This window comes from Pyrus communis, chromosome 5 (assembly GCF_963583255.1).
Source record: "Pyrus communis chromosome 5, drPyrComm1.1, whole genome shotgun sequence".
In the NCBI taxonomy this organism is placed as follows: Eukaryota; Viridiplantae; Streptophyta; class Magnoliopsida; order Rosales; family Rosaceae; genus Pyrus; species Pyrus communis.
The window spans coordinates 29374334-29490654 of NC_084807.1; the positions used below are offsets into that span (position 1 = coordinate 29374334).

A 116321-nucleotide genomic window follows, 5' to 3' on the forward strand; every position below is an offset into this window, starting at 1 on the left:
TGGTAACCGCTGGAATGATTGGGGATATGCAATTCTGGTTCCCACCATCATATTCCCCTTTGGTAAACATGCCCTTCATGTGGTACCAAGTTGTCGACAACCATGCAGGACCCCACATGCCTCCCACAGATCTTACCTTTTAAGTCTAACTTTATACTGTACTCTTTATCTGGTTTTGTTTTGTTTTATTTCCTTTTAAGGATCCTTAAGAGTATTTATACTTATATTTAAGGTAAAAATTTATTATTAGCACTCCAAAAATCTCATTTAGCACTCCAAATTTTCTATAATTAAAAAGAAAAATATACGTAAAAGTGTAGAATGAGATTTTTGGAGTGATAATAAAAATTCCCTTAAGGTATTGTGTTTAATATTTTTCCCTCTTAGATTTTTTTTTGAAAAATATATTAACAAACTTAATGATAATTTACATATCCAAACTTTGGAGGAGAGTCAGGGCGCAATAGAAATGTTGATCCTTTGTAACCAGAAAGTCATGGGTTCGAGTCGTGAAAACAACCTCTTTACAACGTAAGAATAATAATGCGTACGATAAACGTTTATCAACGCAAAGCGGGAAGTCTTGTTGGCTTGCAGGCCCTTTACAAATCCAAAACTTTCCTATCCAAAAATGTAGTTTTCTTCAATACAATGCTATACTCGATGGTTTAAATTAACGCGAACGCATTTCACACCAGTATGTCTACTGATATATTGTTCTCTTGGAGTTGGAGTTGGGAGAACTGGAAAAAAAATAGTGAATTGCTCCTTTTTGAAGTCCTTGTAGCTGGTGATAGAGCATAGTTTACAATAAGGTCGTTGTTATTTATTTATTATATGTTATGGTGTTTGAAAAGTTTTTAAGTCCAAAGTTTTTCTCCCTAGTTGATCCGGCAAAACAAGTTACTTAATCTAAGCAATTGTGAAATGAAACAAAAAGGCTGGAACATCATTGGACAAACTATAACAGAGCAATTTGTATGGAATGAATTTATCGTTATTGTGCTGCTTCAATTCAGTAATGTAATAAAATGTCCAAAATAATTTACACTAACATTATATAATAAAAATGAAACGTCACGTGATAATAAACACATTCCATATAAATCCTTACAGTAATCTTGATCAAGCATCATATTTTCGTCAGGCTCAAAGATGATGACATTGCCGTCATTTGTGTTATCCTGACTAATCCATGAAGGGGATCGGTTCTCTAGGCAATTTACAAATAGGAAACCAAAAAGAAAAAAAATATGTGATAATTATTGTAGTCTTATTAGATTATGAATGTGATTGTGTAAATCCTAGTGTATCTAGGGGTATTTTGAAATATTCTTTAGGGTTAGATATTATCCTATTAGAGTTGTAATCCTATTGAGGTAAGGAATTTACCTTCCCTACTACTATAAATAAAGGCACAATGGGGTGGAATAGAACACACCTCACAATTACACACTCTCTCTTTCTAGCCTCCATATAACATTTCAGTAAATTATGCCTACAACATGTTATCAGCACACTCTTGACGTTACGCTACAGAGAGCTTGTTCTTCAATTGTTGGAGTATTACGTTTTAATCATTCTTTTTACGATTACTTTATTATTTTATTGAATTGATCTACATGATATTGATTCAATTTCATTTTTCTTTGTTGTACGTGATACAATGCATTGGAGATGCAATTCTGGCTTTTAGAGAATGATATTCTACAAATTCAAAGGCTCAGTTGTTTTCTGCCAATCAGGTTCCTTTAAAATAAATTAAGATATTTGAAACGACCGTGAAGCATGAAAACATTCCCCATGATGTATGAACACCCTATATTTATATTTTCCTTTCAATTATATATATTGCATATGTGTTCATATATTTTGTCAATACACATACACACACTCACACACACACACATACTTGTTCATGGAATACGCAATTATGCTATGTGGAATTTGTAATTCAAAACATCGAAATTAATTTAGAATTAACCCTAGAATTTGAAAAAACAAATTTAAAAAAAAAATTACTGGGGCATAGGTTGTGGCTCGCCGCGCCGCCAGAGCACCACTCTGGCTTGCAGCCAGCCTTGTTGAGCACGCCACCTAGAACGACGTCGTTTCAACTTCTAGACTATGTAGTAGCCCTTTGAGCTTTGCTGTGCCTACACGGACACTAGGCCTCGCCCTGGTAAAGGTTACCGTGGCCTTCAACCCCTCCTGCCCAAACCAGCAACTTTTGAGTTGCTGGGCTTTGTCTTTAGTCCCTTGCCTAAACTTGCAGCAACTCATTGTTTGCTAGGTCCACCCCGTGCCCCAGGCCTACTTGTTGGGCTACGCTAACCTTCGGCCCAAACCTGCTAATAGCCTTAGAGCTGCTGGGTTTGCACTGCACACAGCCTAAATTGAAGCCAACCCGCGGTTGGGCTTCACTCGCACCTATCCCAGGCTAGCCCCGTGTTGGGCCTGTACTCCCCGTGCCTTTTTGTGGCTTAAAACCAATAGTCTAGCTGTTGGGCCTATCCCAGACCTACGACTTATGGCCTGTAGCCATGATTGGGCTGTCTTACAGCCAACTTGTGGCCTACTAAGCCTTTTTAGGGCCTTACCCTGTACACGGCACCCTAGCCTACCTAGATTGGGTTATAATTTTTCAAACCCAATGCTATTCTTTGGCATTCCCGCTAATATTAACCCCAATGGTATTATTATTTTTCTTCTACAATCAAACCTAAATGGTTACGATCTATTAAATTAATTAAAGCAACCAGTAGTCCATTAATCTGACAATTAATCTAAAACTATTGGCTTGAAGCCCACTTTTTGGCAATTAACGATTCAATAAATTATTTCTTTTCTTTGAATCGTTGACTCGATTTCGTCGTCTGGAATCACTCACACTTGAGTTCCTAAAGCAACACAAATCCACTACACTTAGTTGTATATTGTATTCTGTGTTCTTACAGGTACCTCCTTTTATGAACCAGAAGTTCATAAACCAAATTGAACCTATTGATGCAAATTTCTTCCTCCTTGTTATTGGACAAAACTGCACTTACAAAACAAATAACACCATAGGTCAAGGCCAAGAGCCTCACACGCCCACGATGAATGGGGAGGCTTTGGCCAAAGAACCTCCGATACCAAAGTTAGAATTTTGAGGGGAAAATGTTTGGAGAATTTAGAGAATTTAGCAAGAGAATTGGAATTGAGTTTTGGAGAGAATGAGATAGTATTTATAAGGGTGTGGCCGGCCCCTTTAGGAGGAGGAGGACCGACCACTTGGTTGGTATCTTGGGTAAGGTTCATGATTTGTAGCTAATTAGGAATAATTGAATAATAAATCAATTAATTAGCTAATTAATAGAATAATTTCCTAATTGATTAGATATAATAAAAAAGGAATGATTTGGGAGTTACCTTGTGGAGAGGATTTGATGAGGATGGATGAAATAGGTTTTGAATTATTACCTATTTTGGGCACTTTTGACTTGATTGAGGGATGATTGCCCACTGCTAGAGCATAGGAGTCCCGGTGTGCCCCGAGGGTAATTTTGTCCTTTTTACCCAAAAATCCATGTGTCGCCTTGTGATTATTTTTGGCTCCACAGAACCTGCAGTTTCAAATTTAGTGCCTTTGAAACCCGAAGTTTTTATAAAACAAATACACACATGAATTGCTAAGGGTTGAGTGTGCTTGTAATGCGGGCCCCAACATTGCAAGTTTGATCGCTTGACTTGCCTCACACGTGCTTAAACTACATGCGCCTAGCACAAAAAAAAAAAATAATAATAAAACATGGCTAACGCCAGTTCCACTTAGGCGCTGAGTTGGGCTATTCCTGCCTTGATTGAGCAGTCGAGTTTTACTTCCTTCCATTGTAGCTCGACTCATTAGGGTGGGGTGGAAAGGATTTTGGGGGTTTTGAGGGATTTAGTCACCCAACTGCTTGAGCAATTGAGAAGAGTGGACTTGCTCTTATTGCCATTGTTGTTTTGTGAGTCTCACACACATAAATGATTTGAATCAGTTTCAAAATTAATCTAAATAATCCTATGGAAATTGATCATTTCAATGACCAAACAAAAAAGGCTAATAATTTATGGACATCGAATAACACTATATTAATGTCGATATATGCTCAAACTAATCACTCTCTCCGAATCTTTTGGTGAGGATCATGGGGATCCATAAATCGTGTCCGTTTACAGCACATTGTGCAGTCAATTTTTGTCAAATACTGTTTATGTTTATTTTTAAATAAAAATATTTAAAATGATTCTGACCATATGATGTACGATGAATAGACACAATTCATAGATCCCCGGGATCCTCACAAAGAGGATCCGGACTCGCAAACTCCATGAGGTAAGTCGATAAATGGTATTATTTAATTGGCTAGAGTTTGACAAACGACAGGGAATCACCGTCACATCTCTTCTAATATTTTGAACATTGGTGACAGATCAGATGCAGCTCTTGGTGATGAAAACAAATTGCAATTCCACCTCTTCGTTTTGTTTGGAAGAAAAGGGAAAAGGATCATCTCCGGATCCCTTCCTCCTAATCGATTCGGACCATTGAAATTTGATCAAATGGCTACAAACAGGGACCCACTTTAAAAGTTATAATAATTTTCGATGTTTGATCAAATTTCAATGGCCTAAATCCCCGAACTTGGTTGATTAGGCGGAAGCGATCCGAAAAGGATCCATTTCCGAAGAAAAGTAATCTTTCTAGAACCAAAAGAGGTACAAAGGTCTCCCCTCTTTAAAAAAACTTCTTCACCAACCATTAACAAAACTTCTTCACCAACCATGCAAAAGTATTAAAAATTTAAGAGATATTACTTGTGCAACATGTTTAATTAAAATATTTGCTCACCAATTTAGATTTTCATTGATTAGTTTGCGCTTTCCACAATACAATTGACTAAAGTATGCTGCATTTAGATATGACTAGCCTTCATGCGGGCCTTCACACGCGTGTAGAAGGCATTTTTTAAATTACAGCGTGCTACGCGTGATTTACATGTTTTAAATGTATTTATATGCATAAATTGACAAAAGGTAAGTCAAATATTTGAAGTAAATGAATAATCTTAGATCATGCTAGAAGAAACCCCTCATAAACCAATTAAAGTAGCTGAATTCACATAATAAAATCAGTCTCTATAGAATTTACATTAAGAATAGAGAAAATAATATTGAATAAACAACTGATTGAATCTCATTATTGCTAGACCATTATGAAGCTAAGCCCACTCCCCTCCCCCTTAGTATAGAGCGCCTGGGAAAAACATTTTTTATAACCGGCATTACACGTTTCTTAAGATGTTCTGAACGTATTTAAAAATAGAGAAAATAATATTTCTTAAACATCTGATTAAATCACATTATTGTAGCGTATTTATAATAAAAAATAAAAATAATAAAATAAACTGTACTAATTTATCACCAACATTCATGATTTTTCTTATTTTTTATTATATTTTTCTTTTTCCGTCACGCGGGCACCATCAACTTTCACTCATCCTTCCATTTTTTATTCTTTTCTCTCTTCCCATTTATATTTATATTTTATTTTATGATGACCAAATTACCAAATTGCCCATGCATTATTTGATATATTATATTGTACTGCTTTTGGATTTTTTTGGTTAAGAGGCAATTTTATCCTAATATTTTTATCGAAGCCGTGACGCCAAATTGAAAGTATTCATTGCCCCATTGGCTATGTGTGTATATACACACACACACACACATATATATATATATATATATATATATTGTGGTTCTGGAATCCTTCATCCACCATTGTCGTTTGTAATTTGATGGCCGAAACTTCTAACAAAGCAAATTACAAAGATGTCCCTACCCTTAACAGGTTTATGGGGAATAATGGATATGTAAGGTTATAGTATTGTTCTCTTTCATGATATATACAGTAATTTGCTTGAAAGCAATACTCTATAATGGTGAATAATCTCTTTAAATTCATAAAAAAATCAATTCCCATGTATAACCAGTTCTCTATATTGTAATAAGTTATAATTGGGGTCCAAAAATCCTATTTAGGAAATACATAATAAAAGGATCGTGGGTCAGGTACTTGAACTGAAAGATTCGAACCTCCGATTAGCGGCATTCATTAAGGATAAAAAAGTTAATAAATAATATTTCAAGTATGTAATAGAATAAACTCCATATTGTAACAAGTTATATTTTTTGTTTGTTTCATCTTGAGGAAGCATGCATCCACATATTTATAAATGTCAATGATTACAAATATATACAAAAAATAAAATACTTGCCGTTCAAAGAATCCTATTTAGGAAATAAACATTAATCAAGGATAAATAATTCAATAAATAATTTTTTTAAGTACACCCTCTATTAAGTAATAACCTCCCTAAAATTATAAAACTGGTTTGGTTCAAACTGTATAACTTTAAAGAGGCTTTTATTGTATTGTGTTTGTATTTACTTACATGCAAAGAACGAAAAAAACAAGTAAGTCTCGTGTTGAAATAAAGTATGCCGCACATAAATAATCAAGAATAAAATTTCATATCAAAATAATTCAATATGATTCTTAATCACGACTTCTGCTACACCAAATACGTAAGTAATGATGCAATAAACAAACAAGTCCACTCACTAATCCCTATCGTTTACACACTTAAATATGTGTTAAACAAGTGATGTTCAATCAATCAATCATACAATTTGTAATCATGATCTAATTTTCTTTTCCTTGTCCACGGAGACGTGTACGTGCCCGATTAATAGCAAGCAAATGACGTCATTCCATTGTATGGATTATCCATACCACAAATGTGAGCCCAAATAATTTTTAATTCTGGTCTGGACCACGTTTGGACATTGATAATTCAGAATTGAAACTGCTACTGTTCGATAGATGCCGGTCCTCCTTTCCATTTTAAACGAAGCGGTGATTGTGTCGAGAGCCTAAACGTGACTTTCTTCTGTTCGGTTGCTGGGAAAATGCAGGTGAAGAATTGAATTTGAAATCATAACCCCACTTTACATATGACCCTTCTAGGGTTTTGCAAAAGAAGGGAAATTTTTAATCAATTTTCTTTCTTTGTTGTTGTGTTTGGTTGCTGGGAAAATGCAGGTGAACAAATGAATTAGAAATTGTAACCCCATTGTGACATTTTGCCTATGAACCTTCTGGTGTTTGACCTCAAAAGATTTAAAATTTATAAGAAAGTTTCCAACTTTTCTGCTTATCTGTTCATATTCCAATTTTTGTAAATTTATGAGCTAATTTGGTGAATATCTGATGCCTGTGTGCATTTAAACTGATGCTGTGCAGGTTGCTTGCAGAGACCATCCGCATTCAAGACACCTCTGCCTGAAATTTCCCTTCGAGACGACACCCCATGAGAGCTACTGTGAGCTGGTAACAGAGTTTTACAACCACAAATATTTGCATCTTGTGAATGCATCCCTGATTCCCCATTTATATTGTTTAACTTGCCATCTCAAAAGTGAATTCACTGATTGTCTGTAGTGCTACTGCTATGTTTGCGATTCTACCGCTCCATGCGGCTTGTGGAAGCTATCACATTGCCACGCCGCTGCGCACATTGGTGACTGGAAGTGCAAACGGATGTTGGTGAAGCAGCAAGCCGCGGTGAAGAAATGAACAAAGCTCCTGTTGTTTAGCCGTATTGCGGATAACGGTGCATGAGAAATACCAGAAATCATTATGGTCATTTTATGAAAAATTTATGTTAAATTGAGAGTATTTTTGTCAAATCAATCTCACCACTTGAACTTGTGGTTTTTTCAATTTAACGAAGATCTTTCACAGAAGAACCAAAATAATAGACGATGAATAATTTTAGAGACCACTTCTTTTGATTCTAAATCTTAGGACCAAAGTAAGGAGTTATGTCAATCTGAGGGATCATTTTAGTTAAAAAGCCATTTATAAAAATAATAAGTTGTCACGTCAATTGGTCACCAAAATTTGGTGGAATAAGTTAATGTCTTTAACATACGATATTATATACGGTGAGAGAATGTGCTAAGTCTCACAATAGACTAGTGTCTTTAGAATTATCTATACCTGAAAATGATTGCAACATATAAACATGTAACTTAGGCCGGTCAGCAATGTTAGGGCTGGTTTGGTATTGCTGTGCTTTGAAAAAAAGCTGCTTCTGCTGTGCTGTGAGAATAAGCAGCTGTGAAATAAAGCAGCAGAGTGTTTGGTAAACTTTTTTGTAAAAGTGCTTTTGAAAAAAAAAAGCAGTATTAGAGTGTTTGGTAAACTTTTATGTAAAACAGATGTGAAAAAAAGCCGGTTTTTCAAAGCTAGGTTTTGCAGCTTCTTGTTTTTGGTTTTTTTTCATCCAAAAACTGTGAAAAAAAAGCTGAAGCTGAGTGTTTACCAAACACAAAAACAGCTCCCAGCTTTTTTTTATAGCAGCTTTTTTCAGAATCACCTCAGTACCAAACCAGGTCTTAGGGCTGGTTTGGTATTGCTGTGCTTTGAAAAAAAGCTGATTCTGCTGTGCTGTAAGAATAAGCGGCTGTGAAATAAAGCAGCAGAGTGTTTGGTAAACTTTTTTGTAAAAGTGCTTTTGAAAAAAAAAAACAGTATTATAGTGTTTGGTAAACTTTTATGTAAAACAGATGTGAAAAAAAGCCGATTTTTCAAAGCTGGGTTTTGCAGCTTCTTGTTTTTGGCTTTTTTTCACCCAAAACTGTGAAAAAAAGCTGAAGCTGAATGTTTACCAAACACAAAAACAGCTCCCAGCTTTTTTTGATATCAACTTTTTTCAGAATCACCTCAGTACCAAACCAGGTCTTAGTGTGCCAATGCCAAATATCTTGCACCCGAGTTTGAGTAGTACAACACATAGAATATGTGATTTAATGATTGGGCTTACAAACAAAATAAATGAAAAGCCCAAAATTGGCGGCCCAATTATAACAAGAAACCCTTGCCCTCGCGAATCATCATATATCATCATCCATCATCCGTCTCCATCTCTCTTTCTATACACGCTGCTCTTCCCCTTTATCCGTTTCAAAGTTTCCAGAGCTCCGTCGACGAACCCAAAAGATGTCACCGGCTCCACTGGTTCAACCGGAGTCCGCCGCCGACGAGGTCACCTCCGTCGAGCAGCTCCTCAAGAGCTCTAATGCGGTAAAGCCCTTCCCTTTTCCCTTTTTGTGGGGATGAAATAATTTGTTTTCATTTTCCATTTTTGTTTGTTTACTAAATTTTGAATGTTGGACTGGTATCATTGGCACTTGGCAGAACAAGGATGAAGACGAAGTGGTGGTTGAGGACGTGAAGGACGACAATGACAAGGACGAGGAGGACGACGATGAGGACGATGACGAGGACGACGATGATAAGGAAGACGGCGGTCAAGGTTGCCTTTTCTTTCCTTCCTATCCTTTCGATTCTAGGGCATATTCGTCATTTTGATTTTGCAGTTCATTTGGTATCTGTGCTGCTTCCTGAATGATCTCAATTGCTTGGAGTTTTGGATTTTGTTATGAGCATTGAGAGGGTGCAATTTTCAGATTTTATAATAAAATCTATGGAAATAATGAGAGCATAAAAGTTTTGTTGGCTGATTTTGATGTAGGTTTTGAGATGCTTTCGACCCGAAACCTTGTTAGGAATGTAAAGATGCATAATTTTTTGTTCATTTGTGCTAATGTTTCGTAGTTGGCCATTTGGATTTTAAATTTTGGATTGTTTTTTACCCAAAGTGTAGTTTTGTTGGATTAAAAAGAGTATATATTGTCTACGTTGTCCTTTAAGTGACGTTGATTAGACGATGATCAACAGGTGGAGGTGAGGCTTCGAAGCAGAGTAGAAGTGAGAAGAAGAGTCGAAAGGCAATGTTGAAGCTTGGTATGAAGCCTGTAACGGGCGTTAGTAGGGTTACCATCAAGAGGACCAAAAACGTAAGTTGATGTTTGATTTCCAGTTGGTGCAATTGGGACGTGGTTCTATAATGCTTGACGTTTCATTGTTTGTTTTCTATTTCTTGGTGTTTCAGATACTATTTTTCATCTCGAAACCTGATGTGTTCAAGAGTCCGAACTCTGACACCTATGTCATATTTGGCGAGGCCAAGATCGAGGATTTGAGCTCTCAGCTGCAGACACAGGCTGCTCAGCAGTTCAGGATGCCAGACATGAGTTCTGTGATGGGGAAACCAGAGATTTCGGCAGCAGCTGCTGGAGCTCAGGACGAAGAAGAGGAAGAGGTTGATGAAACCGGGGTGGAACCTAGGGACATTGATTTGGTCATGACACAGGCTGGGGTATCGAGGAGCAAGGCCGTCAAGGCACTCAAGACTCACAGCGGGGACATTGTCAGCGCTATCATGGAGCTCACCACTTAACTGGCCAAATTCGTAGTTTTCCTCGAGCTCATTATTTCCTTAATGAGTGTTTTGAATCACTGTTGTGTCGGTCATTAGTTTTTTTAGCTCAATCGGGAGCCCGTCTATGTGGATCTGGATTATGCTTCTCTTTTTCTTTTGGGGACTCAAAACATTGGCAGTGGTTTGACAACGAGTTTATAAATTTTGGGGACTAATGATATTTTCCTCTACCTGTTTTAGCTTTGATAACGAGTTTATAACTAGTCGATCCAAATTATACTGTCTATAGGGTTATTTGTCGCTTAGCGTGGTTTATGTTGTCATTTAGTGTTACAGTTTAATAATAATCTTCTTTAACTGTAAGTCTGTAAGTGAGGGGTCGTAGGTTTGACTTTCAAAGATGAACTCTTACCAAAAGGAAAGCGTTTTTTGGCATTCTCTCTCTGTGTACACTTTTGTTTGCTTATGACCTTCGGTTTAGTTAAATCAAAGGAGAATCAATATGACTTTCAATTAAATTAAATTAAAGAAGAATCAATAAACAAAAACAAGCAGTAAAGAACGGAGTTAAAAAACCAAGCCTGTGCGAAAATCGTTTTCCTTTCAGAAAATAACGCCAGTGCCTTAATGATTGGGCTTGGTGGTGCCGCCAAAAACTAGCGGCCCATTCCGAAACCGAAACCCATCATCACGTCTCGGTCTCTATACACCGCTGCGCCTGCGTGGTGGTAGCCGAATTGCTACTCTTCAGTCTTCATATTTATCAGTTTCATAGCTTCTCGATCTCCGCCACCAAACCCGAAACATGTCACCAGCTCCACTGGTTCAGCCCGAAGCCGCCGCAGCTGCCGAAGAGGTTCTCTCCGCCGAACAGCTCCTCAAGAACTCTAATCAGGTAAAGCTCCTCCCTTTATTTAAGGTATCCATTCTGTTTGGTTCATAAATATATATATTTAATTCGGTGCTGCGAATGTTGTCAGAACAAGGAAGAAGAGGAAGTCGTGGTCGAGGACGTCAAGGACGAAGACAATGACGACGACGAGGATGACGAGGATGACGACGACGACAACAAGGAAGACGGCGGTAAAGGTTTGTTCATGTTTTTTTGTTGTTGTTCTTATCCTTTCGATAACTTGTAGTTTTGGATTTGTCATGAATGTCTTCGCGTGTTGTAAAGGCATGTTCGATTGGTAGGAGCATAAAGAGGGTGAAAATATTAGATTTTTGCATAAGCTATGTAAATAATGAGAGCGGTTGGCACAACGGAAAGGTTGCTCAACCTCTTTTCAAAGTGGAGTCTTGTTGGCCTAGGGTTGCCTTATGGAAATAATGAGGGCAAATCACGTAGCTTGGTTGATTTTGATGATAATTTTGAAATGCTTTGGATGGAACTCAAAAGTCGAATCGTGGTTCTGTTTGTTCTAAACTATAAAGATTCAAACTTTCTCGTTCATTTACACAGTACTTTTGCTGCTCAATCACAATGAGTATGTATTATATCCTGTGTTGTCCTTCGAGTTATGTTAATTCGATGTAACAGGTGGAAATGAGTCATCGAAACAGTGTAGAAGTGAGAAGAAGAGTCGGAAGGCAATGCTGAAGCTGGGTATGAAGCCTGTTACTGGTGTTAGCAGGGTGACAATCAAGAAGACCAAAAACGTAAGTTGATGTTTGGTTTCCAGTTCGTAAAACAGAGATATGGTTATGTGATGGTCGATGTTCATTGGTTGTTCTTTTTTATGTATTTCAGATACTATTTGTCATATCGAAACCCGATGCTCTCAGCTGCAGACACAGGCTGCCCAGCAGTTCAGGATGCCGGACATGAGTTCTGTGATGGGGAAACCAGCGATTTCTGGAGCAGCTGCTGGACCTCAGGCAGATGAAGAAGAGGAAGAGGTTGATGAAACCGGGGTGGAACCTAAGGACATTGATTTGGTCATGACACAAGCTGGGGTGTCAAGGAGCAAGGCCGTCAAGGCTCTCAAGACACACAGCGGGGACATTGTCAGCGCTATCATGGAACTCACCACTTAATTGTTTTCCTCGCGCTCATTGTCAGTTGATGATGAGTTTTTTTGAATCAATGTCGTTCGTTCGCAATTGTCATCCAATCGGACGCGGGTCTATGTGTGGATGTATTGTGCATTTCTTTTCTTTTTCTGCACTCAAAGCATTGGTAGTGAGGTCTTCTGGTTTGCTGATGTACTTCACTCCTGTGTCATGAGTTATTGAGGTTTCTATTTCATCTTTTAATTCTGCGACATTAGAGTTGTCTCCTCCATTAATTCGGTTGCACTAATTTTACAAAATTTCTGGAGCACATCAATGATTCTTAACCGCGCAATGTGTGCTGGAAAATTCAAGGTAATTAACTGGTGAATATGAGCAACTTAAAATGCAATGTATACTTTGCTTTAATTTGTAGGGGCTTTTGCACCAAAATTGACATAACTCTCTCCTTTGGTCCCTAACAATAATAATCGATAGTAGTGGTCATTGAGTTTGTCCGTAAATCATTTTTGTCATTCAATGAAAATTCTGTCAATGTCCTCTTTAAATGGAGGGTTGGTTTGACAAAAATACCTTAAAATGGTGGTCACATGGTCGTTCACGTTACAATTTAACGAGGATATTAACAGATGTTTCACATAAATATCAAAATGATTTATAGTGGACAAATGAATTTTCTTTATCAGGAACCAAAGTGAAGAGTTATACCGATGTCAAACACCCTTAATTTGGCTAAAAAGCCCTTTGTAGGCTGACATAACATGGTGTTTGTTATTTTAATAAACTATAAGCTGCACAATTAATGAACAAGATAATTGATGCAATTGAAGAACTAGATTACTGAAGCAGGCTGAGGCATCCTCTCCAGGCTCTAGCTGTTAATTACCCTGCAATTTGCTCGAATCTCACCGGCATTGCCCGTTAAGACTTCGAGCTGTCCCATCTTCACCATTGCAGCAGAAAATTTATTCTTCCAAAGGAAAGGAATCCTTGCGTTCTGTTTCACTTGGTTTGCGGTTGCTGAGTTTGTGAGGAGAGTTTGGTCTGATATAAACAAGCCTCTGTTTTTAAGGATGCCAGCGTAGTAACTTGCATCCGTGACGGTAGGGCCGGCTGGGTCCATCGGAACCACCAAGTTTGCATTTGTGTTGCCTTGCGGGCACTGCTGCTTCAACTGAGCAGCGTATGCCGGATCTAAACTGGGGTCCTGATTTGTTGTTGCGTTAAAATTGTACAATCTGTTGCTGAAAGAAGTGCAATGAGAGCGGCCAATGGTGTGCGCTCCTGCAGAAACAAATTGTCTGATATATAAGCAGCTTTATTTGTTGCTTAATGGTATAATTTTCACAAGAAAAAATATTGAACGTACCAGAGAGAGTAACCATTTCTTGTTGTGTGAAACCCTTGTTTGCGAAAAGTTGAGTGAGGTTGCCGACATTGAATGTCGGGAGAGGGAGGTTTCCGGGTATGTCCGAAGCTTTGGAAATTCTGCCGTCTCTTCTTCCTGCAGGAACGTCATAGCCAAGCCCTCTAGTCTGCATGGAAAATCATGGATATATTGATAAGAAGGAGTCGCATAGATAAGGAAAATCACGTGAATTTCCTTCGTACATCGCTTAATTACTAGTGGATAGGATGTTGGGATTCTACTAAATAGGTCACTTCTGAGTTTGAAACTTCTCCCCCCATTAAACATTGCAATAGTTTCGAACTCTCTCATTTTCCTTAATAATAGTAAAATTTGAAAGGAAAAAATAAAAAAACAGATCTTACAAGAACTATGCTGTCCCTTGCTGCAAAAGCAACTATATCAGCGCAGGATACAACACCTCGGCATGCAGCTTCAAGTCTGGCCTTTGCTTTGTCAATGACTTCGAACCCTCGAAGACTTGGGTTGTTTGCCGGCGAGTCCTTTTCTGCTGTGTTCGAGGAAGTAGAATCGATGAGCACTGATGCATCACAACCCTAAAGGAGCAACATTCAAACATTCATTAAAATTTTAACATTATTTCTACCGTGTGGGTCAAGTTATAACAAGCACGTTAAATCCTACCCTAACAAAGCAGTCATGAAAGTGCATTCTCACAAGACCGGCTGTGACGCCTGGATCCCGAAAGAAAGCTTTTTGAACCTCGTCCTTAACGATTGTCTCTGCTAAGGTGCACGAAGTTGTATAAAACCCTACTTGGAGCTGCGAATGAACACTCTGAAAAAACGAGACCACAACTAAAAGTTTGAAAACACGACTTAGATTTAGCGGAGTACTCATTTTCTTTACTGGTTAATTACCCCGCTTAACTTAATGAAGGAATTTATAGCCAGCAAATGCGTGTTTAATCGCGATTTAATTATTGAAAACCCAGGAAATCAAGCTGGCAGCTGCCCCCCCGCGAAGTCATCAAAGATTTAAATTATTTGATGAGCAAGTAGAAGAAAGAGGACAAGCGTGGTGGTTCATATGATGAAACTTCAACTGTTATAGCATCACACTAAATGCCACCAGAAACATTATCTAGGTTTTAAGTTTTAACTGGGATTGCATGCTTTCTGCAAAAAAAAAAAAAAAAAAAGAAGAAAAATGGAAGGATTCAAAATGCAGGTTTGTATTTTTTTTACTTTCCGTGTGCGAAGATAATTATTTAGAATTCCAGTTGTCAAATAGTTGTGTAAATGGATAAGAAAATGTAAATTAAGACTGGATCCAAGGTGGATGCTCTTTCAAAATTTGGCACATTGTAGACTCGGTATGGTTGGGTTGGCCGTGAGACAATCTGCCTATCCATACACCCACGTCCGATCTTCTATTCCACAATTTAGATTGGATAGACATTGGATAGGATAGAGACTCATTCAGAGCTCAAAGGCAATCTTGAACATTCAAGCTAAATCTGACAGTCCTTTTTAACTCATTTGACTGACGGTCCTCACACAAACCAAGTGTTCAGATTTACTGATTCTTAGGCTCTGGACACTAAGATCCGTGAGGATCCAACTTCCTACACATTAAACATGTAATGACAAACAACTTCTGCACTTATTCTCCTAATCGCGTCTCTTAATTATTTTTAAATTTATTCGATTTAATAACTAGATGAAAACAAGAGGGAGAATGTCGAAGGTTAAAAACGGTGTAGAAATTACTTTCTAGGGCAAAATCATAAGAAAATTGTTGTTAACACTAACCATCTGCACTACAAGTCGAGGAGTGCTTATCTTTTGGAGTGAGATTTTTCAATGTGCCCATAACACAAGATGATACGTCATATGTTATCAATTGCAGAGCCAATGTAGAAGCACTGGCTGCTGCTGACCCCAATAACATATAAAATCCCCCTTCGAAATTTCGTTTGACCTTTATACTAGCTAAGACAAATGAAATAAGGAGACCTTTATTTCGTTCAATTCATCCGATCCAACGGATGAAAATTAAAAAGGTGTGTAAGAAGTAAAATGGGATGTGTGGATATCACAACCCTATTATTTAAGTTGACACAAACCAAATTTGCGTTGTTTGTGTTCTATTTCACTTAAAAAATTTAGCATGCTAATTGTCAAATAAGCTGAAGACTTACCAAACACACAAATGTCTTCTACACCTAGACTTCATATCTCTTAATTCAAAGCTTCTCCAGTGTTCAGCTCGGTCAGGCACCCCATCTCACATGGTTGTATCACGAATCCCAATCATATATGTATTTTCTCATCCTGAGATTTTTTTAGAATTTTTGTATTGATTGATTTGAATGAAATTTTGCAGAAAAAAATTTATAAATTAGCAATTATAAGTATAAGTATGTTTAATTTTTTGAAGCTTTCTATTTTATGACCCTGTCGTTGTAAATTTCTGACTCCGCCGCTATGTACTATTGTACAAGTGGAGGGAATTCTTTTTTTAAGTGCCCCTCTGCTTGTATAATGACATTATTTCTAGCACACATAATGAAATGTAAAATTAATATTTGAATTTTCTTGATGAAATGCAAGCATGCACGCATCTTCCCACACAATATAAATAGATTAGAAGACTCGATCGTAATTACATAATTCTAGAACACACTCGTTCCGAACAATTCAAATTAAGTTCAAGAACTTTGTACAAAAATATTATATCCAGAGTCATTTACCTCTTTTTTCAACCCTATTTTTTATTTTTTTTTTTATTATTATTTTTTTTTTTTTAAGTTTTTAATTTGGACACACGCAAAGAAGAACGAGGAATCATCCACCATCCAGGAAGGGATGTTTTCTTTCCAGCATCAGGTTCATCAGTTCTGCCCCCAAATCTCCTCCTTCAAGACATGTTCCCAATCCGAGGAAGAGCTATCGTGCCAACCCGCCGGAAGCAGATTCCCAGGACAGTTACGATTATCTGTCGGTGGACCATCCACGAACAGATCGAACTCCTCAGCATCAACCATATTACCTTCACTACTGTCAGCTTCATGACTCTGAAAAATAGGTTGCTCTTTCAGTTCTGAACTTCCACCCTCTGATCTCTTGCTTATAAACGGCCAGGGGTTTCTCTTACCAGCATATCCAAGACCATCAGTTTCCAGCAGTTGCTGCTCTTCTGAATGCATGTAAGAGTTGTCAATCCGGGATTTAAGGATCTGAAGCCTCGGCATAACAGAAGCCTCACAGTTGTTTGACTGGCCGGTTGTGCTAGAACAAGGAGAATCCTGGATTTTGAACTCGGGCAGTAAGCTATCACTCGTGTTAGGTGCAACTGCAGATATCTTGGGTTTTGGAAGAAGTTGCCCTTCAGTATGCAAGTCAGCGTAGTTTTCAATCCGGGATTTGAGGATATTAAGTCTGGACAGAACAGAAGCCTCAAAAGCGTTTGATTGGCTGGTGTTGATAGAAATGGAAGAATCCTGGAAACTGAACTCAGGTGCCGAGACATCACTTGCGTTGGGTGCAATTATGTCTGTCTTGGGTTGAAGGCACACATTGGAGCTGGATGATTCCTCCATATTGGAAAAACTAATGAATTTTGATTTCTCAACCCGGTCTCTTATGATACGAAATCTGGCCATAACAGAAGCTTCGTTGTAATCATCTGTCATCCCAACTGTATCTGATGTAGGAGAATCCTGAATGGAAATACCATGTGATGATGAGCTACCATCTACTTCAGGAGGAATATTATCAAACTTGTTCGGTTCAGAAACCTTGGAGCTGGATTCACCCCCATTGGCAGCACCAATCAAATTTGTGTTCTCAACAAGGTCCCTTAAGATACGAAACCTGGCCAATACATCATCTTCCTGGCTTAATACAGGCAAATCCTGGAGATTTGAAGTTGGAAATTCCTGAGCATCAGACGTCAATGGATTGACTGGGTTTGAATCAGGGGAAACCTCCGACACTGATTGCTGCATCATATCTGCATTATTTATAAAGTCGTCTGAAACACAATCATAAAATAAAGATAAGGTCAAAGTTTATCATTTATAGGTTACAAAACTACAGCAGCAATGTAAGAGTATTAACCTTTGGATTTCTCTGCCTCACAGTTTTCCATTTCTATCTTTACACGATTAAAACGAGCTTTATAATTAATGGAACATAATACAGCTTCAGCCTCGAGCCATAGATTCTTGTACAAGAGGGCTTGAGGGTCTGTTTCCTCAGCATGAAAATTTTCACTAAGAATCTTCTTTATAGCCTACAAAACCGAGGTCCATGGCAAAATAAATAACTTTTTGTACTTCCTCATCCCCCAGCGGGAAGAAATAAAACTTGACATTTTACATTATGATGCTAGGGATAGGGGTACCTGAGTCATTTTATCTTCTTTTGCCATGTTTTTGTCACTTTTCCCAAAGACAGAACCAATAACTTCACCCTGAATGTTAGAGGCGGATGCCAACGGGCCCCTGTCTGTACTCACAACCTGAAGAAATTATTCAGCCAAGCAAAACATTATTAGAGTATGAGGTAGTAACTGCATGGTGAAGCGCCCGCTATTCATTTGAAAAATTAAGTCTGAAATAAGATTCCAAAAACTTAAGCAGCATACCTTATTATGCTCTGTGAACTCTCCATTACACTGAGCAGTGTTTTGCTGGAACGATGGCATTTCCTGTGTCGGCGACAAATTCTCACCGTTCTTTGATATGCAGATATGCAGGTTATTGATTACAGCTTTTATGGCCTCAATATCATTTTTCTTCAATTGAACCCAGCCATATGAACAATTACTAAGCAGCAATTCTGACAAGCTATTCATTGTATCAACCAGCATATGTGCATCCACTTTTAGCATAGAATCCTCCCCATCAGATTTGGAAAGCTTAGTAGGTGCATCCCGTACAGATGAACACAATATATTTTCTACAGCATGAGAAGGCACATGTGGTGAACCATATTCCATGGTGTCACTGACATTCAGTTTAACATCTGGACCACAACTCAATGTTGTTTTCTTTATTTCTGTTGCTAATCCAACTTCTCCACCATGACCTTGTTCCATGGTGTGAGAATGGCCAAAGAGACCAAAGGAATTGTCCCCATTCCCTGATTTATGGAGGACATCCCTGTAACTTTGAGGTCCTCTATCATGGCTTGCTTCTGAGTCATAAGTGGTCTTCATCGCATCATCTAATTTATGTTCTCCAAAAGCTAAGTTTTCAACTGAATGTCTCTTCAAAGGAAGGGTCAGACCATTTTCCAGCCACCCAAGATCATGGTATTCAACTGTGTTCTTGACAGGCTTTTGGGAGGAAACATTTTCCGCAGCATTTAGTGGAAACATCAGTGGCATTGGAAAATGCAAACCATTGCAGTCCTCTAGTTTCTTTATCTGTTCTGGAACTCCTTCAGAGGATTCCAATGAAGAAAAACGACTACCAGGAACTCCTTTCCAGCAAGGCGAGTCCACAGCAGGATTATTAGGATCTACATTGTCAGATGAAATCGGAAAAGAAGTGTCGGTTTCATTTGTATTAAGTGCCACATTAAAACCACCAGGACTAACATGAGGATTTTCAAGTCCAGATTTCGCTTTATACACATGATCCCAGGGATTCTTGTTGAGACTTCTATTATTTGAAAGCTCTTCATTTCTTTCTGTGAAGAAGCTATCGTTTATTCCAAGTAGACTGTCAAGTTGGCTTGAACTGAAATGACCGTTACCTTCAGAAACTTGTGGCAGACGAGACTCTTGTACACTAGAGGGATAATAATGACCACGATCTGTCTCAGCTGTACCACTTCTGAAATTCAACCTTTTGAACAGACCTATCTCTGGTTCTGAAGATTTAGGGCCAGTAACTGGTATTCTAGTGGCAAAGGCTGAGGAAGACTTTGAAGTGGACGAAATATCATCCATACTAGCATCATTCCGTCGTTGCTCAGAGAACACACTGTACGGTGTTTTACAGTTTGTGGTGTTTGTGACAAACTGTGAGGATGATGCCTTAGGATGGTCTTCTGGAACTGCTGAAAATGACCCCGTGACAGATTTTGAAAAGTCAGCAGGGATGAATTTGGAATTTTTCGCCACAAAGGATTTATCACCTGAGTGCTCTGCACTTACAGATCCACCATGCTTTTCCCAACCCAGAATATTGATGCTATGTGATGCTTCTTCACAAGAGGGGTCTGCACATTACACAGATAGTTAGGGGGAAATAGAGTAGGGTTGCATAACAAAGAGAGTGAAAAAAATAAAAAGTAGTTGCACTGGAAAAATTCCATAGGCACATAACTTGGGGGAGACATACCTTGTTTCATGTAATTCTTGTACAGTGATGAGCTGGAAACATCAGTCTTCTTTGAGCAGAAATTTCCACTAAAGTCTCCCTGTTTACCCTGCTCCCACTCCCGCAAGCCACCCCACTGAGTAGTATATTTTGGATCAGAAGGGTTTTGACCATAATCCTTGTGAGAGGTGCTATCCAAGGGAGCGAAATGAGTAGTTGACAGCCAATCATGACTAGGTTGATTAGGAACCACCATGGGGGGAACACTCGGAATTGTTGAGGATAGATAAGAGGGATAATAAGGTTTTGCCTCAACAAAACTAGTTGCAGCAGGATCGAAGGATTGATCATACTTAAACACACTGGATGAAGCGGTGGTAATAGTGTTCAAAGGAGGCAAGTTTGTAATGGATGGTTCAACAGTCTGCAGGCCTGCATATCCATACACATTTGATGAAGGAATTGAATTGAAATCTGGGGATGGATTGACAAAGAAATTAGACCCCGTAGTGATTGGGTGAGAAGGAAGCCAACTGTGCAAAGAAGAATTCATGGGGGCAACAATAGGTGTCTCAATCACATCAAGTGGGCTAGACATGGGTTTCGGCACAGACCGATCGACAGTAAAAGGTGGAGCTAAAGCCGATAAGCTTGAATACGATGATGAAGAATATGGATAAAATCCTCCATTTCCATAAGGCACAAATCCCGCCATTCTTAGACCTTGGTTCTAACACACAAATTAAGTAAATAGATCAAGACCCACTAAAATTTAAATCATCTCAAAGCCATTTGAAATAACAATCAGAGCTAAAATTTCCAAAAACATGAACATTCACTACAAAAATCAAAACTTTATGAAGAACCCATGTATCAAACAGCATAAAGATAATCAATTCACAATTAAATTATTATCATCTTTGAGAATCGTGCAAAAAATGAAAGAATTGGTGATGCTGCTTACAATATATTACGACGGTCAGAGCATCCCTTTTCAGCAATCGCCCAATTAACTGGGTAAAACAAGGAGGAAATAAAAGCACAAAAGCTGTAAAATTTGTAAACAAGCAGCATTCCCTAGAAGATAGAGAGATATATATATATATATAGTCGTCTTGCTTAACTATATCCTACAGCTACATCAATAAGAAAACCCAGATTACAGAATATGGCAAAAACAGCAGAATCAAAAACCAATCTGGAAATAATTCAAAAAATCAGAGATTTCGCAGTAATCGGAGAGAAATTCATACCAGAGGAGTGACGAGTGAGGGAGAGAGAGAGAGACTGGTGGCAGAGTGTCCTCCGGGTCTTCACCGTCTAAGAGAAACCAGGAAAGAGAATTTCGGGTAAAAGTCACTCTGATTGGTTTTGGCCTTTGATTTTCGCTTATCTACAAAGAAGCCCCTCTCATTTCGCATAAATGATTTACCTCCACCTACTTTTTGACAGTTCGTTTTTCTTCCCCTTTGAACTTGTTTTTCATCTTTGTGCATTTTCTATCACCTCCTTGAAGTAGGGTGAATTGGTGATGCAACCTTTTACCGTTATATTAGTTTGGTTTAATTAATTAAAGACACGAATATCAAAATTTAAACTATTCTAACGATAATAATGGGGAGTGAGCATGAACAAAAATATTTTATTCCATCATTTTTCTCAAGTCTAACTGAAAATTCAACATTAATCATTTGCGTTTGACGTCTTACGTTCGATTACGTTCGATTCTTCTACTCTCAGTATTGTTGTATAAACAAAGTACAATGTTCAACTTTTACATCTGCAAATTTTTAGTAAGAAACGGAAGAATATGGACTTGTATGTATGAATCTAGGTCTTAAAATTGAAGTCTTTAATGGAGATCGTAATATTGTTTGTCGACAAATCAATTTGTATTATATTATAACACATGTATTTTTCTTTCATTTTTTTATATACTTTAAATTTATGATTCACTCATATTATAATACGTGAATTAGTTACATCCTATAACAATCTTCATTATTACAAATATTAATGCATGAGACCCTAGTTTAAACGCTTGCAAATAAGGGAAAAGCGTGACTGCGTACTTGGTCAAAATACTCTTTCAAAAACATGACTCTTTGTATTTGAGTTTTGCACCAATTTTATACTTATCCAGTCTTATCCAGTTTGATACGAAAGTTGTAGAGTTCTAGAGTAATTTATGATCACGAGCTTCATCGCAAAACTCGACAAGGTTTGGTCCATACTTATGAGAGCAAGGGAGTTGCAAATGGACCAAATTAAAGAGGGTCTGATAAATTAAACCAATTTTATTATAATCGAACCAATATTTGTCTCAAAGCATTTTTCAGGTTTTTTAAATTTACTGATAACGGGCTATAATCCATTGACTCAGCTTGGGGCTTGATCTGCAATCAATAGAATACTAATAACCCCTTTTCTTAAATTAGGTAATTAGTTAAACAATATTTCTGAAGTCTCTCGAAATCGCAGCATTATTTTGTACTAAAAAAATGAAAAAGAGACTAATTAATTAACAAAAACCTGCTGCCTGCAGTATAAATTTGTATAATATATGATCCAAGATTACATATGCATGTATGACTAATAATGAGATAAATTAAACTAATAAAGATTACTGCAGAAAACAAAGATTTCATATACACCGTTTTCATGAAAGTATACTGCAGCATCAAGAAATGAATACAGAGATAAAGTAACCAAAGAAAAAGATATCAATGAAAGACTTGCAAATTAAGCAACCAATTAGAGAAAGAAAGCCGCCCAATCCATCTCATGAGGCTTGAGTGTGTATCCATCAGTGACGTACACTAGCTTAAAAATATAGATAGAAGGAAGAAGCAGCGTCGGGAGTGGAGGCCGGCCGCGAAGCTAGACGAAGATTATTCACGAGACCATGAAAACTGGCACTGCGCTGCCTTGCCGGTACAAGCTGCTCCGTCATCCTCGCAAGCACTGCCGCGTATAACCCTAGCAGCTCTGCAACAATGCCTACCCTTATCATCCCTTCTTTTATAATTAATTTTCTCACCCCACACAAATTGTAGAGCCTCCTTTTAAGAGAGCGAGAGCGCGACTCTGAGAGAGAGAGAGAGAGAGAGAGAGAGAGAGGTAGCGTAAGAAATTACGATCTTCAATTCTCTGTTTCAAAGTCGTAGATTGTTGGTGACTTATATATACCTTTTAGTTGTTGTAACGGGCGGACTTTATTTGGCCAGATTTGATTTTAAAGATAATGGATACCAGGGTGACGGCAAAAAATGCAATAAATCCATACAGATTACATTCTATTTCTGGTTGGGTTTTTTGAACTTTCTGGTATCTTCTATTTATTTTTCGTATCAAGTTAGGCATAACGTGGATTATGGATCAAAATTACCATATGGAGAGACTTTTTCACCCAATTTACGCACACCGTGATCAAATATCTGGTCAGCTTACGCGTAAAATGTAATGATTAAAGTGGTATTCATCACGTTTTGTTCGCCTGGTTTTAAGACTTTTGCTTGTACCGTTATCACCTCAACGCATTTTGTTGGCTGATGTGGCAAGAACCCAGTGGAGGGTTTTGGAAGGATGGGCGTGCAGTGGCTTAAAAGTTAGAAAGGTCTTTGTGTAATACCCATATGACAATTCGCGTCAAATAAGCATGGAAAAACGCCATGTGGTCTGCTTTATGTTGCTTTCCCACGGAAGAGGATCCTCCCTGGATCGATTTGTGGAAATTTTAGAGATTTCTACGTTATAGTCATTCATCGTATATCTTACGATTAATTTTCGTTAGGTATTATTTATATTTAATTTTAAATAAAAATAATTAAATGATTTCTAATTATACGATATATAATGAATGACTAAAATGTAAGGATTCCTAGGATTTCGACAATTTGAATCCGGATAGAATCCAATTCTCTTTTCCACATGTATCTGACTTAACATTTGTGATTTTTGTGCATTTGTGTGTGTGTATATATATATATATATATGTCATGTTATTTAGTTAGTATTACAATTTTGAATTGCAGTAAATTGGTAACAGTATATGGGCACATGATCATCATGCTGAACCCTACCAAAGAGATAACAAGGAAGAAATTTGTCAAATCCTGCCAAATAATTTTGAATATAGATAAAGAGTAAAGAGGGGATAGATAAGGCCAGTACCCATTTTCTTTTGACCACGAAAGTGAAAGGATGTCGATCATGGAGAAAATCATGTTTACGAACTACTACGGTGAAATTTTTACATATATGTCTCACTCAGTCTTCTTATTGTAAGCTATTACATAAGTCATAATATATTATATTAAAAAAATTGCATGTCGCGAGTATATATATTTTTAACATTATCTCTTCTTTTAACAGTAACTAAACAATATATTGCAACAAGAGGAAAGCAGAGCCAAAGAAGCAAGCAATACCAGCTTCTATTGACAGATGATTAAATTTGCACTCAATTAAAGTACTCATTAGTTATCTAATACAAATTGCAACAAGAGGAAAGCAGCAAGCAATCTCTTCTTTTACATTTTCTTATCGATCGTTACAAATAATCAATTCACGTTGAGCTTCAGCCTTGAGGGTAATGAATAGGACCTATTGAAGACTTTTTTCCATGGAGTCCATGCTTTCCAACTCAAAGATCGAACCTTAATCAGAGCCAAAGAAGGCTTTGTGTATTTAAAACTTGAAAGAGTAGTAATGGGAGGAGGGGGAGAGCAAGGTGGTGGTGTTGTCACTGACGGTGGTTCTGCTGATTGATCTTCTAAGGCAATGTTGTCTTCAGAGTTCCAAAAACATGAGTGTTTTCTCTTGCTCCTTACTGTTGCAAGCACATCATATTTGTTGCATATTCCCCATACCGTCACCTTTTGTTCGTTATAATCCACCTTCACTGAGTATATCCCTGCAAGTACATATAAATAATGTTACAAGACAACATTAATTAGGGTTTAGTTCACATTTTATTGCTGCTTAATTCCCCTACTGGACTAAACCAGCCAGTAAAATTAAAGAAAACCCTAATGTATAGCCACAGGCCCACAAGAGTTGTCTAATTGCAGGCTGCAATTTTGTGAAGGACCAAGGATATCAGGCCTAGTCAAACTAAACAAACATCATGACCTAGAAACGAAGGAAACGACTGCTACTATATATAATGTCTCACTCATGACCTAGAGGGCGGGCACACACAAAACAACAAATTAGAACATGAAATTTAAGGAGACTGACCACCTTGCAATGTTGCATTGTTCGGTTGAAGAAAAGGTTAGAAAATATTAATATTTTTGGTTTCTTTGTGCTATGATTTTCAACTCAAAATACATAAGAAAAATATTGATAATGATGGCGCTTAGTAATATATCCTAATATATACATATAGAGATATGTAGTTTACCTTTGAGATGGGAGAGGGTCTTCTCTATTTTCTTCTCACATCCATGAGAATAGAGAGGAACCATCATCTCCACATACTGCGCCTCTACGTTTTTGCAGGCGGGAACGATTTGCATATCGGCCATATTCAAATCCAAACCCTAATTTAACTATATAAGATTCAAGATATATATACGAATGCATGCAAGAGAATCAGAGATTGCTGTTATTCTTACTTGGTCATTTGAGATGTTTCCCTTATCTCCATTAATCTATGTATCACATTTGCAAGGCTTTATGTAGGGTTAAGTTACTAGACACTGTAGGAGGTCGACTCAGCTAAGTATTCCAAGATATCTTTAAAAAAGAAAAGGTATAGCTAGGCTGATAGAGTACTGTGTTTTCTTAATCATGTTTCTGTTTAAGCTTTACCATGCACGGCTGCCGATTGACCAGTTCATTTGATAATATAAAGATTATTAAGCAAAAATTATTCCTCATTAAAGTTTATTAAAGATAGTTTGATTGGATAAATCTTGGTTTGGATATTGGAAGGATGTGGATTATGAGTGTGAGATGAGTGGAAGGATGTGTCAGCAGCGCTGGCTTTACATGGCTTTACATCGTTGGACATAAAAAAAGTGCAGTGTATATATGTATTCTCCCCTTCATGCATGCATATCTGCTCGTCGATCAGTTGTATATATATAGTTTCAGATTACGACTCCCATGTGGCTTGTTTTCCTTATCAACTAAGTTTGGCTTTCAGACTTTGGAACTTACAACAACTTTAACTAACGTAATCCTAATTAACTTTAATAATATATCTCTCGATCATGTAATTCCTCTCGATTTATTTTATATACATATGTGCCCGCGCATTACGTACTCTCGGCATCATCTCATCCTTTTGCGCTCTCATTGGTTATGCCGCCATGCACATGCATGCAAGTTCTTTTTTAATTTCTTGATCGTACCAAAACAGATGAACCCTAACTTGAAAATTGATGTTCATGCTAATTAAAATTATTTAAAATAATAAATGATATTCTAATTCTTTTTTGTTACAAATTAAAAGTTTCGAAAGCTGAATCCCCTACTTCTAGCCATCATCTTAATTACCACTCTCACCGGACTATAAACGATTCTCTAATTTAAATCCTCTAGAAATATCCCTCAAATTTCTGTAAGTCTAGAAGGTACCAATATTCATAAACACTGGATGGACCATGCATATACAGACTAGAGTAGATAGGTTAGTCCCACAATAAAAGTGATTTTCTACTTTGTTTAATTGCGTTGAAAATAATCAAGAAGTTAAGATAATGTATGCCTTATTTCGTGTTAAAAAAGTAGCTTTTAAAGTTTAAAAGTTTTAATCTTCGTTGATGCTTTAATCACCCTTCAGGCTTTAGCTTTTGACTTCTAACACTACGTTTTTTAACTATTGTTTTCTTAACGTGCTTTATTATATAACAAGTTTGGCTTCTCCGAGTCTATGTAATTTAGATGGGCTATATTGATCCAAATATGTATAGAAAAATCTTATAGGAAGAAAATTGCAAATCCTAATTTGTTTGGGATTGTTATATTTTGCATTGCAATTGAATTCCCTGCTACATAAATTGAACACGGATGTCATTAAAGTTCTCTATGTTCTTACAGAACTAGATATTAAATAAGTCCTCTTATTAGTCGAGTACAATATTTCTCAGAGAGAGGAGAATGACTACTTTGAGTTCCAAACACTTCTTCTCCTTTTTGGCCTTTTGGTTACCCGATCGACCTCACATTGTCTTCCACTTTTGAGAAGCAAATGACATGCATTGGCCATGGCGGGGGCGTGCCTTGTTCTGTGAATGCGATAAAACGACAAATAGACAGGTGCGATGCCATCACCATCTCTTCCACGTTAGTCTTTGATTGTGGGTCCCACTCATGACTCCTTTTTCGATGTGATGCCCTGGTGTCCTTATTTCCACCATGTGAAACCCACACCTCTATTTTATCTTAGGAAATCTCGACAGCCCCAATCAAATTTGTATCCTTTTAACCAATTATCCATATGGCCACAGGCAAAGTAAATTTTTTTCATTAGTTTGTTCGGTTCAAAAGAGGTGAATGATTGTAATTTATCACCGGTTGTCTTCAAGAAAAAAAAAAAAAAAAACTAATAATCCATGTGAATAATAAATGCATTCCTTGAAATGTACATGTCTCTAGTTTTGATGAAAGTGATACGGTTTTGATGGACCATAAAATATAATATGAAGGGAATTAGAAAAACTCTTCGTCAGCATTACAAAAACATGTGATGGGGTTTTGGAGATTACCCCTCTCAAATAGGATTTTGCAAGTCGACATGTCTTTGTCATAGAGAGTTTCTCTAATCCCATCCATGTTATATTTTGCAGTTCGTTTCTTCATAACTCGACACCAATCCCTTGAATCTTGTAAAACCCTCATCGAAATATACACTTATATAATTCTTGTTCATTGCTTTGGTTGTTCCAATATCCTTTAGAATCCATATATATTAGCAAGGGACAATGTCTTACACAATATAATATGGAACAATGTATTAATCTTGTATATAATATAGAATGATTAGCTTATATATATTTTACGGATCAATTTGGATGAAACATATATATTAATATTACTTTTGACACCAACCACCATCCACCAAACTCAAAACTTGTCTAAAATTCTGGTCACGAGTGGTGGTACTTGCTAATTACTATATGTAAAACAACTTTTACATTACGTAATTAATTAGGTAACATAACAACATTTTAATGCACTGTTATTATGGAATATAGAAGGATTATTGACCATGATCAAGTTGGTCATGAAATGCAACATGCATTGGGATTCTCATCACTGAACAGCTGAGGAGGTGGGATTCTCTCAATAACGTAAAGAGGTTGGTAATAGTACTGCATCGTTCTTTTCATATGTTCCTCATCCATTCCACTATTTACGTAACTGCCACTCATCATCTCTTCCACCTTCTTCTCCTCTTCTTTGTTCTCCTCACCACCTTTCTCCCCCTCCTTATTACTACTTTCTCCGCCTTCAGCTCCGCCCTCTTCTTTCTTTGCCTCCCCTTCTGCCGGTTTTTCCTCTTCTTTTTTCTCTGCATTTTCTTCTTTCTTCTCTTCGGGTTTTGCTTCTTCTGCAGCTGGTTCCTCCTTCTTCTCGGGTTCGGGCTCGGGTTGTGGGACTATTCGGGCTTGCTTCTTGGTTCGTCTATACACATATTCTACTAGCTTGTCCCCGTCCATGGTCCCTGTCACCATCACCTTCCCGCTACTATGATCAGTTACAGCACTTTGAACTCCTGCAATTAATTTATCAATTAGTTTAACAGACAATAAGTTGTGGACAAAGAGTTTCTTTTATCTCAAAAAATCATAAAGAAAAAAATGGATATATACCTCTGAATTTGAGTATCTTTCTCTTGAGTTGCTCTGCGCAGGCCTCACAGTGCATGTTAACTTCGAGTTCCACAGTTACTAGTCCACTAACCTGCAAGAAGAACCACTACTTATTAGTCAAGTGTTTAAACAAATTTACGCTTTAATGTGATTTATTGATTAATTTTGATTAAGGGTTTTGGTTGGACTACCTGTGAAGCAACAACTTCTGGAATAGCTTCACCCTCAGCAGCTGGTAATGGGGACAAGACTTTTGCTATTCTCTTGGTTTTCTTCATGATTTTGTTGCAAACTGCCTGAGGCTCCACTATTCCCTTTATGGTCACTTCATTTCTTGCCATGTCTGTCACAACCCCCTCCACTCCTGCATTTCAAAAACAAAAATGCACACCAATTATAAACATAAAGAACTTCCATGCAATATCGATGTCATAGAGCGTAATAGGTGTGGAATACTGTTAGAGTGCCCTCTTTGTCGTAAGTAAGTTACTTTCGTGAGAGAGAGTGAGAGAGGAAATACCTCTAATTCTCATGATGGACCTCTCAATCTTCTTTGCACATCCCACACAATGCAAGTCTACAAACAACACAAAAGGAGAAGGCGGCTTCGGCTCTTCCTTCTTTTCCTCCCCTGCCTTCTCGTCCTTGTTTTCCTCTACTTTCACCTCGGCTTTCTCATCTGCCTTAGCTTGCTCCTATCCAATAAAAATTACATTTCACAGTTTAACATGCGTGCAAAAATGTTTCGCTTTGTGTGTTTGATGACTTATTTCAACTGATATCAATTTTATTTGTAGAAATGAGGAATGACTCCTTTCACGAAAGAAGCCAAACAGTATTAACACAACAAATGCATGCAGACCCAAACAAGCCAATTAGAAAACATTAATGCAGTACACTAACCTGCTTAGCCTCTTCACCCATTTGTTATCTCAGTCAATTATGAGTATGAACTTTGAGTTCTCCAAAATTAGACAGAAGAATTAAGTGCAGAAGATAGAAAGAAAGAAGGGGAGAGGGCTAGAAGAGAAGGTGGTGTTAATTTATATATGCAGGTGAGAGGAGTGAGAGACGAGCGATGAGAGAGTAAAATGGATGGACGGTTGCAGTTGGTTTATTAGATAAAAAGTCAGTGTGTTATTCTAGAGCACATGCAGAGCCACCAAATTATACAAAAAGAAGCTCTTAATAATGTTTTTTTTGAATTCTTTTTTGCAATCCCCAAGGCTGATGAGGCAGAAAAGAGAGAGGAGATACCGGTGGAGCAGATTTGGCAGATTTATAGAGCAGCAGAGGGGTGAATAGATAGAGGAGAGGGAAAGAAAAAGATGACAAAAAGATAATTAACCAACTGAAAAATAAAAATTATAATTAATAATTCCATCACCACCGACAGGTGGATTTTTCATGACGAGGTGGTGAAGTGTCACACATGTGTAACCATCTTATTCTTGTGTGGACAACCTGGATACCTTGGTCCTTAAGCAACTTATTCAAAGAACTAAGAAAATTTCGCACAAGGAGAATTTTTTTTTTTGTCACAAACTAATTACGCAGTGCTATGTTGAAAAAATTAAAATGGATGGCATGACATAATTTTCTTGAAGTATTTTAGTTGTAGGTAATCAGGTGGAGCATGATCAACCATCCATCATTACCACTTGGTTATCTATCTATGTACTATTTTACTAATAATCTAAAGCAAGTTGTGGTTCTTACTATAAAACCAAATAACCAAGTAGCAAAAGCGAATGGCTCAATTCCCAATAAGAATATGCAAGATTTCTTCGATGAGAGACATCACTCTACATCTTCACAAGCTCTCTCACGTACGACGACACTTAAACATATGCTCTAGACATACAAAATTGCTTAACTTTCTGATTTGAGACAACCTCCAAACCTCAAATAATACTCGATGATTATGCCTTACTTGGGGTGATCAATTTAAACAAGTAAATATATGTACACTATTCTGGGTATACGCTGTTCTGCATGTTTTATTACTGTTTTTAGACCATGATGACCTACTTTCTTGGTGGTCCTAATTAGTTTAGCCATTAACTGTAGGGAAGAAAAAGAATAAAGTTACGTGATAAAGGAAACGAATTAATCAAAGTGTTTAAACTCTTCACAAACATTTAGTACGTACCTTCAATACCAGAAGAAAACTCCAAATTAAGCAAAGAGAATTCCAATTTTCATGAATCATGCATAACTGAGTTGGGATGGATGAAGCGTGGGGATGCGAAATTTTGCATTCCAAGTTTTCGTGTATTTCAAAACAAAAATTATACGATCCAGCTATAGTACAGTTGATACCTCACATGGGTTGCTTCCTCCATATCACAAAGCTTAGTCCTCTCCCTTTCATCTTTGTCAATTTTTCTTTCTTTTGATGTTTCTTCAAGTCATTCAAAAAGCTTATTTCTTTCTTTCTCTTTGCTGAATATTCAATTAGTTCTCACTTCCCTGCACTAAGAGAGTGATGGGTATATTATTTCACGATAAAGAGTGTAACACTCATATCGTCATATGGTGTTATTAATTGATATATTATAGTTTGATATATTATACGTGGAGAGTATAGTATTGAAATATAGATTGTTTGACATGAGTGAACATGTAATATAACGTGGAAGCCTGAAAACAAAATTACTCTTATTTCACCAAGGCGGAGCTATGAGGGACCAGGATGATCTGAGACCCATTGATTCTGACATTTTATTCACGCACAAAAGTTTAGTATTATGCTTATGATTTTCAAGGCCTTTTTGTAGGCTCAAGGCCCCAAACCAACGTTTTACTTTAATTTCTTTCATTGGACTTGATATGAGGTTGGTGGCAATCCATTGCTTGTGAGCTTTGAGGAGAACTCTAGTCTAAGGATCATTGGAGGGAAAGAGGAAAAAAGTCAAAAAGACTTTGAGTTTAGGTTTAAGGAAGAAGATGATGAGGACAACACTATACCAGACCAAAAGGACGGTAGTCAGTTTCTCACACATGGCAAAGCAATCTTTGTAAGATCATGAGAGCATTCAAGATTGAGACTTTTAGACCCCTCCTAAACTAAAATCCTGACTCTGTCACATTTACCATGCAACTTGTCAAATGTCGGTGATAATAAAAGAGTTGATATGAGTGACTTTATAAATCTACTTCTCCCATGATGGTCACACTTGGGAGTGAGTCGGCAACAGCAACAGAAATCCCCTTCCAAGTCAAAAAGTTTGGTGAATGATTTCACAACCACTCAAAATTTTCCAAGACAAACAAATTTCACCAACCAACAACATAATCTTTTTCATCTACGTCCTCATGCAGCTCCTTAATTAAAGTTTGATCAGCAAACAAGAAGACAGACCAAATAGAATTTAGGTTGACCTCCTTGATTATCTTTTGTCCATTTTTATAGGAAAATGTTCGGAAGATCATATTTTTAAATTATATTGTGTAAATCTCAACGGTTGATGATTGAATTCTTTATGTAATGATTTAAATGAGTTCAACCATCAATCGCCAGATTGATTATGTAATTTACAAAATATAATTCAAGTATATGACCTCTCTAACATCATTCTTCTTAATAAAAAAAAGTTGGAAGATGTAGATTACGTAGTGTAGAATGATTTGTTCTTTCTAAAGGTTTATGCATCAATTAAGAGATTCCAATTAATCAAAGGGCCAACGTGCGGTCCAATGCATGCAATCGTTGTGATCGATGGGAGGTTAGAAGAATCTAGATGATTGATTGGCTTTGTTAGTAAAGTAATCACAATCAACCACCCAATTATTTTTGGATTAAGTTGTTTCTAGTACTAAGTTAACCTGATATAATGATCACATAAACATAGTTGTGTATTTAATAGAGATTATGAAGGATTTTGAAAAGTTTAAAATATTGGCTGATCATATTTGATTAGAATTTTAAAGAAGTCAATAAAAATTAGGAGAATTCATTTAAGATTTTAAATAAGTCTATTGAAGTGTAGGTGTAATAAATCAGGATTTGATTTAAATGATATTAAAAAGATATGAAATTTGGTGGATTTAGGGGGATTTCATATTTTATGTTAAGCTCTAAACATTCAATCTATAATTGGTGAATTGTCCTGGTGGTTAAAGGCCTTTTATCCAACCCATTACACCCTAGGTCAGACCCTAATGTACATTAGGCCTTATTTGGTACACCGTATAACACACCGAATAAGATTAATAATACGAAGTTAGGTGTTTGGTGCTCTTACGTACTAAATAGTCAAAGGATTAAATAGTCCGGCCCCACCCTTATATCCGGCTGATAGCCGCTTTGTTATACCGCTCAAACCCCCGGTATTGTTTAGTCGGGTAGAAAGCACGCCTCTCTCGCTCTCTCCGTCCTAATCGCCTTCGTCCTGAATCATTTGCTCTCTCCATCTCGCATCGCATGCAACTTCTCCTCCTCCTTCTTTGTTCCACCCTCCAGCAACTTCTCTTCCTCCTTTGTTCTGCTCTCCTGCCATATTTCTTTTAATTTTTCCTGCAATATTTCCCAGATTCTCCTCCTCCTCCTCCTCCTCCTCCTTCTCTGTTTCGCCCTCCTGCAACTTCTCCTCCTCCTCTTCTCTGTTCCACCCTCCTGCAATATTTCTTGCAATTTTTCCCAGGTTCTTCTCCATCTCCTCCTTCTCTATTCCGCCCTCCTGCAATTTTTCTTCTTCTTCTCTCATTGCTCTACCCTCCTCCTCCTATTTTTCTTCTTCTTCTCTCATTGCTCTGCTCTCCTCCTCCTATTTTTCTTCCAATTTTTTCTTCAATTGATTGCAAATTTGTGTTTTAATTAAAATTTTAGGGTTTTCAGTTTTCAGATCTAAAAATAAATAATAAAAAAAAAATGATATGTATGTTATTTTTTTTTTGCTTGTGCACCCTAAGTTGGGTATGTTGCAAATTCAAACCCAGTTGAAGAAATGGGTTAGGAGATTTTTCCAACTTCTTGGCTTTTTGGTGAATTCATAATATCATTCATACTGGGTTCGTGTGTTGGTTTGGCTGCAGGAAGGTCTGGAGAGCAGATCCAAGGATGAAATTCACTATACTAGGAACAAATTGTTTTTTTTCCCCCTATTTTCTTGAATCATCAATTGTTTTATCCAATGTTAAACCAAACACAATATAAATTATACAGTCATTAGTCCGATATTGCACCAAACGTCTGACTAATTTAGTCAGCACTATCCGATGACTATTTATCCTATCCGACTGAAACAGTCAGTACAGTCCGAGCTGCCAAACGGGGCCTTAATGTACAAAATGCAGTCTCTTCTCTCTACAACCATTCACAAAAGGAGAGATTTTTCAATGTTTTTGGAACATGGAATAGAACACCACATGTCATTATTTAATTAGAGTGCCACTTGAAAAAAAAAATTTTCCTCCAATTATATAATAACATGTGATGTCCCGTCTCATATTCCGAATACACTGAAAAACTTCTTCCACAAAAGACCTAAAAGTCAGCAAACTAGATTAAACCGAACACCACCATGATTCAAAATACAAACACATAATTATGGATCCTCTGACCACATAAACTTATAATCATGGATCCTTCCATGGTAACTGTTTTCGGGTATACTTTGGGAGTTTGCATGGGCTCAAAGATTGGGTTTAGGATTTTGCAGATTCATATTACACAAAATCTACTTCTTCTATGTTATTTATAAACAACTGTATCATTACACAAAAGCTACTTCTGAAATTTCACCATAACAAGGCTAGCAGTATGCAACCATCAAGGTTTCTCCAATCGCTCTCAAATTTCAACGTGTGCAGAATGCTGGTGCTCGTCCAAATAACTCTCCGCCAAGGCAGCGTGTGATGCTGCCCCAACTGGAAGGACATCCTCATCAAGAAAGAAGGGGAGTGCGGAGAGTGAACCGAACCCGCTTCCTCATTTCTAATTCCAATGCTAAGCATGATTCCAGGAATCAACTGCTGATAGAAGGCAGAGTCTTCACCAGCCATCACTTTACGGCACAACTTCACATTCACATGACCAAGCAAAAGTTTTCCGACCCTCTGTGCCTGCATATGCAAGCTTTCATCGTTGACAACAGCAGGCAATGGTGGGTATTCTTCATCTTTTGTGTCAACATATGCGTTACATCTATGCACGGCTGCCTGTTCCTTCAACAACCTGCAAGAAATCTCAGTTTATGAACCGAATGCTTCGCTCGTTTATTTCTTTGTTCTTTCACAACAAGATAGTTGATATTCTACCTAGTTACTGATGAGTGATGAAGGAAACATCCAGAATTGTTTGTGCCAAGTCTAACTGTCTAATGGAATGAGGTTAAAGAACAACAAATGTCGTTCACCTCTTTCAATTGCCTCCTGAGTCGGTACAAGCCTTCAGTTGTAAGACTCCTTAAAGTGCCTCCAAATTCAACCTACGATGGAATTACATTCGATGCAGTCCGACCTCTAACATAAGTAACAGATAGGACCTTCAGCACAGAAAACTAGCTGTTAGAATTATGCTGATGCAGAACTATTTATGTTATTGTTCCTTCTGTACGCATAGTACTCTCATACCTAAAACACTCTTAAAGCTTCCCGGAATGATAAAACAGTGAAGGGATCAATTTGACAAACAACGGAAATTGGAATGAAATCAAAGCTAACATATCACCAGAAAAGAATTCTCATCTTTTAAAGGCACGTACATGGCTATGGAGGGGATCAGTTTCTCTTGAGATGAGCTGTTGCAACGCCAAAATTGCAAATGAGGCAGCAAGTACCGGATCAGCAGAGCTATGAGGTTTTGCAGCATGCCTGCCTTTCCCGACTATTTTGGCTTCAAACATGGAAACAGCAGCTAAGTGTGGACCTGCAACCGACGCTACAGTTCCTGTGAGTATTGTAAAATCAACGTGCATCCCATATATCGCTTCAGCTTCACCAAAAGCACCTCCATTTATCATTTCAGAGGCGCCAGCGCCTCCCTCCTCACCAGGTTGAAAAAGAAGTCTCACAGTTCCCTTCAGCACCATACGAACAAAATAAAAGTTAAGCAAAATTCTCTCATTCTATCAACTATTGCAATTTTTCATTGTTGAAAGTTATGGTCTCAATAGAAAGACTGGAACTTTAACTCAGAATCTCAAACTCACATTTACTTTGCTGCACAACATAAAATGTAACTGAATTTTTTCGATAAGACGATATATATTCTAAACTACCATGTTTACCGGAATAAAGATTCGAATTTGTATAAAAAGGCGATAACACTGCCCTAGCCAACCAACATAACCCGTGTTTAAAAAGTTATGCTCTCAATAGAAAAGTTCAAACTCTAACTGAGAACCTCAAAATGCACATGTACTTTGTTGCACAACATAAAACGCAACTGAGCATTTTTTATATTCTGAACTGTCTACGGGAAGAGGATTCGAACTTTTGCAAAACATGGCAGGAATAGTGCTATTTTCAACTGGCCTAACCCACATCTGCTAAAACGTAAAACTGACCTTGAGTTAATCTTTTCGTTGATTAAGCAACTTAGCAGCACCAAGAAGCATAGTGGTGTGAGCATCATGTCCACAGCCGTGCATTTTCCCATCAACCTTACACTTGTGCTCCCACTCAACAAGCTCCTACACGTCACCACCACAAAAACCACCGAAAGCTAAACCTTAAAATCCACAAAAAATTAAGACATCTTCCTCAGAATCCAAACAACAAAACAACAAGTTTACGGATAATACTTGCAACGGGAGAGAGTCCACGTCGGCTCGAAGAGCAACAACAGGGCGCGAACCGGAGCCGATTTCCGCAACAATTCCGGTTTGGGCAATCGGGTGTTCGTAAGGGATCCGAGCCGGTCTTTTAGGTAGTGGGTTTGATCAGGAGCTCCGTGGAGGGTACAAAGAGAAAGAGAAGTGGGTAAGAGTAGTAAAACGAGGAGAAAATTGGCGATCGACCAAGAACCCATCTCCGTCTCTGTTTGTCTGACCGGAATTGGGGAGAAGAAAAACGACAGTAGCAGCGGCCAGAGGGGTAGAATTGGCAATTGGATATTCACTCATGGAGTTTGTCGACTGTAGCAACACAATCGTGGCAATATCCCAAACAAATAGAAACGGTCACACGAGCAAGTTAAGATGTACCAGCCCTCGTGATTGGTGTGAAGTTAAAGAGCATGACTATGCATGGTAACATTCCGTTGTAGGTTAGTTTTCTCGTGAATTATGATTGTGCATGGTTGTATACGTCGTAGTAATATTCTCTTGTAGGTTAGTTTTTCCGGTGAATTACATGTTAATTGCATGAAGGGGATAAGTTTAAACAGAAATACAGAACAATTTCGGATAAATAAGTGCAGCTCAACTAAAAATTCATAGTTTAGTTATGGAATCCCTCAAAAATTGTCAGCTTCTGTATATAATCACATGAGGACTCTGAACCTAACAAATCTATCCTGTGTCTAGACTCATAAAATTAAACACAACCCTTAAAATGTAGGGCTTAGGCGGTATTGCTAGGCCGCGAAAGGTCTTCTGGCGGCTTCAAAACTAATGAAATCCCCATGAGCTAGCAAGATTATGAACAAGAATGCAACCACAACTCCTATAAACAGAAAGGCTAAGGACCACATAGAATGACCGGCAGGAGAGACGGCCTTCAACAACACAGAAAGCAGCCTTTTGCCGGTAACAATGCTACCATCCGCAGTGAAGTTGGGTCTTGTGGGCACGGTTCCTTTTTCTGGCAGATCAATGTCAGCACTAATAACATCAGTATCAACAGCACCAATAGGTTTCTTTTCGTTATTGCTCATCTCCTGCAAACAGCGTTAAACTCATTACCAACCGTCAAATCTCATCAGACTTTGACATTATTTGTGCTTCACAAACTTCTCACCTCCAGAGCTATTGGTTTTAGTTCGTTGTCTTCTGGTCTACTGCTGCATTGGAGTCGCTGAACTTTAGTCGCAAGCCTTATTCTTCTTTTCGCATCACCTTGTGTCACAAAGCTCTCTGCACTAGTTGGATTTTGTGTTTGGCGAGCCCTGAGCTTGATTCCAGTTCCAGCATCGCGATTGATAATTGCATTCAAATGATTGCTCGTTACCTCAGACCTTGAGGATTGGCCTGCAGCAAAACCAAATGGAGAAGCATTCCATTACTAACATTCATCTAGCACACCATCCACAATTCTCTTACACTCATCAATGTTAATACCAGAAAAGACTTACCATAATCTTCTGGAATCGACATCAACAGTGACGGATCATTTTTGACAATATTCTCCTCAGGCTGAACATCATTTTGAAGTTCTTTCAAAAACTGTATGAAATGAGATCAGCAAAAAATTATTTTTCTAGAGACAATCTTTTCAAAGCACATACATGGCACAAAATGCTGCAGATATGCACAATTGCAAGTTGGGAGGCAAAACTTAAAAAGTAACATGAAATCTTCCACTCACCTGTACTTCAGCTGCGCTTGCATCGACATCAATCTGCTCCCCTGAACTGTTTAGAATTGAGCTCAAGAACTCGGATACATACGCGTCTTGCTCATTGGTTCCATGTGGAAACGTCACCCCCTGATGATCATTGCTGAAGTCATTCCTGCCATAGTAACCAAGCTCCGCGTGCATCTGTGAGTGCAATGGGGAAAAAAGTGGCTCTTGCGGGGGATCATAAAACATGTCCAACTCCCCCAGTGGCATATTCAGTTGACCTTCTGCATCATAACCATCACAGCTGTTGCTAGGGAACTCAATAGTTGGTAGAGGTGGTAAAGTGTCTGATCCCATCGCATTACCACTATCAGCAAAGGTGCATTCGACTTTGGTAAGAGGCTTTTCATCTGGCCTTTCAAATGATGGTGATGTTGGAACCGGTGCAAGATCAGACTGCACGTCTTGAGGAGACGATACAACAGCGATGGAGGATGAAACAGTAGGTTCAGCTTCATCGAAATTTGAATCTTCGATAGTCTCATCTTGTTTTTTAAACAGGCGACAAAGGACAAAGGAACTCTGCATAATCAAAACACAGACCATAACGTCTGATTAGTAATTGAAAGTTCAGTCATTTGAAATTCCCGGTCAGTGATGTGAGCATATGTGTTACGGAGAACTGAGCATCTTTGTTCTATCAGTTACAATATGACATCCAAACCATCCGTTTTCCTCAAACCGGTTAATCAGATCCTACTGTCTATTGTCTAAATCACGAAATGGACGTGTTTTGAATCATATTTAAACATCATAAGATATCTCACTAAAACTAAAACCCGACTAAGTAATAGATTTTGACTAAATTATACAAATTACACTTAAACTGATTGCACAAACTATCAATTTTCAAGACTTCAGTGTCCAAATGTGATCATAGAATCAATTAAACATCATTAAGGTTGAACAGAAAACCAACCTGGCCAGGATTTGTGCCATCAAGCTCCTTCTGTGTCGCACGATACTCGTGCATAACCCAATTAGTCCTCTTACCCTTAGGAGCACGCCCGGTATGGAAGACCAGTGTCTTTTTCATTCCAATCAAGATTTTGTCCGACTTGATTTGACGATCTTTTCCAGTGGCCTTCCAATACCCTTTAATTGTAGCCCTGTTCAACCTGTGCCCATTCGGGTACTTTCTGTCCTGTGGACAGAAGAAGAACCACTCCGGATCAGTTGTCTGTATCACCGATAAATCTGCAGCACAGCATAAACATAACATTGAGCAAAAATATACAAAACTGAAAACCCGAAAAATATGTAATCGGTGAGAAAATCAAGTTGTTGCTACCAATTACCAAAAGTTCATAATTTTCCCTAGTTACAACAATTCATCAAATTCCCGGCCTAATTACAATTTACAACTCAATAATATATTAATCGATTGCTTTTACGAAAAGCCGATAATCATAAGCAAGTGTAAGCATTTTTACTACATTCAGTCAAAACCCCCAACAGATAAAAGGACATAATTGTTAAAAAGTCACTGATAAATCTGCAGCATAAATAAGCTAAACATTGAGCAGAGAAAACCCCAAAAATTGAAGACCTTCAATTTAGATAATTAGTGAGAAAATCAAGTACTTGCTGCTACCAAAAGTTCATAACTTTCCCAAAGTTTCAGTAATCCAACAAAATCCCAGCTTAATTACAACCCAATGGAAACTAAATAGTGAATTTAACAACTAAATAACACACTAAAGGATTTAAGAACACGTCGCGGACAAGTATAAATGAAAGTATGATCGATTCTAGACAGCTATTTTTTTAACCTTTTTTGTAAATTTCTGGCTCCGCCACTTGATATAAGCAATTAATCACAAGCAAAGTTTAACCATTTTCCACTACATGCAATCAAACCCCACAAAAAAATTATCAGAAAAATGTGAAAACTAAGAGATGGAGAAAGAAAAGTTTAATACCAGGCAAATCCCAGGGCTCCCATTTGCAAACATCAATCTCACGGATAACAGCGACTTGTCTGTGATTGCCATTGATTTTCGACCTCAAATAATAATCGATCAACTCCGCATCCGTCGGCCGAAATCTGAACCCCAGCGGCAGACTATTCATAGACAGCACCTCCATGTCCGCCACCACCACTCAACCGCAACTCAAGAGAGAGAAACAGAGAAACAGAGGAACAGAGAGACAGAGAGAGTGAGGAAAAACTAAAAAAAAACCTGGCTTTTCTCAAGAACCCAAAACTTTTTCCAAGAAACCCAAAAGAAAACACTAGGAATCGGATAGATTCTCGAATTCGAAATGGAGATTTTGGTGTTCTGAAATCAGGTGTGGACCTTCTTTCTCTCTCTAGCTTTTTTTCTCTTTCAGCAGAGAGAAAGCAACGAAGAAGGTTGTGAGAGGCACTACTGAGGGAGAAGAGAAAGACACACACAGTTTATATATACATCTGCCAAGTCTTCCGGCCCGCTTTAAATTCCACGTACAGACCGCGTCCGAGAAAATTAACAGGGGTATTTTAATGCCTCAAATTTTCAACACTGCCACTGTCCGTACGGAACGCCTTGTGCTAGAAGAGAGCGCGTTCAGGTAGAAGAGTGATTTTGAGTAATAGTAGGGGTATAAGGGAGAATTTACAAAGCGTCGCGACGAAGGTCTTGCGGGCGGATTGTGCATGCAACCCAATGAGGTACGGACACGTAAGCGAGTGCGCTCGGCCGGAAGGCTGGTCCCGCTTATTTCAATATTGTACGAAATTGACAAATTGCTAGGAACTTTACCCTAATTTTTCATATATTTATTTTTGTATTTAACAATTTAATTGTTTTCATGTACGAAAAAAACTGATAAAGTTAAAAAGAAAATGAATGTGGTGGCCTGAGAAAGAAGCAAAAGACTGATGGGGACTCGATGAACATAGGCATTGTCGAAAGATTTGTGAAGTGATAGTGTGATGAAACTTTATCGTTAAGGAAAAGAGTATACATGATTTCTTCTACAATGTGTGGGAATTACAATTTGAGAAAGTGAATTATTTTTCGGTATAACGCGTTCTCTAATATGGTATAGTATTTGATTATCGTTTTGGACGATTTATTTGGCTATTTATGTATGAATTTACTTAAATTAGTATCGGCCGTTTTTTAACATAACACGTCAGACTATTATGTGACAAATATTTTTTCTTATTTTCAATGCGGTAATTTATCGGTAGTCAATGATGTTCTTGTCACTTAACAAGAAAATAGATGTAGCCACTTATACTACCGAATACTAGTATTGTTCTTTAATTGTAAGTGAGAAGTTTTAAATTGAAATCTTGTAAATGACAAATTCGAAACAATTTAACATAAATATATCGTTGTATAAAAAATAAAAATAAAAATAGATATACCACCCTCGAGTAGTCGAGTTCGGGTTTCCTATGAATATTTTTTTGTGCTAATAGAGTACTTATGTAAAATTGAAGTTTATTTATTATTTGTATTGGATATTGGAAAGATATGGATAATTTTTAATGTAGTATAATGGAAAATGTGAAGTTTGAGTTTAATGTATTAATTATATTAATGAAATAGAAGTGATAGAGACGCCGTTGGCATTTATTTATGTCGAATACTAGATGTTAATCTCATAAACAAATTTAGAACTATCAAATTCCACCATATTTAGGATGAACAATGAAGAACATTTTGGGCAATGTGGATTTTTGGTATGTCTACAAATAAAATAATTTTGTGGTGTATAGTTAGGCGAACTATAGTCTTGATTGAGATTTAGCAATATTTACTTTGATAATCCTCCTTCTTATTTAGTTAGTTTTGTTCATGAAAACCAACTTGAAATGTTCCGATGTAAATGTATTACTAATTAATTTTGTTTGGCCTTTTGCTACTAGCCCCATTTTTTTTAAATAAAAAAAAAAGAAAAAAAAAAGAACATCTGGGAAGGTTGTTGGAAAAACCCTAAAGTTCATGGCATATTCACATAGGGAATTTAGAATTTTAGGATTCTTAAGAGAGGACCTTTTTCAACAAAACAATAAAAAATAAAATTTTAATTTTAATTTAAAAAAAAAAGAAAAAAAAAAAGAAAGACAGAAATTAAAAGGTTCGAGATTTAAATATGTTTATATGTCACTCTTGGTGCGGGGATATTGGACTTTAAACTTTTCAAACATTACAAACTACATCTATCCTGTCTATCCTGTCTAATGAATTTTTCACAAGCTAAAATAATGTTTGTATATATATATATATATATATATATATATATTTTTTTTTTTTTAAGTATGAGTTGTTTGGAAATACTTTTAAAATAACTGAAAGTATTTTTAGAAAAAAAATTTTGGATTCCAAATGCATTTAGAATGTTTTCTGCAAGAAGCACAAGTTATATATTTCATTTTGGAAGCATTTTAAGTGTTTTTTCAAGATTTACTTGCATTTTACTAAAAATTAGTTCTAAAAATATTTACATAAAAAACACTTTAAATTATTTTAAAAGTATTTCCAAACAACATTATCATCTTATACTTATTTACCCCACATTCCACATTTTAAACTAGGATTTTATAGTTCTTTTCTTTTGTTGTCATTTTTCCCCTTGGGATTCCAATTTTTTCCACAACTTTTGATTAAAATTTCATCCATATTATATTATATTCAAATAATGTGAACACAAAGAAAAGTGAGTTGAAAGTAGCGAATCTTTTCCACTGTGTGTATATATGGTATATCTGGATGGAAAAGTTATTTACTCCCTAATCTCAAGTGATTTACTCTCTATCCAATATTTACTAATTTTATCTGTATGTATATATATTATATATATATATATACACGCCATGCTAAAAAGCCATAAAAAGGTATTGAAATTAATATTTAATACGATTGCTACGCATCATCCTTATCATTAATTTGATCGAAAAATAGAGAGGTCATCTTCCACTTCCAACTCTTTTCTATAAACTTTGTGCTTTTTATAACTTGATACCTCATACAAGAACTAAAAGAGAAACTTGTTGAGATTAGGCTCGGCAGGAACTGTTAATTGTTTCCCTAATTATATTGCATTTAAAGCTTTTGGTATGCTTTGTTAATCAGAAGTAAAGGGTTTCTGAATCATAGTCCAAAACAAGGCTATTATTTTCAATATTTGGTTGAATTTTTGTCATTAGACTCATTACTGAATTTCTAATTTCAACCTGTTATTTTCAACTAAATAAAAATTTCAAACTGTTTATTAACAAAAATATAATTTTTATTGTTTTATAAACTATTCATAGGATAAACTATTCGAAGTTCATTTAATTTCTAAAACTACATGAAGGATTAGAGAGAGCATATTATTTTAGCCAACTCAACTAAGCTTAGACTAAAATGTAATAATTAATCTACCTTTATTTTATGATTGTCAATTATGTTAACGTGGGTTAGGCCAGCTAGTTAGGATGGCGTGTCTACCACATTGTGTCCAAGTTTGAATCTCCCTTCGAATAAAGTAGAGTGTATTAGATATCCCTTTGTCAGAAAATTAGAAAAGTTAGATTGTAAGATGGCAATACGTTGCAAAAGGGCAAAATCAGTTGCAATTAGTGTGTGTTATTAACGGTGATGCTGAATGCATTGCAAATACAAAAACGCCTCTAATGTGGTACATCTCACCATTGCTGCAAAATTACAAATTGGGATAGCTGCAAACCTACATATATGCACAGGCTGCTATACAATTCTATAGGATCTTTACAAATGCACAGCAGCTATACAACTCTTTCTTTGTTAAGTGCAACTTTGCTCATCCCCTAAAGTGGGAGCTCAAACTCCTCCATTGCTTGCCGTTAAATTATTTATGTAAAATTGAAGTTTTATTTATTTTTTATGTTGGAAATTGGGAAAATAGGGATAACTTTTTATGTTGTATATTGGAAAATATGAGTTTTAAGTTTTATGTATTAATTATATTGATGAAATAGAAGTGGATAGAGAAGCCATTGGCATTTATTTATGTCTAATACCAGATGTTAATGTCATAAACAAATTTAGAACTATCAAATTCCATGATATTTACGATGAACAATGAACAACATTTGGGCATAATTCTTTAGCGGATAGTTTAGTGAACTATAGTTTTGATTTAAATTTAGGCAATTTGTACTTTGATAATTCTCTTTCTTGTTCAATTAATTTTGTTCATAATGGTCGCCCTAAAATGTTCGGGTCTAAGTTTATTATTGATCAGTTTTGTTTGGGCTTTTGCTTTTAACCCCATTTTCAACAAATAAAAAAAAAATGAACATGACACACCCCGACCGAGATCGGAGCGTGCTGGCCGTCACACAAAGGCGACGTAGCCATGTGCACGTGCGGAAGCTAATAAAGTAGTAATATAAAAGTACGAGTAATTAAAAACTAGCATACAAAGTATTAGAATAAGTGCTAGTAAGTGAGATACAATTTCAGAGCAGGTCTATAGCAGTCCAAATAAAACGACAACAGTAGTACGCCCGAAGGCGACCCTACGATGGGGAGTGTCTGTCAGAACGCCGGAAAGCCCTCAAGGGAAACCACCGCAACGGCTAAGCAACTAGAACCTGGAGGGGCGCAAAACAAAAGCGTGAGTGGGCAAAAACAAAGCTCTTTGAAAACCATTTAGCAAAATACATTCTAACCCCTCACCGTAAAACCTGTATACTTCCCAGAAAATAAACATATATACGTATGTATAAATATGCTAAACATGCTCCAGGGTATATTATTCGTGCTCAAGAATATGCCATGCAAAAGCCTCATAATGAATGTAAGTGCCCAGGTATAAATCATATCAACATCGTAACATCTGGCAGCCGGAGTCACCTAACGTGACCTGTACGGCTGCATCTAGAGCTCAAATCTCAACTCTATAACTGAACCTGCCCACGAGTTGGAACCACTCAAGGTGGTCTGTACGACAGGCCTGGGTGTAATACATATGTATGCTCTAGTGCTACGATCACGTGAAGACTGTGCGAATAATCGCGGGTCACCTACGAGTCGGAACCACCTAATGTGGTCTGTACGACAGGCCTATGCACCTAACTTGGATCCAAGCTGAGCGTGTGGTGCGGGAGGTGAACATCACGTGAAGGACTGTGCCCTACTCTGGGCGGGAGCACTAACACCGGGGGTGCAGGTTATGAGCTCTCTAGGCATCTCAAACCACTACTGAAACATAAACGTGAATGTCACTTACCTGGCACTTACCTATGCGTCCACAGCACCCAATATGCATATGTATATGTATGCCACTAATAAAGCATGCAATGATGCATAAACGATAATAATAAAGTGCATGGCATAAATCAATTACCCTTTTTAATCTATTTCTGGGAATATAAATGTATATAGGTATATATGGAAAACAAAAGCCCACTCACTGATACGTGGAAGGGTCGTAGCCCCCCTGCCTCGCGTGACCACGCTCGTCCTCGGGGTACGTGTCACCTATATGCGAAACAACTATAAAAACGTCAACTTTAAAACACATAACCAACTTCTCGTAACAACTTCTCATACATTGCTCAAAATGGACAAATGAATATACCAACGTGCTCTACACAACCTCAGGATCACAACCATATTTTTAAAATAATTTTCCTCCGCCGCACGCGCCCCCACGCGCCGGCCAAGGCACGGCCACACGCGCCGGCCACGCGCAGGCACGTGTGGCGCACACTGACGGTGTCAACAGACGCCGTCAGGAATATTCCGTTAAACTGACGGAATATTCCGTTAAACTTAACCCCTGCCGTTAGGAATATTCCGTTAAACTTAACGGAATATTCTCCTTTCTTCTCCGGCCGACCTTCGCCGGACTCCGGTCACCGGAAAACTGGAAAACTTCAAACTCACTATTCTCCTTCGTTTTTCATCCATTTTTCACGTATTTTATACCGAAATGAAGCCCTAAACCTCATCTACCACGTTGGACTAGTTTTAGAACCTAAAAACAATTGGAATAAACTTTTCAAAAACATGGAAAATCGGCCAAACTTACAGTTCTTGGTTCCAACGTCCAAAACCGTCCAACGATGCACTCCCAAGCTCCTTGGGACCTCACCAACCCAACTACAACCTTCAAAAGTCCAAAAACTAACTAAATTAAACTTGCATGAACAGTACACAATTCGGACCACTTCGAATCGACGTGAAAATGGTAGTTTCCTTACCTGAAAATGGTATGTCTGTGCTCGCCTTGACCTCACAAGTCCAATGGTACCCTTAGTTTCTTCGATCTGTGAGGTTTTGGTGGGTTATAGGTTTGTCTGTACGTTAATGGTGGAAGAGAAGAGAAAGAGAGAGAGAGAGACACGGGAGAGACAGAGGGAAAAGGAGAGTGACTGAGTGTGTGAGTGTGTGTGTGTGGTCCAACACATGCCACACCACACAAAACAACCCACAACTTGACAAAAACGAACTAGGGGCAATAATGTAATTTCACACGTACGTTCTAGTAATCCCGGGACGGGATGTCACAGAACAAGATTTGGGAAGGTTGTTGGAAAAACCCTAAATTTCATGGTATATTCTAACCTTTTAGGATCTTAAAGAGAAGAGCTTTTTCAACAAATTAAAAAATAGAAATTAAAAGGTTCGAGATTTACTTATGCTTATATGTCAATATTAGTGCGGGCATATAGAACCTTAAACTTTTCATTACAATCTACATCAATCTTGTCTCATGAATTTTTTTAGAAGTTAAAGTAATCTTATATATCTTTTTAAAAATAAATAGATCATTTAAAAGTGTTTTTAAAGTGACTAAAAATGTTTTTTGAGAAAATGTTTCCGATTTCAAAAGCACTTGAAGTACTTTTTACAAGAAACATTCATTATGTACTTCTTTTAAGAAGTACTTTAAGTATTTTTTCATAATTTACTTCATTTTATTAAAAATTAATTCCAAAATATTCTCACACAAAACATTTTCAATCTTTTTAAAAACACTTACAAACTTATATTTATTCACACCACATTCCACATTTTTAATTAGGATTTCGTAAATCTTTCTTTTTGTTGTCTTTTTCCCAACTTAGGATTCCAATGTATTCGGCAACTTTTGATTAAAATTTCATTTGTAGTATCTTAATAATGTGAACACAAAGAAAAGTGAGTTGAAAGAAGCTTGCGAATCTTTTTCATCGTGCTTGACTACTTTGTGCTCGTCGTGCTTGACTACTTTGTGCAGTACGGTTAGCATAGTGCAAGCATGGCTGTGGAAAAGCAATTTACTCCCTAATCTCAAGTTCTTTACTATTTTTAATACATCCGCATGGAAAAGTGATTTACTCCCTAATCTCAAGTGATTTACTGTCTATCTCCAATATTTACTATTTTTTTACCTGCATGTGTGTGTGTGTACACCATGCTAAAAAGCCAAAAAAGGTTTTGAAATTAATATTTAAGTACGATTGCTACGTATAATCCTTATCATTTGACCAAAAAATAGAGCGGTCATCTTCCACTTCCAACCTTTTTTTGTAAACTTTGTGCTTTGTTTAGCTTGATACCCCATACAAAATATCATACAAAATGAACAAAAAGAGAAACTTGTTGAGATTAGGCTCGGCAGGAACTGTTAATTGTTTCCCTGATTGCACTACATTTAAAGATTTCGGTATGCTTTGTTAATCAGAAGTAAAGGGTTTCTGAATCATAGTCCAAAACAAGGCTATGATTTTCAATATTTGGTTGAATTTCTGTCATTAGACTCATTATTGAATTTCTTATTTCAACCTGTTATTTTCAACTAAATAAAAATTTCAAACTGTTAACCATACGAAGTTCAACTAAACTATATGAAGGATTAGAGAGAACACCTTACTTTAGCCATAATTAATCTACCTTTATTTTATGATTGTCAATGATGTTGACATGGGTTAGGCCAACTAGTTATGTCACATCCCCGTCCGGGGCGGATCACTTTCCTGGCCCGCTCCACCACCGTAAAATGATATTGTCCGCTTTGGGCTTACCATTCCCTCACGGTTTTGTTTTTGGAAACTCACGAGCAACTTCCCAGTGGGTCACCCATCATGGGATTGCTCTAACCCCCTTCTCGCTTAACTCCGGAGTTCCTATGGAACCCGAAGCCAGTGAGCTCCCAAAAAGCCTCGTGCTAGGTAGGGATGAGAATATACATACAATGATCACTCCCCTGGGCGATGTGGGATGTCACAATCCACCCCCCTTAGGGGTCCGACATTCTCATCGGCACACCACGGCCAGGGGTAGGTTCTGATACAAAATTGTCACATCCCGGCTCGGGCGAGACCACTTCTCGGGCCCGACTCCACCGCCGTAGCACGATATTGTCCGTTTTGGGCTTACTATTCCCTCACGGTTTTGTTTTTGGGAACTCATTAGCAACTTCCCAGTGGGTCATCCATTATGGGATTGCTCTAGCCCCCTTCTCGCTTAACTTCAGAGTTCCCATGGAACCTGAAGCCAGTGAGCTCCTAAAAGGCCTTGTGCTAGGTAGGGATAGGAATATACATATAAGGATCACTCCCTTGGACGATGTGGGATGTTACAATCCACCCCCCTTAGGGGCCCGACGTCCTCGTCGGCACACCACGGCCAGGGTTAGGTTATGATACCAAATTGTCACATCCTGTCCCGACTCTATCGTAACACGATATTGTCCGTTTTGGGCTTACCATTCCCTCACGGTTTTGTTTTTGGGAACTCACGAGCAACTTCCCAGTGGGTCACCCATCATGGGATTGCTCTCGCGCGCTACTCGCTTAACTTCGGAGTTCCTACGGAACCCGAAGCCAGTGAGCTCCTAAAAGGCCTCGTGCTAGGTAGGGATGAGAATATACATATAAGGATCACTCCCCTGGGCGATGTGGGATGTCACAAGTTAGGACAGCGTGTCCACCATATTGTGTCTGATTTTGAATCTCCCTTCGTATAGAGTAGAGTAGATTAGCATATTCCTTTGCCAGAAAATTAGAAAAAGTTAGATTGTAAGATGTTGCAGAAGAGCTAAATCAGTTGCAATTAGTGTGTTATTAACAGTGATGCTGAATGCATTTGCAAATATAAAAATGCCTCTAATTTCGTACATCTCACCAATATTGCTAAACAAAATTACATATAGGGGATAGCTGCAAACCTACATATTGCACAGACAGCTATACAACTCTATAGGATCTTTAAAAATGCACATTAGCTATACAACTCTTTGTTTGTTAAGTGCAACTTTGCTCACCCCCTAAGTGGGAGTTATGCTCAAACGCTCCGTTGATTGTCGTTAGATTACTTTAGGGGGTGGGCAAAGTTGTTCTCTTCTTTGTTATTCTTAGGTTCCTTCTTTTTTTACCACATCAATGGGCACAGTGGAAAGGCCAAATGTGTAATTAATCCGGATGCTAGTTCTGTTATTCAGTTGCAGATCAAAGGCCAGTTCACTGATGTTTGCCCGTTTGTAGACGAAAGATTGAGCTTCGCACACAGACGCAATCAAAAAGGAGTAATGCCGATAAAAGTTCTTTTCACTCAAGTACTGCTGAGCTTGAGGTTGTCAGAGAATCACCTGAGAGCAAGGTTCTTATTGGTGAAAAAACCACAGTGAGTCGTGCATGATCGGAAAGAGAGTAGTCTTCGGCCACGTTCCTTTCTCCACTTCAGAGGGAAGAGAACCGCGTTTTTGACACTGAAACCAATTGTTTGTTCCTGAATACCCTTGGAATCACCATCACAGTCACTACCGCTTTCATCTTTCTGCTCTGACCCCGTAGGATTCCAAATTCGCTGCTGCATTGCCATTAGTAGTAGCATAAACGTTATAAAACTGTCTAATGGTGCTGAAATATAGAACAGATTTGGGAAGGTTGTCGGAAAAACCCTAAAGTTCATGGTATATTCACATAGGATTTAAGAGTTTTAGTATCTTAAAGAGGGGAGCTTTTTCAACAAATAAAATAATAGAAATTAGAAGGTTCGAGATTTTATGCTTATATGTCAATATTCGTGCGGGCATATTGAACTTTAAACTTTTCATTACAATCTACATCTTGTCTCATGAATTTTTTTTACAAGTTAAAAGTTATCATATTCCAGCCCGGCCCCCACCACATCCCAGACCTGATTCTACCGTAATACGATATTATCTGTTTTGAGCCCCTACCACACCCTCACAGTTTTGTTTATAGAAACTCACACGAGAACTTCCAGTGGGTCACCCATCCTAGGAATGCTCTAGCCCCATCTCGCTTAATTTCGGAGTTCCGATGGAACCCGAAGCCAGTGAGCTCTCAAAAATCCCCGTGCTATGTAGAGATGAGAATAAACATGTAAGGCTTAGAGGATCCACTCCTCTGAACGATGTGAGATGTTACAAAAGTAATCTTATATATCTTTTTAAAAATAAATAGGTCGTTTAAAAGTGTTTTTAATGTGATTAAAAATGTTTTTTGAGAAAATGTTTCGGATTTCAAAAACACTTGAAGTGTTTTCTACAAGAAACATTAGTTATGTGCTTCTTTTATGAAGCACTTTAAGTACTTTTTCATAATTTACTTCATTTTACTAAAAATTGATTCTAAAATATTCTCACACAAAACATTTTCAATCATTTTAAAAACATTTACAAACAAACTCATAATCTTATATTTATTCACCCCACATTGCACATTTTTAATTAGGATTTCGTACATCTTTCTTTTTGTTGTCTTTTTCCCACCTTAGGATTCCAATGTATTCGCCAACTTTTTATTAAAATTTCATTTGTATTATCCTAATAACGTGAACACAAAGAAAAGTGAGTTGAATTGTTTCCCAAAAAAGAAAAAAAAAAAAAAAAAAAAAAGAAGAAAGAAAAGTGAGTTGAAAGAAGCTTGCGAATCCTTTTCATCGTGCTTGACTGCTTTGTGCAGTACGGTACGGTTAGCATATCGCATGCATGGCCGTGGAAAAGCAATTTACTCACTAATCTCAAGTGTATACATATATTATATCTGCAATCCTTACTATTTTTAATATATCTGCATGGAAAAGTGATTTACTCCCTAATCTCAAGTGATTTACTGTCTATCTCCAATATTTACTATTTTTTACCTGCATGTGTGTACACCATGCTAAAAAGCCAAAAAAGGTATTGAAATTAATATTTAAGTACAATTACTGCGTATAATCCTTATTATTTGACCAAAAAATAGAGCGGTCATCTTCCACTTCCAACTTTTTCTGTAAATTTTGTGCTTTTTATAGCTTGATACCTCATACAGAAAGAGAAACTTGTTGAGATTAGGCTCGGCAGGAACTGTTAATTGTTTCCCTAATTACACTGCATTTAAAGCTTTCGGTATACTTTGTTAATCAGAAGTAAAGGGTTTCTGAATCATAGTCCAAAACAAGGCTATTATTTTCAATGCCATTAGACTCATTACTGAATTTCTTATTTCAACTAAATAAAAAATTCACACTATTAACTATACGATGTTCAACTAAACTAATGAAGGATTAGAGAGAACACATTACCTTAGCCATAATTAATCTACCTTTATTTTATGATTGTCAATGATGTTGACATGGGTTAGGCCAGCTAGTTAGGAGGACGGTGTGTTCATCATATTGCGTCCGAATTTGAATCTCCCTTCTTATAGAGTAGAGTAGATTAGAATATCCCTTTGTCAGAAAATTAGAAAAAGTTAGATTGTAAGATGGCAATATGTTGCAGAAGAGCAAAATCAGTTGCAATTAGTGTGTTATTAACAGTGATGCTGAATGCATTTGTAAGTACAAAAATGCCTCTAATTTGGTACATCTCACCAATATTGCTACAAAATTACAAATAGGGGATAGCTGCAAACCTAAATATATGCACAGACAGCTATACAACTCTATAGGATCTTTACAAATGCACACAAGCTATACAACTCTTTGTTTGTTAAGTGCAACTTTGCTCACCCCCTAAAGTGGGAGTTATGCTCAAACGCCTCCGTTGATTGCCGTTAGATTACTTTAGGGGGTGGGCAAAGTTGTTCTCTTCTTTGTTATTCTTAGGCTCCTTTTTTTCCCACATCAATGGGCACAATGAAAAGGCCAAATGTGTAATCCGGATGCTAGTTCTGTTATTCAGTTGCAGATCAAAGGCCAGTTCACTGATGTTTGCCCGTTTGTATACGAAAGATTGAGCTTCGAACACAGACACAATTAAAACGGAGGAATGCAGATAAAAGTTCTTTTCACTCAAGTACTGCTGAGCTTGAGGTTGTCAGAGAATCATCTGAGAGCAAGGCATTCTTATTGGTGAAAAAACCACAGTGAGTCGTGCATGATCGGAAAGAGAGTAGTCTTCGGGCCACGTTCCTTTCTCCACTTCAGGAGGGAAGAGAACCGCGTTTTTGACACTGAAACCAATTGTTTGTTCCTGAATACCCTTGGAATCACTATCACAGTCACTGCCGCTTTCATCTTTCTGCTCTGACCCCGTCGGATTCCAAATTCGCTGCTGCATTGCCATTAGTAGTAGCATAAACGTCATAAAACTGTCTAATGGTGCTGAAATATAGAACAGTTTCAACTGCCAAGTTTTCTAAACCAAATTTGCCGGGTGAAAATCCACATAGGCGACCCACTGACAACCGGAAAGCAAAATCATTTTCCTACATAAAAGCTTAAACTCCCTGTACTACTAATCAATCTCCGCAGTGTATAGAGAACTAATAACAATGAGAAATAGTTGGTGAAATAACTTACCTGAAATTCTATGTAATCAAGAAAACCATTTCCATCTATGTCTGCTTGAACCCACAAATCCTTTGCCTCGTCGTGGCTAAGTCCATGGCAATGACCTGTCATGTTAAGCTGCATGACATAGAAAGAAACCAATTGGAATATTTACTAGCAGGCAAAGGTTCTATTCAGAACAAGAGTATACAGATTAGGAGAAAATATCAGTTTTAATTGATATCGTACCTGTCGAAGTGCTTCACAGAAACCTGAATAGGTAATGTAATCAACAGGATTATCAGCCTTTAGAAAAGCAAAGGCATCATCTGCTGTCAGCGAAGCTCTTCGTAGTAGATACTGAAATTGTGAAAATTTATCCCATCAGAAACAGAACGAACAGCAATGTGACAGAAAGAAGTATACAGGCAATGCATATGAATTGCTGACCTTGAACATTCCAAATACTGCTTCAGTCCAACTAGTTTTTAGTAGCTTACGATATCTATTAGGATTGAGAAGCCATATAAAATCAACGCCGCATATGTTTCCCCTATGGTTTCTGTGGCTAACCCACTGCATGAAAAATATGAAATACATGAGTTACAGGCATACAAAAACGAAATTATAGGTGTCAAGTTGAAGATACTGACCTTGTGTGCATCTGCATCGGTATAATGATGAGCAGTATCATAAGAAGATACAAACCCCTCGGACCGAAGAAACTCGTAAACATGTCCACGTTTGCTTCCATTCCAGTCACTGAAGAAAGAAGATATTGGAACAAAATATTACAATGGCTATGATTTGAAAATTAGGGAGCAAAATATCTAACAATGTAAGGCATTAGAAATACCCGCAGAGTATAATCGGCATGGGATTAAGCTTGTTCTCTTTCTGATAAGATTCTAAATGTTGTAAGATTTTGTAGACCTATGGTGAGAAACCGACAAAATGTTGTTACTAAGAAAATGTTACACTGCATACATACAAAGGAAGAGTATGAAATTGAGAATGGAGCTACCTGATGCAATCGAACTATACACAAACTCGAGTCATGAGGAAATAACAAGTGGGTGTTCACAATGAGAATTTCTTGCCGAATGTCATTGTTTCGGAACTGCAAAATTGGGGTAGCTAATTCCACATGTATCAACTGAGCAACACGATCACCATAATCATTGAAGTGCAACTCTTCATAGTTTACAACTCTAAAGTAGTCCTTATGCACCGCCGTCAGCAAACCTGTACACCAGCAGAAACACCTTATGACAATGTTTAATGTGTCCATAAAAATAGGATGAGCAGTTTCCATCATATATCCCAACAAAACAGATTTTTCTTTCGATCCAAAATCGCAGATTAACTTATTTCATTAATCTCTCCCCATCTCACCATCTGTTTTTTTTCTTTTTTATTCTTTTTCTCGAATCGAGATTAAGGGAATTGATGATGCTATGCAATCTAAACAGGAAAATGAAGAAGACTTACCATCGCCACGGTTGTTGGTTCGTCCTAGTTTGAGATTGATATAACCAGCATCTCCAAGTCTCTTCTCGTAAATGTTCACAAGCTCTTCGTTTCCGACCCAGAACTCCTGTGCCAATCAGAGAGATATATAAACACCACGTTTGTGTTATGCCATCAAACAATGTGTAGCAACTCCCATCCCTAATGCTTTCAAAAAGTTGTAAGAAATGCAAACCTGAAGACAAATGATGGAAGATCTCTCAGCCAACAAACAATCCAGTATCCTTTGGTTCCTGGCCAGCCAATACGCTCTGTGATCGCTTTCTCGACTATCAGGATCCTGAACATCAAAAGTTAAAAACTTGAGATTACCCTTTTACAAACATTGATTAAAAAGCAATAACAAGACAAGTTTTACAGGAATCAAAGGAATATGATGCGTACGTCATGGTTGAGGCGCTTGTAAATTGGAGCGAGGATGTTGAAGGTGGTGCAGGTAATGCATGGCTGTTGGTGGTGGCCGTCTAGTTTGGAAGACGCAATTGCATAGCTTCCAATTCTCGAAATCCTTCCCTTCGTCTTCGTCATCGTATTATTATTCTCTCAACTTTCTCACCAATAAATAAACACACGACGATTTCACCGCCGCCACCGCAGCAGCAAGAGGAGGCAAACAACTGCCCGCCTGCCCTTCGCCGGAAACCGAAGCCAAAGACAATGGCGAACAAAAGGATAGAATGAATGATCACCGGGCTCTCGAAAAGATGCGCTAGCTTTCGGGGACGATGAGGAGAAGGATGAGGAGGGAAAAGTTAACGGAATATGACAGGTAGTGGAGGAGTGATCCTCGGGCTCAACGACCACCACCACAACCACCTTGGATTACTTGTCGTGGGTTGTGCTTAAGGGACAACCTCATATATGTTGTCTTCATGAAAGCGTCAGTTATGTAGTGCCAAAAAAAAAAATGCATGTATCTTTTGGGAGGATTTGATTTCCACCCTCCAAAAATAAATACCTTTGCGCGCATTATTCGCGGTTTTGCAATTTGACCCTCAATGGATTCCCAAAAGGTTCTTTCTTTTTGCTTGTAACCAACGCGACCTCTCCCCCTCTTGCCTTCTTTGCTTGCCCTCCTCCTCTAAGTTGCAACTCTAATTTTTTTTATTTATTTTTTCAAAAATATCGCTATTGGAAATTTAATTCAAAAGGGTTTAGAAAAAGATATAAATCCAGGTGTATGGATCAAAGATTTTTAATGAACGATTTGACGGATTTAGAGAGATTTTATATTTTATATTAGGATTTGACAAATCTAACCTCTCCCGTTAAATTTTGAGTGAATTTACTCACAATCTCAATCGAATACATTCCTAAATACTTTATGAAAAAAAATAAGACAATGCTTTGTTGCCTTTGTTTAATTGAAAGGAATATTAGTAATCTTTTTTTATCAAATAAGATCTATGTGTTGGTATCTGAATGCTATAATCGGCATATATTTATGCATGCTCCATTGAAGGTGACTAAATTAGTATTCAATCATCAACATTCTACTCAAATTAAGATCTTAAAAGTTAAAACGATTAACAAAAATATAACGTATGATCACAATAGAAATATACATTTTTAATAATTAGTTAGTGGCAAATTTGAGGTGGTGGCCCAGGGAGGAGGGCATAACTACGTGAGTAACACACAGACACACACACATAATTTCAACCACACAATTTCATTAAAGTTAAATCCAACGGTGGGGAGCATGTTCCTATTTTTTTGAAAAAATGAGAATCCCTCCTCTTAAGCAATCTGTATATATATAGTAATGGGTTGGATAAACAGACATGTTTGACATTGGAACGAAAAATCATTATCCATTTTATTTTTATATACTTGGCAAGTCAGACATATAATGTGACATCCCGTCCCGGGATTATTAAAACATACTAGTGAAATGACTTTTCTACCCCTAGTTCATTTCGTTATGTTTTTTGTTGTTTTGTGTGGTGTTGGCAAGTGTAGGGCCACACACACACACACTGTCTCACTCTCCCTCATCCTCTGTCTTCTCCCTGTCTCTCTCTCTCTCCCGTGCTCCCATTTCTTCTTCTTCTTCCTTCAAACTTGTACGGACAAACCCAAAACCCCTCAAACCATCACAGATCGAGGAAACCAAGGACACAATTGAGCTCGTGAGGTCGAGGGGAGCACAGCCATACCATTTTCAGGTAAGAACTTCACCGTTTTCACGTCGATTCGAGGTAATCCGTTTTGAGTATTGTTCATGCAAGCTTTGATCTAGCTCGTTTTTGGGATTTTGAAGCTCATAGGTGTCTTAGTGAGGTCCTAAGGAGCATCGGAGTAACTCGTTGGACGAAATTGGACGTCGGAATCGTGGGTTTCGAAGTTGGCCGGTTTTTGAGTTTTGAGACAGGTATGATCCCGTGGTTTTTAGCCTTTAAAAGTAGTATATCGTGATTCTACTAGTCCTAAGCTTCATTTTGGTGTTTGAATCATGAAAAATGGTTGAGAAACGAGTGAGAAAACAAAGTTTGAAGTTTTTCCAGTTTTCCGGCGCCGACGACGTCGCCGGAGAAGGTGACGGAATATTCCATCAAATCTGACGGAATATTCCTGACGCCGTTGACGGAATCCGTTAGAAATAACGGAATATTCCTCACGGCGTCAGTTGACGCCATCCGTGTGCGCCGCACGTGCCTGCGCGTGGCCGGCGCGTGTGGCCGTGTCTTGGCCAGCGCGTGGGGGCGCGTGCGGCGGAGGAAATTTTTTCTAAAAATATGGTTATGATCCTGAGGTTGTGTAGAGCACGTTGGTATATTCATTTGTCCATTTTGAGCAATGTATGAGAAGTTATTACGAGAAGTTGGTTATGTGCTTTAAAGTTAACGTTTTTATAGTTATTTCGCATATAGGTGACACGTACCCCGAGGACGAGCGTTCGCACTCGAGGCAGGAGGGCTACGACCCTTCCACTTACCAGTGAGTGGGCTTTTGTTTTCCGTATATACCTATATACATTTATATTCTCAGAAATTGTTTAAGAATGGTTATTTACGTTATGCCATGCACCATATTATTATCGTTTATGCATCATTGCATACATTAGTAGTGGTACACACATACATATGCATATTTGGTGCTGTGGACGCACAGGTAAGTGCCAGGTAAGTGGTATACATGTTCACATTTCAGTAGTAGTTTGAGATGCTTAGAGAGCTCATAACCTACACCCCCGGTGTTAGTGCTCCCGCCCAGAGTAGGGCACAGTCCTTCACGTGATGTTCACCTCCCGCACCACACGCTCAGCTTGGATCCAAGTTAGGTGCACAGTCCTGTCGTACAGACCACTTTAGGTGGTTCCGACTCATAGGTGACCCGCGATTATTCGCACAGCCTTCACGTGATCGTAGCACTAGAGCGTATATATGTATTACACCCAGGCCTGTCGTACAGACCACTTTAGGTGGTTCCGACTCGTGGGCAGGTTCAGTTATTGAGTTTGAGATTTGAGCTCTATATGCAGCCGTACAGGTCACGTTAGGTGACTCCGGCTGCCAGATGTTATGCTGTTGATATGACTTATACCTGAGCACTTGCATTTCATATTGAGGTTTTGACATGGCATATCTTGAGCATGATTGGCATACCCTTGAGCATGTATGGCATATTTATACATACGTATATATGTTTATTTTCTGGGAAGTATACAAGTTTTACGGCGAGGGGTTAGAATATATTTTGCTAAATGGTTTTCAAAGAGCTTTGTTTTTGCCCACTCACGCTTTTGTTTTGCGCCCCTCCAGGTTCTAGTTGATTAGCAGTTTCGGTGGTTTCCCAGAGAGCTTGTCCGGCATTTCTGACAGATACTCACCAGCGTAGGGTCACCTTCGGGTGTACTTATGTCGCAACTTTTCTTTTGGACTGCTATAGTCTTGCTCTGAATTTGTATCTCACTTATACTAGCACTTGTCTCAGTACTTTGTATGCTAGTTTTTAATTATTCGTACTTTTATATTACTACTCTTTTAGCTTCCGCACGTGCACATGGTTACGTCACCTTTGTGTGACGACCAGCACGCCCTGATCTCGGTCGGGGTGTGTCATATAAACAATTTCAAATTTAAAGAATAAACAATGGGATCGACTGCATGCGAAGAACTTTGCCATCAGGTTGCTTTCGGCCATCCATGGCGTGCGGTGTGACATTGTATCTAGTCATATGGAGGTCAAGTCACCCAAGACTTATTGCAACAAGCAACTTACCATATGGCCCGGGTGGCTGCACAAAATGGACACGATTTATTTTTGCTATTTTTGCACATCTCGTTCTCTTTTTGAACGCATCTGCTTATTTATGCCTTTTGATTATTTTTTTTATATTTAATAAGAGATAAAAGAAAAATAAAAGTGTGCTGGAAGAAATGGTACATAAAAATTACTCTCCAAAGGAAAAAACCATAAAAATAAGAATTGAAACGTTATGCGTAATGCAGATATAGTGTCTCCTTGTTTCTTGTCGCATCTAAAGGTACTTGAAGTTATTGATTTTGACGGAGATCATGAGACACAGTATGCACTAATGCGTTGGTCTTGAAGAAGTTATTAATTACACTCCATAAGTTTCAAACGAAGGAGGTTTGGGAAGAATACTTTATTAAGCTTCCCAAACGATCAAAAGATTGTGAAATAGTCGTTTGTTTGTCCGTCGGAGTTAGGCCATGCTTGAAGCTCAAAAGTCAAAACTCAGCTTTATGTAAATACATAAGAAGTAGAGTTTATGTACAGATGAAGATGATCAGCAGATGAAGATGGTTGTTGCTTGTATCCTTATTTATTTACTAGGAGATAACTTCTGCCTCATTTGTTGATTAATAGAGGTAAGAATTTAAATTCATCACTATATATGTTTGAATACTATATACGTACGTCTTGCTACTACGAATTGTCCAACTTTGGCTAGTCATTTAATTGCTAGCTGCCTGCCAAGAATTTTGTTGGAGGAGCCATGGATGTTACTGAGGAGAAAGATGAGCAGAGATGGAAAAACAGAAACACCCTTTCTGCAAGATTTGCCTGAAGGCTGAAGATGTTTGTGGTGCTTTTGCAGGTAGTGTGTATATGTGTTGTCAAGCACAAACAAAGACCTGATAGTTTCGAAATGATAAGAGTCTGTGCTTGGAACGATACAGAGGAGTTAGTTTACTGTTGCATTAATTCTTGCATATATATTTGGAAACTTTACCAAAAAACTTCCGGTACTGTTTACTTTAACGAAAAACCATATTTTTATACTAAAATGTCAATTATGATATTATTCATTTTACCATTTATTTTGTCCTTATCATTAAAACTCAAGGACATATTTATATATAAGTTCCAACCCATGGCCTGACATGACCTAATGACCGATGAACAAGGCGTGCAACGTTGCTTTCAATCACGATGGTTTCGGCCATGGCATGGTATGGCATCCTTATGCCTTCGGCCATGGCAGACATCCTTTGTAGCTAGTCAGTCATATGGTTAAGCCTTCTAGACTTATTGCAACAAAATAACATCATATGGGTGGCGGCGGAAAGATCAAAACAAAACAAAGGGTCGAGTTTGAAAATTAAAAGATGTGAGATGTTACGATATGCAACCTAGTGTTAATCTAGGCACCAGACATGATCTAAATTTGTGCAGTACGTATCGCCTACTTGTAGTAAACAAGGCTATTTTTAATTGGGCTTTTCGAAATCCAACACAAGGGGTAGTTAGGGCTTTTAAATCCGAGATTCATGATCACTATTTTAATTCAATTTTTAGAATTTATTATTAAGAGGAGGAGTTTGAAAATATTACATTAGTTCAGGATAATAAGTTTCGAACCCGAGATGCATAATGAGTAAAAATCTTACATCCTAACCACTAAGATATTGAACCACATGCAGATAAAGAAAATTGTGTTGTGGTTTAATTAAGGAGGACTGCGAGCAACCTTTGTACTTGGACCTTTTTACTTCTCCAAATGTCATGTTTTTACACAAAAAATGCCTTTAAAGCTTTTGGCTAGAAATTAAAGATGAAAACTAGAAACTATAATTTTAAAGAAAAGTCTTGTTTTTTGTGTAAAATATGACACATGTCATGTAAAAAAGTTAAAAAAATCCCAAATATGAAGGTTACTAACATCTTTCTTGCTTATTAATTTCTTATGAACTCTCACTAAAATTTTTAATTGGTTATATATATATATATATATATATATATATATATATATGTTTTTTTTTTGATAAAATTATATTTTAACCACTTAGTATTACGTTCTAGTGGTCTTCCTGATCGTGGTGATGAGACGATCCCATGTCGTATCTAACTATTACTATTTTTGAAAGAGCCCAATTCTCTTAAGTCGACAGGCCCAGCTTGTACCATAATTTGAAAATCACGCCCAGGTCCATAACACTTTCATTCTCTGGGCTACTATCGGCACGGCCCAGCCCATACAAGGTAAGTCACAGGGTTTAACATCCTATATAAACATTTCACAAGACGTTAGGGTTTCCTGTCTCGCCCAAATCAAACTCACACACCAACCGGAGCCGCGGTGCGAGAGAGAGAGACAACCAGAGCAGCAGCGGAGATGAAGACCATCCTCTCCTCCGAGACCATGGACATCCCCGACGGTGTCAAGATCAAGGTTCACGCCAAGATCATCGAGGTCGAAGGCCCTCGCGGGAAGCTTGTCCGCAACTTCAAGCACTTGAACCTGGACTTTCAGCTCGTCACCGACGAGGAGACCGGAAAGCGGAAGCTGAAGGTGGAGGCCTGGTTTGGCACCCGCAAAACCAGCGCCGCCATCCGCACCGCCCTCTCCCACGTCGGAAATCTCATCACCGGCGTCACCAAGGGGTACCGCTACAAGATGCGTTTCGTGTATGCTCATTTTCCCATCAATGCCTCCATCACTAATGAGGCCAAGGCGATCGAGATCCGTAACTTTTTGGGTGAAAAGAAGGTACCCTTTTCCACCATTTTGCCGGATTTTAACTGGGTTTGATTTGATTTTGTAGTTATTTGAGTTTGATTTTGATGTTTGTTGTGCATTTTTGGGTTTTGTTAGCTCAATGATTTGTCTCAACTGTTTGATTTGTGAAAGTTGATTTTGTATGTGAGATTTCATTTCCATTTTAGGCTGAGATTTATGATTGTTTTCCTGTTGATGTTGCGGAATTGCACAAAGTATCGTGATTCTATGCGCTTTTTTTCTGGTTTTGAATTCAGAGTGGGCATGATTGGAGTGATTACAATTACTTATTTTTTTTCGACCGTGTACATGGTTGCGTGTTATGCACAAGGTGACATTAGATATAGTAGTCCTCGCTGTCATTGGTGTAATGTAGTCCCTGAAGATGACGTATGTAATTTAGTCCTTAAAGATGGCATATCGACATTTTCCGTTGTGATGGACACCAGAAGAATGAATGAATCTCTCCTATCGATGTTGTGGAAATGTGTCGGTTTCTGGTTCTGATTGCTTGATTCGTGTTTTATGTTATGTCCACGAGATAGTAGCCTCTATTCTTGATTTAGGTGCTGTTAGCATTATACCATTTGCATTCATTTTTCTGCTAGAATTTGATGATTTTCACCGTCTTTGAATGCAATAAGATGTTGTAAATTATGTCATGGGATTATAAAGAGCCGGATGACATGGTTTGTAACTTATGAGAAGTGAAAAGTTTGATTGCTGATTGCGGTTAATTATGTATTATTAACGAATATGTCGTAGGTTAGGTTGAACTGTTTTTACCTTTGAACCATGAAACAACTTTTTGTATTTGGTAATGTTGTGCTTTATAGTCTATTCGTCTTGATGATTTGTCTGCTTGGTCAATCAGGTGAGGAAGGTGGATATGCTTGATGGTGTTAATATCACTCGATCTGAGAAGGTCAAGGATGAGCTTATCTTGGATGGAAATGATATCGAGCTTGTTTCTCGGTCTTGTGCCCTGATCAACCAGGTCCCTCTCTCTCTCTCTCCCGCTATTGATCTAGTTTTTATCTCTCTTTATGCTGACAATATGTATCGTGGATAATGCTGCGCTCGCTTGCTGATACCTTTTTTGTCGTATTTGTTTCGACAGAAATGCCATGTCAAGAACAAGGATATCAGGAAGTTTCTTGATGGTATCTATGTGAGCGAGAGGGGAACCATCGTTACAGACGAATGAAGAGTGTTTGTTTTTGCGTACTTTCAGAATGTAGTTTAATTTCCTCGTGGAATTGGCTAGTCATTCCTTTTGTTCGAGAGTTCATGTGGGCAAATTTTATAAGTTTGGTTGACTTTGGATCGATAAATTTTGTCTTCAAAAGCAATATTTCATTAGGTTTTGGTTTTCTGTTGGACCTATGTATATCGGGTGTCCAATTTTGTGCCTGCTACTTAATTATCTTTAGTTATTTGGATGCTATGGGGATCAAAATTTTAAACTAAATTTGCAAATTAAATGAAGTGTCATTAATAGGAAATAAGCATGTTAATTAAAGCTTAAGTAATAATTTAATCTTTAACAATCATATTATTTGGTTTGTAAATTTTGATTTAAAAATTTATTCTTTTTAACATTATTTTAGATATAATTCAATTTTACTTGATTATTGGATAGAGTCGGCTGACTCATTGTCCACGTCAACTCATTTTTATTGTACTTGTGTTACATATTTTACCTATCTACGTGTCTCAATATTTTTTTATTAATTTATCTCATATTAATTGTTAGCGGATTTCATTTACTGAGAAAATGCTTTGTTGTTGTTGTATCTCATATTAATTTTGTTATCTCATAGATTTTTGCTCATACTCCTACACTCTTTGGTTATTTTTAGTTCATTATATTCTTTAAATCATTTGATCCGAGTTGAAAATTGAGAGGGATGTGAGGAGTAAAAATGAATGTGTAAATAACATTGCCTAAAATCAAATGATATTGTATTCAGTTTGAAACTAGCTGAATTTTTGGGACCTTGATCAAGAGAAAACACGGTTAGCAAGTATCATAATACAATTGTTGGATTTCAAGTTTCCAACTAATACAATTGTTCATTTTAGATTTTACCGATAACACACCAATCACTTGTTATAATACAATTGATTATATTTTAAGTTTCTAATTAACTGTATTATTATATTTGGTACATTTGGTGTGTAAAGAACCTTGTTCCCAAGGCACTCAAAATACTCAAAAAATGTATAGGAAAACTAACGAAAAGTAAAAAATAAGAACATTAGTTTTAATGAAAAATGACAAATGAATGTTTAGTTAATAGTATCAAGGAAAGACAAAAGTGTGATATTTCATTAAAAATGAACAGTACCAAAAATGTTTCGTTAAAACTTCTAAAATGTATTGGTAATTTTCAGGTAATACTGTCGGGTTTTGGGCAAGCAAATTTTCAGGCAAATGCCGCAATTATATCTGAAAATCAAAAGTAAAAAAAAGAAAAAAAAAAGAAAAAAAAAAAGAGAAGAATTATTATTATTATTTTTTGGATTAAATGATATATATATATATATATATTTTCGATTTACGCCGATGCAAAAATAGCTGAATTGTATTTTGTGAGAGAAAATAAGCCGCGAGTGAGTAGTGAGTAGTGAGTAGTCAGATTTGATTCTCCAACATGACAGCAAGGGCTTTATAAAACCCTTCGTCTCCTTCGTCTACTTCGTCTTCGCCTCTGTGAAACCGCCTATTGAAATTCTTACTACCACCGCGGAAATCCGCAACAGCGAAGAAGATGAGTATGTTCAAGCTGAATTCCCTCAATTCGCTGCGAGCTCTGAGGCGCCTCCACGCCTCCCAATCCGCCGGCGTCAGAGCGCTCACCACCTGTTCGTCATTAATCCTCAAACAGTCGACCCCACTTCTCTCTCCCTCTCCCTCTCCGTCTGCGTTCGCACCGTCGCACAATCTGCTTGCCGTTCGAAACTACCGGAGCAGCCGCGATCTCAGGTAATTTACTCTTTTGTGTGCATTGGTTGGTGTGTTATCGGTAACATCAGAAATGACTTGCAGATTTGATTTGGGTTTCGCGTGTTTGTGGTTTTTGAAATTACGGGTCCGGCGAGTTTGTGCGTCTCAGTGAGTTACTCGGGCTTTTATGTGTAGAAGCTATGGGATTACGCCTCCCAGGAATTGGGGCATTCGGATTGTGCCTGAGAAGAAGGCCTTTGTGATTGAGCGGTTCGGAAAGTACATCAGGACTCTGCCGTCTGGAATCCATTTCTTGATTCCGTTTGTGGATAGAATCGCTTATGTGCATTCCTTGAAAGAAGAGGTCATCAATGTTCTTGACCAGTCCGCCATTACCAAAGACAATGTCGCCCTTATGATTGATGGTGTGCTTTATGTTAGGGTAATATCACATTCCTGAATTGGGATTGTGCGCCGTGTTCATTACTGGGTCACTGAGAGCTTCTTTTCGATTATTTCTTATGTGAGTGCAGATTGTGGATCCTATGCTGGCCTCCTATGGTGTTGACAATCCTATTAATGCAGCTATTCAGCTTGCACAGACTACCATGCGTATTGCGATCGGGAAAATCACTCTTGACAAGACGTTTGAGGAAAGAGAATCCCTCAATGATGAGATAGTGGTATGTTTATCTCCATTTTTGCTTCTAATAACTGTAACGATTAAAACTCTGGAAAAACTTGTTCTTATTTGAAGTAATAATGTTGGTTTGAGTCTCTGACAAGATTGTTTTGTCCCGTATTTTTATGATTTTATATGATAATTTTCTGGTAACAAGAAAATGTCTGATGGGGGTGATGCTTTAAGATTGTCTAGACTTGTTTTTAAAGATTGTTTCAGCAGCTTAATGAAACCTCATTTTCCTTGTAAGCTAACATTTTAGGTTAAGAAATAATATGAGTGGCATCATTCTGCAGACAATTCTCAACAAGGCTGCATCAGCATGGGGGTTGGAGTGCCTCCGCTATGAAATAAGTAATAGATCCCTTTTTCAAGTGTTTTGTCGATACTCTTTGTTATTTTCTTCAGAAATCTTTTCTAAATGTTTGACTGTTCATACTTGTGTAGAGGACATAACTCCTCCTCGTGCGGTGAGGGAAGCTATGGAGATGCAAGCAGAAGCAGAACGAAAAAAGAGAGCTCAAATTCTTGAGTCTGAGGGTAAGGACTTCCACGTTTGTTTGATATTTCAGTTATACATGATGCAAGTGAAACGCTGTCGTTAGACTTAGTCCCTAGGATTGCAAACAGATGATGGCTTTCTTTTTGAATTTGTGGACTTCCTTTACCTGAAGTATTTTAGTTACTCTATAAAGTAGGAATATGCACTGGCAGAAACTAATGTGTTTAATCTTTCACAGGAGAAAGGCAGGCCAACATAAACATCGCAGATGGAAAGAAGAGTGCTATAATTTTAGCTGCAGAAGGTAGATAAAGTTCTGATATAATCTAGTCCCAGTAGTGTGCAATAATATATTGTGGACATTTGATGTTTGTGGTCCTTTAGTCATACTTCCATTGAATTCTCCATTCTCTTTTTACAGGAGAAGCGCAATCCATTCTTGCTAAAGCAAATGCAACATCTCGAGGAATTTCCCTTGTGTCAAAGTCTCTCAATGAAAGTGGGGGTGCAGAGGTGAGTTCTTCAATTCCCTTCATCGTGCTTGTTTTGAAATAGGCAGACTTGTTTTCTTATAAAAATAAAAAAGAAGCAATTAATGCATAGAATATTCAAGCCGGGGATTCCAAACTATACCTTCAACTACAAGTAATGTTAATGTTTAATAAAAGGTGTATAATTGGAAAAATAATATTTCTTCCTCAGAGATTTGCATCATCTTCATGCAGCAATCACAGAACAACTAACTTTCCTATGTATTACACATTCACATTTGCCATCTTTGCAGTTCTTTCTAACCCTTCAGGATTACTAGATATTTTTCAAGTCCAACACATCACACTTGTCATCCACTACAATGATTACACTGTTATTTTCATATAAGTACATAATATCATGTGGTTTCCCCTCCCGCATCTTGTCAAATTGGCTTACTATTATTTTTAAAAAATATTGTAGTTTTGGGGTTTTGGGATCTTTATCTTTGTTTGTTTGTTTATTCCTTGTATGGACTTTTAACTGGTTACTGTTTCTTCTTTTTCACTTATTTTGCCCGTCCCCCATAAATCCTATGTGCATTACATCTTCTAGAGCCAAGAGTTTTTCCTTATAAGTAATGATCATGTGGTATACAGCTTTTATGAAACTCTCTTTCGTGTGTTTTGTACATGTGGAGGAAAGCAACTAATATTGTGGTCTGATTTGCAGGCAGCTGCTTTGAAAATTGCTGAGCAGTACGTTGGTGCCTTTGGTAATATCGCTAAACAGGTGAATACCAAACCGTCTTAACTTTGGATAACATACATGCTGCGTCTAATGAATGCTTAATTGATTGATAAAGTATTTTGCCTTCTTTTTCTTGAACGGTTTTGCAGGGCACAACAGTGTTGCTTCCTAGTGCTTCAAATAATCCTGCTGGCATGATCTCTCAAGCCTTAAGTATCTACAAAAGCTTGGTTAACAATCCTTCCACCCTTGGATCAACTGGAGGCACGCACAGTGATGATGCTTCCTCTGAAGGATCTGATGATCATGGTGTTCGAATGATCGAGGAGACAACTAATCAAGATAATGCAAAGGAATCAGGATTTTCGCTTCAGAACCGCAAGAAAGGAGCATAGAGTTTGACTTCTCTCAATTGTTCGCCAATTCAACCAGTTACTGGGCTGTTCCACACCAGACATTTTTCACCGTAGGATGCTTTCGTCGTTGTTTTAGCCGAAAGGTAGGACGTGTCCACTTAATATGAGCTGTGATTAACTAAACGGTGTCAGATTTTTGCAATAAGAGTGATAGATGCCAAATCATATGAGGTATTGAAATTTTTTGGGTTGGAACTCACCATTTTGCAAATTGTCGTCTTATTGTTCTTTCATCCAGTTCAAAGGTGGATGTTCAAGGTGGATCAGGTTTTCCTTTGGGCCGTTGTGTTTCGGAGGCCCCCCTACTTGTCAGTGTGTTTTTGCTGGTAGATGATTGGGTTGTGCTGTCTAAATCCTACTTTTTGTTTTTAGGACCCTTTTTTTTTTTTTTTTTGAACAAACAATAGTATATATACTAAGGAAGTGGGGGGAGTGGGTTAAGTCTTACAATGAGTTTGCTAATAATGTGGTTCAACTTTGCTATTGACGAGAATTGAATCTAAGACTTTTCACTTACAAGTAAAGAGAAATACCACTGAACCGTAGTACTAAGTGGTTTTAAGACATGTTAAAAGACTTTTAAAGAGTAGCCACTCGAGCAACGCTTGAGCAGTTCTTGAGAGGCCTCAGTGGAGGTTTGAGTGTCGCTCCAGGGGCCTCGAAAGGGCTTGAGCATTGCTCCTGGATCATCTTATTAGGTTTTCGTTATATTATACTAGTACATGACTACACACAAAATGTGAAATATTTTACTTTTGTTTTTAAAATTGAAGCGTCGTAATCGTGGAGCATAATCCCCTGTGTTTCCAGTTTGATTTGTTTGTTGACTTTTAGATACATGGTCCCCAGATTTCAACTTCACATTTGATGCATTTGTCTTCTCTTGTTGTAGATTAGGGTCATGGTGTTTTGTTTTCATCTTATTAGGATCTCATCTACTTCCAAAAACTACAACAGAAAATGGAGTTGAGCCAAAACCTATCATCTTGAAACCTATGTCATCCCTTTATCCTTTCTCTAACGCTATTATTGATAGAGAGATTTTTTAGTATGCTCGAAACACAGGATAGTACACCACATAAGCTCTGACGAAACAATATTCCAAGTCAGTCATCCTATCACACAACAATATAATATTTTATAGGCTTATAGTCTCCTTGTGAGTCTCATGTGCTAATAATTAATGGAAAGTTGACGAAATTTTTAATTTTGGGTATAAATCTAACAGACTTCACCAGAAGAACTTAGATCCTAGTTTTTTTTACCACATGGGCTATCTTCCAACTACTCTGTCACCACGAAGACTAATAATCCTGTTAGGCGTATTCTATGATAACATTATCGTTGTAGGTAAGTCTCTCTTCAGACAAGCTCACATACAACAATGCAGGGGCAAATGGGTCTTTAACACTGAACAAGATTATGAAAGTTGCTTGCCGGCCGGCCGGCCGTCTAATGAGCTAATAATGCCACATGCGTTCGAAGGTTTTGTCAAACCAAACTTAGACTTTTCTGTGACGTATGGCAAACAAGTTGAAAACAACAACGCCACTCTTAATTAACAATTACTCGAATATCTACGCCTGCAAATTAGACATAAAACCAAGTTTGATTAATTATTGGATCATTTGATGTTACGGAAAAAAAGAGAGAAGAGTCGTATGTTACAGACATAAGAATAACTAAGTTGGTTGTAACAATGTTATGTACCAATGAAATAATATACTATTACTGTAGCATTCTGTACCAATGAAATAGAATTATGTGTAATATTGTACCTATGTGTATTTATTTCATTAGAACTTGCCATATCTAAGTTGTTTTCGCTCTTCACACTTTGCCTCTCTTGTCTTGTACCATGGTATGCTTTGTTGCTGAAAGAAAGCTGTTGAAACCTAATTATAAATGAACAAGTGTCTAATCATAATTTCTAATTTTAATTATACAAACACGTGTCTATTTGTGATTAGTTTTTCAATAGCACTTGTTACTCTTCTTTCAGCACCTAAGTAGGATTCTATGGACAATATAGCCGTTACCACGAGAAATTTTTAGTTATGAGGAAATATGGATGGTATACCGCATGTTTTTTTTATGCAAGTGGTGGAAATTTTTAATTTTTAAGTTATTAACCTTTTAATACATATAACTCACTATTTATATAAGGACACGTGATATACCACCTCGTATGACGATGACACTGAAAAATCTCTCGATTCCCACAGGAATTAAAATACAAGATTCCCTTCCACCTATAATCTAACGAGTGATTGAAAATTTGAATCTGACTGATTCCTTGACCCTATAAAAAATTTCTTATTTTAGTTATATTTTTATTTCTTTATGCAGTTTCATATCCCGTCCCGTTGGGAATATGGGTTTATAATCCGACCTTTCTCCAGCGCCATTCTCACACCCCGCTAGATTCTGAAAACCCAGAAAAAGCCTGGACTCTAGAAATTGTCATTTGCTATGCACTTTGTCCAATCCAAGAGTCTTTGTCCGTTTTGAGCCTTGCAAGTAGTCCTGGACTATATCATCCCGAGCTAAATCCATCTGCTATTCACAACCACGTATTGTCAGTTCATCACACTCTTCACCCGTAATTTCAGACCCTTCCACTCCCACTCAAATCCCGCCCTTCGTAAATTAGATTAGTTTAGAATATCGCTCGAATAAAACGGTTTGGCTCCCAAAAGGGGGGAACTTTATAATCGAATTGTCAAAAAGTCGTTCAATTTATCATCTGGGATTCGATGGGTTTCGAAGGAGTGGAAGAATCGGGAGGGACGGGGGTGCCCCAGTCGAAGTTCAGGTACAACTCGCCGTTTGTTCAAGTGAGTCTGATCGGATTCGTCTGTTTCTGCTGCCCTGGCATGTTCAACGCCCTCTCCGGCATGGGCGGCGGAGGCCAGGTCGATCCGACCGCCTCCAACAACGCCTTGACCGCCCTCTACACCACCTTCGCCGTCTTCGGTATCCTCGGCGGCGGAATCTACAACATCCTCGGCCCCCGCCTCACCCTCCTCTCCGCCTGCTCCACCTACGTTCTCTACGCCGGCTCATTCCTCTACTACAACCACCATAAGCACCAGGCTTTCGCCATTGTTGCCGGAGCAATCCTCGGAATCGGCGCTGGCCTCCTCTGGACCGGTCAAGGTGCCATCATGACGTCATACCCTCCCCCGAATCGAAAGGGGACGTACATCGCGCTTTTCTGGAGCATTTTCAACATGGGCGGCGTCATCGGAGGACTAATCCCCTTCGTTCTTAATTACCACCGGAGCGAAGCGACTTCCGTCAACGATGCGACTTACATCGGGTTCATGATTTTCATGTCCATCGGGACTCTTTTGACCCTCGCTATCCTGCCCCCCAGCAAAGTTGTCCGGGACGACGGGACTAAATGTACGGACATTCTGTACTCAAATGTCACAACTGAGGCCATTGAGATTGCCAAGCTGTTTACAAATTGGAAAATGCTTCTTATAATCCCGGCCGCTTGGTCGAGCAATTTTTTTTACACCTACCAATTCAACAATGTCAATCAGACTATGTTTAATCTGAGGACTAGAGGATTCAACAATGTGTTCTACTGGGGAGCGCAGATGCTGGGGTCCGTCGCGCTTGGACACATCATGGATTTCAGCTTCAAGAGTAGGAGGGCGAGGGGTTTCGCTGGCATTTCTGTGGTTGGTGTCCTCGGGACTGCCATTTGGATTGGCGGACTTGCCAACCAGCTCAACTACTCTCGCAGGGATTTGCCAGAGAAGTTGGATTTTAAGGACTCGGGCTCTGCTTTCGCAGGACCATTCGTGTTGTATTTCAGCTTCGGGTTGCTTGATGCCATGTTCCAGAGCATGGTTTACTGGATCATTGGAGCCTTGGCTGATAACTCTGAAATTCTGAGCAGGTAACGTGCCTCGGTTCTCAAGTTTTAATCTCAGTGATCTTTGTGCATTTAGGCCATTTTCTGCGCGCGCGATTGGATTGGACTGGATACTCCAATCCGCGCACGAGACTTGGCCTTTAACTGTGATGCTAAATACGTGTTTTGTGCATGTATTTTACAGGTACGTTGGATTCTACAAGGGAATACAGAGTGCAGGGGCAGCAGTTGCTTGGCAAGTCGACACGCACAAGGCATCTTTCCTCGCCCAATTGGTTACGAATTTCGCGCTCAACACCGTGAGTTATCCGTTGCTGGTGGTTCTGATATTGCTGGCTGTGAAGGATGAAGGCAAGGCTGATGTGGAGGAATTTACAACAGAGAAGGTTGCTGAGCCTGCAGCGTCAGAAAAGTGATCATAATGGTCGTCAGCTTAATTATCATATCGAATTTGCCATAATCCATCCGAATATTTGTCTTAATTACGTTCACACGATCCAATCTTCACGCTTCAGTGTAATGAAAATGCTAGTGTAATTGTTGTATCATGTTCAAATTGTCAAGTATTTTACAGATTTATCGAAGTTCATGTTTTGATAAATTTTCCTTTAATTTTGGAATGATTAGTTCTTGATCATGATTGTCTATTAGTTTCATGCCGGATTCTTTCATGCTTAAAAATTCAATGATCTTCGGCTTTCAAACGGCCCCTAAGGGAATGAATATTGGATTTGGAGTAGGTCAGTTGCCCCGTTGCACTCGCGTTTGAATCCGACCATAATAGTTTGGAATATCACCACAGAATGAATATTAATGTCTTCTTTTGACTAAAATAGTTTTTAATACCAACGGATGATGAATATTGACGTCTTCTTTTCTTTTCTTTTTCCATGTAAAGTTTGCAACACAACATGATATGTAACACAAATTTTGATTGATCTGCATGAAGGAAATGACCGTCCTAATTAACATTTTTTGTGACAAATTTTATTTTTCAAACATACATGATTAATATATAATTCTGGCATATACATATAAATGAATTAAAATATAGGATTTTCACTACTTAATATATAATTCTGGCATTTACACATTAACTTGATGGCTTTAGGGTTCTTGTTTTCGGGATACATTAATTAATATAAAGCTGGATTGGAAGCGCATGCAATGCGATCAAACAGTAACAAGAGGTGCATCCTTAGCCTTGTCCTCTGCCGCGGCCGGAGCTGCTGCCTTTGCTAAATCCTTCTCCGTGGCCTTTGGCTTGATCTCCGCCGCTGGCTCCTCTTCTTTCGCCTTCGGTGCAGGCTCCTCCACCAGCTCTTTCCCCTTAGTCTCCTTCACAGCCTCAACGAGATTAATCTCCGCCAGTTGCTTGGCAACAACTTCGGCTTGATCAACCACTTCCTCTTTTGGCTTCTCAGTTGCTACCACCTCAGCCTCGGCTGCAATGGCAGGGACAACAGCAGGTGCGGTCGCAACCTCAGCCCCCTTCTCCTTTGGCTTTGAGAGGTCTACCAAGGGTGCTTCAGTGGTGGTCTCCTCTTGTTTCTCAGCCTCGGTGGTAGTGGCGGTGGTGGTTGTAGTAGTGGCCTCACCCTCCTGAGGGCCATCAGCCTTCTTGGGGCTGGTGGTCTCGCTAGGGAGGGTCTCTGGGCGAGGGGCGTCGAACTCCTTTGGCTTGCTCGCACAGCCTCCCATGATTTGATTCGGTTGATGGGACGAGTGAGCGAGTTTTGGAGTTGGACGTCGGGGTCCGCGATATTAGGTATTAATTTATCAAAGGAGAGGAGGGGCGGTGTTTGAGGCTGAGGGAAATGTTGGAGGACAGAATGGGTTCATATAGTGGAACAAGAGTCTTATGTTTAGGAGAAATTGTTGGTCATCAGCCTGGCAATTACCTGCATTTTCAAACCCGACAACTCTACTTCTGTTTCTCCTCCGATTTTCTAGCTAGGAAATTAGAGGAGGTGGTCTTCCAGTTCGTTATTACAGTTGGTCGTTTTCAAATTTTGTGCGGCTGTCCCCTTCGCCACGTGTCTCTTGTTCCCAAAATTTAGAGCAACAACCCCTCCAAAAATAAAATAAAATACCAATTAACGATACTAAAGTGAAACTATTAAGCAAAACGTGTGACGACATTTTCTGCTAATTTATTTCAATTATTTTCAAACGTGTAACGATACTAAATTTCGTTTGATTAAGCGAATAATCGATTTCAGATCCTTAATCTCAAATTTACATCAAAACATTACTGCTCGTGTAACAGTTACTTAATGATTGGGAGGTGTAAAATGTTTTACATCAAGAATGGTCTTTTGTTTTAAAAGCCTTCATTTTGTATTAAATCTTCTGCATCTAAAATAAATGCGGCTTCTCTATGGCCTCAATGAGTGTTTGATATATACATATTAAATTTATGACAACAAAATTAAGAAAATATAAGATAATAAATGTGTCAGTCACTTATTGGGACCACAGAAAGACCGCACCTATTTTGAGTGCAAAAGGCTTGGTCTCCTTTGTTTTTACAAAGAATGATACAAGTAATTGACCTAGCTCAGTAGACGATGCTTTACCATAGTGGCCGAAAATAATGCCTTTGTATATCTTGGTGCATGTACGATCCCACTAATTCTTCTCCCCTAACAACTAACTATTTAACTCGCTACTAAAAAAATAACTAACCTAGCTCATAAATAAACAAATTCAATGTCTGCACTAAAAGTTCGACCAAAAAAACTTTGCTAGTATTAATACTACACTGTGGAAGTTTTTTTAGGGTCCACACACTCATTTTTCCTTCTTACACATCCTTTTCAATTTTCGGCCGTCCGATCAAATGAATTGAAGAAGATCAGTAATAAAAAATTAGTAAGAGTATGTGAGAGGTAAAATGGATATATGAATAGCACTTTCTGTTGTTTAATACAACAATATATTTATGAGGCATTTCCTTAGGGGTTTTCGGAAAAAGAAAAGGTATATTTGGTAAAAGAAATGGCATACGCGCCAAAATCCACAACCAATACACGTAATAGTTGTAATGAATTCAACGCCGCTGGTGACGAGAAAAGAAGCGGGAACAATGGCCGTCCCAAAAATCCGGCCGAGATCAACGTTAACTGTCCAAATCTATCAGCCGCAAAAACGACACTGTAGATGTGCAAATCAAACTCAAAATAGGCACATTACGCGTCCGATCTCTGTTCCCTTCGTTAAACACCGAAAAATTAGGGATTGAACTGGACGTTAAGCTAATCCTCTCCCTAATTATACAGAAATTCGAGAGGATATATTGAGTAAGTAGTCAAAAGGGATCAAACATTCCCATGGTAAACTCAGATTCGCCAACTTCATAATTTCTAAATCCTTAAACCTAACCTGACCTGATTTGGAGAATCAAATCTCTCAAATTTGGGGAAGGTTAAGGGAACAAGAAGAAGATCAACAAGGATTTTTTTGGGGAGCTGAGATTAATTTAATTTAACTTTAAATGATTTCTCCTCCTCAAATTTCTTAAGGTTTTGCAGAACACAAAGGCGAGCTTCGCTTCGCTTTTCTTTCGAAATCCATCCGCTTTTATTCCTGATTTCGAAAGAAAAGGAAAAAGCTCGCCTTACGTGGTAAATTGAGTGAAATAATTCATAAATCCAATGGAAGCCCATTTCGCAAAATTGGTGCCAGTCCCTCTCATCCTCCTGAGCCTCTTCCCAATCATTGTCTTCTGTTCCTTCACTACAGTTCGATCCGACCACGAATCATCTACGATGATTAATCTCCGGTTGCCCTCAGATGCCACGTCCGCGGATCGATGCAATGCACAAGTGGAGTCACCCTTGTCCCGCCCCATGTGTCCGGTAAGCTGCTTTAGACCGGACCCCGTGTGTGGGGTGGACGGGGTGACCTACTGGTGTGGGTGCCAAGAGGCACAATGTGCCGGTGTTAAAGTGGCAAAATTAGGGTTTTGTGAAGTGGGCAACGGGGGGTCTGCCCCTCTCTCTGCTCAGGCGCTGCTTCTGGTTCACATTGTTTGGCTGATCGTCCTCGGCTTTGCGGTTCTTTTCGGGCTGTTCTGAATCGACAACGACCATTAGTTGATGATGATTTTGCTGGTTTCTTGGAGGTCAAGCAAGCTTCAATCTTTTTAATCTTCTTGCAATGCAGAGACCATTTAACCGATCAATTGATATGATCCAGACACACAGAAAAACAAAGAACATGCGTGTTGTGCCAGAAAGTCGTGATCTTTTGTATCTTTAATTTTTTTTTCTTGATTAGGTTTATCTTTGATACGAAAAATGCCTCTCTTACATCATTGAGTAATGGGATTATTTTCGTTCACCATCCTATTTATCACGGTTAAATAGATTTAAATTTCGAGATCTGTGTAGTGGATAGATATAAATATCAAAATTTAAACTCATTCAACAGTGATAAATAAGATGATGAACATTACCACCACTAGAGGGTGGTGAGCAAAAATACACCTATTGAGTGATAGAGGAGGATATAGAAGGCCTTTGTGCTTATGGTTTGATTTATCAGAAACGGATTGTTGGAAAATAGATAACACTTGGATTTTTGAAGTTAAGATGAAAATGTACCATTTGATTAAATCTAATGGCTCTTATAAAAAAGAGTCATCACAAATCCTTAAAATGAGGACCTTAGGTACATCAGTGTTTGATCACTTGTATCTGTACATGAAAGAAAATCGAATTAACGGCTAGGGTTTATTTATTTATTTATTTTTATAAAACCTTCTAGTCTTACCTTTTTTCTTGATTATTTGTATGAAATTATAACGTTTGACATTGAAATGGGCCAAATGGTCAACGAATCTCTTTCACTTAATTTGAGCCCATTACATGCCAAAATTGTTATTGGACTTCCGGATGCGGTCCACCCGGCCCACAATCCATAAGACGGCTAGTCGCCCAACACCACACGCTGCCTTGTCTGGTCATCCTGTGAGCTCTGAGAAACCAGTACCGCCACTTGTAGCCGTTGGCAGCCAAACGCTCCGCCACCGCCACACAGAGCTTGAGCTCGAGCTCCCAGAAATGTTATTTTCTTGCGCTCCGTTTGGAATCTCCAACCCCATCGTCTTCCTCACCTTCACCAATTTCGGCCACCGCGCCAGTAATTTCCTCAAAGCCAAACGCGCGGCCTCAATCTCCTCCCTAAATTACCAGTCCGCCACAACATCGCAGGCGCACTACGACAGTCTTAGGGTTTTGGAATGGGACAAGCTCTGCGACTCCGTCGCCTCCTTCGCGCGTACTTCGTTAGGCCGCGAAGCCACCAAGGCACAGCTTTGGTCTTTCATTCAGACGTATGAAGAAAGCCTCAGGCTTTTGGACGAAACCAACGCCGCCGTCGAAATGCGCAAGCACGGCGGTTGTTCTTTGGATTTCACCGGCGTCAATGTCGTTTTGGTAACGCAATCTTCCAAATTTCCATGCGTCTTGTCATTCATTTCCCGGAAATTTGATGACTTTGCCTGCTTCTCACTGGATTTTAGGTGCAATCTGCCATACAACATATCCGGAGGAGTTCGCCACTGGACGGAGACGAAGCGCTAGCTGTGGCGGCGATGCTGCAGTACGCGGAGAATTTGCAGAGTAATCTTAAAGCTGCTATCAAGGAAGATGCAGATTGGTACACACGCTTTATGCCGCTTTCGGAAGTGGTAAATTTTACAACACGAGATTTCGAATAAGTAGTACCCATTGTTAACATACATTTCAATGAATTTATATGTATCTACTTTTAACTGCTTGCACAGATAATGGAATTTGAAGTTAATCGGTCACTAGTTAAGCTGATACAGCAAGTTATAGATGAAGATGGCAGTGTTAAAGACTCTGCGGTTCGTTACTACCTGTGTTATTTTGTATTTATGGCGTTTTTTCCCCTGCATTCTTGCCTCATTCAAAACTTTTGTTCCTTGTTTTAGAGTCCTAATCTGAAACGATTGCGCAGTCAAGTTCGGATGCTTGAGGGAAAGGTAATTTCTTATGTTTTCTTTATCATCGCCCATGGACATTTGAGAAGACGATGAATTCTCTTGGTCTTGAGGTTATTGTTTCTCTTCATACTTAATCACAACTTATCGTATGACTTATTGCTCTGCTGTTCAGATTAATCAGTTAATGGACAGCCTAATTAGGAATGACAAGAGTGAAACGCCCTCCCTGGTAAGAAGCTCAAGTTCAGGGATGTATATGGTAACATCTTCAAGATTATTTTTCTAATTATTATACTGTAATTGGCTCAGGAAGTGAGTAACATTGATGGTAGGTGGTACATAAAATCGAGCGCTAACGAACTGAAAAATTTCAAGGGTCTGCTGTTGCCCAGGTCTGTAAAGTTTGTTGTATAACTTTTATCAACTGTGAGCATTCAAACAACACTTTATTTATTGTTTTAAGGTCTTGATCATATTTTGTAGTTCTCTCTCAGATGTTGATTGATTCAGTCCTGAAAGTGATGTAATGTTATAGTCGTTCAGGCATAGGAAGCATTGTCGAGCCATTATCTGCTATCCCTCTAAATGATGAGTTGCAACAAACAAGGGTACTAGTTTCAGAAGCTGAGGCAGAAGTTCTCTCAATGTTAACAGAAAAGGTTTCTGGCTTTACGTGGTATAACTATTCTTTTTCTGGCTATATAATATTTTCCCCTTTTTTATGTTTATCTTCTTGTTGTTTTCTGTACAGATGCAAATGGATCTTGATAACATTGAACAACTATCCAATAGAATAATCCAATTGGATGTGGTAGGTTGCTGCCACCATTTAATGATATCTTCTTTCAGCTCGTTCTCTCTTTCACTTTATTCTTGAACGGGATCAACTAACTTCTAAAGAAACAAAGGGGATAATAAAAGAAAAAACTTTCATACCTTAAAATATGAATGCCTCAAAAGCAGTCTTCACAAAATTCAGAATCATTACTCAAGTTTGAAGCACATTCCAACTGCATGATCATATTTTGATGGAATTTTTTCTAAATGCCATTACGGCTGTTACTTTTTCTCTTATTTTGGTTGGAAATTCATTAGTTTGGGCTGTTAATTTGTAGGTCCATGCCCGAGCAACTTATGGTCTATCATTTGGGGGAACATATCCGAAAATATTTCTACCAGGAGGGCATGGCCCTTCCACTTTGACCAACTTATCAGGGAACAAACATCAACAAGCATCTGATCCCTCAAAGAGTGAATGGGTGTTGTATATGCCGAAAGCTTATCATCCTCTATTACTTCACCAACATAGAGAAAATTTACAGAAGGCTAGGAAGGAGTTAAAGAATGCCACTATGGTACTTATGTGATAACTCATAACTGTAATCTGGTGCCCATTTGTTATATGAATTAAACTCAACTTTATTTTTACTGTATTCTTTTAATAGAGTGGCGATCAATAGGACTTGCATTGAGGTGATTGCCTTATCAAGAGTCAGTAGTTTACTTCTTGACAAGTATGTTATAAACATTTGGTTCTGTTACTAGGAAATCAAAAGAAAAGTACAAGGAGAGAATGTTACACAGAAAGCAGGAAAAGATACCGACATTTCATCCTTAGAATTGAAGGTAATCTCTAATTTAATAGGGTGATTATTCATAATACAGCTGGCAGGAAATTCTTATCTCTTAGTGTGCAGACACTATATTTATTAAACAGATATTTTGTTGTTAAGAATGTTTTACCTCTGTTTGCCAGGCTAAAGAACTGGAACAAGCTCGACCAATTCCAGTTGATTTTTTCATAGCTAAAAAAACACGAGTTTTGGTTATCACTGGCCCTAATACGGGGGGTAAAACCATTTGCCTAAAGACCGTAGGATTGGCAGCTATGATGGCAAAATCAGGTTTATCTAACATATCTTAATTCTTTTAGTCATTCCTTTAAGTTTTACTAGTAGTCTCACTATTATACAGATACTATAATTGTTATACTTTCTCTTATCAATCTGAGATTGTTAATATCCAGTCCACAGACATTTCGGTTGAATAGGTTTATGAAATGAAAACAGATTGCTCTCCAAGCGGGTAGAAAGTATTTAGGGACATAAAATTGTCACAAATGCAACTTTCAACACTTGTAACCCCCTTTTTTACACATTGCAGGTCTTTATGTTTTATGTTCCGAATCAGTACAAATCCCTTGGTTTGATTCAGTTTTTGCTGACATTGGTGATGAACAATCCCTGACCCAATCGCTTTCCACCTTTTCCAGCCACTTAAAACATATAAGCGTAAGAAAAAAGTTCTTTCTGTAAGTTTTTCTACCTTGTCTTTAGTAAAGCTTCCAAATGGTAAACATGATCAACAACGAAGGTAGAATAGATAAAAACTTGATTGAGACATTTACTGCAGGAGTTTCGGTGAAAATTCTTGACTATATGTTTATGATTCTTGCAGGACATCCAAACACAGTCAACAAGTCGTTCACTTGTGCTACTAGATGAGGTCTGGTTATATTGACTGTTTTTTAAATGAAAAAAAATGTGAAAAATAAAAGGAAATAAAGATGAATACAGGTATTACACAACTCCTTTTGCGTTTGTTAGGTTGGTGCAGGAACAAATCCTCTCGAAGGAGCAGCACTGGGGATGTCTCTTCTGGAATCTTTTGCTGAAACTGGTGCTTTGTTGACAATTGCTACAACACATCATGGTGAACTCAAAACCCTGAAATACAGGTATATGACATACAAGTTAAAGATGCAAATATTGCATTACTATGACAGTTCAACTATTTAACACATCCAGTTTTTAGTGGAAAAAAAAAATGTTTGTCAGACTTATGGTCAAAGTTTGTTCTGCATGTGGTTGATTGAGGCAAAATTTGCCCCATCTTGGAACTTGAAATCTATATGAGCCTATATAATATTTGCGCTGCTATAAAGTCTTTGTTTTGTGTTGACGAGATTGTTTCTTTGACAGCAATGAGGCCTTTGAAAATGCATGTATGGAGTTTGATGAAGTGAAGTTAAAGCCAACGTACAGGATTCTCTGGGGAGTACCAGGTCTCCATTATGACAAACAAATTTAGCTTTTGTTCTGATTTTTCTTTTTAAATCCGTTATCCTGGTGACAGAAGAAAGGAGCCATACTGTATAATTTACTAGTAGTCGTGTGGTGTACCCATCTGCATAATGACTGAAGGATTAAGATCTATTCCACAGGGCGTTCCAATGCAATCAATATAGCTGAAAGGTTAGGACTACCTGGTAAAGTTGTAGATAATGCCCGTGAACTATATGGTGCAGCTAGTGCAGGAATAGATGAGGTAACATGCATAGCTTTTTTCAAGTTTTGTTCGAAATCTCTCGTTTTCTTCATGTCATGCATTAAAATGAATCTGTTCATTCCAAATTCCAATGCAGGTGATAATTGATATGGAACGGTTAAAGCAGGATTTTCAAGAGCTTTTATATGAAGGACAACATCATCTAAAGTGAGATTTTTCTGCCCAGTTTAGATAGTACTGATATAAACTTAGTGTTACAGTCTTGAACGGGGAACAAATTTTAGAAAGAGAAAATAACATAAAAGCTAAGTCATGATGCCTAGATGAATCTAAGGTTACAGACAGTGAATCTGTTCATTTTTGTACTTGTAGGCTCTCAAGAGAGTCGTATGAGAAACTGTTGGTTGCCAAAGGGAAGATTATGGAACATAGTAGTGATCAAAGATTTAGGAAGATACGAGAAATATCTGAGGCTGCTGCAATGGCCCGTTCTATCCTTCACAAAAAAGTACGAACACGCCGTGCATCTGCAATTCAATCTCTGCAACCTACTTTAACGCATACAAGCCAGCATAAATTGGAAACTAACAGTCAACGCACAAGAATAGATGATGGACATTCAACGGAAAGTAGGAGTGCATCCTCTTTGTCACCATCAGGTATTCATAAACCAATTAGAACTTCCAAGACCTATTTGGTATTGACTGTCAAATCTCTTCACGGGTTGAGTTTTTACCAACCAAGAATGTGTTTTACCATTTTTTAAGTAGTAGTTTTTCACTTTATATTTCAGTTAAATTTGAGCTTCCCAAGGTTGGCAATATGGTGTTTGTTTCTTCCCTTGGAAAGAAAGCTGCAGTTTTGAGAGTGGATCCATCTAAAGAGGAAATAGTGGTTCAAGCCGGAAACATGAAGCTGAAATTGAAACTCGATGACATTAAGGCGTGACAGACAAGAATACATGCATGTGAATGCCATCTACGACGTGAACAGAAAGGACTTTTGGTCGCACAATTGCACATTAATGAGTAAGCCTGCTCCACATTGTTTATAACTCATTTTAAGTATGCTTTGTTTCCATATCAACTCTTATATATGCCATCTCTCTCTGATGTCAGATACCGTTATGTTGAATACCATCTGCAGATCCGACAATCAAACTTAATAGTAAGCTGGTAGGTATAGCTCAAGCTTGAACCAAGCATGCCAATTAAAATGCTGACATCTTGAAGATACCCGACACATTGACGGTGGGAGATGCATAATCCACTTTATTAGGGTTTCAACCTCCAACCAATGACACAGAATGTAAATAAACATCCTCAGTAATATGAGATGTAACTGCCTCGGTTGCTTATCTTCGTAAGTACATGATTCTATATATCCTAGAACTCAATTCGTTGAAACATGGCCCAAGTTTTGATTGTCGTGATCAAATGGATCTTGGATTCGATGTGAATCTGAAAGATCTCTTTTGTGAGGTATCTGTGTAACATACTGTTGCATCCCCATCTAGCTTGTTGGGTAAGTAAAAATAAAAGAGAGATGCTAAGAACACACTCTCAAAAGTGAAACTCGCCACAAACTCTCAGCCGCATCATGTTTTTGGCACAATGTTTTATAATGTTGGTATATAAATTGACGTTAAACTGTGAAATAAAATATAGGGCAATGTTCGGGAATCTAAATTTATTGAAAAAAATTTAAAAATTAAATGACATGGAAGTTGATGATAGAATTATTACTTGACAGTTGATAAAATTGCTCATTTTTGTTGGTGACACATCATTTACTTTGCAAATTTAGTCTCTCTAGCGTTACCGTAAAAAATATATATAAACAAAGCCTCCTTTTGATTTCTTCTTCTGATCTCGTTGAAGGAAGAGCAAATGGAGGGAGATTGGGGCAATAGAAGATGAGTCTCCAAGGGCCTTTTGTTTTCGAGATCATTATGTATTATTCTCCAACTAATCTTGTAACGTAAAAACCATCACTGTCTGAGTGGATCAGTCTGTCTTCTACCTCTTGAAGAACTTTAGGGTTAAGAATATCCGCAGGACTGATATGGGGCGATATGTCCTGCAGACAAGGGAGTTACTAGTTAGACCCTTCAAACTTAAGAAAGATGGTACAAATTAGAACAACATATGACACTAGTGAGTGAGAACATTCTAAACTCTTGGATTCGATATGTCTACGAGCTGCTGCTTTCGAAAGTTCTAATTGGTTTATGAATACCTGATGGAGATAAAGACGATGCACTCCTACTTTCCGTTGAATGTCCATCATCTATTCTTGTGCATATACATACATTCGTATACATATAAATACATATATAGGGTTTGGGGAATAACTCAACAATTTGTTTGATTGTTTCCTTTACATTTGTCGACAGTACCATTGAGCATTATTTAGTACTGACTGTCAAATCTCTTCATGGATGAGTTTTAACCAACCAAGAATGTCTTTTACCTTTTCTCAAGTATTAGTTTTTCACTCTGTATTTCAGTGAAATATTGAGCTTCCCAAGGTTGGCAATGTGGTGTCTGTTTCTTCCCTTGGAAAGAAAGCTGCAGTTTTGAGAGTGGATCCATCTAAAGAGGAAATAGTCGTTCAAGCCGGAAACATGAAGCTGAATTGAAACTCGACGACATTAAGGCGTGACTGACAAGAATACATGCATGTGAATGCCATCTACGACGCGAACAGATAGGATTTTTGGTCGCACAATTGCACATTAACGAGTAAGCATGCTTCGCATTGTTTATAACTCATTTTAAGTATGCTCTGTTAGTTTGTTTCCATATCAACGCTTGTTTCTGCCATCTCTCTCTGATGTCAGATAGAGTTTATGTTGAATACCATCTGCATATCCGACAATCAAACTTAATAGTGAGCCGGTAGGTATGGCTCAAACTTGAATGTTGAATACCATCTGCGTATCCGACAATCAAACTTAATAGTGAGCCGGTAGGTATGGCTCAAACTTGAACCCAGCATGCCAATTAAAATGCTGACATCTTGAAGATACCCGAAACATTGACAGTGGGAGATGCATAATACACTTCATTAGGGTTTCAACCTTCAACCAATGACAGATAATGTAAATAAACATCCTCAGTAGCTCATCTTCGTAAATACATGATTCTATATATCTTGGAACTCAATTCGTTGAAACATGGCCCAAGTTTTGATTGTCATGATCAAATGGATCTTTGATTTGACATGAATCTGGAAGATCTCTTTTGTGAGGTATCTGTGTAACAAACTGTTGCATCTCCAGCTAGCTTGTTGGGTATAAGTAAAAATAAAATAGAAATGCTAAGGACACACTCACAAAAGTGGGACTCTCCATAGACTTTCTACCACCTCATGTTTTTGACATAATGTTTTATAATGTTAGCATAAGAATTGACGTAAACTGTACGTTTAAATATTGTTGCCTTAATTTGCTTCTTATTACGTGCCCCACGATTTGCAAGAAAGCAGTTGCCCAAATATTAGCTTTAGCTTCGTTTTCGCTCTTCCTTTTTTTAAACAAAGAGGGAACCTTTCTATTTGTTTTCTGAGAAACTTCCATGTAAATGTTTGGTTCCTTTTTTAGAGTGACTACGATATTTCAAGGTCAATAAGATTCAGGGTTTTTCTATTATTTCATGGGAAACCTTAACCGTTGAATCTCTAATCATACACCGAAGCATAATGGAATTTTCAATCGATTTTTATGATACTTGCATGGACTTCCTTAACTATCTCTATGTCATATCATACGTGTGTATTGCATAGAAAATTCCAAATATATAATGCTATGTTACATCAACTTATTTAACTGCAGTTGGATTCAACTTGTATTGAATCTGAACTGCTCCCTAGTTTTTTATACTGTTATATTCTCGGCATATTAAATTGTTGACCCATCAAATCCCAAATCAATCACACCTTGTGACACGGTTTCTCGCACACTGCGCTTTAGGTACCTTCACAATGTGTAATCCCCGGTGCATTGGACATGCCTTGCTCCTCATCATCCTTAATGAGGATGGGGTCATCATCCCCTGCAACCCCAACAACCCAATTAAACTGAAAGGTGAAATCCAGAAAATACAGCATGATCACCAAAACAATGCACGACAAGAACATCGGAATCGGCCCGAAAAGCCACAGAAACAGAGGGAACGAGAAGTAGAATGCTCGAAGCCCCAAGGACCAGAAATAGCTGCCTCGGTTCACGGTGGTGGCAACGTACTCTTGCGTGAGGTACTGCTGCTTGTGGTGCGGCGGTGACATCATCTTCTTGAACGGCGCGTTGATGAGCATGCTGCCGTGGCTGTAGTACCTTATGGACTGCACGTTGAAGAGGAATGCCACCAAGAAACACACTAAAATGGCGAAGAACTTGATCGACAACGCAAACTCGCTTCGGTTTCCGAAAACGAAAAATGCGCCCTTGGTGCGGCTGGTCATCAAGAGGGCAATGAGAGAGCAGAGCATGATCGCTGTCGAGGCCAAAACGGTCGATGCCATTATGTTGTTTCGAAGCGTCTGAACCGGAAGAACACCATTCTTTGGAGCGTCCTGCATTTCATGCATATACAGATCCAAAATTGGTCAGTAAAATTCAAATCTTTATAATTCCTGTTGGTTTTGTAGAGATTTCTAGGATTCATGATACATGCAAAAGGATAATCCTTACATGTAGAGAGTCATTTTTCTCTATATGAATACATGATATCATTTCACAGTCAAAACATCATAATCTGAATCACTTATTCTCTTTATCATCATACCGTTTAGCCATCCTTATATGTATATTTATCAGTGACGAGGGTTATGGTAACTAGTATATTCATGAATTCGAAAAGTTCAACTTGTTTGATTCACATAGAGGACTAATCAGTCTACAAATTGAATGAAACTTTCTAAAAGTAGTCTTTTCGATGATGATAAAGAGAATAAACATTTCAGTTTGTTGGGTTCGACTTACCTCCATCATGGCCTGGACCCAGAAGCGGCGATTGATGGAGTTGATGCCGATGACGGTCTTATTGGGTTGCTTAACGATTCGACATAGAAGCCATAGATGGTAAGTCACCATCAGTAGGAGGCCTGCTGGTACCAAAATGTAATCCAGAACTTTTAGCTGCATCTTCTTCACTTCAGTTATGATCCTCCTCCCTTCTTTCTTTATTTATGTGGTTGAAGGGAGAGCGAGAGGAGATTGCAATCGAATACGACGGTGGTTTTGTGCTTTCTTTATAACCAAGTGGTTTGTCTAGGAGTATCTTGGAAGGCATCTCCATACAAAAATGTCAAACACACAGAAACTCAAATTTGAATTCGATTTGATAACTTATTTCTTTTCTTTTTTTTTCATATATTTTCTGGACTATATATAAATGACTCATATACTAATTTAACATTTGTGTAGTTATTATTTAAATACGAAATCACGGTTAACAAAGATTAAAAAAAACGTTGTGTATGGAGAATATAATTTGTTTTTGTTTGATCGGCCATCGGGTGTCCACCTTTCTATTCGATGAAATAAAATATAGGGTTATGCTAAGAAGACTAAATTGGTGGACAAAATTTTGAAAACTGAATGACACGGATGTTGATGATTGGATTATAACTAAAGTGTTTATTCTTATCATATCATTATGGGGGCAATAGGAGATGAGTCTCCAAGAGCCTTTTGTTTTTCAGATCATTATGTAGTGTATCTCCAACTAATCTTGTAACATTAAAACCATCACTGTCTGGGTGGATCAGTCTGTCCGCTACCCCTTGAAGAACTTTAGGCCATCTCTAATTGAAAGGTTAAACATAGTTTCGTTCAGAATTAGAGTCTTGTAAAAAATTATTTTTAAATGAACAGTCATGTCATCCTCATATACTATCTCCAACCAAATAGGCAAATACAGCCTCCTCAATAAATTATTAGTTTTAAGTTTATACCTTAAATGTTTTGATTAATTTAATGTTGAATTTGAATCAATTATTGCAGCTGAGAAGCTGAGCCCCCAAAAAGGGGCTAGGAGTGGGGCTAGAATTGGTCAACCTAATGCCTCTTTGGTGAAATATAACTTAGTCATCGTTTAGAGATGAGTTTTTGGACAAATCACACTATTTTTTTTACATTTAGACCTTTAACTCTCTCAATTGGAGATGGCCTTAGGGTTGAGAATATCGGCAACACTAATACCGGCGATATTTCCTGCACAATGGCAGTTACTAGTTAGACCATTCAAATATAAGAAAGGTGGTACAAATTAGAACAACATAAGACACGAGTGAGTGAGAACATTCTAAACTCTTGGATTCGATATGTCTACGAGCTGCTGATCTTCTAAAGTCAACGCCAGCTTTTCCCTGGGTTTCATCATTAAGCATGATCCCTCAAAGTATGGACTAGTTGACTTGTTGATATGTGTTTTAGCAGTTTGATGTAATCCCTTAATTTAAGATTGATAGCTTTAGATTTTACCTGGTTATTAGAGTTTGTTCAGCGGAGGGTTGCTTGTAACCGGTTCCCCTCTTTTCTCTTCTTACACTGCCTTCCCTTGTACATTCATACAATCTATGAAAATACATTCAAACCAACTTAAAATTCCACGGTAAGCATGCTCCGCATTGTTTATAACTCCGTTTTTAAGTTTGCTTTGTCTTATTTCTGCCATCTCTCTCTGATGTCAGATAGCGTTATGTTGAATACCATCTGCAGATCCGACAAGAAAAGTTAATAGTGAGCTGGTAGGTAGAGGGTTCAAACACTTTTGAGTATTGAAATCCAAAGCTTGATGAGGATATTTGGATAGCTCAAACTTCAACAGAGCATGCCAATAAAAACCGTGAGATCTTGAAGATACCCAAGAAACAGTGACGGTGGGAGATGCATAATATACTTAATTTATTAGGGTTTCAACTTTCAGCCAACGACAGGTAATGTAAATAAACATCCTCATTAATATGAGATGTAACTGCTTCGGTTGCTCATCTTCGTAAGTGCATGATTCTATGTATCTTGGAACTCGATTCGTTGAAACATGGCCCAAGTTTTGGTTGTCATGATCGAATGGATCATGAATTCGACATGAATCTGAAAGATCTCTTTTGTGAGGCATCCGTGTAACAAACTGTGTTGCATCCCCGGCTAGCTTGTTGGGTAAGTAAAAATAAAGCCTTTCTGTTTGTTTTCTTTGTAACTTCCATGTAAACGTTTGGTGCCTTTTTGAGAGCGACTACGATATTTTAAGGATAATAAAATTTGGGGTTTTTCTAGTATGCAACGAGAAACCTTAGCCGTTGAATCTTTGACCATACACAGAAGCATAAAGGAATTTTTTATCGATTTGTGTGGTACATGCGTGAACTTTCCTTATCTGTCTCTATCGATTTGTACGAAGAATGCCAAAATCCCTCAAACTGAACATTATAGTTTATAACTTTATAAGGGTATGAAAACAGACCCCAAGTATTCCAAATATGTAATGCTATGATACATCAACTTATTTAACGGCAGTTGAATTAAACTTTATTGAATCTGAAACGCTCCCTAGTTTTTGCAACCATTCTATTTTCTGCAAATTAAATTGTCAATCTATCCACTGAGAATGACGGTATCCTAAATCAGTCACACACTGTCACACTGTTTCCCACACACTTCGCTTGAGGTACCGTCACAATGTGTCATCCCCGGTGCATTGAACAAGCCTTGCTCCTCATCACCCTTAATGAGAATCGGGTCTTCATCCCCAGCAACCGCAACAATCCAATTGAACTGAAAGGTGACATCCAGAAAATACAGCATGATCACCAAAACAATGCACGATAAGAACATAGGAATCGGCCCGAAAATCCATAGAAACAGAGGGAACGAGAAGTAGAATGCTCGGAGGCCCAAGGACCAGAAATAGCTGCCTCGGTTCACGGTTGTGGCAACGTACTCTGTCGTGAGGTACTGCTGCTTGTGGTGCGGCGGCGACATCATCCTCTTGAACGGGGCGTTGATGAGCATGCTGGCATGGCTGTAGTACCTTATGGACTGTACGTTGAAGAGGAATGCCACCAAGAAACACACCAAATTGGCGAAGAACTTGATTGAAAATGCAAGTTCGGTTCGGTCCCCAAAGACGAATAAAGTCGTTCTGTATTTGGTGCCGCTGGTCATCAAGAGGGCAATGAGAGAGCAGAGCGTAATGGCGGTCGAGGCCAAAAGGGTCGATGCCATTATGTTGTTTCGAAGAGTCTGCACCGGAAGAACACCATTCTTTGGAGCATCCTGCATGTACAAATTCAAAATCAGTCAGTAAAGATTCAATCTTTATCATTCATGTTGGTTTTGTAGAGATTTCTAGGATTCATGTTACATGCAAACGATAATCCTTACATGTAAAGTCTTTATATTACTACATGAAATCATTTAATTGTAAAAACGTCATAATTCAACCATTTATTCTCTTATTACCATTACCCTTTAGCCATTCGTTTATTTATCAGTACCAAGGGTTATGGTAACTAGTATCTTCATAATTCAACGTCAACTTGTTTGATTCATATACATGACTAAGATCTAAAAGGTGTTACTAGTCAGGCAACTTGCAGGGGCCAAGTGCTTAGGTGTCTTGGCAGGCGTAGGCCCTTTTTTTCTTCTTCATATTTTAGTTAAATTTATTATATATTATAAACATAAATGTCCACTTACATTTACGAAAAATAAAGGGGAATCACGACCTAGACAGGTGCCTAAAACGGATCTCGACAGACTAGGCGGACACCTAGACAGGTCTAGCAGCCCTTCTTATTTTGTAAACGCCTAATGATTAATCATAGCGATGACCAGTCGCCTAACTCCTAAACCACGTTAAGTGGGAACTTTTAAAAGACGGTAGATTCTTAATCAGTCTACAAATGAATAAAAAAATTGTAAAAACGATCTTTTAAACGATGATAAAGAAAATAAACATTTGGGTTTATAGGGTTTGAGTTACCTCCATCATGGCTTGGACCCAGAAGCGGCGATTGATGGAATTGATGCCGATGACGGTCTCGTTGGGTTGCTTAATGATTCGGCATAGAAGCCATAGATGGTAAGTCACCATCAGTAGGAGGCCTGCCGGTACCAAAATGTAATCCAGAACTTCTAGCTGCATCTTCTTCACTTCAACTGGAATACGTGGTTGAAGGGAAAGCGAGAGGAGAGTGCAAGTCGAATACGATTCCGAGTGTGTTTTTGTGTGTGTGTGTGTGTGTGTGTGTGTGTTTTTTTTTTTTTTACCAAGTGGTTGGTTCCGGAGCATCTTTGAAGAGCATCTCCAAAGAAAAATGCAATAATATCATTGTTCATGCCTTGTATGCTTACCGGATTAATCAGGCCCCTTACTAGAAAAGATTTCCAATTTTGGGTAAAAATAGGGACTAGTTGTAACGATCTGAACTATCTATTTTGTAAGTTTCGATTCACAAGTCATTTTTGTACAAATTCAATTTAATTTAAAACCAATTACCTATTTAATTATTATGATGAAATTTCATTATTTCATATAGAACAAAGTGGTTATCAATTTTTTTAAACTCAATTAGATTTCTCAAATATTTCCGATTTGGCTATTATTTTGCAAAGATGATTTATGAAGTCTAACTTGAAAAATAAACTATTCAGATCGTTAAAGTTCGATATAGTGATGGTCCTGTAACTAATCCTCATCTCAAAAATTAAAAAATTAAAAAATAGAGATCTGATCTCTTAAATGCCTCCTACGTTTAATTATATTTGTTTTATTTTAAATTTTAACTAATTATGATGCTTGCCATGGGTGAACCATGAACTTGTGCCATCAAAATGTGGAAAGAAAATTTATGCCATGAATACGACTCTGGAAACTAAATGTAATAATACAATTGGTTAAAAATTTAAAATAAAAAAATTCTATACAATTGTATTATTACCCTTGATTTACTGGATTGTGTTTCAGGCATAATGAAAATTTTCTCCAGAATGTGGCACTTAGCTATTTGCATGATGGAGTAGAATTATCTCCCTTCCAAATCTCCTCCCCTCTTATCCTCTCTCACTTTCCTCTTCGTCTTTCTCTCTCTATGAAAAGTCAAAACAAATTGTTGACATTGTATAATCATGACCGTTCAAATAAAAAAGAATTTGAAAGTAGAAAAATTTAGAAAGAAAAGAATCATACTCTCTAATCATGATCATATGTAAAATGTGGGACCTATATTTTTAGGAAGTTTTAACGAAATATTTCCGGTATTATTTACTTTTAACAAAAATGATATTTTTATTCTAAAAAATCACTTATGGTACTATTCACTTACTACATTTTTTGTCATTTTGATTAAAACTCAAAATTTTCAAATCATTTTTATTAATTTTCCTATATTTTTATCAGCCTGACCACGATATGTGCGGCTTGGTCTGGCATCGGACAAGAGGGTCCGCACGTGCTGAAGAAACATATTGAGACGTGATCGAATGGATCATGAATGGGACATGAAACTGAAAGATGTGTTTGGCGAGGCATCTCATGTCTATAACAAACTGAGAGCATCCTCCGGTTCTTCGGGCAATTCATGTAGTGTAACTCGCACTCTCTCCATCATAAACCTTTCGCAACTGCCTCATCACATTCACATGCCTCACGATGCACTTTTAGCTTTGTCCCCATTTTCCTTCCTTCTATTTTATTTATTTATTCATTTAAAAGTTTTTTGTTTGTTTGTTCCCATTTGATAGTAATACACTAATATCAACACGGGATTCTCGACCAATGCAAGATCTATTGGAGGTTCGGAACTATTTTCGAGGACATTAAATGGGTGGCAATCTCTTTTGTCTCTATTCAATGGCAACATATTTATAAAGAAGTCAACTTCTTTGCATATGATATTACATTTATTGATCACAATGTTAACAATATTTGTATTTGGAATAGGGTGCTTCCTGGTGAAGTCACGCCATTCATTTGTATTTGACTGTACGGGTTCTAGGTGTTCCCGGAGATTCTCTTTAGCTTAATAAAGTCTATTTCCTAGCCATAAATAAATAAATATTAACACGGGTAAGGCTGTTTGTAGACATAAAATTTAAAAATGTGCAGGGCCAAACTCTATTAAAAATGTGCTAATAAATATGTTAATTTTGTGTGTACATTATATTGATTCGTATGGAACAATGCTTAAATGTTTTTAAACGAAACCATCGCATCTTACTGCATAAAGAATCTTTGCACAACATTGAGCCAATTCCGTAGTAAGAACTCTTTTGGAAGTGCTTTTAAATTGACTGAAAGAGCATTTGGAGTAAATGTTTTAGGGTTCCAAAAGCACTTGAAATGCTTTTTCAAGATTCACTTGCATTTTACTAAGGATTGATTCTAAAAACATTTTCATCAAAAGCCTTTTTAGAACCAATCCTTAGTAAAATGAAAGTGAATCCTAGAAAAATACTTTAAGGATTGGTTCTGAAAACATTTTCATCAAAAACATTTTCAGTTATTTTAAAAGCACTTTCAAACAAGGTCTAAGAGAATGAGGTAAATTCATTCCCTTCATACGCATACATTACGTGCAAATCCAGTAAAATGAACATTATAATTTCCAAGTGGCATGAAAATACAGACCAGCTGAGCATTCCATAATACTCTACTTTTATTCGTTGTGTTGTTACATCCATCAACTTATTGTGCTGCAGTTCAGTTCAACTTGTATTGAATCTGAACCGCTTTTTGGTTTAGTACTTGTACCTTGCTAGCTAGCTAGTTTCTATGCTCCGCTAAACATATTCCGTCAACTTTCTAACGTGACAATGCCTGATTGACTTGAAGTGTCGTGCTAGCTAGTTTGGCAACCTTTGTTCCTCATCGTCCTTAATGAGGATGTGATCATCGTTGTCAGCAACCCCAACCTCCCAACCAAACTGAAAGGTGACATCTAGGAAGTAGAGCATGATGACCAAAACAACGCAGGACACGAACATCGGAATCGGCCCGAAAATCCATAGAAACAAAGGGAACGAGAAATAGAACGCCCGGAGTCCCAAGGACCAGAAATAGCTGCCTCGGTTCACGGTGGTGGCAACGTAGTCTGTAGTGAGGTAGTGGTGCTGATGGTGCGGCGACATCTTCTTGCACGGTACGTTGATGAGAATGCTGGCGTGGCTGTAGTACCTTATGGACTGCACATTGAAGAGGAAAGCCACCAGGAAACACACCAAAATGGCGAAGAACTTGATCGAAAATGCTAGCTCGCTTCGGTCCCCAAAGACAAATAAAGCTGCTCTGTATTTGGTGCCGCTGGTCATCAAGAGGGCAATGAGAGAGCAGAGCGTAATGGCGGTCGAGGCCAAAAGGGTCGACGCCATTATGTTGTTTCTCAATGTTTGCACCGCAAGAACACCATGCTTTGGAGCTTCCTGCATTTCGTGCATGCCCAAATGCAAATTGGTCATTAGAGAACATCATTTTTCAATCGTATATGCACTGTTTTTATCCATTAATTTTCTTTTAACGTATTCAATTCAAAATTCAAAAACTAAATACGGAGTATGCATGAAGAGAAAAAACTTGTACGAAAATCACTTTCATTGTCAAAAATGTATGTTGTCATGTTCTACATGATTATATGAATAGGAATCAATTAAGATGATACTCTAAACCATTCTAATTTACAGGAAAAAAAATCGAACTTGAATACAAGACGGCTGACCAATTGGTTAAAAACCCTTCTTTCAATATTTTCAAGGTTACTGGTGCACAAGAAGACAACATTTTCCAACAACATAAAAATTCACTCGTGCAAGATAATATGAATAGGAACCAATTAATAAGACAAAAAAAAATTGAAAGATATGATTTTGATTGATGGGTTTTGTTGGGTTTTGGTTTTACCTCCATCATTGCGTGAACCCAGAAGCGGCGGTTGATGGAATTGATTCCGATGACGGTGCTGTTGGGCTGCGTCAGGATTCGATAGAGAAGCCATAGGTGGTATGCCACCATTACCAGCAGCCCTGCGGGCACCAAAACGTAATCCAAAACTCTTTGCTGCATTTCTTCTTCTTCGTCTGAGATCTTTTGCTTCTGAAATTGTTCAAGGAAGGAGAGAGAAAGAGGGGGAGGAGAGAGCGAGAGTCCAAGTGTAACACGGGTGTGGGTTTCTGTTGTGTTGAGCTGTGTTTGTGTGAGTGGAGTGGACTCTCTGGTTTTTTGGTATGAAAAGGAGTAAAACGAGGCGGGTTTTTATAGCAAACATGTGGGTCTCGAACGGGCGAAAGTTCTTGCGTAGGAGAAGTCCATGCCAAGGAGAAGCCCTTTGCATGTACTTTTGGCGTACACGTGACGTGATATCGGTTTCTCAATTCAAGATATCTCCTTAAAGCTCCTGCACTTTATCATTAGTATTATAATTTAGCGCTATTTCTTTTCGGTAGTGCTTTTCACTTACTTCTTTTTACCTTTTATCCACTCTTGTTAATTTTTATTCACCGATCTTCAATTTGTTCGATTTAACAGTCGAAAATTGAAAGTTGTGTGTGAGATGTTGAAATGAGTGTGGACAGCTCCATCCTTTCTTTTGACATATACATTTAGTACTTAATCCCAACATAGGAATTTTAATGAACTTTTTTTCTTTTTCAGCAATTCATGAAAGAATGAATCTAGGAAAAACCTATAAATATACCGGCTACAAGAAAAGATCTCATGATAGTCAATATGAGCTCCCACCCACCACCCATCAATGCATGGTGTTCTTCGACTCAACATAGAATATCCTTATATCATATAGGAGGTGTTACACATGACATAAAATGAGGCTTAAAATGTGATTTAGACGTGAATATAGGAGTAGTGTCACACGATATTGTGATTCCATCCAAATTAGCACATTTTTTTTTATTATTAATATTCTTTAAAAGTAACGAGACATATCAACCATGTTGCGTATTCTTATTCCTAATATAACACGTGAAAAAACATTCACTATGAAACACAATCAAGTGCAAATTTATCAAGTTCGAGGATTTCTAACAACCCCACTACTAAGCTCACCAAACATGAGTGAAAAGTGAGTGCTATTTTACGATTAGTCTTTGATTTTAATTTTTTTATCACCCTTGCTTAAGCAAGTGCAAAACAAATTGCCTTCCGGCTTTTTGCCACCCACATTGATTCAATTACCCGGATCAGGATCTTCTCATGCGCTTAGGAGGCTGAGCCTTTTGAGCAAATCACACGGATCGTTGGATTACAAACAGAAGACTCCTATAAAGTTATAATAATTATAACTGTTGAATCAAAGTTGGATTTTGATCCAACAGACCGTGTGATTTGCTTAGAAGACTTAGTCTCCTAACCTCATGAAAAGATCCTAATCCCAATTACCCAACAAAGTCAATGGATTAATGGGAAACAGCACTGTTGTCGTCATTATTAAAAGGCTAATAGTATTGTCTATTATCCTCTCTTCTGAGAAGATCTCATGTTGGAAGTCTGATTGCGTGTTTTCTCCCACTTAATAAAATGTCACATTTTATATACTTTTCACCTGGATTTCTATTGCCAAACATGTCGATAGATGTACAACTATGTAAAAACTCGTTTAAAAGTATTTTTAAAATGATTAAAAACTGTTTTGATAAAATTAATTTTGGGTTCTAAAAGCACTTGAAGTTCAAGTGCTTCAAGAAGTGCTTCAACTTTCAAGTGCTTTTTGAAAGAGGTACCATAAATGTGCTTCCTGCATGAAGCACTTCAAATATTTTTTCATGGACCACTTGGATTTTTACTAAGGAATGATTTTAAAAATATTTTCACCAAAAACGCTTTAAGTCATTTTAAAAGCATTTTCCAAATGAACCCTTATTAAAACTTCGACATAGTTGATAATATAAATAAAATGTCAATAATCTACAACACGTCAATATGCTTATTGATATTAGATAGTTGAACATGCGACATCATCATGCCTTGACCCAAGATTATCTTCCTTCCTTCGCACGAACATTCACGAATGATGAATTCTTTGAACATGTGGTATCTATAAGTTAGGAACAGATCATTTTCCAGCTCCAAAAACCTGCCCCAGTGAAAATAATGAGAATTTACTGCTCTATTTTTTAATCGTCTTTGCAAAGCAGCTGTCAATCAGGACTAACCCACTTTGAGTTCGAGCCTATTGGTAAAATTCCTCTATACTCCTGATATCTTATATACCGGAATTTACAAGCGTTAAGATCTTGATCATTGGATCATTAATCAACGATACCACGGCCAAAAATCTCAGTGTATAGCATACTCGGAGCATACCCAAAAATGCCATACACAAAAGCACTCGAAAATCTCAAGATTCGGACAGGAACAACTGGCCAAGTGTGGGTATACCTGGAGATAAAACCCCTCGTCCCTCGTCACCTAACAACATATCTTTGGTTGTATGCCAGAATCTGCGCCCAATTAGGAACTAACTTTGTGTCATTTACCACTAAAGCACGCAGTTAAATGTGGCAAATCATATGGCTGATGTGATACCATTTAACTACCTTTTGTGGCGGGGTCCCGATGACATCGTTGATGCTTGTAAAAGAATGCCCTAAGGTATCAAAATGGAATTTGCACAGAGATACCTTAAACATGAAACAGTAATTACTTGCTGTATAAGAAAGAGAATTTTTGGACACAACGGAATTTGTTACTTGCTAGTCATCAAAACTGTGAAAATTCTGGTAGCCCCCAGCTTCCGATGTATCTTATACGCCGCCAGGAGTACGTGCGTTTGACCAAAACAAAAACCGTGTATGTGCGATACACGAACTTCCCCCCTTCACTAGTAAACAACACAAACTAACCTGACAAAACATATTTCCGAAGAAACTAGATAGCCAAATCAAATACTTCCTCTGCCTAATCCACCACTTGATTTTACATCTACATACCCTTTTCACAACTACTTACAGTTAGAAAATTTGAGGTTCCTGAAAGCTTCCTTTCTTTTGAGATTTTCTAACCTTTAGAATTCCACAGGAGCCACGGAGTCAGCAGAGTAATGGACATCAAGTACCGATGGAACCAGGACATGAAGCTTGTGAGGCTCACCAAATTCCTACAAGATGTTGGACAAGAATGAGTTTGTTCGTTAGATAATAAATTAGGCACGAATATCTACTTTATGCCTACTTTAGGCCAAACTGAGAGCTATAGTTCATCTCCATCATTTTAAAGAGTTTCGGCGACTGTTGATTGTGGTCTATAGCACGAGAAGTACGTTGTTATCTAATGATAACAATACTCCATTAAACAACCAATACATGACAGCTGTAATAGCTCATAGGTAAGGAAAAGCAACATAAAATGCCATCTGAATACAGTATATTACCATAGGTGCGGTAGAACTTTAGTGCTCGAGGCCTTTGATCTTGTCAAGATAGTACTGCATTTTTTGAGTATCTTGAGCCGAAAGATTAGATCCAACAAGAAGCTTGTGCTGTTCAAATTTTGATTCATCACACTTCAATGCGGTTTCTTTACAAGCTTTGATACTTCCTGATACAAAAGAAATGAAAGAAATCATTGGTAATTAACTTTCTTTTAACAGATGGGAAAGAAGACAATTATGTTGTGTCTTTGAGATGACAGTAACTTCCGATCAGCTTAAAAAATGAACACTACAAGATAAAATGTGACCTCTTAAGAAGTTCCAAACAATGTTTACTATAAGAAATTCTGCTTACTTTTAAGGAAATTGTGATTACCAATCACCACTAAAGTGGAAGCACTCTAATTTCTTAATCAAGAACAATAACAAAATTCAAGAGTCAAAATGATAACTTAATTGTAAGGTATTGTGCATTTTCGAAAAATATCAGCAAGCCGCAAGACTTAATCTGCTGCAAATCTTTAACTCACCACTTAGGTCCAACAAATTAAATAGAACCGGGCAATCTGCAATACTCCTGACCATGGTAGTTGCAGCCCATACTCTCTGATATTCATCCCTTGAAGCTCTAATGATACACAGCCTCGTAATGTCATTCACATACTTGACTGCATAAAATTACACATTCGGAGAAATTGAGAGAGTCCATTTTACAGAAAATTAATTGCAAATGCGCATAAATAAAGAAGGTAACAAGAATTACTGGGAGCCATTACTTACCTTGGAATGATCCAAGTGACGAAGCCAGACCGCACTCCCCAAAATTTACTAGGATGCTGTCTCGGATAGCTTTCGTAACATTGTACGAGGTAATGATAACAGGATCTTTTCTCACCAGTTCTCTATTAGGATCCAAGATAACCTCCACTACCATATACCTATTCTTAAATCCCACCATGATCCTTTACCTGCTTACAACAAAAAATGGGACATATCAAATCTAATAAGAATGTTAGACAAAAATATCACATGAAAAGCTCAGCAGCTAGCTTAAAACTGTATTTTGAAATCTCAATTCAACAAATAAGTAAGGGGGTGTAGTCAATTTGGATTTCAGAATATTTTTATGGACTTTTTGTAAGTGACGGATATCAAAGGATTTTAATGGACTCTACAATTTTATATGGCTTTTGGCAGATTTATACGGATTTCTCTTATAGATTTCTATGGATCTGTATAGACTTCTTTCAAGGATTTATTAAGATTTCATCGGTAATATTAAGGCCCTTCATTACTCTATCAATCCCGAACTTATGCGGAAGGAAAACAAGCACATATTCTCTACCATTCCTGATCTTCTACGGAAGGAAAACGAGCACACATATAGTAAGTTTTCAAACAGCATCTCAAGACCACATGACTTTTGTCATGATACACTTCCAATACAGAATAACCTGAAAACTTTGAAACAGCTCCAAGTAATCGAACGGAGCCCAAGCATACAGAATCAAATCTATTGAATCCTAAAGCTTACATCTTTCTGTTGTTTTAAGCTCCCAATCTCAAAACTGAAAAACTCACAACCCAAGAATTCAGCTTTTTTTTTTCTCAGATCCCAAGTTACTCAAAACCCCCAACATCCCATACTCCAATCCCCTCCATTTTCCCGCAGTTTCCTACATTTTCTAGGCAACTAAACAGAGTTAAAACACCCAACTAAAACAAAAAAAAAAAAAACGACAAAAGGTAGAGAAGTAATATACACATACCCGAAAACCCGAAGCCCCCAATCTAATCCAGAAAACCCGTTTGTTTCCCGAGAAAGTTGCAGCCCCTCGGAACAGAGATCGCAATCCAGATCAAAACTTGGAGTGATTGGATCTTGTCACGTAAGGAGAATTGTGAATGGGGATTAGGGTTGTGGGGGTTGAATTTGTGGTGGGTTTTTGGATTGGGTGGATAATTTATTGAAAAAGAAAGGAGCTTTGTGTGTCGTCTGTTCCTCGAGAACTAAAAAATCGAGTCTGAAACTGATATCTGAGCGCAGGGAGGAGCAAGGGTGGCGATTCCGAGACCGTAACCCTCGGAACGAAGAGCAACGGAGCTAGTCGGGTTGGAAAATGGTTCTCGGGTCAAGATCCACAGCCTAAACCCAAAAGGGTCGAGGGCTCGAGATCCCGAATTGTGAATATGGGCCTGTGGGAGTTCGGAACAGCCCAGCGAGGATGACGGTGAGAAGGCGACGTGGCGAGTGTTGGTTCGTGTTAAAGTCATAGGGAGAGAAAGAGAGGGGAGATATTTTTCAATATGACCGGTAGACGAGATGGTAAACCACGTGTCATTATACAAATAGTGGGATATGTGTGCTAAAAAGTTAATAACTTAAAAAATAAAATTTCTCACCACTTCTATTAAAAGAAGTGGGGTACACTTGTGTTCCCGTCACAATGAAAATTTTCTCAAGAGAGGAAGAGCGCGTGAATCGTTGAGGAGAAAAGAGAGAGACCGTTGGAGGTGGGGACTGGGAACACACGATATTTTGAGTCACACTCAGTCCGACTCGAGGTTCACATTTTAAAATACTTTAGTTTGAGATGATATTTATAAAAGTATTTTTAAAATATCAAATACTTAGGTCGAGAGTGATCAGGATCTCGTATTCTTACCTCATTGCATACACCAATAATAAAATAGCACGTGTCCGTTTTAATGTTTTTTCAATATTGTCATTAGCACTACAATCTAATAATAGTTGAACTTTCAAATTCAATTGTCATAAAACAATCGTTATAACTAATTTTGCTACCCATGTTGTTGCTTAACATGAAACTCCATTCTAACACCTTTGTATGTAAACAAAATATTTAAAGAAACTTACGAAGATGCTATTGTGACGATACTTTTAAATAATATGAATTAGTGATATAATAATGCGTAATTAAGTTTAGACACCTTCACTGAGACCCTTAATGCAAAAAAAGTCAATTTACGATAATCAATAAATACTGTATGAAGACGTGTTGCAGTATCATTGATTATGCAACAATACAAGGTGGATCTAGTATTGTTGAAAGAAAATATATAATATTCTTGGATTATCCCCTTTTGTAGGTAAACCCTTTGAAAAGTCAAGTCCACTAGGGAATTGGGTCGTATTTTAAATATATATAAAAAAGGGGCACAAAGTGAATTTACTCGGAATTTCACTCGTATTTCATTTGGAAATTTGGTGCTTTATCATGAGAAGCTCACGGGTACGGATATTTGAAATTTTATTTAACGATTCATTTATATTAACTTTTCAAAAATTATAATAATTTTTAATTGTTAAATAAAATTTGAAAAATCCAAATTACTTGATTTGATAGTGTTAGTAGAAGAAACTCGGAGGGAATCTTTTCTCCTTTTTATCAGTTTAGGCACGTTGGGTTGGGCTTCTTGCATTTTTGCCCTCTCCTTTCTCTCACAGTAACTCCAACGTCAACTCCTCCACCCCCACCTTCTCTCTCCTCCCTCCCTCTCTCTCTCTCTCTCCCATTTTTCTATAAATACCGACCCCTACGCTTGCGTTTTCTATGTTAGCTTGCTAGGCAATTTGGATAGCGAGAGAGACAGTCCGACTCTTTGAGAGAGAGAGAGAGAGAGAGAGGTGAGAGAGAAGGTGAGGAGTAGGTGGTGGTGTTGCTGGGTTAGCGTTGAAGCACAGCGCGCGTGTTCTTCGTTTTTAACTAGGAAGCACAGGTGAGTCATTTTCTTCTTTCTTTTCTATTTTTTTCTGGAATTTTTTTTAGTTTTTGTTTGAGGTAATTGCTTGTATATAATTATGTATTATGATTAATTAATCAGGTAAAACAAAAAGCAAATAAATTTTCTGTAAATTTTAAGGGCAGTAATTAAAATTGTGTAATTTTGTATCCCACGTTGATACATGCATCAGATCTGATGAAGAAAGTGAATTGTTGGCTTCATATGGAACATGATTAGTGTTTCTGTGATTAGTAATTAAACAATTCCATATGAAGTGTGGGGAACGAATTTCTACATTGTGTTCGGATCTGTAAAAAAAATAATTTAGACTTTGCGTAAAACCGAGCGTAGTGGTGTTGTAGGATTCATACAGCCGATCCCGCACCGCTAGGGCTTGGTTGTTGTTTTTGTTGTTGTAAAAAGGCCTCCTTTGCTGGTGGAATCTGTTCAATTGACGTTTCGAAAACTCATTAATTGGCAGTTGCAATGGAGGTGGCTGGCAATTCTGTGGTAGCAGGACCTACGAATGTTGTTTATTTGTCGACTATTTTGGGCCGTGATGTGTCAAATCCTGTTCACAAATGTGACTGGAAATGTCAGAACGAGCACGTCTGCGCGAATATGTACCTCTGCAAGCTAACTGGAGCCACTCACATCTGCGACAAAAACTGTGATCAGAGGATCCTGTATGATAACCATAGCTCCCTTTGCCGGGCAAGCGGAAAGATTTTCCCCCTTACACAGGTAGAGGAACAGGCTGTGAGAGGGGTCCGTAGGAAGCTTGAGTCGGATAGCTCTTCTGCAGACAGTTGCTCTTCTAAGCGCAGACGGGATGCCCAGTTCCATCCTTCTCCCTTCGAGAGATCCTTCACTACTGCCAGTCTGATCTGCAGCAAAGTTGGAGATGGCATGGATATGAGCTAGGCTTATAAGATAAATGAACGACCTTTTATTGCTTATCTTAATCTTGTTCCTTTAAACTTTTCCCTATTTGCATTTTTTGGAACGGATGTGGACGATGAACTTGATGAGTACTTAAAGTGGTGGACCTAATGTGTCCTACCCGTCTGTAGGAACAATCTATATTTGTAGTCCTGTTTACTGCAATTTAACTCCTCCATTAGCTTGACTTTAAAAGAATGTTATTTAGGGGGTGATCGGGGCTTGTTTAACTGCTTAAGAATCTTGGATTCAATTCTTATTCATGCTAGCCCTACTGGTCAGGAATTTTGGCTATATTTGCTACAGGGTGCTCTCAGGTCGTTTGTACGACTTGTGTCATGATTTAGCTGTGACTTCTTTTATGTTACTCCCATTAATTATTTTACCTTATTACTAGTATCTTCTTATTTGTTCTCATTTATGATGTTTATGTTGCCAAAAGGCAATTATTTGTATTTATTTATTAAAATGGTTCGCTTAGTTGCTTCTTTATTTGGATCTGTAATATTATTGGTTCTTGTTCACTACGATTGCAGGAAGTATTGTTGTTGTGTTACTTTTGCCTTGTTTAGTACAGGTTATGAAGGAATGATCCGGATTTCACTTGTTTTATATATATTTGCATCATCGGCATTGTTTTTTGCTCTGGTTATTTGATTGAATGTATCTGAAATTGATGTCAATTTTGCAGGAGTTGAAGCATGTGCTATCGAGGAGATATTAGATATGCTTGTTAATAATGAATAATGTCATTCTTATTTAGAAATTTTCTGATGTGGCTTCTTATGAATTTTTGTTTTGTTTTCTCATGTAGGTAATTGTATAATTTCTTGGAGAAGAAAGCTACACCTGGTGATGCTGGTGAGTTGACATGGCTGTTCTAAACGCTTGTCTTTTGAATCAAGTTGTAACTTGCACGTGAAGCTACGTGCAGAAATATGATAAAACTTCCACAATATGGTAATTGATCAATCTCTTCTATTTGGCGAAGTGCAACACAGCACTTTCTGCTCAGCCATCAAAGCACGTGTACGTTTGAGTCACATTATTTCCATATTATCTTGTGCTGGTGGTTCGACATAAATTGTGTTTGAGTTGTCCTGCCTATAGCCTATTTGGTTCGTCAATATTTTCCATGTAAGGCCAATCCCTTTAAGCTGCCATGTCTGAAAGTAACTGTGCTTATAAGGTTGAAAGTGCATTGAAGAGTTGCCTCCAACCTTTAGTTGGCCTTTCGCTGAACCATTTCTAGGCTACTTGTTATCTTTTAGGCTTCTTTTAACTTCGAAGTCCTTTTATCTCTTCTAACAGAGGAAAGTACTCTCGTTGCTTGTAAATTTTCTAGTGATGCCAAGATGTTTTGATTAATTTGGCATCGTCAGGTTGTAAAAACATTGTAAATTTGTAACGACACATTTATGAGCAAATATTTTCATGTTCATGTTCATGTTCATTTTTGTGGTCAGTGTTTCCGGCTTCTTCATTCTTGTTCTTTACTTTGATTCTGCGAATTCCACATTATAAATGTACTAATCCGATTATGTTATGTGGATGACCGGAAGTAGACTTTTCTGCGTTCTTCCCTCTCTTTCCCCAATCACTTTGGCTCGAGCTTATAGATCAGACACTGCCTGCGTACATGTAGAGAGATCGAATTCAATCCAAGTTTTGAAACAGATGTTGCTTGTTCTCAAAGTCATCTTCGAAAGAATATCGTTTATTTTCCTCGAGGAAGATTATATGGTTTGGAGATTCATTAGTCCAAGTTTCTTTTTGGTAGAAAAGGAATCGCTTCTTCAAGAGGCCATCCAAGATAAAAGAAATCCTAAACCCAGAATGGTCATCTTGCGGCTTAGATTGCACGTTTCCTTCCCTCACAGATTCTTCCAATCCTTCCATATATCCCATTCCACCAGAAAAGCGAAACACCAAACCAAAACCTATAAGCCTAGAACATGCCATTATCGACGAGACCTCGAACTTTTCTGCGCTTCTTTTGCATCCTCTTTCCATTTTTCATCTCTTTATCCTACTCAGCCACATTCACTATAACAAACAACTGCCCGGAAACCATCTGGCCCGGTACATTGGCAGGTTCCGGCACCCCTCCGCTCCCAACAACGGGGTTTCGGTTAGACCCCGGCCAGAGTGTGAGACTTCCTTCTACTCCAGGATGGTCAGGGCGTATATGGGCTAGGACAGGCTGCACATTCGACGAGCAGGGAGCTGGCACGTGTCAAACCGGCGACTGTGGAGGCAGGCTGGAATGTGGTGGCAGTGGTGCCACTCCACCTGCCTCTCTCTTTGAAATAACTCTCGGCAATGGCAATGGTTTAGATTTCTACGATGTCAGCATTGTAGACGGCTACAATCTGCCCCTCATTGCCGCACCACGTGGCGTGTTTGGTCCATGTAATGCCACCGGCTGCGCTTCAGATATAAACACAGGTAAATTATGGTCTTGATCAAATTTTTGTAATTTTTCGGGCGTCAAATGGTTCAAATTTTGAAGGCTGAGCGGCAATGAAACACGCGTGCAGGTTGCCCGAAAGAGCTTCAGGTGGTGGGAGGAGGAAGTGAAGGGACCGTGATCGGATGCAAGAGCGCCTGCGAGGCATTTGGTTTGGACCAGTACTGCTGCAGCGGACAGTTTGCTAACCCGACGACATGCCAGCCTTCCAAGTATTCCACCATATTCAAAAAAGCTTGTCCAAGAGCTTACAGTTATGCTTTTGATGATGGCACAAGCACTTTTACATGCAAGGCTTTTGATTACGCCATTTTCTTCTGCCCCTACGGCAACGGGTACATTTTTTTCTCCCCATCATATCATCATTCGAATATTTTCAACAACTGCTTATTTTCTTTTCAACTCTCGGATTTCATACGGTAAAACATTCGTGATGCAGGACGAGAAATTCAAATTATGCGTTAGCTCCTCCGAGATATCAAGTACCTGGCAGCGAGAAGGTTGTGCAGATGGTTTATTCTTCTTCTAACACGCTGTTACCAGTTCCGCCGCTAATCCTTCTTCTCATCGTCTACATATTATCTTGATCGTTTGAAAGCAACTGTGAAGCCTGGTGTGATGAATCAAGTACATGGGATCGGAGGGCTTCAACAAACAGAGAGAAACAATACAAATACAATACAAAACTTGTATCGAATCATGAACAATGGATCCTACATGTAAAAATTTCAAATGAATATAGGCCACCAATCGGCATCATTATACAGTAATGGTCACTAAATACTCCATCAACCAACTTAAAACAATGACAGTAACAAGATACATATCATTGCCTTCAAAACGGTGTATTCTCCGCCTAAATCAGACACAAAAAACAACTCAAAACCTTGTTATTCTTGTGATTATGCCCGTCGAGCTGCTAGATAACCTGATCCGCTAGCTATTCTACATCACCAATCCACTCCTGTCAACTATGAGAACTAATATCCCAATTTGCGGCAGAATAAATGACAAACAAAATTGTGTGCCTCATTTCTTGCCCTTAGCCTTCTTGGAAACTTGAGGTTTCTTTCTTGGTTTCTTCGCTGATTGTGGCTTCCCTCCGGCAGGTTTAGCTCTCTTCCTTACAACAGTCTGTAGACAAAGAAAACTTCACATCATCAAAATATTCATTGCATTTACCCAAAAGAATTAGAAAAATTAAGGTTCTTATACATACCGATGCTTTCTTAGCCTTCGCCTTGGTTACCCCCTTATTTTGTTCTTCAGCATCCTCGTTTTGATCAGCTTGTTGAGGTGTGGCTTTAGGAAGTTTGTCACCCTCATCTTCTGAATTGAACGAGAAACCATCTAGGGTTCCTACTCACTCAAAACGATGAGATGTTAAGGAGATTACTGTTTCGGTTGTTTTAAAGAGAAGATGAAAATAAAGAAACAGCCACCGCAACAAAAACCAACCTTCAACCATTGTTTCAGCTTCATCAACATTTGATTGTGGTTTCAACTGAATGAAGTCATTCATGATAGCTTCAATCTGCTCAAGGAATATACAATTCAGAGTTAAACCATACCCTTTTCATTAAGTTATCCATTTCCTGCTTACCTAACTAAATGGCTAACCAACCTTTGCCTCCGACTGACCAAAGCTAACCTGAACAAAAAAGAAAATGTTTCATATCACATCATTATTATTGTGCATCTGATTTCGTTAACAGGAAAGATTATTGATTTCTGTAAGGGGCTAAGTAGAGACAATAACTTACAACACAAAATGTCCTGGAAGGAACTATTGTTGTTTTGTATATGGTTCCTGTAGCGTTAAACCAAAGATAAACTAATCAGATGTAGGCATCTAATTAAGAAACATGCCGCACAATAAGTTGCACTGACAAGGCTAAATAACCACCAATTTGTTTACCTATATAAACAAGATATACCTTTCAAATCAAGGTACATTTCAGGATCCGCAGATTTGGAATCCGAAATAATTACCCGTCCTACAGCACCCATATCACCACTCAAATCTATGGATTCTCCTTCACACTCAACAAGTGCCTATACAAAATACAAACCATTTCTTTTCAATGGAAAGTAATTGGGGGATGTAAAACACCAAGCTATGGAACAATATCTGGTCAATGTTAGTTTCTACTTTTGATAAGAACACCATCTTGCTGACTCTATATAGAACCTATAACAAGTGATAAGAACAATATCTTGTTGTACCTTCGAGCGTTGGACTTTTTCAGAGAGCACCAAAGGCAACCTTGAGGTGGAGACCTGCAAATTACATATAACCAAAGCAACTCATTAATTATAAAAAATTACATAGAGAACCATTGTTACTTCTATGGTAAACTCTTACATGAGGCTCAATGTGCTTCCCAGATGGTTCTTCCTCTGCAACTTCTGCATCATCACTGTTTCCTGAACCAAAAATTCTCTTTTATAACTCTACAAACGTCATGATCAGAAGGCTTCAACCAAACCCTTCGCATTTACCTTCTCCTTCCTTGGATATCTCTAGTTTCTTCTTTTTAGGGGATTTCTGATCTTCTGCATTTTTCCTTTGCTTTGGAGAGTTTCGTTTTAATTTCTTACCAGATGGAGACTCTGCAACACTTTCCCCAAGAACTTTATTCTCATCTTCATCGGCAAGTTTAGAAGATTTACATGGAGACAATTCAGGGGAATTGGTTTTATCCTCCCTCGAAGGAACACCATTCAGAGAAACCTCGGAATCTGAGGATAATTCCACTGGTGAATGAGTTTCTGATTTATCCTCCCCCGAAGGAACTCCATTCAGTGCAGCCTCGGAATCTGAGGATAATTCCACTGGTGAATGAGTTTCGGGTACCTGAAAACAAAGAAAACCAAAACAGAAAAAGAAATGTAAAACCAATCAAATACCTAAACTGCTAAGCAACTTTAACCAGCAAAATGTACCCATTAGAGCATGAAAGTTTCAACTTCTACAAAAGATTGGTGAAATTCTTTTCGAGTACCTGGAAAGAGCGCAGCCAATCTGGCGACTCCTCCCTCGACGTGCTCATCCCGGCTGCTCGAAAGTAATAAACTTTGATTCCTCCCCGTCCTCCTCCACCTTCTGGCATGAAAATTTTCAAAGCGTTTCATCAAATTAATTATCATACATGGAAAAAGACAATGTAATATAAAATTAACATATAAGATGAGCTGATTCAGTAGAAATATTGCAGGGAGAGAATCTGTATGCATATGTGTGAAGCTAAAGAATCAGCAGCAGCCACGCTCACAAGGTGTTTGCGAAAATGCCAAAACCACAAATCAGCAGTAACAGGAATTGCGGATCTGATAACCAACTAAATTAACTGTAAACCAAATAATACAAGTATCTAGAATTGAAAGGGAGAAGGTACCACGATGAGATGCAGGCGGCGCAAGAGCGGGTCGGACGGCTGCTAGCCTGCTAGCCACCGGAGTGCGATTGGCGCCAAAAATAAGTAACTTAACCACCGCCGCCCGCGAAGAAAAGGGAAATAGTGCGGCGCGACCTCAACATTGGCATTATGTCAGGTGTCATTATATAATTAGAAAAAGTTTTTTTTTTTATTTTAAAAAAAAAGCTTTTATAATTATATAATAACATGCAGAGTAATGCCTTGTGAATGGTTAATTTGTGATTTAATCATATTGAAAAATTTCTCACAAAATCCAAGTTTATTTGAGAGTGTTTTCAGTATATTCAAAACACAAAATGATACATCAGACATAATTATACGATTGAATAGACACTTAAACAAAAACTTTTCACCAATTACACTAGTATTTGCCTACACACTTTGTGTGTATGAATACATTTTTTTTTTTAGAAAATGAGAAGGAGAGATGGGGAGAGAGAGAACAGGGGAGTGAGAGCTTTTTGTTTTTGGTTTTTTATTTTTTCTAATTTTAAATATTAGAGAAATTTTAATATTATCTGTAGGTGAGGTTTCAATAAAAAATATTAAAATTTAGATATGTGAAATTACATTATTACCTATTATGTTTTTGTATGATAAAAGATTAACTTATCTTTTCATCCCTCTTTTGATCAATAAAAATGATTTCATTAATTATTAAAAATGATAATATGCGGCATATTACTTCCAAACATACTAAAAATCTATCGTTTATTCGGTGTTGCTTTGGGCCTTGAACCCTTCTTTTCCTTTTGGTCAAGAGGAAATCTAAATTTACTTTTTGACCCTCGCTAAAACTTCAACTCATATCATTATACCTCTTCAACCGTCAATTTTGTTTTCATAAATTTCATCATGTATAGTGCCCGTTAACTAAATATAATTATGACGAACTGAAACTTACGCACCTTTAAATAATTAAAAAGTTATAAGGTGCAAATTACAAAATGAACAAAGAACAATCAATTCAAGCATGAAAATTTTAACAAAATTTTTTCGAAATTGTTCATTTTAACGAAAAATTATATTTTTATACTAAAAAATTAATTCTGATACTATTCATTTTACCATTTATTTTATCTTTATAGCTAAAACTTAAAATTTTCAAACTTTTTCATTAATTTTCCTTTTGATGTAGGGAAACTCAAGCTAAAATAAAAAATTTAATAAGAAATGAGTTTGAGCGGCTGATGAGGCAAAATCGACCGCAACTGACAAGGGTTTACGCAAGTGTTTTTAGCGGTGGAAGTTATCTTTCGGAGGGTTTAATTTGGGTAGGTCTAAAGCCATAGCACATACGGCAGGGCAGGGTTTAGGGTAAGGATGGCAATTCTAATCATTAAATCCGATAACCGTAGATAATTGCTCGAATGGATTGGATTTGGATATGAAAATTCAGGTATGGTTTGGATATGGGGAAAAACCGTTAACTTTATTCGGTTATGGTTTTGGATATGGTTATAGGGGTACCCAATCTATATCCGTACCCGAATCCGATCCGAATATTATATATATATATATTTGATATATATTATATTTTATTCAATTATGCCTTTCGAAGTCTTGGAATCATGCCCACAACGTATTCAATTATTCATATCCCTATAGTACTAATTCATTATACATGCATCAAACCCTATATTATCTTTATTATAAACCAAACATCATACATGGGGCATACCAACAACCCCATCAATTCAATACTCTTATTGTTATACTCAACCAAATTAATTCATTGAATCATTTTATATATCAATTATCAAATGTTCCAAGTTTATCAGATTCATCTCTCTTCAAAAGTCTCATTGTCAAGAAATTGATGCATGTTGTAAGCCCAATAAGTAATCTTTCATTCTTTTTCATGTTATTTGATTCATAAAAATTATCAATTAGCGTCATTTTTTCAGTTTATTACATATGTTATGAACCTATAGAATTATGCAAAATTAAATCAATAATTGTCTTCTTGTTTGTTGTCATATATTTAGTTTACATGTTTTATCTTCCCTTCATATTTGTTTTTGTCCTCTTTTTCTTTTTTATTGTACCAATTTATCATATTGACTTATCATGAACAATTTCAAATATATATTGTTATGTTTTTTGTAATTGGATGTGACTATTTAATGGCAAAATTAGTATCTACTAAAATTTATAGTGCGCCAATTGGATGAATATAATTTTTTTTTGGGACGAAAATGGATATAACCGATAATCGATTGAAAATCCGTTAGATATGGTTATGGATAATCCTCAATGGTTATTTTACGGTTATGAGTATGATTAATTTTCATGATTATAGAGATGAATATAACATTTCTGTCCCCAAACCGAACCATTGTCATCCCTAGTTTAGGGGAAGGTTGAATATAGTAGGGAAGTATATAAGAGAGACAAAAACAAAGAAACCTCGTTATCCACGGAGAGAGTGACTGTATGCTCCAATAGCATTTACAGAACCAGAAGAGGAAGAAGAAGAAGAAGAAGAAGAAGAAGCAGAAATCGAATTGGGGGAAGTCGAAATCTCGCATGGAACAAGGAAAACAGGGAGCTATGGTGGAGAAGATGGTGCCTCCTCAGAACCCTATTGAGGAATTTCAGGCTCGCTTCAAGGAGCTGCAGGCTGGCGTCAAGGGGTGGCTGGCCAAGCAGTCTCTGCCCGTCGAGGCCGCCGTCGTCACACTCACCAGCGGCGCTCAGGGCGCCGCCATCGGCGCCTTCATGGGTACCCTCACCAACGATGTTTCTTCCTCTCTTCCCACTCCTCCTCCTCAGGCCGGCCTCAACCCCCAAGTCATGGCCTCTTTCAACCAAGCTCAGGTCTCTCTCTCTCTTTCTCTCTCACACATACACACACTGAGAAAAATTGCACTATGTTTTCGTTTAAATTACGAAATACCCTTTGTTTGGATTGGATTTCTATTGGGAACTACGCGGAGAATTTGGAGAAAGACTGAAACTTTAGCACACCCCATTTGGCATTTTGAGTATATGATAAATCCCAATATTTTGTTTCTTGTTCGTAGCAATTATCAGTATTTAAATACAGGAAAATTAGGCTGTTTGTTATTCTATTTGAAAATTTTTATCATTTCTTAAAACATTTTTTAAGAACATTTTTTTTAAACAATTTTATTTAAGACTAAAAAATTTGATTGGTTTGCGATTTAAAATTTTTAAATTTTATGACTTAAACTAGACAAAAATATTTAAAAAGAGGGGTCGTAGGAAAGGGAGAAAGAGAAGAGAGGAGGAAAGAAAGTAAGAGATAATTAAAAGAATGAGAAAGAAGAGAGAGGATTGGACAAGATAGAGAGGAAGAGTGAGAGAAAGAACCGAAAGAATGAAGATAACGAATTGAAAGAGAGATAAAAAAAAAAGGAGAGAGAAAGAAGAAAAGAGGGAGAGATAGATTTGAGTGAGAGGAGAGGAGAGAGAGAAAAGAAAGGAGTAAGTTTAAGTTTAAAAACTTTAAAAACTCACTTTTTATGTTTTTAGATAATAGACTATATTTTTTAGTTATTCTTTGAGTCTGCTTACTGCGATTGCTGTTGGTGCCATTGTTTAGAAACTTTGGGGCGGCAAAGAGTAAACATGGAACCTAGTATTCTTCAAATGGGTGGCATTCAGATGGGATTAGAGTATGCAATTAGTGAGCTAAGCAGAGTAAAATTTGATTCCTTTTCACTTTATTGGGCTTAATTATTGAGCATTTCACATATAACCCTTGAAAATGCTAGACTTTAGAGAAAAACGCTTCAAACCCTACCTTGCTTACGTTGCAATGGTAGGACACTGAAGGATGTTCGCAACTAAGAATCAACTGACGTTTTTGTTCTATGAAACTTATAGTTCTCGGGTTTTTTTTGCCTTTCTAATTTACTATTATTTTGGTAGTTCTGTTGAGAATTTGTAGAAGTTGAAATTTGTATGAACACCAAACATTCTTTAAGGAAACCTATTACATGTTTTATGGTGGGAAACATGCTTCTTCTTAATGATAACAGATAAATTTTGAAACATGGCTTATGTTTGCATTAGTCAGAACAGTCACCCGTACTTGGTGGAGCTGTTCTGTTGATATACACAATTTGTTTGCTTTGATCATAGGCCCTTGCAGGTGGTCCATTGGTCCAAGCTCGCAACTTTGCTGTTATGACTGGTGTCAATGCCGGCATATCCTGTGTCATGAAAAGAGTGAGAGGCAAGGAGGATGTCCAGTCTAGGTAAGCCTATTCCTTTGTCCACACTGTTTGGTGTTTATAAAATTGCAGTCACAATCAATTGAGCTTATGATTGCTTTAATGAAGAAATATAGGCAGTAGTTAACAACATTGAAGTTGTTGTGGATGCCTGGTCTCATATGGCCATATTTATTCTGTGTTGTGATTTAGCCAAAATTCTATGAATATGAATTGTGAAATTATATTAGGGTAACCTTTCTTTTAAAATTTATCTTAGCTCCTGTCGTATGCGGATGTTGCCCTGCTGCCTTTTAGGCTGTTTTAGGTCATTTGAAGAGTAAGGAACAGACTTTAATGGATTGGTTCCTTTGGTTCATTTTGGAAAAACTGAAACTTACATGGCTGACCATAAGCCAATGGTGTGCCACCAGCCTAGATTTTCAGCAGGTCCCCAGGAGATCTCCTGTCGATTTGTTTCTTCCACCCCACCACTCTTTTTTCATTCCCGTGAAAAAATGTATTTCTTTATCTAGAAATGGATCATCTATCAGTTTGTTCTTCGTTTATATTATTAATTCAGTGTGCCGGTATTAAGATTTCATTTATTTCTAATACAAGTGGCCTTTGTTTCTTTGATTTTGTGACAACCCTATTTTTGTTGCAGCATGGTGGCTGCTTTTGGTTCCGGAGCCCTGTTTTCACTTGTGAGCGGTATGGGTGGCCCCAATCAAGCAGCAAATGCAGTGACTTCTGGACTTTTCTTTGCACTTGTTCAAGGTGGACTTTTCAAGGTGAGACTCTGACAATATATGATTTATCAGTTTGATAGTAGCTGAAAGGTGAAGTGTTTTCATCTTCTAGTCCTTAGCTACATGATTGCATTGCGGTTTTTGGAGACATTAGTAAAACAAACATGTAATTTGTGAGGCAATGAAGCAGCTGAAAATCTGGAACTCACATTTTTTTTTCCTTGTTCGAAAATACCAGATGTAGATGAACGTCTATGTGGTTTCATATTATTCCAATTTCATATCTAGACCTGTACGAGTTAGCACTGCTTACATGCATGTTTGTTAGTATCCGTGGTCTAGTTACTCATACGCGCTCAAAGCACTTTTCACATGTTTATGCAGTTGGGGCAAAAATTTTCTCAACCACCTACCGAAGATATCTACTATTCTAAAACAAGAAGCATGTTGAGCAACCTCGGCCTCCAGAGTTACGAGAAGAATTTCAAGAAAGGCCTATTATCCGACAACACTTTGCCTCTGCTCAACGATAGGCAAGTAGCAGGATTTGCGTATTTTTCATCACTCACATTCTATCGTAAAGTCACTTTGTTTGTCCATATTTATAAACCATGTAGCTTGTATTCATTTTAATGAACGCCTTTCCGTTCGCCATGCAATTTCATTACAGTGCTCTTAGAGACGTGAAAATCCCTCCCGGACCCAGGCTTCTCATTCTTGATCACATTCAGAGGTATGATTCATGATCCGTAAATAGTTATATCGCACCCTCAAACTTGTGAGTCGATTGGATTATGACTAATATTTGGTTTCAGGGACCCGGAGATAAAAGAGAGGCGAGGATAGAATAGTTGAACTGCGTATTGTCGATTTAGTCTGCTTTGCCATCCTAAAGAAGAGCCCTTCTATCTGCAGATCAAAACCCAAGACAGAGAAGGGAGATATGTTTTGAGTTGAGATAATGTGATTTTGCTGTCGACTGTGCCCTTAACTATTCAACCGCTACAATTTGCTTAGATTAAAAGTTAGCTGATTGCATAATCTTTCTATTTACAACGCTACCGCTATGAAGGCATGCACAAGTTGGTTTTTAATTTACATAAACAACGACCAAATATAATGAAGAGAAAGCAAAGAATCGGAATTTCTTAAATTTGATTGTTCCGAGATCCAACAAAAATTCTAGGATTTTCCGGAGTATGGGATGCTTCGGATGTTCTAATCGTTAAATCTTGATTCGAAAATGAAAATACAAACACCAAGGTCTAACTTTTAAAACATTCGGAATGGATGAGCTCCAAGGAGGGAGGAGAGAGGGAGGTAAGAACCATGCTTTTATGGAAGTGGTGGTTTGAGCCTTATTTAAGCTGTGAAAATAACTGAATAAGCCGTGCCATAAGGGTCATTCTCCAAATGCATGTACAAGTTGAGAGTGTGCTCGGGCAAGTGGGCTAATTAGAACTACTAGTGACAGGATTTGCCTACAATATGAGTGAGGGTAATTCTTGTTTGAGAACTTTAGCTGGGTTAGCTAGCTCAGCTTCTCCTACTGCTATTTGGATTAAGGAAGTAGGGCAATGGGCGGACAAAGGAGGCCTAATAAATGATACTCTTGGGGATGCTCTGGGTATCCTAGAAGAGTTCCAAAAAGCAATTTGATCAAATTCAAAATTCTACAATGCGCCTTGTAAACCAGTTTATTGGATGACTAGACTTCCGTATTTTAAGTTAAACATTTCAATCGAATCGTAAAACCGTACTTTTTGATCTCACTAGATGCATAAAGTGAACGTATCTTATTGGTTATAAGAACGTGTATAGTAATATGCACAAGTACAACATTACACATGGACATTGGAGATGACAGATCTAGTTTCACATGGATTGTAGAGGTAGTTGCTTGCACTGTACGTGTAGCTTCGCGTTGCCCTCGTCCTCTGTCCATTTTTTGAATTGGACAAAGGTGGAAACTGAACGCATATGAAGTATGAAGCGGAATGCGAAGAAATGCGTAGCAGTTATGTTAGACAAACACGTATATGACTTACGAACACAGTCTGAACTGCTAGATGCCACATGACCGCGTATGGCACACGAATTTAACATTTGTATACTGTATCAAACAAGTTATTTGTGCAATGGTTCGTATGGCATGGCAGAAACTTAATTAAATTGAGATATCAGTACAATAACATCTCAGTTACATAGAAGTCAAAATATGGAGAGCAATTTATATGAAACTGATTTACTGCTATATGGTGTTCCGATCCAATAATATCTTGTTATGTGAATAAAAACTTTCATAACAATGTTTTATAGCAGTGCAAAGACAGGATTTTATCCTAGAAGGGGCCCAAAACTCTCAGTTCGAAATGCTCTCTTGATGTTACGAAAATTACTTTGTCGTGTAGTAAGCAACCGTCGTCATTGGATTCGATATGGTGACGTCCTCATCATCCTCTTCCTTCCTTAAATATAAGCCCCAAGCCACTCTGACTTTCTTCCTCTCGCCTTCAGCTGATCCCTAGACCAGAGTCCTCCTCAAAGCTCACAAGCAACGAATTGTCTCAACTGCATAGGAACCACCAACCTAAACTCAAACTCAATGAAAGAAATCACAATAAAAACTTCGGATTAGAGTCTTGAACCTACGGAAAAAACCTTGAAAATCATAAATATAATACCAAACTTTTCTATGTGTTAAAAAAATATCACTATAGCCCTGAGACCATCATGATCCTTTCATGGCTCCGTTTTTGCATCATTATATTGAGACGCCGCATAGCGATTTTATGTATATCATTTTCTGAATGCGAAAAGAGAAAAAGTTTAGGCCAAAGCACGTACGTGTGGACCCATGTGGCGCTATCTATGCATTCCCCCGGCTTCGTTTCCACCGTTAATTTTCAACAGTTATGACAGACTTGAAAATGCTAACTAATAGCGTCTACGCAACATGTTTGAAAATATTTGGACGTCCTTGATTTTGACGCGCATTAATGCAGAAAAAAAAAAAAAAAAAAAAAAGGAGGAAGAAACCCCAATAATCGTCTGTTTTGTTTGGCCTAACTCTATCTCTCTCGATATGCTTTTTGAATGAGTTACCGTGAATGGGAATGTCAAGGTGATAGTGTCTCAAATAAATCATGCAACGTGTAGTGGGGTCAAGGTGATCTAAGACTACTCAAAGTTCAAGAAATATACATGTGAAAGGCTTTCAAGAACTCTTCGACAACAAAAAATCATCAAGTGTTTGGTAAAATACATCAATGAATAAACTGAAATTTTATTGTTATTTCTGTTTAATAACTTAATACTTTTAACACTGAAATTCTTCAATATTCGAATCCTGAATCTGTCACTGCCAACATGAATAGATTCGAAGACATTTCCACAATAATATTTCGTATAATGTAAATCTCCTTCGTGCTTCCGGAAGAATGCAATTATAAAATATTGTGGCTTTTATCTCCCGTATGAAAGCTTAGAACAGATCCTGCGAGAATGGGTTAACAAAAGAGAAAGCAATGATCTGTTGACGTACTCGTAACAATTCAAAAGAGGGTGTTTCGGTCTTATTAGCCAATGATAACGGTCCACCATGACTATAACTGCTGAAAATTAACGGTGGAAACGAAGCCGGGGGAATGCATAGATTGTGCCACATGGGTCCACACCTACGTGCTCTTGCCTAAACTTTTTCTCTTTTCGCATTCAGATAATGATATCCATAAAATCGTTATGCGGGGTCTCAATCTAATGATACAGGAGCGAAGTCATGAAAGGATCATGATGGTCTCAAGGTCATAGTGACATTTTTTTAACACGTAGAAAAGTTTGGTATTATATTTATGATTTTCAAGGTTTTTCCGT

At 37.9% G+C, this 116321-nt stretch overlaps 21 protein-coding genes and 1 pseudogene across 30 annotated transcripts; 10 read left to right on the top strand and 12 right to left on the bottom strand.

Annotated features, from left to right (window-relative positions):
- Positions 1–9016: 9016 nt before the first annotated feature.
- On the top strand, positions 9017–10622 carry LOC137734628 (nascent polypeptide-associated complex subunit alpha-like protein 2). Its single transcript, XM_068473876.1, has 4 exons — positions 9017–9178; positions 9293–9410; positions 9836–9954; positions 10050–10622. The coding sequence occupies exons 1-4, from the start codon at positions 9095–9097 to the stop codon at positions 10395–10397; spliced, it is 669 nt and encodes a 222-aa protein (XP_068329977.1). The 5' UTR covers positions 9017–9094; the 3' UTR covers positions 10398–10622.
- Positions 10623–11069: 447 nt separating this feature from the next.
- On the top strand, positions 11070–12587 carry LOC137735547 (nascent polypeptide-associated complex subunit alpha-like protein 2; annotated as a pseudogene).
- Positions 12588–13148: 561 nt separating this feature from the next.
- On the bottom strand, positions 13149–14661 carry LOC137733377 (peroxidase 5-like). Its single transcript, XM_068472530.1, has 4 exons — positions 14446–14661; positions 14166–14357; positions 13762–13927; positions 13149–13676 (listed from the first exon to the last, which is right to left on the bottom strand). Exons 1-4 carry the CDS (start codon positions 14659–14661, stop codon positions 13264–13266), a joined length of 987 nt encoding a protein of 328 aa, XP_068328631.1. The 3' UTR covers positions 13149–13263.
- A 1637-nt stretch (positions 14662–16298) lies between these two features.
- On the bottom strand, positions 16299–21474 carry LOC137733794 (uncharacterized). 5 transcript variants are annotated; one of them, XM_068472983.1, is made up of 7 exons: positions 21352–21461; positions 21063–21111; positions 20120–20828; positions 18415–19997; positions 18172–18288; positions 17886–18060; positions 16299–17778 (listed from the first exon to the last, which is right to left on the bottom strand). In XM_068472983.1, the coding sequence occupies exons 3-7, from the start codon at positions 20811–20813 to the stop codon at positions 16658–16660; spliced, it is 3690 nt and encodes a 1229-aa protein (XP_068329084.1). In that variant the 5' UTR covers positions 20814–20828; positions 21063–21111; positions 21352–21461; the 3' UTR covers positions 16299–16657. The 5 variants fall into 5 exon arrangements, with proteins under 5 accessions (XP_068329084.1, XP_068329083.1, XP_068329079.1 ...); XM_068472978.1 differs by having other exon boundaries at positions 16300–17799; XM_068472981.1 differs by having other exon boundaries at positions 16300–17799; positions 20120–20821; positions 21352–21453.
- Positions 21475–24541: 3067 nt separating this feature from the next.
- LOC137733170 (copper transport protein CCH-like) lies at positions 24542–25733 on the bottom strand. Its single transcript, XM_068472330.1, has 2 exons — positions 25506–25733; positions 24542–25013 (listed from the first exon to the last, which is right to left on the bottom strand). Exons 1-2 carry the CDS (start codon positions 25627–25629, stop codon positions 24661–24663), a joined length of 477 nt encoding a protein of 158 aa, XP_068328431.1. The 5' UTR covers positions 25630–25733; the 3' UTR covers positions 24542–24660.
- Positions 25734–28181: 2448 nt separating this feature from the next.
- Positions 28182–30184, bottom strand: LOC137735449 (heavy metal-associated isoprenylated plant protein 9-like). Its single transcript, XM_068474872.1, has 5 exons — positions 29827–30184; positions 29444–29618; positions 29115–29287; positions 28924–29014; positions 28182–28826 (listed from the first exon to the last, which is right to left on the bottom strand). Exons 1-5 carry the CDS (start codon positions 29845–29847, stop codon positions 28333–28335), a joined length of 954 nt encoding a protein of 317 aa, XP_068330973.1. The 5' UTR covers positions 29848–30184; the 3' UTR covers positions 28182–28332.
- Positions 30185–37275: 7091 nt separating this feature from the next.
- LOC137735051 (NAC domain-containing protein 91-like) lies at positions 37276–40793 on the bottom strand. Its single transcript, XM_068474412.1, has 6 exons — positions 40353–40793; positions 39350–39627; positions 38395–38952; positions 38162–38252; positions 37828–38057; positions 37276–37747 (listed from the first exon to the last, which is right to left on the bottom strand). The coding sequence occupies exons 1-6, from the start codon at positions 40516–40518 to the stop codon at positions 37445–37447; spliced, it is 1626 nt and encodes a 541-aa protein (XP_068330513.1). The 5' UTR covers positions 40519–40793; the 3' UTR covers positions 37276–37444.
- Positions 40794–52135: 11342 nt separating this feature from the next.
- Positions 52136–55596, bottom strand: LOC137735489 (uncharacterized calcium-binding protein At1g02270). The gene is made up of 10 exons (XM_068474920.1): positions 55023–55596; positions 54814–54918; positions 54600–54705; positions 54133–54353; positions 53965–54041; positions 53762–53870; positions 53559–53684; positions 53358–53468; positions 53139–53246; positions 52136–52890 (listed from the first exon to the last, which is right to left on the bottom strand). Exons 1-10 carry the CDS (start codon positions 55164–55166, stop codon positions 52654–52656), a joined length of 1344 nt encoding a protein of 447 aa, XP_068331021.1. The 5' UTR covers positions 55167–55596; the 3' UTR covers positions 52136–52653.
- A 5563-nt stretch (positions 55597–61159) lies between these two features.
- On the top strand, positions 61160–62994 carry LOC137733622 (large ribosomal subunit protein uL6). The gene is made up of 3 exons (XM_068472760.1): positions 61160–61599; positions 62483–62605; positions 62729–62994. Exons 1-3 carry the CDS (start codon positions 61225–61227, stop codon positions 62813–62815), a joined length of 585 nt encoding a protein of 194 aa, XP_068328861.1. The 5' UTR covers positions 61160–61224; the 3' UTR covers positions 62816–62994.
- Positions 62995–64236: 1242 nt separating this feature from the next.
- Positions 64237–67559, top strand: LOC137735071 (uncharacterized). 2 transcript variants are annotated; one of them, XM_068474441.1, is made up of 9 exons: positions 64237–64597; positions 64754–65000; positions 65092–65241; positions 65537–65594; positions 65688–65780; positions 65981–66046; positions 66164–66255; positions 66946–67005; positions 67113–67559. In XM_068474441.1, the coding sequence occupies exons 1-9, from the start codon at positions 64383–64385 to the stop codon at positions 67356–67358; spliced, it is 1227 nt and encodes a 408-aa protein (XP_068330542.1). In that variant the 5' UTR covers positions 64237–64382; the 3' UTR covers positions 67359–67559. The 2 variants fall into 2 exon arrangements, with proteins under 2 accessions (XP_068330542.1, XP_068330543.1); XM_068474442.1 differs by having other exon boundaries at positions 64757–65000.
- A 2450-nt stretch (positions 67560–70009) lies between these two features.
- On the top strand, positions 70010–71810 carry LOC137735424 (UNC93-like protein 1). The gene is made up of 2 exons (XM_068474845.1): positions 70010–71292; positions 71453–71810. Exons 1-2 carry the CDS (start codon positions 70136–70138, stop codon positions 71682–71684), a joined length of 1389 nt encoding a protein of 462 aa, XP_068330946.1. The 5' UTR covers positions 70010–70135; the 3' UTR covers positions 71685–71810.
- Positions 71811–72441: 631 nt separating this feature from the next.
- Positions 72442–72969, bottom strand: LOC137734582 (uncharacterized). Its single transcript, XM_068473818.1, has one exon. The coding sequence runs from the start codon at positions 72967–72969 to the stop codon at positions 72442–72444; it is 528 nt and encodes a 175-aa protein (XP_068329919.1).
- Positions 72970–74924: 1955 nt separating this feature from the next.
- On the top strand, positions 74925–75347 carry LOC137734583 (uncharacterized). The gene has a single exon (XM_068473819.1). The coding sequence runs from the start codon at positions 74925–74927 to the stop codon at positions 75345–75347; it is 423 nt and encodes a 140-aa protein (XP_068329920.1).
- Positions 75348–76139: 792 nt separating this feature from the next.
- On the top strand, positions 76140–82085 carry LOC137734633 (uncharacterized). 2 transcript variants are annotated; one of them, XM_068473881.1, is made up of 20 exons: positions 76140–76709; positions 76796–76963; positions 77060–77143; positions 77231–77281; positions 77415–77471; positions 77552–77634; positions 77778–77901; positions 77994–78053; positions 78358–78597; positions 78788–78868; positions 78999–79146; positions 79406–79533; positions 79700–79747; positions 79849–79979; positions 80224–80306; positions 80466–80569; positions 80667–80737; positions 80903–81189; positions 81324–81558; positions 81649–82085. In XM_068473881.1, exons 1-19 carry the CDS (start codon positions 76140–76142, stop codon positions 81476–81478), a joined length of 2673 nt encoding a protein of 890 aa, XP_068329982.1. In that variant the 3' UTR covers positions 81479–81558; positions 81649–82085. The 2 variants fall into 2 exon arrangements, with proteins under 2 accessions (XP_068329982.1, XP_068329983.1); XM_068473882.1 differs by having other exon boundaries at positions 81677–82085.
- A 2257-nt stretch (positions 82086–84342) lies between these two features.
- On the bottom strand, positions 84343–85676 carry LOC137734584 (uncharacterized). Its single transcript, XM_068473820.1, has 2 exons — positions 85515–85676; positions 84343–85105 (listed from the first exon to the last, which is right to left on the bottom strand). Exons 1-2 carry the CDS (start codon positions 85674–85676, stop codon positions 84500–84502), a joined length of 768 nt encoding a protein of 255 aa, XP_068329921.1. The 3' UTR covers positions 84343–84499.
- Positions 85677–88005: 2329 nt separating this feature from the next.
- On the bottom strand, positions 88006–89682 carry LOC137733257 (uncharacterized). Its single transcript, XM_068472404.1, has 2 exons — positions 89521–89682; positions 88006–88811 (listed from the first exon to the last, which is right to left on the bottom strand). Exons 1-2 carry the CDS (start codon positions 89680–89682, stop codon positions 88164–88166), a joined length of 810 nt encoding a protein of 269 aa, XP_068328505.1. The 3' UTR covers positions 88006–88163.
- A 2440-nt stretch (positions 89683–92122) lies between these two features.
- LOC137735773 (uncharacterized) lies at positions 92123–93738 on the bottom strand. The gene is made up of 2 exons (XM_068475214.1): positions 93433–93738; positions 92123–92957 (listed from the first exon to the last, which is right to left on the bottom strand). The coding sequence occupies exons 1-2, from the start codon at positions 93592–93594 to the stop codon at positions 92382–92384; spliced, it is 738 nt and encodes a 245-aa protein (XP_068331315.1). The 5' UTR covers positions 93595–93738; the 3' UTR covers positions 92123–92381.
- A 2192-nt stretch (positions 93739–95930) lies between these two features.
- LOC137735095 (probable ribonuclease P/MRP protein subunit POP5) lies at positions 95931–99073 on the bottom strand. 3 transcript variants are annotated; one of them, XM_068474469.1, is made up of 5 exons: positions 98686–99073; positions 97697–97887; positions 97447–97584; positions 96917–97083; positions 95932–96643 (listed from the first exon to the last, which is right to left on the bottom strand). In XM_068474469.1, exons 2-4 carry the CDS (start codon positions 97872–97874, stop codon positions 96935–96937), a joined length of 465 nt encoding a protein of 154 aa, XP_068330570.1. In that variant the 5' UTR covers positions 97875–97887; positions 98686–99073; the 3' UTR covers positions 95932–96643; positions 96917–96934. The 3 variants fall into 3 exon arrangements, with proteins under 3 accessions (XP_068330572.1, XP_068330570.1, XP_068330571.1); XM_068474470.1 differs by having other exon boundaries at positions 95933–96643; positions 97697–97884; XM_068474471.1 differs by lacking the exon at positions 98686–99073 and having other exon boundaries at positions 95931–96643; positions 97697–98599.
- Positions 99074–100511: 1438 nt separating this feature from the next.
- LOC137733718 (uncharacterized) lies at positions 100512–101792 on the top strand. The gene is made up of 2 exons (XM_068472878.1): positions 100512–100657; positions 101145–101792. The coding sequence occupies exon 2, from the start codon at positions 101150–101152 to the stop codon at positions 101585–101587; it is 438 nt and encodes a 145-aa protein (XP_068328979.1). The 5' UTR covers positions 100512–100657; positions 101145–101149; the 3' UTR covers positions 101588–101792.
- A 1352-nt stretch (positions 101793–103144) lies between these two features.
- Positions 103145–104681, top strand: LOC137733720 (pathogenesis-related thaumatin-like protein 3.5). Its single transcript, XM_068472882.1, has 3 exons — positions 103145–104053; positions 104146–104410; positions 104515–104681. Exons 1-3 carry the CDS (start codon positions 103561–103563, stop codon positions 104660–104662), a joined length of 906 nt encoding a protein of 301 aa, XP_068328983.1. The 5' UTR covers positions 103145–103560; the 3' UTR covers positions 104663–104681.
- Positions 104682–104742: 61 nt separating this feature from the next.
- On the bottom strand, positions 104743–107606 carry LOC137733719 (DNA-binding protein BIN4-like). 2 transcript variants are annotated; one of them, XM_068472879.1, is made up of 11 exons: positions 107474–107606; positions 107081–107181; positions 106578–106932; positions 106441–106502; positions 106302–106355; positions 106013–106130; positions 105839–105885; positions 105700–105726; positions 105534–105609; positions 105295–105434; positions 104743–105209 (listed from the first exon to the last, which is right to left on the bottom strand). In XM_068472879.1, exons 2-11 carry the CDS (start codon positions 107126–107128, stop codon positions 105105–105107), a joined length of 1032 nt encoding a protein of 343 aa, XP_068328980.1. In that variant the 5' UTR covers positions 107129–107181; positions 107474–107606; the 3' UTR covers positions 104743–105104. The 2 variants fall into 2 exon arrangements, with proteins under 2 accessions (XP_068328980.1, XP_068328981.1); XM_068472880.1 differs by having other exon boundaries at positions 107081–107178; positions 107474–107601.
- A 2313-nt stretch (positions 107607–109919) lies between these two features.
- LOC137734149 (chloroplastic import inner membrane translocase subunit HP30-2-like) lies at positions 109920–113509 on the top strand. The gene is made up of 6 exons (XM_068473444.1): positions 109920–110335; positions 111626–111741; positions 112364–112490; positions 112833–112981; positions 113119–113181; positions 113264–113509. The coding sequence occupies exons 1-6, from the start codon at positions 110045–110047 to the stop codon at positions 113292–113294; spliced, it is 777 nt and encodes a 258-aa protein (XP_068329545.1). The 5' UTR covers positions 109920–110044; the 3' UTR covers positions 113295–113509.
- Positions 113510–116321: the final 2812 nt, after the last annotated feature.

Excerpts from the sequence above, each read along its gene's own strand:
- LOC137734149 (XM_068473444.1), top strand. The coding sequence starts at position 110,045 with ATGGAACAAGGAAAACAGGGAGCTATGGTGGAGAAGATGGTGCCTCCT. Across the intron at positions 111,742-112,363 it reads AAGGAGGATGTCCAGTCTAG|CATGGTGGCTGCTTTTGGTT; the intron begins GTAAGCCTATTC and ends TTTTTGTTGCAG. Across the intron at positions 112,491-112,832 it reads TTCAAGGTGGACTTTTCAAG|TTGGGGCAAAAATTTTCTCA; the intron begins GTGAGACTCTGA and ends ATGTTTATGCAG.
- LOC137735773 (XM_068475214.1), bottom strand. The coding sequence starts at position 93,594 with ATGCAGCAAAGAGTTTTGGATTACGTTTTGGTGCCCGCAGGGCTGCTG. Across the intron at positions 92,958-93,432 it reads GGGTTCACGCAATGATGGAG|GAAGCTCCAAAGCATGGTGT; the intron begins GTAAAACCAAAA and ends CACGAAATGCAG.
- LOC137735449 (XM_068474872.1), bottom strand. The coding sequence starts at position 29,847 with ATGGGTGAAGAGGCTAAGCAG. Across the intron at positions 29,288-29,443 it reads GTCCATCATGAGAATTAGAG|GAGTGGAGGGGGTTGTGACA; the intron begins GTATTTCCTCTC and ends TTTGAAATGCAG. Across the intron at positions 28,827-28,923 it reads AAAGATACTCAAATTCAGAG|GAGTTCAAAGTGCTGTAACT; the intron begins GTATATATCCAT and ends AATTAATTGCAG.
- LOC137735489 (XM_068474920.1), bottom strand. The coding sequence starts at position 55,166 with ATGACGAAGACGAAGGGAAGGATTTCGAGAATTGGAAGCTATGCAATT. Across the intron at positions 54,919-55,022 it reads ACAAGCGCCTCAACCATGAC|GATCCTGATAGTCGAGAAAG; the intron begins GTACGCATCATA and ends TTTGATGTTCAG. Across the intron at positions 53,469-53,558 it reads CAGTATTTGGAATGTTCAAG|TATCTACTACGAAGAGCTTC; the intron begins GTCAGCAATTCA and ends TCACAATTTCAG.
- LOC137735095 (XM_068474471.1), bottom strand. The coding sequence starts at position 97,874 with ATGGTGGGATTTAAGAATAGGTATATGGTAGTGGAGGTTATCTTGGAT. Across the intron at positions 97,585-97,696 it reads GTCACTTGGATCATTCCAAG|TCAAGTATGTGAATGACATT; the intron begins GTAAGTAATGGC and ends AATTTTATGCAG. Across the intron at positions 97,084-97,446 it reads TAATTTGTTGGACCTAAGTG|GAAGTATCAAAGCTTGTAAA; the intron begins GTGAGTTAAAGA and ends CTTTTGTATCAG.
- LOC137734584 (XM_068473820.1), bottom strand. The coding sequence starts at position 85,676 with ATGCAGCTAAAAGTTCTGGATTACATTTTGGTACCAGCAGGCCTCCTA. Across the intron at positions 85,106-85,514 it reads GGGTCCAGGCCATGATGGAG|GACGCTCCAAAGAATGGTGT; the intron begins GTAAGTCGAACC and ends CATGAAATGCAG.
- LOC137733377 (XM_068472530.1), bottom strand. The coding sequence starts at position 14,661 with ATGAGTACTCCGCTAAATCTAAGTCGTGTTTTCAAACTTTTAGTTGTG. Across the intron at positions 14,358-14,445 it reads TTCATGACTGCTTTGTTAGG|GGTTGTGATGCATCAGTGCT; the intron begins GTAGGATTTAAC and ends TTGCTCCTTTAG. Across the intron at positions 13,677-13,761 it reads AGAAATGGTTACTCTCTCTG|GAGCGCACACCATTGGCCGC; the intron begins GTACGTTCAATA and ends TTGTTTCTGCAG.
- LOC137733718 (XM_068472878.1), top strand. The coding sequence starts at position 101,150 with ATGGAGGTGGCTGGCAATTCTGTGGTAGCAGGACCTACGAATGTTGTT.
- LOC137733257 (XM_068472404.1), bottom strand. The coding sequence starts at position 89,682 with ATGCAGCTAGAAGTTCTGGATTACATTTTGGTACCGGCAGGCCTCCTA. Across the intron at positions 88,812-89,520 it reads GGGTCCAAGCCATGATGGAG|GATGCTCCAAAGAATGGTGT; the intron begins GTAACTCAAACC and ends TTGTACATGCAG.
- LOC137735071 (XM_068474441.1), top strand. The coding sequence starts at position 64,383 with ATGAGTATGTTCAAGCTGAATTCCCTCAATTCGCTGCGAGCTCTGAGG. Across the intron at positions 64,598-64,753 it reads CGGAGCAGCCGCGATCTCAG|AAGCTATGGGATTACGCCTC; the intron begins GTAATTTACTCT and ends TTTTATGTGTAG. Across the intron at positions 65,001-65,091 it reads ATGGTGTGCTTTATGTTAGG|ATTGTGGATCCTATGCTGGC; the intron begins GTAATATCACAT and ends ATGTGAGTGCAG.
- LOC137734628 (XM_068473876.1), top strand. The coding sequence starts at position 9,095 with ATGTCACCGGCTCCACTGGTTCAACCGGAGTCCGCCGCCGACGAGGTC. Across the intron at positions 9,179-9,292 it reads TCCTCAAGAGCTCTAATGCG|AACAAGGATGAAGACGAAGT; the intron begins GTAAAGCCCTTC and ends GGCACTTGGCAG. Across the intron at positions 9,955-10,049 it reads CCATCAAGAGGACCAAAAAC|ATACTATTTTTCATCTCGAA; the intron begins GTAAGTTGATGT and ends TTGGTGTTTCAG.
- LOC137734583 (XM_068473819.1), top strand. The coding sequence starts at position 74,925 with ATGGAAGCCCATTTCGCAAAATTGGTGCCAGTCCCTCTCATCCTCCTG.
- LOC137733794 (XM_068472982.1), bottom strand. The coding sequence starts at position 20,813 with ATGGCGGGATTTGTGCCTTATGGAAATGGAGGATTTTATCCATATTCT. Across the intron at positions 19,998-20,119 it reads CAAGAATTACATGAAACAAG|ACCCCTCTTGTGAAGAAGCA; the intron begins GTATGTCTCCCC and ends TGTAATGTGCAG. Across the intron at positions 18,061-18,171 it reads AAGAAGATAAAATGACTCAG|GCTATAAAGAAGATTCTTAG; the intron begins GTACCCCTATCC and ends TCGGTTTTGTAG.
- LOC137733622 (XM_068472760.1), top strand. The coding sequence starts at position 61,225 with ATGAAGACCATCCTCTCCTCCGAGACCATGGACATCCCCGACGGTGTC. Across the intron at positions 61,600-62,482 it reads ACTTTTTGGGTGAAAAGAAG|GTGAGGAAGGTGGATATGCT; the intron begins GTACCCTTTTCC and ends TTGGTCAATCAG. Across the intron at positions 62,606-62,728 it reads CTTGTGCCCTGATCAACCAG|AAATGCCATGTCAAGAACAA; the intron begins GTCCCTCTCTCT and ends TTGTTTCGACAG.
- LOC137733720 (XM_068472882.1), top strand. The coding sequence starts at position 103,561 with ATGCCATTATCGACGAGACCTCGAACTTTTCTGCGCTTCTTTTGCATC. Across the intron at positions 104,054-104,145 it reads CGCTTCAGATATAAACACAG|GTTGCCCGAAAGAGCTTCAG; the intron begins GTAAATTATGGT and ends ACACGCGTGCAG. Across the intron at positions 104,411-104,514 it reads TTCTGCCCCTACGGCAACGG|GACGAGAAATTCAAATTATG; the intron begins GTACATTTTTTT and ends TTCGTGATGCAG.
- LOC137734582 (XM_068473818.1), bottom strand. The coding sequence starts at position 72,969 with ATGGGAGGCTGTGCGAGCAAGCCAAAGGAGTTCGACGCCCCTCGCCCA.
- LOC137734633 (XM_068473881.1), top strand. The coding sequence starts at position 76,140 with ATGCCAAAATTGTTATTGGACTTCCGGATGCGGTCCACCCGGCCCACA. Across the intron at positions 77,635-77,777 it reads AAGGGTCTGCTGTTGCCCAG|TCGTTCAGGCATAGGAAGCA; the intron begins GTCTGTAAAGTT and ends GTAATGTTATAG. Across the intron at positions 78,598-78,787 it reads AGTTAAAGAATGCCACTATG|GAAATCAAAAGAAAAGTACA; the intron begins GTACTTATGTGA and ends TTCTGTTACTAG.
- LOC137735051 (XM_068474412.1), bottom strand. The coding sequence starts at position 40,518 with ATGGAGGTGCTGTCTATGAATAGTCTGCCGCTGGGGTTCAGATTTCGG. Across the intron at positions 38,253-38,394 it reads CAAGCGCAGCTGAAGTACAG|TTTTTGAAAGAACTTCAAAA; the intron begins GTGAGTGGAAGA and ends CATTTCATACAG. Across the intron at positions 37,748-37,827 it reads TAAAACCAATAGCTCTGGAG|GAGATGAGCAATAACGAAAA; the intron begins GTGAGAAGTTTG and ends CGCTGTTTGCAG.
- LOC137735424 (XM_068474845.1), top strand. The coding sequence starts at position 70,136 with ATGGGTTTCGAAGGAGTGGAAGAATCGGGAGGGACGGGGGTGCCCCAG. Across the intron at positions 71,293-71,452 it reads AACTCTGAAATTCTGAGCAG|GTACGTTGGATTCTACAAGG; the intron begins GTAACGTGCCTC and ends TGTATTTTACAG.
- LOC137733170 (XM_068472330.1), bottom strand. The coding sequence starts at position 25,629 with ATGGCCGATATGCAAATCGTTCCCGCCTGCAAAAACGTAGAGGCGCAG. Across the intron at positions 25,014-25,505 it reads GACCCTCTCCCATCTCAAAG|GGATATACTCAGTGAAGGTG; the intron begins GTAAACTACATA and ends ATGTACTTGCAG.
- LOC137733719 (XM_068472879.1), bottom strand. The coding sequence starts at position 107,128 with ATGAGCACGTCGAGGGAGGAGTCGCCAGATTGGCTGCGCTCTTTCCAG. Across the intron at positions 106,503-106,577 it reads GATATCCAAGGAAGGAGAAG|GAAACAGTGATGATGCAGAA; the intron begins GTAAATGCGAAG and ends TTTTTGGTTCAG. Across the intron at positions 106,131-106,301 it reads AAAAAGTCCAACGCTCGAAG|GCACTTGTTGAGTGTGAAGG; the intron begins GTACAACAAGAT and ends TATTTTGTATAG.